At 37.5% G+C, this 144,179-nt stretch overlaps 12 protein-coding genes, 2 long non-coding RNA genes, 1 other non-coding gene and 1 pseudogene across 21 annotated transcripts; 8 read left to right on the top strand and 8 right to left on the bottom strand.

The window, feature by feature from the left end:
* The first annotated feature begins 5,449 nt into the window (after positions 1 to 5,449).
* On the top strand, positions 5,450 to 7,457 carry LOC126794301 (putative pentatricopeptide repeat-containing protein At5g43820). The gene is given in 3 exon segments (XM_050520976.1): positions 5,450 to 5,941; positions 5,944 to 6,009; positions 6,012 to 7,457. Coding segments are annotated over 3 exon segments (1,695 nt in total). The 5' UTR covers positions 5,450 to 5,511; the 3' UTR covers positions 7,211 to 7,457.
* Positions 7,458 to 11,673: 4,216 nt separating this feature from the next.
* LOC126795592 (cytochrome P450 CYP736A12-like) lies at positions 11,674 to 15,061 on the bottom strand. The gene is made up of 2 exons (XM_050522403.1): positions 14,363 to 15,061; positions 11,674 to 12,513 (listed from the first exon to the last, which is right to left on the bottom strand). Exons 1-2 carry the CDS (start codon positions 15,056 to 15,058, stop codon positions 11,674 to 11,676), a joined length of 1,536 nt encoding a protein of 511 aa, XP_050378360.1. The 5' UTR covers positions 15,059 to 15,061.
* Positions 15,062 to 17,265: 2,204 nt separating this feature from the next.
* On the top strand, positions 17,266 to 19,920 carry LOC126794649 (uncharacterized). 2 transcript variants are annotated; one of them, XR_007672172.1, is made up of 6 exons: positions 17,266 to 17,625; positions 18,255 to 18,420; positions 18,500 to 18,641; positions 18,777 to 18,876; positions 18,964 to 19,027; positions 19,368 to 19,920. It is a non-coding gene; the product is annotated as an uncharacterized LOC126794649 (long non-coding RNA). The 2 variants fall into 2 exon arrangements; XR_007672171.1 differs by lacking the exon at positions 19,368 to 19,920 and having other exon boundaries at positions 18,964 to 19,234.
* Positions 19,921 to 25,113: 5,193 nt separating this feature from the next.
* On the top strand, positions 25,114 to 25,719 carry LOC126795591 (uncharacterized). The gene has a single exon (XM_050522402.1). The coding sequence runs from the start codon at positions 25,114 to 25,116 to the stop codon at positions 25,717 to 25,719; it is 606 nt and encodes a 201-aa protein (XP_050378359.1).
* A 2,678-nt stretch (positions 25,720 to 28,397) lies between these two features.
* Positions 28,398 to 30,310, top strand: LOC126794388 (protein SLOW WALKER 1). Its single transcript, XM_050521098.1, has one exon. It carries the CDS (start codon positions 28,463 to 28,465, stop codon positions 30,101 to 30,103), a length of 1,641 nt encoding a protein of 546 aa, XP_050377055.1. The 5' UTR covers positions 28,398 to 28,462; the 3' UTR covers positions 30,104 to 30,310.
* A 13,979-nt stretch (positions 30,311 to 44,289) lies between these two features.
* LOC126795104 (WUSCHEL-related homeobox 8-like) lies at positions 44,290 to 45,676 on the bottom strand. Its single transcript, XM_050521925.1, has 2 exons — positions 45,407 to 45,676; positions 44,290 to 44,800 (listed from the first exon to the last, which is right to left on the bottom strand). Exons 1-2 carry the CDS (start codon positions 45,624 to 45,626, stop codon positions 44,421 to 44,423), a joined length of 600 nt encoding a protein of 199 aa, XP_050377882.1. The 5' UTR covers positions 45,627 to 45,676; the 3' UTR covers positions 44,290 to 44,420.
* A 4,578-nt stretch (positions 45,677 to 50,254) lies between these two features.
* On the bottom strand, positions 50,255 to 51,870 carry LOC126793624 (HMG1/2-like protein). Of its 2 annotated transcripts, XM_050520199.1 has the most exons (8): positions 51,758 to 51,870; positions 51,637 to 51,685; positions 51,379 to 51,483; positions 51,155 to 51,212; positions 50,976 to 51,020; positions 50,808 to 50,888; positions 50,636 to 50,716; positions 50,255 to 50,554 (listed from the first exon to the last, which is right to left on the bottom strand). In XM_050520199.1, exons 2-8 carry the CDS (start codon positions 51,675 to 51,677, stop codon positions 50,537 to 50,539), a joined length of 429 nt encoding a protein of 142 aa, XP_050376156.1. In that variant the 5' UTR covers positions 51,678 to 51,685; positions 51,758 to 51,870; the 3' UTR covers positions 50,255 to 50,536. The 2 variants fall into 2 exon arrangements, with proteins under 2 accessions (XP_050376156.1, XP_050376155.1); XM_050520198.1 differs by having other exon boundaries at positions 51,637 to 51,803.
* Positions 51,871 to 56,481: 4,611 nt separating this feature from the next.
* Positions 56,482 to 58,883, bottom strand: LOC126795590 (uncharacterized; annotated as a pseudogene).
* A 14,090-nt stretch (positions 58,884 to 72,973) lies between these two features.
* LOC126795589 (pentatricopeptide repeat-containing protein At2g01860) lies at positions 72,974 to 79,046 on the top strand. Its single transcript, XM_050522400.1, is given in 3 exon segments — positions 72,974 to 73,380; positions 78,409 to 78,955; positions 78,957 to 79,046. Coding segments are annotated over 3 exon segments (1,044 nt in total).
* A 13,125-nt stretch (positions 79,047 to 92,171) lies between these two features.
* Positions 92,172 to 93,354, bottom strand: LOC126794039 (uncharacterized). The gene is given in 6 exon segments (XM_050520687.1): positions 92,172 to 92,306; positions 92,387 to 92,578; positions 92,672 to 92,818; positions 92,820 to 92,879; positions 92,991 to 93,174; positions 93,272 to 93,354. Coding segments are annotated over 6 exon segments (801 nt in total).
* Positions 92,295 to 93,853, top strand: LOC126794041 (uncharacterized). Its single transcript, XR_007672113.1, has 2 exons — positions 92,295 to 92,454; positions 92,564 to 93,853. It is a non-coding gene; the product is annotated as an uncharacterized LOC126794041 (long non-coding RNA).
* A 1,236-nt stretch (positions 93,854 to 95,089) lies between these two features.
* On the top strand, positions 95,090 to 99,126 carry LOC126794030 (uncharacterized). Of its 2 annotated transcripts, XM_050520676.1 has the most exons (10): positions 95,090 to 95,476; positions 96,002 to 96,038; positions 96,181 to 96,259; positions 96,359 to 96,404; positions 96,489 to 96,587; positions 97,064 to 97,132; positions 97,217 to 97,577; positions 97,668 to 97,816; positions 98,081 to 98,501; positions 98,583 to 99,125. In XM_050520676.1, exons 1-10 carry the CDS (start codon positions 95,114 to 95,116, stop codon positions 98,918 to 98,920), a joined length of 1,962 nt encoding a protein of 653 aa, XP_050376633.1. In that variant the 5' UTR covers positions 95,090 to 95,113; the 3' UTR covers positions 98,921 to 99,125. The 2 variants fall into 2 exon arrangements, with proteins under 2 accessions (XP_050376633.1, XP_050376631.1); XM_050520674.1 differs by having other exon boundaries at positions 98,081 to 99,126.
* Positions 99,127 to 110,264: 11,138 nt separating this feature from the next.
* Positions 110,265 to 116,606, top strand: LOC126794027 (uncharacterized). 4 transcript variants are annotated; one of them, XR_007672108.1, is made up of 4 exons: positions 110,265 to 110,468; positions 110,735 to 114,219; positions 114,716 to 114,870; positions 116,588 to 116,606. XR_007672108.1 is itself a non-coding variant. In XM_050520670.1 (3 exons), the coding sequence occupies exon 2, from the start codon at positions 110,778 to 110,780 to the stop codon at positions 114,177 to 114,179; it is 3,402 nt and encodes a 1,133-aa protein (XP_050376627.1). In that variant the 5' UTR covers positions 110,265 to 110,468; positions 110,735 to 110,777; the 3' UTR covers positions 114,180 to 114,219; positions 114,716 to 114,969. The 4 variants fall into 4 exon arrangements, 1 of the variants encoding a protein (XP_050376627.1); XR_007672107.1 differs by lacking the exon at positions 116,588 to 116,606 and adding an exon at positions 115,364 to 115,460; XR_007672109.1 differs by lacking the exon at positions 116,588 to 116,606 and adding an exon at positions 114,479 to 114,558 and having other exon boundaries at positions 114,716 to 114,969.
* A 2,844-nt stretch (positions 116,607 to 119,450) lies between these two features.
* LOC126795588 (serine/threonine-protein kinase ste20-like) lies at positions 119,451 to 123,951 on the bottom strand. The gene is made up of 8 exons (XM_050522399.1): positions 123,898 to 123,951; positions 123,730 to 123,816; positions 121,586 to 121,878; positions 120,922 to 121,003; positions 120,787 to 120,843; positions 120,654 to 120,703; positions 120,035 to 120,140; positions 119,451 to 119,946 (listed from the first exon to the last, which is right to left on the bottom strand). The coding sequence occupies exons 1-8, from the start codon at positions 123,949 to 123,951 to the stop codon at positions 119,833 to 119,835; spliced, it is 843 nt and encodes a 280-aa protein (XP_050378356.1). The 3' UTR covers positions 119,451 to 119,832.
* An 8,306-nt stretch (positions 123,952 to 132,257) lies between these two features.
* Positions 132,258 to 132,330, bottom strand: TRNAA-AGC (transfer RNA alanine (anticodon AGC)). Its single transcript has one exon. It is a non-coding gene; the product is annotated as a tRNA-Ala (tRNA).
* A 597-nt stretch (positions 132,331 to 132,927) lies between these two features.
* LOC126794031 (glycosyltransferase family 92 protein At1g27200) lies at positions 132,928 to 134,974 on the bottom strand. The gene is made up of 2 exons (XM_050520677.1): positions 133,230 to 134,974; positions 132,928 to 133,010 (listed from the first exon to the last, which is right to left on the bottom strand). Exon 1 carries the CDS (start codon positions 134,928 to 134,930, stop codon positions 133,254 to 133,256), a length of 1,677 nt encoding a protein of 558 aa, XP_050376634.1. The 5' UTR covers positions 134,931 to 134,974; the 3' UTR covers positions 132,928 to 133,010; positions 133,230 to 133,253.
* Between the last annotated feature and the right edge of the window lie 9,205 nt (positions 134,975 to 144,179).

Here is a 144,179-nt window from a genome sequence, read left to right as displayed (position 1 = left end):
GTACGACAATGGTGTCAAATGGAGGAGAATTTGTTGGGTGCCACATGTGTATGGAGTTCTCAGTGCAGTCATTTCAATTATGCTCTTTTTTTTTTTGATACCAAGATCTCTCTGCACATTGCTTTCTTTGTCTGCATATTCAACGGCTGCTTGGTTGCTCAAGAGGTCATGAGGTGTTGTACTTCCAAGTTGTGAGCATATTCGGATATTTAATATACATATCCCTCCCCAACCTCTCACCCCAAATCCCACATGTTCTTACATGTATATTTAACCGCTACTTGGCTGCTTAAGAAAAGTAGTGTATATATAGCTTTTTGTTTGTATAATCAATATATGTGAGAGATTCATCAAAGGAAAATTCTCTTAAGAAACACTAAAGAATTGTACATGAGAAAACATACTAGTCTTTTGATGAATTGTAATAAAAAATTACAAATTTAGAAAAAATAATCTTTCAAAATATATCAACCAAAGAAGAAATAGGAACAAAATGAGAAGTAAAAAAAATTGTATGATAATGAAACTCGACCAAATAAGATATACAACCTTAAGGAGAAAAAAAGAAATGAAACACACTTTGAGGGCCGGGATTAGAACCTCGAATAAGTAAAATAATTAATTGGATAGTTTTCAATTAAACCAAAGTTTCTTTAGCTACAATCATGTACTTACAAGAAAGAATTCATATAAGATATTTTTTTTCTTTGTAGGGGGCGTCACACCAAGAACCCAAGGGCGGAGCTTGGAGGAGTATGATTTGGGGTGCCGTCGATGAAGGAGAAGAGGATGAGAGTGAAAAGGACGAAGGAAGACGATGAGTTCAAAGATTGTGATTTTAGTTTTATATGCTCTGAAATTCGTTCTTCAGTTGGAGACTTGGAGAAAGGTTTTTTATATGCTTCTAGGTTTCAGGATTTTTATATGCTTTTGGAGAAGACATCGATATAAAATCATCTTTTAATATTATATATCGTTTATCAACCTATCATCCCAAATATCATCCTAAATTCATCCATTTAATTAGGTCGCATTATGCTATTTAGTATTTGGTTAAGTATTGTGTAAGACTATGCTATTAATGTTTTTATTTTCGGTTACGGTTACGGTTTCATCAATTCATGTAATCACTTTTAAACCTTTTCTCCCTAAACATGGTTTAGTTTTATAATAATTTTCCTTGTTTATTATTTATTTATTTATGCAATGCAACACAATTGGATTGTTATGTGATTTGTACCATCCCAGAATTTTACGTATATTTATTTATATTTCTGTGTGTATATTTTTACTACAAATATATTTATTTTGTTATATATTGTTATATAATTTTATTTAAGTGAGAGTTTAGCCCAAGACAATGACCGATTACCCAAGCCCAAAACAGATTTTTAGAAAGAGAACAAAAACCTATTGTCATAGAAATCAAAAACGACATCTTATTTCTTCTCCGTCTTCTTCTTCTTCCTTTCTTCTTCACCGTCGTCTCCTTCTTCCCTACTTTCTTCACCGCCTCTTCTCCTCCGATATTTTCCGGTGTGAATCCATGTCCTACCACCCTAGAAACCAGCAGCAATCGTTGACCACCGCCATGGATTAAGCAGGAGGTGCCCAAAAACTTGGGAAGCAAGTTCTGTATTGAAGAATCTTGGAAACAATATAGAAGGAGCAAGAATCTTATAATTTCTGTATTTGAGAAAACAAGTTCCATTAAAAAACCGGGGCGTGATATGATTTGAGATTTGTATGAAATCAATCGTGATGGGTTGTATATGGGTAGTTAAATTACAAATTCTATTGAATCAGTTCACTCATGATATATAATAAGTAGGAAGAGAACAAATGAAACCTTCAGCTGTTAAGTTTAAGTTTTAATTTTGCCTGATTTTCTATTACTACAAGTTGTTTTTTTTTTCTTTAAAGTTTTAATATCAGTATATTTCTTAATTATAGCATCAATTTGATTGTAAATACTAAATAGTAAGTTATAATTTAGTTGAGTATATCTTGTTTTAAAGTTGATTTCTTAAAGACATGCAAATGAGTTCAATCACCTTACGTCCTTATCCGAAGCCCATTGGAGTTCAATTTGGATAATATAAATATTACACGGACACGTCGACCCGACACGATCCGGCATGATAAATCGTAAACATCCATCATCCGGCACAGAGTTGACATGACAAATATCTAACTTTAAATTAACCATCACAATATATTGCCTTCAACATAATAGCCTTAATGGTAGAGACAATCATCATATTGATCAATGACCTCCTTTGATCATCAGTCCACCCATCAATCGGAAAACAAGCTCACACCGCATGTCTTCGTCCATGTCTTCTTAATGGAGGCATTGATTATAATGTATTGTTGGATTGGTTGAATACTTTGATGACTTTATATTGAATCTTTTAAATCACTCCAACAATAATAACATGAAGAATGCCTTGTAAAGCTACCCTAAGCTATTTACTTATGATTTTGTCTTAAGTGTGTGCTGAAAAGGAGGCATTCAAAAAATTTCTCTTATGCGTGATGATGATGATGACATTTTCAGTACAAGCATTTCTGAATTGAAAGATGATGATGGTGGTCGAAGAGGAGGAAAATGGTGAAACTTACGGTGGAGACCTTATCCTAGAGACAATTTAAAGTTTGTAAAAAAAATCTGAACGAAAACCCCTGGTCCCACAAAATTCTAATCTCAATTTGTAGTATTCTTTCATTTAAAATGTGGACGCATTGATATATTCATGAAAGACATTACTAGGATTTGGCGGAAAAATAGAAATTCCAAACTACATTATTTTACTATTAATAAATTAATTAAGAGTTGTGTTTAAGACCCCAATCGCCCCACAACCCAAAATTAACCAAAGCTCATTACCAAACATTGTGAGCTGGAGAATTTAGGTGAAGAAGAGGGTGGTAGGCTGAGAGACGGCTGAGAGGACAAGAGACGGCGTGAGAAAGAGATAGTAACAGAGATCGAGAGTGGCATTCTCAAAGCTTGATGCGATCATTCTCCTTTTCCCTCTCTAAAATCTTGGACGAGTGAGAAAAACAAATGAACAAAAACATTTTTGTGAGCCAGTGTGCTACTGATACAACTATAGCCATTTTCACAGTACTCCAATTAAAACTTGGTGAATCCTCTCAAAGGCTCAAACCACAACACTTCTCTTCCTCACTTAGTGAATCCTTGCAAGTTCTTCAAGTTAGCTTCTGTTTTTGTTCTTTATTTTCTTTTGGGAAACTGACCAAATGAACAAAAACACCCCAAAATTTAACCATTTCAATTTTATATGCTCATTTCAATGTTTATTAAGAAAATAATTATTTTATCCCCGCTATAATTAATACCCCGCCCTCATCTCATTCTTCTTCGTCTCTTCCCAATCTAACGGCTTGGAAAAGTAGGAGTTAGTTCATATCTTTGATTTAATACTGAAACAATTCGTGGTTATTTATTTATGAACTTTTCTTCTAGTAGCTTGTACATCATATAAATGTTATCTGGAATAGAAAATCGATTTTTGGTTTGAGTAGCCAATAGGCACTAGTTTTGTGATACAAAACTTTTCTAATGATGTAGCCTTCAAAACTTACATAAGTCCCAAGATTAAGTGGTTTTAAGTCCCAAGATTAAGTAATTTCGTTTACACATGGAGTTTAGATTCTAAGAGGATATATACTCCTCATTCCATAAGAACTTCAAACATCTTGAACCCTTTGAAATTAAAATTATATATACACAGTGGCGAACGTAGAAAATTATACAAGTAGGGGCAAAAAAAGAAAGAGTTTTATATGTGTGCACAAAAAAAAAATTTGGAGCACGACACAACTTTGTTTTACTTAAGATAAGTATGTCATGAAAAGTGCTGCAAAGGGATACGAGGGCCAAGTTCTTGAGGTTCTTAGAGAGTCAAAAAGCGGGAGGTGGATATGAGGATTGACGACAACAAGAGTGATAGCAAGTTTATAGGATTGACTTAGAAGAAAAAGCAGCTGGTGTTTTTTAGAACGCGCCTCACACGCATGATTTCAAAACAAAAAAAAAACCATTTCCTCTCTTTCTCTCGTCTGGTTGCGCGGCAGCCCCGGTTACGGCCAATGACCTAGCTGGTGCTCGCGGTGTGTGGTCGGACGGGACCTTGTCATTGTAGCTCGATGGATGGATTCGCAGATCTCCCATAGTAGTTTTTTTGTTTCTTTCTTGTTTGGTTGATGCATCAGGTTAATCTCTGATCTAGTGGTACGACACCTTGTGTAATTGGTGAGCTCGAAGATCAGGTCAGTGGCGTTGGTTGGTGGTGCTGCAAGTAAGAGATTGTCATGTCGGTGTCGTCGGTGGTTCGATAGTTCGGTGTCTGGCGGATATGGATTTCTAGGTTATCTCTAGATCCAAATATGGTTCTTATTTGAGACTCTGTTGATGATTACTTGATGCGTGTGTGGATGGTAACTAATCCGACGGCGATCTGAGGATTTTGGTGGTGGTGCGGTGATCCCGACGCCAGACTATATGCTGGAATTACTTGATGGTTGGTGGGTGTGCTACTGGTTTGGAGGGATTGCGCAAGGTAGGGGTTTCACATCCTAATTTACGTCGATTATGGCGGTGGTGAGGCAATGAACGACAAGAACGCGACTACTGTGCGTGCTGCACAAGTTCTTTAGGCCTTGTTTATTCCTCTGAGCATTGGGCTTTCGCCTCATAGGTCTGGAGCTTGGGCTTTGGCCTGGGTATGGGTTTTTGACCTATATGAGGTAGTTATCTTTATTTATATTTATTTATTACTGTCTTTAATCATATTACCCATTATGTGGTACATTTTTCACCCACTATGTGATGCTTTATCCCTCAGTGGATTCTACTACTGGCTTGGTCTAGTTCGAGAGGACTCGGTTCCTCATATCGGTGTCGATGCCAATCGATTCCAACTATTTCCGAATTATTAGCTATTCTATATCAAAACAGCTCATCATCTATCATTGTATTCTTCCATGAGTGTTTTTGTGTCTGCACGCTTCAAATGCAATTTGGTACTTACCATTTGGATTATGGGTACTCTTTTACACACACATGGGTTCATCATCCCCCATTTACGGTTACTCTCATTCATGATTGTGTATTATGACTTTATTTAACTATTTGTTCTTCTTGGCTAGTTATATAAATTGCCTTGGATATTGTGAGATTTTACTAAAAACTACTTGCAAGGTTTTACCAAATGATGTTTTGATAAAAGGGTACGCATATTGCCGCACGTTTGCTCACACCACAATCATTTTTAATCTTAATTTTTCACTGTTACCCTTAAAACCCATAATTTTAACCCTAAGTTTTCACCGTTACCCTAATATATATATGGAAAATTTCCTCAGCATAGTTTATTAGGGTTCAATAATCAATTTGACCATTTTGTCTAAATAGAGTGAGCTCTCAGACTAACACACACCAGTCTCTCGCCCATTCTCTCTCCCGCCCCAATTTCCAATCCCATGGCGGCGTTTCACGGCGGCGCCTCATGCCGTCTCTTCTCATCGCTTCCATATCTCAGCTACCACCCTCTTCTTCATCTTAATTCTCCTTTCTCATCGTCTCTCTTTACAACTTTCACCGCTCAATCCCAACCCCAACATCTCCCTTCCAATCCCAACCAGTCTTCCTCTCTTGACGAACGCTCTGTTCTTCACGAGCTCTCCAATCTCTTACCAATCCCCCACCGAATCTTACCTATTCAACTCACTGATTCCAAGAATCCCGTACAGAATTCGAAGATTCTGGTAGAAAATTCTAGGGCGGTGGACGGGTTTTTGTCGCCGGAGGAGAAGCTACGCGGCATGTTTCTCCAGAAATTGAAAGGCGTGGCTCTAATTGAGCACGCTCTGGACAATGCTGGTGTGGATTTGAGCGCTGAAGTTGTTGCTAAGTAGTGAATAGAGGTAGCTTAGGAGGTGAGGCCATGCTTGTGTTCTTCAATTGGGCGATTCGGAACCCGGTAATGATGTTCATGTGTATAATGTGATTGTTAAAGCATTGGGTAGGAGGAAGTTCTTTAAGTGTATGATGCAGGTTTTGAGTGACATGAGGAGGAGAGGTGTGCGTGTCGATTTGGAGACTGTTTCAATTGTGATGGATAGTTTTGTGAGGGCTGGACATGTAGGGAAGGCGATAAGGGTGTTTAGGGAGTCGGAGGAGTTTGGGTTGGAGTGTAGTACTGAGTGTTTGAATGTGCTTCTGCAGTGTCTGTGCTGGCGGTCTCATGTGGTGGCTGCGAGTTCGTTTATGAATTCGGTGAAGGGGAAGGTGGAGCTTAGTGGCGCGACGTATAATGTTGTTATTGGTGGGTGGTCGAGATTTGGTAGAGTTGGTGAGATGAAGAGGACTTTGGAGGCAATGTTGGCTGATGGGTTTAGTCCTGATAATGCAACTTTCAGTTACATTCTTGAGGGTTTGGGAAGAGCTGGTTGGATCGATGAGGCCGTTGAGATTTTTAAGAGCATGAAGGGGAAAGATTGCACGCCAGACACCGGTGCGTACAATGCAATGATCTCTAATTTTATATCTGGTGGGAATATTGATGAATGTGTAAAGTACTTAAAAAGTATGTCAGGTAATGGTTGTTATCCAGATGTTGATACGTATGCCAAATTGATTGCTGGTTTGCTTAAAGCTCGGAAAGTGGCGGATGCACTGGAGATGTTTGATGAGATGTTAAGCCAAGGATTTGTTCCTACTATGGGGACGATAACCTCTTTTGTGGAACCCTTATGTAGCTTTGGTCCGCCATATGCTGCTATGATGATCTACCAGAAAGCAAGAAGGGTCGGATGTAGAATATCGCTGGCTGCTTATAAGTTATTGCTTATGCGTCTTTCTAGATTTGGTAAATGTGGAATGTTGCTAAACATTTGGGATGAGATGCAGGAATGTGGTTATGCTTCTGATATTGAAGTATATGAGTATGTAATCAGTGGACTTTGCAACATAGGGCAGCTTGACAATGCTGTACTTGTCATGGAAGAGTCTCTAAGAAAAGGTTTTTGCTCAAGCAGGCTTACGTATAGCAAACTAAGTAACAAACTTCTTGCTTCAAATAAGTTAGAGAGGGCTTATAAGCTATATCTGAAGATTAAAGCTGCTCGTCATTCTGACAAGGCACACAGAATTTGGCGAGCCAGGGGATGGCATTTTTGAACTGACATCTCACCAGGGCAAGATATATTCATTCTGTCCTTCCAACTGCAAGGTAAGCCCTTTCTGTTTTCTTGCTGAAGCAAATTAAGTATCGTTTGGTTTGGAGCTTGTTTGTCAGTTGTATAATTCTTACTAGTCAAGCAAATGCTTTTGCAAATTTTTTGGCTCCTGTTTTATTTGTGAATAGTTGTAAGTGCAACCCATATTCTGCATAATTACATTTTGTTTAAGGAACATTATTATATAATTATATATTGTTGCAAAAGGAAAAGAAAAAAAAACCTCACAGAATGCTGTACATAGGATTCAAACATTAACCAATTTCAATTAGATATTCATGCTTATTCTTTACATCTGTCTGCCTTAAGATGCTTTCATTCATAAACTCTTTCCTATGGTCTAAACATTAACCAATTTTAGATTGCAGCATCAACTTCTCATACAGAGGTTGCATCATTGTATCTGTAATTATGATAGAAAGCCCGAGTAAATCCTGAACCATCTCATTTTGGAGTTTGTTTAAGCTTATTTATGGCTAGGTTTTTGGGTGTAGGGTTGTGATAATCTTTTGGCTGAGCCATGTTTTTAAAGCTTCATATTCCATAGCAATTGAAGCAAAGCAAAAGAAAGTCATTGGAAGAAATTTTACAAGCTGTTTGTCTGAATAACCAAAGAAAGATATACTGCTCAACAGACTAGGTGATTGGAAAAGATGGCTAGCATATTCCTTAAGGATAATTACTTATAGAAGTAAGAAGTTGGATCCATTTAGTATTTAGTTTCAAATGAAGATGGTCTTTCCACTCACGTACTCCTAGTAAATTGCTCATCGTAGGTAGGATACATTCTACAACAATTTGAGGGATCCTTCTGCATTATATGATAGTCTATACTTGATTAGCTTAGAAATCAAGAGATGATACTCTTAAAAACTAGAGTGTGTTTTAGCTGGAAAATTGCGAAAGAAGAAAAAAGCAGTTGTAGGCAGCGTAATTCTAAAAATCACCCGGTCTCAAGCCAGCATATGCACAAGTCTCAGTTTCTTTTAACTTAACATTTTAAGTTGGTACTGGATTTTTGTACTCTCTCTGTGTGCACTTCTTGCTATTGCCTTTTCATGCCCCTTAATTTTGTGTCCTACTTACATAATTAGCTCTATGTGAGAATGAATGCATTTGTGATTTTGTTTTGACTGCTATAGGTTAATTTCTTTCAGATTCTATCATTTTGTTATCAAACCAATCTCCTTCCTTGAGGTTGGAGTATTGTCAACATTATATACTGCGCCTCTCTTGTGATGATGCCAATGCAAATGTTCAATTCGTTGGCAGTTGTATGTTCAACAATATAACATTCTACAGTTTTAGACTGTTGGGAAAGAGAACATTACCTACATTGTTTATGTTTCTGTGGAAAAGCCAAAGTAAAGGCAGTAGACCAAGCAACTTTTGAAGTGAATCAATGAAAACAGCGAGGCTAAGAATCAATAGTACTAACATTAAGACGTTCAGAATCTAGATTTATTACCCAAAAAAAAAAACCAGCACACTGACCCACGGTTTATTGCATTGAAAACCTGTAGTAACTGCACAAAATGATGATTAATTTCTTGTTTTTCTTTTCACAAACAATTCCGCTCCACTCATTTCTATAGTTCTATTTCTATAATGTGGCTATATAATTGATTGATCTGAGCATTTTTGTTGGGGCCAGCGTGACTGCAGACACAGTTGTGATTACAATTGCTTGATCCTGAGGATATACAGAACAAGGCAGCTTATCCAATACTCTTAGTGCAGTCTGAAGCTAAATGTACAGAAGTGTGAAGTGTGTTGGAATGCATATGGCCACAACAAATTGATACTTCCTACTCACATTCGTAGTAAGAGTCTTGGGCGGTATTGGATGCATTTTTGTGCTTACGTAAGTTAAAAACGCATAATTGGTCTAGAGTCTTAGTTTGACTAGGAATCTTTGTTAGGTTTCGAAACTAATTATCTCTTATTTATGATTTTATTTTCTTATTTTCAGATTAGATTGAAGAGATAATTAAACAAAAAAGAGATTGAGCCAAGTCATGCAACAATTAAATAGAAGATGATCATTAAAAGCATAAAACATGGGATGATTTAGGAATAAAACATGGCATGATTTAGGAATAAAACATGGCATGATTTAGGAATAAAACATGACATGATTTAAGAGATTAAAGCATGACTTTATAATATGAGGAAAGATGCAACTACCCTCATTTTTTCCTCTATATATACATGGATTCACCTCTCAAATAATATCACTTCTCTTTTGCATTCAAGAGCCAAACTTTTGTCAAAATACTACCTCAAACATTCTTTACCAAAACAGTAAGTCATTCTCCCCCATATACAAGTTCCATCTCAACCGAAATCACCATTGAAGACACACCTCTAAGGGTCCTACAACATGTGATTCTCGCAACTCTTCTTCATGAGTTTGTTCGTTTTTGATTTTCTACAATACTTTTTCTATGAAGATTGTAGTATGATGTTTGTGTAGGATTACAAAATTTTCAGATTGTTTTATTGGTTTTTTGGTATTTTGCCGAATTGATGGTTTCTTATAATTAATGAGTTTGTATTTCTGTTGTTGTGTTCTAATCATCTTTCTCATACTTTTAGATAATTTTGAGATATGTGCATATGAATTTAGTGCTTTGATACAGTCCTTAAGAATATGTTTAAGTGCTAGATTCATCAACCATATTGACACAAATCGAATCATGCCTTAAGTAGGTTCGGTTTGTGTTGATTAGTTTTTCTGGAAATTTGCATGTGAAACCATGGTGGGTAACGCCATACATGAAACATGTCTTCAACAAAGATTTGGTGCTTAAATGTAATCTTATTTGATTTCTACTCTAAGTGTTATTGAATTCGATTGCATTTAAATTTAGATTAGGCCCTAAGTCAATCTAAATGTTAATTGAAATCTTACATGATTAGATGATTTCCTAAGGCTCTAATTGTATTGGTGTCTAAAAAGTATGTAATTGGTCGAATTAGTATGCATGATAGGTTCGAACTTGTAATTATGTGGTGTAATGGTAAATTTAGTTTAAATTTGTTAAATAGAAGTCAATCATGTAAATAGTAATTTATGTTTTATTTTAGTAGTTAATAATCAATCTCAAACTCCTCATTATTTGTTAACACTAAAAGTTTTGAGTTCCGTTCAATTTCCCGGACTGAACGATTTCTGCTTACTTTATACTAACGATGATGTTTTACAGGATTTATTATAGACGTTTTAATTAACGCTCTATCATAGTGTGTTCTACCGTATCTAAGAAAACAAGGTAATACATATTTGAATATCAAATGAACAATGAAATGGCAATAAAATCAGCTATATGTGTTGAATGGTATTAACGTTCTAGCCAGTGTCATCAATTATCTCCTTCTAACCATCTTTCTCCATTCAAGATAAGGAGTTTCTTTTTTCTCTAAGGTAATTAGGAGTTGTTCTTTGTTTGGAAGCTCCGCAACTCACCAAAGAAAACGAGCTTAAAATGAATAATTGGAATTTACAGAAGTAGAGTTCTGGCCAAATAAATTTGAGCCCGACTATCTCGATCAAATGTATATGTAATAAAGATACGGGTAAATTCCTTCTATGGTACTTGATGTTTGGCTACTTGGACAATTTAGTACCTAAAGTTCTTAAATTTAGGCCATTTTGGTACCTCTATCAATTTTGACCATATTTTCAGGGTTATTTCCGTCATTCTAGTCCTAAATTTATTAAATTCACATTTTTCTTCATTTCTTCCTATAATTGCCTCTCTTTGGAGATAATTAAATTGATATATCTACTCCACTTAGCATCTACTTCACATATATCGAAAATAAATTTTTTTCTTAATATACTTATTGTATCCTAATTATTTTCTGCAAAGGAAATAAATTGCCTTTATGAAATTGTAATTTTTATCAAAAAAATTTTTAATTACTTATAATTAAAATTAATTTAGATTGATAGCTACATTATGAAAACTTATATACGTAAATCATCACAGATACTAAGTGGATGAGTTATCGAATTTTTAGTGATAACTTAGAGGCAATTTGGAGGTATTATAAAAAAATGAAGTAAAGTTGAGATAAGATGACGGAAATAACCCTGAAAATATGGTCAAAATTGACATAAGTACTAAAATGGCCTAAATTTGAAAACTTTAGGTACCAAATTGTCCGCTTTCATACATCAGGTACCAAATTGTCCAAGTAGCCAAACATCAGGTACCATAGGAGGAATTTACCCTAAAGATATTGGTACATAATACCAACAATATTACTGAAGAAATTTATTGCGCATATTTATTTAAGCTGCAGAATAATATCTATACGTAGATATATGTCTGTTGAAATACAACAACCCACATAAGATTACATTAAAAGAAATTTAAAAAAATTGTACCTACATGGCTACATGAGAGTGATAAGACGGTAAGTTGGCTTGGCAAGCAAGTGTTTGGCTTTTGACATTGCTAAACCAAAATCCTCGGACATGTCTAAGTCTTGTGGTAGTAAACCATTTGGGAGCTCCCAGTTAAAGCTGTGCACCAGTTGTGCCAGAACTAGCTTAACTATGGTTAGACCTAATTGCATACCCGGACACCCTCTGCGACCAGACCCAAATGGAATGAGCTGAAAGTCATGTCCCTTTAGGTCTATGTTGTTGTTTACGAACCTTTCAGGATAAAATTCATCCATATTTTCCGACCAAACATTAGGATCTCTTCCAATGCTCCAGACATTTACTATGATCCTCGACTTTTTGGGTATGTGGAATCCATCGATTGATACGTCGTCGATGGATTCATGTGGGACTAGTAACGGAGCAACAGGGTGTAGTCTCAAACTCTCCTTGACCACCATACTCAAGTAATCCAGCTTTGGCAAATCAAACTCTTCCACCATTCGGTTCATACCGACCACATTTTGGAGCTCCTCTTGGAGATTCTTCATAATCCTTGGATGCCTCAAGAGCTCCGCAAGGCTCCAAATGATAGTGGTAGCTGAAGTATCGATAGACGCAGCGATCATGTCAAGTAAGATGGCTTTCACATTTGTTCGATCAAGATAGACTTGTTCATCATTCGGGTTCAACGGTTGGTTCATTAGGGAAAGCAATACGTCTACAAAATCCTCATGCTGGCCTTGTTTCCCTTTCTTGGACTTGGTTACTTGTTCATGCTCGTCTATTATCTTCTCCAAGAGTTGATCGATCTGCTTTCTAACTTTCTTTAAGCGCTTGGTCAATCCCTGGCATAGAAATCATAAGTGCATCATTGAATCATGCATGTTATTCAATGTTTTTATCTAGTCCAATATCAGGTCACCAGAAAAAGGCAGCTATTTTCTGCTCATCTTTAGTTGGAAGAAAACAAATGTATGTAGCCATGTAGCATATACATGGCGAAATTTAATATCGTTAATCATACAACATTCAATGATTGGTATAATTCTCCATCCAAAAAACTTAACAATATAGATTCATTATTATAAATTAACATACTTCTAAATATAGAACTATGCATGGGTTCAAAATTTCAAAATGTAGTGCAGGCCCGGCCCTGCCCATGGGAGGCGAGGGCGATGGCACAGGGCACCAGTTTTAAAAGGGGCACCAAATCACCCGTTGTTCATAGGCTTGTTTATAACTTTGAGTTAATTCCTCCTATGGTACCTAAAGTATGGCTACTTGGACAATTTGATACCTGATGTATGAAAACGGACAATTTGGTACTTGAAGTTCTCATTTGTAAGCCATTTTGGTACCACTATCAATTATCATATTTTAGGGTTATTTTCGTCATTCTAGCCCTAAACTCATTAAATTCACATTTTTCTTCATTTATTCCTATAATTGTGGCATCTTTGGAGATAATTAAATTGATATATCTACTCCACTAAGCATCTACTTCGCAGATATCAAAAACTATTTTTTTTCTTAATATACTTATTGTCCTAATTATTTTTTGCAAAGGAAATAAATTTCCTTTATGCAATTGTAATTTTTTATTAAAATATATATTTTTAAATTACTTATAATTAAAATTAATTTAGATTTATAGCTATATTATGAAAAAATATATATGTAAATCATCACAGATACTAAGTGGATGAGTTATCAAAATTTTAGTGATAATTTAGAGGCAATTTGAAAAATATTATGAAAAATGAAGTAAAGTAGAGATAAGATGACGGAAATAACCCTGAAAATATGATCAAAATTGACATAAGTACCAAAATGGCCTAAATTTGAGAACTTTAGGTATGAAATTGTTCGTTTTCATACATCAGGTACTAAATTGTCTAAGTAGTCAAACATCAGATACCATAGGAGGAATTTACCCTATAACTTTATATATATATATATATATATATATATATGTAGGCTACTCTATTCATTGTCTCTCTCTTTCTCTCGTCCGCACTCAATCAATTAAGTTCTACCTCCTTAAGTCCTTATACAGCTACATGCAGGGTATAAATATATAAGGCCTCATGCACTCCTGATATATATATAAAGCTTTTCACATAAGGAGGTCCTTATCTTAGCTTAAGGTACGGATTTTCATTTTTGACCAACTTTTCGATCGAATTTTCACATCTCCACCGTCTAATATCTAGGTTATAATGTATAGATCATCTCCACAAAATTGCAGCCGATTTTATGATCTTTAAGGTATCGAACTAATCAAAACCAATGGACGTATTGAATTTGCTGAACCTGAACCGTTCATATTTTGAGTAGAAAATCGAAGTTATGAGTACCTTAACGGTTATGGAATCGGCTGAAATTTTTTGGAGATGATCTATATGTTAGTACCTAGATATTGGACGGTGGAGATGTGAAAAATCGATCGAAAAGTTGGTCAAAAATGAAAATCCGTACCTTAAGGTAAGATAAGGACCTCCTTATGTGAAAAGCTTTGTGTATATATATATATATATATATATATATATTACAATATCTAGAATAAAGAAGATTCGGTTCGAGATTGTCTATCAATGCACTTTTTTATGTATCAATTAATCATCGAAGAGAAATGCCTGGTAAATTGGTAAAAGATAGAGTTGGGAACTTGGGAATAGCTAGCATATATACCTGAATATCAAGTGCAGCAAGGGAAGGAACAAAATCAGATATATTGAAAGCCCCTACCAAGGATAACGATTCCTCAATAATGGCTTTCAAATCAAACCTAGCATCCCTTGTGCGACCCAACACCATCTTATACGTTATGTCCTCATTCATCGCTCCAATCTTCTCACTAATATCCACAACTCCACCTTCCTCTGCAGCTACTTTCAGCTTCCTCACCAGCCCTCCCAGCTCCTCCTTCCGCAGCGGCGCAAAAGACTCCATTTTTGCTGAACAGAAGAGCTGAAGCGTGCAGAGCTTCCTCATATGGCGCCAATAGGGACCGTACTGCGAAAAGGCCATGCTCTTTGAGCCGAAGGACAAGTAGTCGGCGGCTTGGATTATGGGCCGGCTGGCGAAATTAGTGTCATGAGTTTTGAGGAATAGCTCTGCGGCTTTGGGGGAGGAGAGTACGATGGCTGGAACATTGCCTAGACGAATGAACATGATGTGCCCATATTTCTTGGCCAAGTGTTGGAGGCTTCGATGGGGAAGTTTGCCTAGCTTGTGGAGGCTTCCGATTATAGGCAGTGGCCGAGGGCCAGGTGGTAGCTTTTTGTGCTTTGAATTTGAGGAGACGTCAGAGATGAGTGACCAGAGACATGTGATTGATGTGAAGAGAACCAGGAGGATGGCTACTATTATTGTTGAAGAACTCATTGTTTCTGGCATTACAAATTTTGAGTTGAGATAGATCATGGTGAGTGTGGGTGACTGGGTGGTCGTGAATTCATTTATATTTGTGACCAATCAGTATGAGGTGGGAAAAGCTTGGTGCAGCTGCACAAGGATAGGCCTCTGATTTTCGGAAGCCTCCAATGACTAGTTATAACGATCATTCATATATGTTACGATAATGCAACTGTTAATTAATTCAGCTGGCAACATCGATCACCCTGCATTTAAAACGAGTTTCATTTCTGCAATTGTGCTCGTCCTTTTCCTTTAAAACCTTTTGCTCATTGTTTTACTTTTTCAGGGAAGTGAATTCTATTAAGAGATTCTTCAAAAGAAACTACATACATATAAGAGAATTAAGAAATGTAATTTTGTATTAGGAATGAAATAGTTATGTGAACATATATAGGTGTGTATTCATATCACATAAAATAAGGATACATTTAAGGAAATGAAAATTGATTACTAGTTGTAGCTACTTTTATGGAGATGATTTTCTTTTTCAACTTAAAGGGTAAAAAAGTGAAATCAAGAAAAATAAAATAGTTAATTATAGAAATAAAACCTATAAGGAAGGTTGGAATATTCAATTTTTGGGTGTAGATTTAAAAAATAAATGGGTGTGGTTTAGTTTAAAAGGGTGCCTCCAGATTCATAATGAGAGAGAGAGAGAGAGAGAGTCATTCTCATCCTTTCATGTGTTTCTAATATGTAAGAATATGAATCCAAAATGAGATTCATGTATAATAATAGGGGGGAATTATCAATAAATGATGAAAATAATTTTGGGAGAGAGAGTGGGGAGTCACTCCCATCCTTGTATTTACTTGTAATCTGGAATCGAAATCAGAATTCTCTTTCATGTGTTTACTAATATGTAGGAATAAGAATCCAAAATGAGATTCTTGTGTAATTATAGGGGGAATTATCAATAAATTATGAAGATAATTTTGGGAAAAAAATTGATTTTCTCATAATCAAGAATCAATACTTACTATTTCAACCGCAATGAAAAAGGAGTTGTCAATTCTGAAAATGTTACGGTACCCACATGGAATTAATTTCCTCATAAGTTATTAAACATCCATTTTACGGGGAATGTGAGTCACACCATATGGAGTCATTCCATTTCCTTATTAGTAAACATGCCCATGTATGAGATTCCGGGATTCATTCTTCAGCCATTCACAACGTCCACCGACCTTGTGATTTTGTGAAAATTCATTTCATCTGTCCTTTCCCAAAATAAATATGTGACATATAGTTGCCTAATCCTTCTTAGTTTAGGCGCGTAACCTACAACTGTGACATACTAATTATATTAGACATGTTAAAATGAAGAAATGAAGGCAACAAATTATATAAGAACGACAACACATGAGATTCACTACAAAATTATTCTAACTCGAACTTAGTTGTTAGCAATGAGGGTATTGGTCGTCTACTTCTTTCATAGTAGATTGGTAGTAGTTTTGCATATTGATGCAAAATATCTTTTGGACATAAGAAGTACGTTGGTGGACATGTATATATAATATGTAGGTGACATCTCATTCTATGATTTCATATAATTTAGGCCTTTTCATTAAGGAATTTCCTTTTTTGGTCAATATGAGGGATTGCTAATTAGACCGAGTTTGTGAACACATTTTTATATCTCAATTGTTCAATTATCAGTAACACACTAACACACCATCGAAAAGAATCGGCTGAAATAAATTTTGGTATTACACCACCTTGGCTGATCTACAACAATTTGGATACTAACCTCATGTTTTGTGCAATGAACGTTGAGAAGTCCATATAAAATGTTCTCGTGATCGGTAATTGCTTTCGTATATCTCTGTAGGCTCTGTGACTTATGTCCGTTCATTCATTATCTCTATTTAGACTTGATAAAATTACACACGATGTGAACATGAACGAAATTATAAGGACTTGGTTCGAGGTTTCTAGCCGAGTCCAACCCAATTGCAATCGGGCCCAATTCTAGACCGGAAAACCAGTATGGCGCTAACCCAACCCAATTTGTAGCTGTGAGTTGCGTAGAATTCAAATTTACAGAGTTACAGTTACATTGAAGATCTAGAAATCTTACTCTACTTCTGGTTATTCCATTATTATTATTATTACGAGAGAGAGAGAGAGAGAGAGAGAGAGAGAGAGAGAGAGAGAGAGAGAGATGACCGTTTGACCTAACTAATGGCGCAGATATTCGCGCACTTCGTCGTCTGTGAGATCGGACCGGATATTCGAACCCTCGACGGCGCCAGAGGATTCCATGGCTTCGCCGAAATGTACCTACCTTCTTTGCTCCACCAGTACCCTCCCGCCAACCACACTCTCTATCCCCCGCCGACGCCGTTTCACTTTCCTCTCTCTCTCTCTCTCTCTCTCTCTCTCTCTCTCGCCGGAATCGAGTTTTAATTTCAGTTTGAGTTGATCGTTGTGTTTGTTTTCCAGTGTGTGCTGCCAGTTGGCGTCTCGTTCTACTCGTCGGGATATGATGCCAATGACGCTTCCACGAAGCTATCCCATTGTTCTTACTGGTATGAATAACTCGAGCTCTCTAACCTAATTGCATTACTTTGCTCATAAACGATGTCGTTTTTACATATTTCATAGTTTAAGTTGGATTTGCAAGCTTAGAAGCTTAGTGTTACGGACCTAGCCATTCGGCTGCCACACTTGGTCCATGTGACGCTCCATTCCCATGGAGCCAGCCTTATCCAACGGGGCAATACACTGGTTTCGCCCTGCCTTGGGCTCATTAGGAGATCGGCTCCAGACCCCAACCTGTGTGTAGGGTGGCTAACTCGCCTCTTCGACGTTAAGTCCTCGACTAGCGACAAGCTCTCCGAATTTAACCGGGTCGGCATGTCTGAACCCTTTATAAGGAGCAACCATATATCTTCCACACTTTTAATCTTGGAGTAAATCTCACATATGTCTGATGTTATTTTAACCAGCGACGCCCACGATTGACACTCCCAAAATTGGGACGTGACATTAGGATGAAGATTAATTAGGGATAGGATTAAGCTTCCAGGAAGTTTGATCCATTAGATGAGTTATTTTCGTTTAGTATCCTTAGATGTGAACCATACAAAAGAGCGGCTTCCGAGTGCTTGTAGAGAAGCATTACTGTTTCCTAAATGCGGTTCGTAATTTGGTGCAGAGGGTGATGGATCCAAAATCTATGTTAGTTGCATTGCTTTCCGGGATCTAGTCAGTGAGGATATTGCCGAAGCGTATTGTATTCCGGCAAATTTGTTTGCTGACAAATCTAGTTTCGCGGTCACCTAGTCTCCGTTTGCGCTCTGTTTTTCCTCCACCGGAAGCAGGTGAGAATCTCTTCGTGGTGAGTTTTTTGGTTGGAATTTTGATACTGGTGTCACATTCACATATGTGCAACATTTACAGCAAACCGTTATGGGATATTATTGCATTGATGGTGTCCAATGTACCTCTGCCGACTCCTGGGAAGGATAGAGTTTTGTTTGCTATCGGCTATGTTCTGCTTTCTGTGGAGACTCCACCGAAGGATGGGCTCCCCCATGTTGATGTATAGCCTCTAATTTTTTTTCTTTCTTTATCAGTTGTGTGCCTCTAAATGTTGCTGGTTGTAAATATACTTCTTGGCTTCTTGCCATTGTTGATTGTTAACTTGGTTGTAATGTTCTACTTTTCATTCATGCAGATATCATTTCAGCCATTGGTTCAGTGTTTAGATGTTGACAACTTGATTAAATTTTCACAGCCGTGCTGCTTGAAAGGATGGTTTTGATTCGATCACACAAGTACGAATCTGACGCAAATTCTCACCTCGCTTTCTCAGCTGTGTACTCCCACATCCTTTAGTTAACCTTTTGTCCTACTTTTGGCAGATATTCTCTTATGACCCTTGCATCAGAAGCCATTTGCTATTTAATATATCCATTTCGGTGGCAGGTAAGCTTCATACTTGGTAACTTCCTTTTGTTTCCCCTGGAAAATATTCTGCTCAACACATGCTTCATTTAGTTTGTTTCTTGTAAGCTTAGGCTGGCTAAGTGGAAAATTCTCTTTGCTAGTTTATTTGTGCATGACGGACTTCTTAAACTTGTCATTTCTTCTGCAAAGAATATATGTTTTCCCTCTATTGAACTTTAAAAAAGAAGAAGAATCTCGTAGATGTGTGTATCTATGTATGTATATATATTTGAATATTGAAATTGCTAATTCAGTAGTATTTTGTTATACATCTTGTATTTTGACTCGTCTAATTTGTGCATGTTTTTCTATGTGGAAGCAAGTCTACATTCCATTACTTTTTTTCAGTGGACTAGACTACATTGATGCCCCTACGCCATATATGATGGGTCTTCATTCATGTGTTGATACATCTCTTCTAGCAATGGATGGTGTAAGTACTTTCCAAGAAACTACCTTTTTGTTTATAGATATTTAGGGTGAAAAATAGATTAATAGCTTTTATGTATTCTATATTTTAGCTGTTCTAGTAAACATAACGCTACTGTTGCACCTTTTATTTTGTCTTTGAAATGATTAAGTCTGAGAATATTGTTCGAATTCTTTACAGAAGAACAGTTTTGGTATTTGTTCTTTCCAATGGCTTCCTCTACTTTGAAGACATTTTCACAGGGGGAATTTGCTAATCTAAGTACTCTGTAGATCGATGGTCTAGTTTTTCATGAATGTTGTTATGCAACAAAATGTAGCGGAAACAAACTTATCTCTTATGTATACGAAATGTTAAGGCTAGTTAAAATATCTTAGGTATCCCTCTTCATTTTATTCTGTTTCTATATTATACTTGTATTACAGATCATGGTATGGTACTTGTTGCTTACCTTTCCCCTGGATTGGAAGCTAGGAGTGGATATAATGTTGCTTATTAATTTGAAACAAAAGAGTAATAGCGGTCGAATACTTTTTTGGTTATTTTTGTGTTGGTATATTTGGAAATAGCGGTGCAGAGGATCTTTTAACGTACTTTCATATTCTTCGTAATAGTCCTGAAGTCATTATGAACTATGCAACTGAATGGGTGGAACATAATGTTAGGACCATTCTTATTAATCCTGATTAATGTGCTATTAGCTCTACCTCATCACATGCTAATCAGCTGTCTCTATCCAAGGAGACATTCTTTTCAAATAATAATTTAGCTGTACTCTTTTGTACTTTTCTATTCCGTGTTTCCAGGACCCTTTTGTACTATGTTCTGTTAAAAACTTCTCTTTTGCTCTTCATATATTGTACACGGCTGCAGAAGCCCGATATGAAGGAAAAATATATTCAACCTCTTTATCTTCTTTTACGTTCTGTTTGAAGCAATATGTTCTCTATACCCAGGTGACTCTATCATCTGGTACAAGAGCCAGAATGGTTTGAAACGTTCAAGTTTCACTACCCTCCACCACCCCTATCTCTACTGCTCACATTCAGCCGCTGCCTCACTTCACCATAACTGAGCCCATTGATACACCTTCCGCCCCTTTCCAACCCAACAAAATCACCCAAACCCAACTCAATGAGATTCGCCAAGCTATGGAGATCCTACGGGATGAGCTTCACCATGGCCTCGACAACACCATCGATTGCTGCCGAGATTTTGAGGAGTATATGGCAGCCAATATGGAGTTATTTCATGCCAATATTATGCAGACCCTTACTACAGTTCAACACCTTCCAATAAGCCCTGCCTCACCCAACCCAGATAACCCAACCCAAATATCACTTTTGGTACTTTTTCATCAACTGGCATGGCCGTACCAACTACTCCTGCTACGACACAACTGATGTCCTCTTTACGGTACTCTCCAACCACTCCCTCATATTCCATTGCAACTGCTTTGAATGCGACTACCACTTCCCTCACTCCCTTCTCTGCTCCCTCTTCCATGAGTCACCAACCCTTCCAACAACAAACACCACCCAACTCCCAACCCTTCCTGCCACAAATCCAACCCTAACAACCACTTCTACAACCTAATTTCCAACAACAACAGCAATTTTATAGACCACCAAAAGTTGATTTACCACGTTTTATGGGAGACGATGTCACATGATGGTTTGCCATGGCTGAGAGGTATATCAATTCTCAGCGTGTTCCTCCGGCAGAGAAAGTGAATGCCTTGGCTTCCCACTTTGGCCATGCACCATCACTTTGGATGAACTTCTTTGAACAGAGACAACCCCATGCGACTTGAGAACAATTTGTAGCAGCTTTTCTCACTCATTTTGGTGGAGGTACTCTTACAGATTACAAAATGGCCATTACACGTTTGCAGCAAACGTCATATGTTGACGCTTTCATTTCAGAGTTCACACTTTTAGCCTACCGGATTTCGGAGTGGTCCAACGACGATTTTCTCTCAGCCTTCCTTAGTGGCTTGAAGTCGGAAATCCAACATGACGTTCGTTTATTCGATCCGGAAACTTTGGCACATGCCCAACGGTTGGCTCAGCGATTTAAGTTGAAACTCCAAGACAAAAATCTCCACCGGCCGTACCGTCCTTTTCCTTGGCAAAACACAAACCGCCAAAATCACCTTTCCTCTGTCACATCCCTTTCCAATACTACAACAAGCTCAAACACATCCCTCAATACCCAATCCCGAACCCCAACCACTTACCCACAATCTCATCCATCCCCTTCAGCTCCCAGGCCACCAGTGGGATCTAATTTTCGTCACTGGTCCTCCAACCACCAATGAGATCGCATGGCCCTAGGCTTCTGCCTCCACTATGATGACAAATGGTCCCCCAATCATGTATGCAAGAAACCCGTGATGGCCATTCTAGAACCTCCAGTGGCACGTGAGGAATCAGAAATCGAAGCTCCAGAGGCCGAGAATTCAAACCCGGATTCTGACGAATCTCTACCACTCCATGCCATCACAACAACTCAATTGGGAAAAGTGTTGAAGTTCAAGGGCACGGTGAACAATTACCCAATCACCATCTTTGTTGATTGTGGTTCAGTAATGAACTTCCTCAATCCAGCAGTCACAGTGAAAATTGGATGCAAAATCTCCCCTCCGTCGGCAATTGAGTTCACCACGGCCACTGGCCAACCCGTGCGTGCCTCCGGCACGATTGAGCAGGTCACAGTCTCAATTCAAAGTTATGAATTTACTGATTCCTTCGCTTTGATGACAGTGACAGATTACGACCTCCTGCTAGGAATCCAATGGGTTGACACTCTCGGGTTTGTCAGATGTCATTTTGCCGAGAAAGTGATGGCTTTATAGTCGCAAGGTCGGTTTCATGTATTACAAGGACTCACTCGCAAGAGTCAGAGCTTGAATGTATCTGCTCTTTGTGTGATTATGTCATTAGAGGAAGTGGATTTTGGCTCAAATGGGCCTACACCTACAGTGGTGAACTTGCAGGCCATCCACTAGGCAGCACAACTCTTTTGGCCCAATTTAATGATTTATTCAGTACTCCCACCGACCTCCCACCCAAGAGAGCAGTTGATCATTGCATCCCTCTCATCCCTGGCACAAACCCAGTCAATGTCCGACCATATCGTCATGCACACTCTCAAAACTCCGAATTAGAAGCTCAAGTCCGCGAGATGCTAGCCCAAGGCATAATTCGCCCGAGTCGGAGTCCATACTCTTCTCCAGTGCTTCTTGTACGCAAGAAAGAGGCCACATGGCGCTTTTCTGTGGATTACCGTGCTCTTAATTCCGTAACAGTGAAAGATCGATTTTCAGATTCCAAATGTTGATGAGCTTCTTGATGAGCTTCATCAGGCTACTTTCTTCACCAAGCTTGATCTTCGGTCCAATTATCACCAATTGTGCATGAATGAGGATGATATTCACAAAATCACATTTCGTACTCACGAAGGTCACTACGAGTTTGTGGTAATGCCATTTAGGCTTTCTAATTCACCATCTTCATTCCAACCCTTGATGAATACTTTGCTTAAATCACTTTTATGCAAATGTGTGTTAGTGTTTTTGATGATATTTTGATCTATAGCAAGGATCTTGACTCTCACATACAACCTAGGCTGCATGGAATCGGAAGCGGGGACGTGGAAGCGAAGCGTTTGGAAGCGCGGAAGCGTTTTTTTTCAAAATTTCTTGGAAGCGGGGACGTTTCGGAAGAGCGGAATAAAATAATATATAATTAAAGATATTAACCTATATATATAATATTACAAAAACAAAAAAATAGCATATGTTATGCTTACCATCAAGTAGTGATCAAACCCATACCAACTCAATTTGGACTAATCCTATATAAAAAAAAAACTCAATTTGGACTTCATGAATGGTGTATCAATTGGAAGTTTCGACATCCCTGAAAGGCTTTCTGCATGAGGATTGAATCCAGTTCACTTGCATATAATTAGTATTACAGTACAGTTTGAGAACTCACAATCAGGTTTTCTGGTAGTGAAATAGGTGAAGCAATGAAAAGCACAAGTAGAAGTAGCTTAAGCACACTTTAATGCTTAAACCACCTATCAACTAAATCTCAACCTACACAAAATGCATGCTTAAGCAATTCGATTACAAGCCTCCTGTGGAGTCATCCACCTTCCCCATTTTCCAGGCTCTTTCATGTTTAATAACAGGTAAGAGACGGGGAGGCTGGAGGGAGGTAAGAGAGAAATTAGGTTTTAATCAATATTACAAAATTACCCACGCTTCCTTCCGGACTATTTGGCGCTTCCAATTTGGAAGCTCGCGCTTCCATATCGCTTCCAAACCACCTTTTTCTCGGAATCGCGCTTCCGACCGCTTCCGAAGGTCCAATATTTGGGTCATGTCATCACAAGTGAAGGGGTAGCAGCCGACCCAGAAAAAGTCAGTGCTCTAATGGATTGGGCCAAGCCCACCACCGTTATAGCTTTGAGAGGTTTTTTGGGCCTAGTTGGGTATTATAGAAGACTGGTCTGCAATTTCGGCCTCATAGCCCAACCCCTCACTGCCTTGCTGAAACGTGATCAGTTCTCTTGGTCACCAGAGGCTGACGCCGCCTTCACTGCCCTCAAGCAAGCTGTCACCACCGCACAAGTTCTCTTTTTAGCAGACTTCACGCAACCATTTGTAGTCGAAACCGATGCATCCGGTACGAGTTTGGGTGTGGTGTTGTCACAAGAGAGGCGCCCCGTCGCTTACCTGAGCAAAGCACTCTCCCCTTACCATCAGAAACTCTTAGCCTACGACAAAGAGATGATGGCTATCATCTTTGTAGTGGGTAAATGGCGTCATTATCTTCTAGGTCACAAATTCAAGATCATCACTGACCACCAGACTTTGCGCCACCTCCTCGATCAACCTATCTCCACTCCTTCTCAACACAAATGGTTGTCGAAGTTGGTTGGGTATGATTATGAGATTGAGTACCGCGCGAGGTCGCAAAATACAGTGTCGGATGCGCCATCACGCCAATTTGAGGCTGGCCACTCTGGTTATTTACGCAGTATTGTGCATCTTGCCCGCAATTTTACTTGGCCGGAGATGCGTAAACATGTCAAAGCTTATATAGCTTAGTGTGACCAGTGCCAGAGGCAATCTTATGAGACTATCCGGCCACCGGGATTGCTACAACCTCTTCCCATTCCGGTGGACATTTTACACTGACATTTCCATAGACTTTGTCGATGGCCTGCCTCTGTCCCAAGGCCATAATGCCATCATGGTTGTGGTAGATCACCTATCCAAATATGTGCACTTCATTCCAGTCTCGCATCCTTACTCTGCCTTTGGAATAGAATCAGTGTTCACCAAGGAAATTTTCCGTTTGCACATATGCCTCAGACTATTGTTAGTGATCGTGATCCTATATTCATTACCCAATTTTGGCGTGCTTTTCACAAGTTGTAAGGTACCAAGCTCTGTCACATCTCTGCATACCATCCGCAATCGGACGGTCAAACCGAGTTTGTCAATCGTTCCCTGGAGCATTATCTCCGCTGCTATGTTGCTGATAAACCTAGTTCTTGGGATGATTTACTTCATTGGGCTGAGTGGTGGTACAACACCACTTTCCACTCCTCAATCCAGATGACTCCGTTTGAAGCCTTGTATGGCAAGCCACCGCCTTCTGTTACAAGGTACCTCCCAGGCTCTACCTCCATCCAGGAAATTGACATGGCACTCCGCACCCATGACCAACTTCTGAGTTCCCTCAAGCAACACTTGAAGCTCGCGCGAAATCGGATGAAGCAGCAAGCAGACAAGAAACGCAGGGACAAAGAGTTTCAAAAGGGCGAGTGGGTCTTTTTAAATCTTCATCCATATCGCCAACAATCCCTAGTTAAAAGGCCTTCACACAAGCTCGCTCCTCGCTTCTATGGTGCTGCTAAGGTGGGAGCAGTGGCTTATAAGCTGCACCTCCCTTCTTGTTCCAAAATCCACCCAGTTTTTCATGTATCATTGCTTAAGAAGCGGTTAGGCGATGACACTTCGGCTTCACCCACTCTTCCTCCATTTCATGATAATGGAGAATTACTTTGGACACCCAAGAAGGTGTTGGATATGGCTGTGCAAAGAAAGAAGAAGCGGTTTGTGACTATATGGCTCATCAAATGGACAGGTCTGCCAGAGGAGGATGCTTCCTGGGAGATAGCTCACTCAATTTTGGCCAAATTTCCTACTTTCAGTGCTTGAGGGCAAGCACTATCTTAGGGGGTGGGACTTGTTAGGACCACTCTTATTAGTTCTGATTAATCTGTTATTAGCTCTACCTCATCACATGCTAATCAGTTGTCTCTATCCAAGGAGATATTCATTTCAAGGACTAATTTAGCTGTACTCTTTTGTACTCTTCTATTCCGTGCTTCCAGAACCCTTTTATATTGTGTTTCCAGGACCCTTTTGTGCTATGTTCTGTTAAAAACTTCTCTTTTGCTCTTTATATATTGTACTTGGCTGCAGAAGCCCGATATGAAGGACAAATATATTCAACCTCTTTATCTTCTTTTACATTCTGTTTGAAGCAGTAGCTTCTCTAAACCCATGTGACTCTATCACATAAATCATAAAATCTTCTCTAATTTAGTTGGTATGGTATATATTATGGTATTGTAGATGACCCCTAGTCTTGAAGTAAGTTTGGGGTGGGATGGGAAGGTTTAAGTTGAATGTTGATGAGTGTAAGTCGATCTGATACTATAATTTAGTTTTTTTAGAAGGATAATTAAAATTATAACTTAAAGTCTCTGGAACAACTAAAGTTTACAACATCAAATAATGGTGCTCTAGAAGCCTCCCTAGGGACTCCCTCAAACCAACAAGCCGGCGAGGAATGTCCTAGGTCAGCTAAAACATCAGCAACAAAGTTTGCCTCCTTAAGAACATGTTGGAAGCTAATACATCTAAATTTAGCAGCAAGGGCCTTAATGTCCCTAACAATCACAAGTAATCTCTAAGGAGGTTGAGTTTGACCATTTACAACATCAATGATCAACTTCGTGTCACCTTCAACCTCCACCGAGTGAAAACCATGCTCCATGGCTATTTTCAGACTGTTCCTAAGCGCCAAAGCTTCAGCAATAGGAACCGAAGTATGTCCAAACGAAGCGGTAGCAGCATAGATCGGCTGGCCATCTTCACCCCTCAAGATGAATCCTCTAGCGACTGAATCATTCCTAACGGAACCATCAAAGTTAATCTTGACTCTATCTCTAGGAGGATTTTGCCATCTAATAATGGCATCGGATGTTTACTGCATATAAGCTAACAACAATAGCATTTGGCCTGATTCCTCTGAAAACCAAATCATTCCTAGCTTTCGAGATGAGCCAAGCAAATATTACAACCTTTTGCAAAAAGGTCCTGATCATAATTTTGGGCAAGAAATAGGTTCTCCAGAACCCTAATCAATTCTTTGGACCAATTAATAGTATGGTTGAGGCCAGCCATATTCCAAACCTGTTGAGCAAAACTACACTCACCAAAGAGGTGGTCAGCAGATTCATTATTCTCATTACACACGGGGCAAGAATTATCATTAATTAGACCAAATATTGAGAGCCTATCTCTAGTTTTAAGGCGTCCTCTAATCAAAAGTCAGCTAAACAACTTAATTTTAGGTGACACCAAGCTTCCACATCTTGTTCAAAAGCTTAATATTCTGATGTTTGTTAAGATTATCATGTTGAATCCAAGTAGCAGATTTAATGGAGTACTTACCATTAGCAGGAGGTCCCCAAATGACTTCATCCTCTTGCTCACTTAAGGGCAAAGGGATGCTCATAACACTTTTCACCAGATCACTGTCAAGAACCAAATTTAATTTATCCTTGCACCACTTACCATTATCAATATAATCAGCCACTTTATCATCCAGATTTATGTTTGTTCTCAGATGATGTGGGATACTGTAATTTAGTTAATACAGGAAGCGTCATTAGAGATGGCACGTACATGAGAGTTGGTGCTATGGAATTACACAAGCTCATGAAGATTGGGGCCTTTACTATGGTTTGCAACGTACTATTGCAAACTCAGAATATCCAAAATCTTGAGGAGGTTTGACTCTGCAAGCCTGATTCACATTTTGCCGTTGAAATTTCAATATGCATTCTCTACTCCTTAACTGTATGCAGTTGATGAATCAATTTGCCATATTGCAGCTCAAGATGGAAATATAGTTTCCAGGCGAAGGAAAGTGTGCATAATATTGTGGATGTATCATGTATGTACGCTACTTTTAGTACCCCTACCTCCGACTCTAGTATTTTCTTTGCATTTTGGGTGATTTTGAGTCTGTTTTCTCTTCTTACTTTATTTTCTGACTTATGCCCCCTTCTTTATACGAAATTAAATAAATGAATAACTGATGTTGATGACAACAAAGTTTCTTCCACAAGTATAATTGAGATCAGCATCAGCGCACGAAGTTAGTCGATGTTGACCAATCTCAAAGTTTTTGTAAACTACTAGAGTTAAATTTCAAGACTTAAAATTATTGATGACATAATGACATTTAATTTCTAACAAATGTTTATCCATGTATGAGAGTGTTACAAGATTTGTTCAAAACATCTCCAACAATTCATGTAAAATTCTCTGTGATAAAATATGAAAACATAAAATCTTTATAAAAAAAGTCACAAAATTTAATAGTTCTTTTATATTATTCGACATAATTTAAATATTTAATCATTTTAATAAATACCTTTCTATTAATTAAGAGTCTTATGAAGTGCTCACCTTTTGAGACTTAGACTCTTAAGTTTTTTTTTCCCTTAAGAAAAAATATTTAAAAAAAAACATTTACAAAAACTGCCCGAATCGTCTGCCCATTTTCGTTAAACCCTAAAAAATCAGAACAGAAAGAACCCTTAAACCCTCATTGCTCAAAACCAACAGACGCACACAGACTTCTTCTTCTTCTTCTTCTTCTTCAATGGCGGAACCCCAAATCTCCAAGACGTTCCCAGTGAAACCCAAGCAGAAACCCAAGCCCCGCACCCCAAAACAAACCCCAGAATCCAAATACTGGTCCTCCTTCAAAACCAACCAAATCCCAAACCTCATCTCCTCCATCAACTCCCTCACCTTCTCCCCCGCCGCCCCTCACTCCTTCGCCGCTGCCCACTCCACCTCCCTCACCCTCTACAACCCCCTCTCTTCCTCCTCCCAGTCCTCCAACTTCTCCCTCAACGACGTCGTCTCCTCCGCTTCCTTCCGCTCTGACGGCCTCCTCCTCGCCGCCGCCGACCTCTCCGGCCTCGTCCAAGTCTTCGACGTCAAGACCCGCACCCCTCTCCGCCGCCTCCGCTCCCACACACGCCCCGTCCGCTTCGTCAAGTTCCCCCTCCACGACAAGCTCCATTTAATCTCCGGCGGCGACGACGCCGTCGTCAAGTACTGGGACGTCGCCGGCGAGGCTCCGATCTGCGACTTCTTAGGCCACAAGGACTACGTGCGCTGCGGCGATTGGTCCCCGAATGACTCCAACATGTTCATCACCGGCTCGTATGATCACACAGTGAAGCTCTGGGATGTGAGGGACAAGGATTCGAGCTCCGTCACCGAAGTCAACCACGGCAAGCCGGTGGAGGACGTCATGTTCTTGCCCTCCGGCGGCTTGATTGCGACGGCGGGTGGAGATTCGGTGAAGATTTGGGACTTGATTGGAGGAGGGAAGCTGGTGTATGCAATGGAGAGCCACAACAAGACGGTGACGTCGATTTGTGTTGGGAAAGTAGGGAAGCTCAGCGGTGAGGAAGCGCAGCAGAATAGGATTCTGAGTGTGGCATTGGATGGTTACTTGAAGGTGTTTGATTACGCGAAAATGAGGGTTACTCACTCAATGCGGTTCCCTGCGCCGCTCATGTCGGTGGCGTTTTCGCCGGATTGTATGACTAGGGTGATAGGAACGTCGAATGGGATAATATATGCTGGGAGGAGGAAAAGTAAGGAGGATGTGGGGAGAGGTGAGGAGGAGGAGGAGGAGCTTACGAAGTATGAGAGGAGGTTGAAGAGGTTGGGGAAAGGGAATGCGTTGGGGTTGGGGCCTGTGGCTGTGGAGCCACGGATGAGGGTTTTGAAGCCGACTAGTTTTAGGTATTTTCAGAGAGGGCAGTCAGAGAAGCCGTCAGAGAGGGATTATTTGGTGATGAGGCCGTGGAAAGTGAAGTTGGGGGAGCATGACAGGCTGTTGAAGAAGTTTAGGCATAAGGAAGCTTTGGTGTCTGTGTTGGGGAGGAGTAAGAATCCGGAGAATGCTGTGGCTGTGATGGAGGAACTGGTGTCTAGAAAGAAGTTGCTGAAATGTGTTTCGAATTTGGATTTGGAGGAGCTCGGAGTGTTGTTGGTGTTCTTGCAGAAGCACTGTACCATGCCAAGGTACTCGAGGTTGTTGATGGGGTTGACAGAGAAGGTTATTGAGATGAGGGCTGATGACATTAGAGCTTCTACAGAGTTGAAGGGTCTGATAAGAAACATTAAACGTGCTGTCGAGGAGGAAGTAAGAATACAGCTATCTTTGCAAGAGATACAGGGCGTGATATCCCCTTTGTTGAGGATAACTGGAAGAAGATGAAAGTTTCTTCTTGAAGAACCATTCATGGGGCGGCTCCTCTGTGTTTACCCTGTTTGAGGTGTCTTTATCTATTCTATCTCTCCAGAGCCTAGTGTATTGCAATTTTGTTTTTATTATAATCTAATGCATGTTTTATCCTCTTTCTAGTTTGAATCTCGGTTATGCAGATTAAGGAAATGTGTGCTCAATACTTTATTTTCTCCAATTCAGTTCTGCCTTTGATTCGCATAATGAGTAGTGTATCCCTGAGAATGTTTTGGTTTACCAAACTTTCATATGAATCGACACAGATTTTGTTTCATATTTTGCACGCTCAGTTGCACTGTCTCTTTGGTTCTCTGGTCTTTAATGATTGGTACATATTTTCATGTGAAGTAGAGACATGGTTCTAGTTCTGTTTTCATGATGCCTATTTTAGTTTTGGTTTATAAGATGATTAAAGGCCAAAAACAACAAAACTGCAATGTGGCTGCAACGCTATGATTTCTTGAAATCCCAGAATATGGGATACTGTATCATAAATCATCATCTTTCATCTGTATAGCACTGTGGTGATTAAGGTTGATCCTCATAAATAGGATAATTGAGATACTCTTACCATTGGGAGCGAATCACATGTTTAAATCAATATTTACACCCCCAGCACTAAGAGAATTTTCCCTGTATATCTGCAACATCAGAGTTGAGCGTAGAAATGTGATCAGTAGGAAGGCACCAGTGCAATGCAGTGGTCATTCTAGTGATTTAATTTCAAGTGAGCAATTTTCCTAGGATTATTGTCTGCTAATTCCATAGTATTGGATTGCAGTTAACCCTGAAGGACAAAAATCAAACACAATTTTACATTGCCATTTTCAAATAAACCGCAAGTTGATAGATAAAGTAAGAAACCACGGTGTATATGTAGAGCCATGGGAGTTAGCTTTCGGATGAGCAGCTAGCCAGTTTTTAAACTGTAAAGATAAAGAAACAGAATCATAACCAAGCCTGCCCCTGATAACTCTGACAGCCTCAAGGCTTGCATATAGGTGAAGTAGGATCACTGGGTAAATGTCTTGTGCATCTGTGAATATTAAAAATGATCTTTTCCATCCCAAGAGCAGTAGCTCTGCTAAAAATTTACATGATGAAGTCGAGCAATTCTTTGGATGATTTCTTGGGCAATGAACTGAATCAGATAAATAAGATTGAAGCCAGCAGAAGTTTTGTTGTCCTGAACATAAGATAGCAAATTGGTCTTCGGAAACATAGTTAAGACGTGAGAGTAAACTATTATTGGGCCAACGGCTAGGCATTTGTCCTGCCTTTTAAATAGACTTCCCTTGAACAATTTTCCAGTTTTTAGTTTAACTATTTGATAATATATTGTCGCAGTCAAGACACCTCTCTAGTTATGGTCCTCAAGGAACAACAGGAAAGTAAGTTATCCTTTACCTGCAATAGGCTTTTGCCGCTCAAAAACTTTCAATGAAGAATTTTATGCCCTTTCTCCCGGTCTCCAGCAAGGTAACAGCTGTTTTTCGACTTTCTTACTCGGACTTCTGCTCATCTTAACTGTACTTTTTTGTTTATTTGTTATAACGTTGAAGTAGGTTTTTGATTTATGTACCTCTTGATGACTGACAAACTGCAATACTGCATATATACTTTGCCATGCAATATTTATTACTGCTATGTTTTCTACCTCTGCCTTGAAAAGTTGAGATATTTCAAGTAGAGTGTGGAAGGACTAAATGGCATGAGCATTGATGTCGACATTTTCAAACTATGATTTGCCTACTAATCAGGGTGATTTGCATGTTGTGAATTTGCAGCCTTTCTTTTGATTTGTATGTGGACTAAGTTATCAAAAAGACAATAGAATTTACTTGAACATAATAATGAACAGTACAGTTGCTAATTTTTTCATAGTCCTTACCTGCTGCCCCTTTGCTTGTTTTTCTTGATTAAGCATTCTGCAAAAGAGGGAGTAGCATTCGGGGTAATAATGACTTTATTTTCTGAATAAGCACAGCTGTTACTCGCTTTCTGTATGAATTGTGTCTGAGTCTGCGAAATGAATTTATTGCAGTTCTATCAAGCGAACTCTGGAAGCTAGAAAATACTGAGTAAAGAATTATATTATAGCACACAAACACATGACTTCCTAAGTTGGAAGTTGAAGTAAATGCCGCTGGTTATGTTGTCTACGTCTTGGGAATCCAATACAGCGTTTTGAAACTAATGGTGCTGTCTTTAGTACTGCATTTCAGTCAGGAAAAGAGAAAAAGCCTCAAAAGGCATAGAGGAGGTCAATTGGCAGAGCAACTGCCATTAGGTAGGTTACTTAAATCTAGTATTTTTGAATTTTGTTTTGTTTATTGGAAACATAATCTACAATTGCTATTCTGATGATTTGTACATGTGGCAATCACTATTCTGTGTTAAATCTGTTTGATGAATGTCTAACCAGGGTTCCTGATTCAGTTTATATTTACTGTTTTTTTATCTTCTTTTTTTCTGTTGACGACACAGAAATTTTAAACCCGGTAAATCGTATGACAAGCCAGAAAAGCCTTCGGGACATTTTGCCAATTTCTATCAAAGCTTCTCTGAACATTGTCTTTAAAGACATTCATGTGGTGTCTATCTATCCTGGCTTCTTTCTTTCTTTTTTTTCTTTTTTTTTTGAATTATATATTGCAATTTTCCTTTTTAGAATTTAATATAACCTGTTTCCATTTCGAAACTTGATTATCCAGATTAATATTGTGACTTTGACTTCATCTCCATTTTGGTTTTGGCTTTACCAACCTCTATGAATTAATACAGTTTTTTTCTAAATAATGCAATTGCAATTGTTTGGAGTACCATCTATTTGAAATTTTGTTCCCTGCGAACCTATTTGATGCTTTGGTCATCAAGACTTAACTAGTCAATAGGCGAGGGAGAGATGGTTCTAGTTTTGTTTCATGTCGCCTCTCAATTTTTGTTACATAGATGTCCATAGGCTAAACTAGTCAAACTAGAAACACAGCCACTTACTGATTCTGAAAGACCCAGAGACATCATCTTTGCAGCTGCAAAGCAAATAGAATCACACTCCGCAGCAGGAACACCAGTAATCTAGGCTAAGTTGTGTTCCATATACTAACCCCACTTCCAGCACAGAAACAATCTCAACATTAGCAGAAACGCCTAGATCCCGATTAGCACCTGAATCCATAATAACATCCCCAGCAGCAAGAGATCCCCTGAACGTTTGCTTTCATCAGGATTATGCACGAAAGTATGAATAATAGGCTGCCACCAGAGCAAAACAATGGGTCGAAAATAAACTGTTTCCCCAGGATTAATTAGTTGCAATTCTGCATACTCCATAGAATATCTCATTGCGGCCATTTGGGGAAGTGAAAGAAGCATCAAACATAACATCACTTCAAATAAACCACAAGCTGATGCAAAAATTAAAAAATAATAATAATCAAGGAATAGATGTAGAGTAAAAAAATTTAGACTAGAAGCTATCCAGCCTGCTAGGCAGGCTTCAGTCTACAGATGAACAATTAGACAGAGAAACGTTCTAACAACCTGCTCCAGATTTGTCGAGAAGTATCTCATTCTTGAGTGATCCAAACACTATATGCAGCTTCCATCTTTGGCAACTAGGATCGCTGGATAACTGTCGCTGGATCCAATTTCCATTTTGCAGAACCTTGGACAAAGAGACGTAAGCAGTTTTCCACAGAAAATTTACCAGATTCAATCTCCAATATTCATCTGTAGAGTTGCTACCATAAAACCTGCATGAGCAGAAACCATTTTGTAAATGATTTCTTGTGGATGAAACTATTTTAAAATTCACTTAGTCAAGTGTCGCCAAAAAGTCAAGAAAAAAGAATACAGATTTTCCTCCACTGGTATCAAGCATCAAACTCTAAACATTCACGAACACCCCTATACTGCAATAGAGTTAGAATATTCGCCCGCAACGGGTTTTTTTTTCCTTCAAATACTAATTTCATGCCAGAACACTTCCTCAGCAAACAGTTACACTTTCATGCCAGGAGACTCTTGATCTCTTACATTTCATATTTAACGAGTCTTCCCTTCCATATGGGGTGCATTTAGTGATAGACATTGTTCCATACTATAGCATAGTTCCTAGAATCTATTAAAAAAAAATGGCAGCAGGGATTTTTTTGCAAGGATACATTCCGTACAATTTTAGAAGTTGTAGTTGTAAACTTGTGATACAAGCTGACATTCATTTTCCAGATTCTAGTTTATCATGATTATGGTTGTGACAGATTTCCAGATAACTTGTACATGTAAATTCATTACAAAACTTGGTGTTTGAGATTCTCAGTTTCCTTAGAAATGAATAAAGAGAATCTCAAACACTAATTTCTTTCACTCAGCGTTTTGCTAGTTGTAAGTTTAACTCTGCTGGATCCCTTTACTCTGCCTTTTCATCAAGTGTGAAGAAATGGATAATTCTAAAAAGATGACAGTCAATGAGGATACTTCCTTCTCTCGTTCATATCACTTGAATATATAATGTGTGTGTGTGTGGAGAGAAGTTTTGAACGAGGGCTGGAATATACAATGTGTGTGTGTGGGGGGGGGGGGGGGGGGGGGGGGATATAGGCGAGAACAGAAATATCGAGGGTCCAAAAATTGGAAGTTTCGACGGAAATTTCGGGAAAATATCGATTTAAAAAAATACTAATAAAATTGGTGGAAACATGAAGAAAAACATGGAAATTATAATTGAAACTTTCAGAGGTGATTCAAATACTCATTATATATTATATTTGATACGGTAATCTTATACAAACACTACTCTATAGAAAGTAGTAGCAATTTTTTATGAAATAGTTGATTTTTTTTTAAATATTACTTTAAACATCTCTTGTTTTATGCATATAATATATTGAAAACAAAATTACATGATTGTTTAAAAAGATCTATGAGATACAAAATATTTATTGTCTTTGTCGTCTCCTTGAGTAGAGCCCTTAGTATATTGTGCAACGATTGAACAATGCATCCAAAATGGATGTATTCATAATAATTTTATTTTTATAAAGTAGTTAAAAATAGATTTATAGGTGAATAATTAAATGTAGGGAAAAAATATAGTAAACTTAGTTGAGATTGGTAATATCTACATTTTTAGTTTTCTTGATTTATATGGAAGTATATATTTTAGGCAAAAAGCTGATTTGTACTCCAAATTTGGTCATAATTGTCAATTTGTACCATGAACTTGCATTTGAGTCAATTTACCTCCTAAACTTGGTAAAAATTGCCGATTTGCACCATATCCGTTAAATTTAATGTTTTCCATTCAATTTTAAGTCACATGTCATGCATTTGAGGGGCAATATTGTCATTATATATTTATTCATATTTAATAATGAAATAAATTAATAAAATTACTTAAGATGAACACTTGTTACAATGTTTTTTTTTTCGAAACATGTTATTGATTTTTATATTAATTATTTTACGTGATATTGTATGTTAAAATATATTAAAAAATATAAATAAATACATTTAAAATTAAAAATAAATATGTGTTCTGAGAGAATTACTATTCTACCATTGTGTGTGTTTTAGCCTTATTATGTTTCCTGTTAGAGATAGATTCGCATATCTGTAATGGATTAGAACTCCGAATCCTACGGGATTGTGGTTATGTAATGCCTATATATAGGCCCCATTATCAATAATTAAACGGTTACGTTTTGTTCCATTACGTCGTTATTATTCTCGTTTCATTCCTCCAACAATGTGTACATATAAATAAATAAATATATATATATATATATATACAACACACTATATTTGAATGAGTGGGTATGTTGAATATATAATTCGAAATAGGATTAAGTATGTAGAAAAAAGATGTAAATAAATAATTTGATTAAAAAATAATCCTCCTTTTAAATAATATTTTTATTTTTTTTAAAGAAAAATATAAATAGAAATGTGACGCAAAATTGGATAGAAACAGTTAAATTTAACGAATGTGGTGCAAATCGGCAATTTTTATCAAGTTTAGGAGGTAAATTGACTCAAATATAAGTGCGGGGTGCAAATTGAAAATTTTAGCCAAATTTAGGGTGTATTTTGGCAATTTTGCCTATATTTTATAAAGATCCATAGTGAACATAAAGTAAGCTTAGTTGAGTTGTCTAAGTCTTTGAGAAATAAAACTGGGTTTGAGTCCCCTCAGTGCAAGTTTTTGCTTCAAATTCCGCACGAAGTTGAGACATGTGCGCACCACGTGGCAATATATCATGCTGGTCAAAGTTAAATTTCGGCAGATATCGTGATATTTCGGGAAATTTCCAATATCTCGGACGAAACTTACTCTGTATAGTAAGAATACATCCTGATAAAAAAAACGAAATTATCGACGATATTTCGGCGATTTTACTTGAATATATAATGTGTGTGTGCGGGGGGTGGGGGTGGGGGTTTGAGCCTCTGAACCCCATGAAGTTTACACGATTCATAAGCAGCAGCATTCCATTCTCCAACTTCCATGGTGTTCTGCTTCTCTTCATTCTCTTGACCTTCCATAAAAGCCATAAGCCAGTCTTCACCAACCATAGCGTCACTGGAGTCGTTCCCTCCACGAACATCAACTTCACATGAGGCTTCGGCTTCTAGCGGTGGTGCTGGTTGCATTTCACCGGAAAGGAAGTTGTTGTTGGATGCCTGTGAATGCTCTTCGAGTCTGTCTAATCTTTTCGATTAGATACTGATTCTCTGCCTCAGCTTCCCTCAATCGATCGTTGTCTCAGGTACGTGTTAGCATATTCGTCTTCCAACACAACATCAATCCTCTGGAGCCTTAGCATCTCCTGTTTCGCCTCAGTGGGCAGTGGCCTTGAGTTGGAACATATCAGCCTCTGCAAGTTTGAGCCACACAATCTTGTCCAGTTGCTGGATGTGCAACTTCTTTTTCTGCTTCTCCAGCATTAGTTCTTCGTATTTCCTGGTCTTTTCAAGAAGTTCCCTGTCGCAAGCCTCAACAGCTATTCGTGCTCTCTCATACATTCTCATCTTCTCTTTATCATCATCAGCTCCCATTTCAACGCTCTTTGGAGACTCTACATGAGGCTCAAGCTCTTGATAAAACATTGATTACTTGATCATGGATGCATAATCAATCTCCTTAAAAATGGGATCCTATCATTCCTATGTATGGGAGAAATTTCCTACCAAAATGATACAGGTACGTATAAGCCTAAACTAGGAAGGCTCTCAAATATCATAATGCATTGCAAAATCAAGGATTGCAAGCGTATTCCTAGCTTAAACGACTCCTGATTACATAATCAAAGGCCAGTTATTCATCATTAATAATCAATGCCTCATCAGTCATTCCCTAAACAACTCATAATTGAAAAATCTACTCCTAATCTCCCTTTAACCAAAACGTCTTTACTAGATAATAATTCGTGAAAACATTTACAACCAATCAATGCAGCCTAATCAAATGTTTTGTTAAGAGCCATGTTATCGAAATGGAAAAATAGTAGTTAATTTACAAGTCATATGCGGTTTCCCAGTCAATTTTTTTTCACAAAAATGTTTTTAAAAAAAGAATTAGTTGATGTTTGTATACATACTAGTTTACGATAAATTTGAAGTGCAGTATTTTAGGTTGCACACTCACACCCCATTAAAGATTAACTTTGCTGCAAATATTATGCATTATCAAAGATTCTGAGAACCTATGTTGCACGGACACGGTGACACGGTAAATCTCAAAAACTCCTCTTCGACACAGTTCCGACACGGTAAATAAAAAATATTTATATATATTTTTACTACATAAATAAACTAACAATACTATTATAAAGTTATAAAATCTATCAATTGCATAACATTGTTTAAAAATAACATCAAATAGTCAAAAAATACAAGTGACAAAGTGCATAGTTTAACATCATACTACAAAGTTTTCATAATCTAGTTAAATTAAACTTCTCAAAAAGTCATAAAAATGCATCGATAGCTTAATTTTTTTTTTTCGTTTCAGGGTCTACTAAAGCCTTCAGCAAAAGGAAATTAAATCATGTGAATGAAAATCTAACTCCCTTGTAATAAGCTTGGCCCCATAAATCTAATTCACCAAAGTGATAATATTCTAAACAAGATTCTTCCAAGATTAGTAAGTCATGGTCTCATGACATATGAATCAAAGTATTTTCTTTTCAACATATTACCAACAACAACAAAATACTCTTCTCCAAAAGAAACATTTTCCTCCTCAAGACCCTACTTGTTTAAAATTCAATTGAGTATACTAATTCATCTAATTAAATCCAAGATCCACAGAGTTGACACTATCTAATCAAGAATCTCAACTAGTAGATGATCAGACAGAAAAGCAATATCGAATCGGAAACCAATAAATTTCATAAAACAAGAACATTGATCATAATTCCTTATAAACTTTAAACAACGGTCAAATCAAGATCAAAAGCACAAGCTAGAAATCAACCTTTGGAATCGGAAGACGATCCACATTTGGAAGCCACAGTCGTCTTCCTCTTCTTCTTCAAGCAAACACCAACTCTCCTCCCGCTCTTCTTCTTCTTCAGCTCCTCCTCCACCGCCGACGCCTCTTTCTTCTTCTTCTTCTTCTTCTTCTTCTTCTTCTTCTTCTTCTTCTTCTTCTTCTTCTTCTTCTTCTTCTTCTTCTTCTTCTTCTTCTTCTTCTTCCTCAGTTCAGATCAAACACTACCCAACTACCCATTAAAATCATATCAACAGTTCAACACCCATTCAATGATCAACCAGATCAAACATAAACCAATTTTAATCTAAACTTTTAAAAAAAATTGAATTACCTATTTACCTTACGGAGAGGCCAAGAGGGAGATCTAGAGGCTAGAGCTGTCGGGCGTCGGGAGAGGCAGAGGGAGAGGGAGAAGCTGCCGCCGTGACCAAAAGAGGAGTCGCCAACAAGAGACAGAAGCTCTGACTGCTCCGTTGTCGACCAAAGACAGAAGCTTTGTTGCCGAGTGCAGACCAGAAGAGAAGTCGCAAGGAGAGGGAGAAGCTGATGCAGTGTTGCCGTGACTACCCCGCCGCCGTGACCAGAAGAAGAGTCACTGACCACGACCACGACCACGACCAGAGACACGCCTCTGTTGCCGACCAGAAGAGGAGTCGGCGAGTCGCAAGGAGGGAGGAGGAGAGGAAAGGCGAGACGCGACTTGGGTTAGATTTTAGGTTTTTATGTGTTTTTTAATTGTTAGATAATGATGTGGCGTGTCTAGTGCTGACGTGGCGTGTCGTCAATGTATCGAAAAGTCAACATTCTACGATACGCCACGTGGCATGTCTGATACGGCGAAAAGGCGTATCGTGTCGTATCGGCACGTCGGGCGTGTCGGATACAGCGACACGCCTCCAACTGACGTATCGGTGCAACATAGCTGTGAACCCATTTTCCTCAAAACTAGATTATAAGGATAATACATATTACCCCAAAAATAATTGAAATACTTCCATCATATAACCATAGAATCAAACGTGTAATCTTATTTCTATAAATATGATGATTGCCCGTCATCAGTGATTCATATGTTTAATTTCATAGAAGCCTGCTGTAATATAGCTACTGCACATTAGCCCCAATTTTCTTAAGGTTGTACTAAAACACAAAGAAGAAAGAATTTCAAGCTATCCAATGACGTCAACTCTTCAACAAGGAAAATAATTACTACTTGGACGAACTTCAACAGTACCATTTGACGTTCTTGTAAAGAACACCATTTAGAAAATAAGAACAATGTGGTTTCTGTCAGCATGAGTCATAACATATAATTTAGGGATGTACAACATGTAGTTAATTCTTACCTACTCTATATATGGTAGTACGTGGTACGTAGGTTTGTAGTACAATGTATTCTTTATATCTAGCCTCTAGTGAGATGAATAGATATATAAAAAATTCATTCTCCAAATCTCGTCTTATTTGACTTGGTATCAAAGTAAAGATCTGAAATGACTTTATCTCTTTGTTTTTCCACTGCAATTGATTTGTGGAATTAAACCTCATCATTAGAGTTGTTGCTCTATTGTCGTCACTCGTCAAATTCTAACTGATCGATATCTTCAGCTTCATCAAGAAATTCACTTTGGGCACCCAATCAGTTCGATTCTCACCAGCGCCACAACTGCTCCAGCGTCGTCATTCCAGGTTTGTTCCAGTTGGTGGATCATCTGACGTAGGCTTCTAGTCAGACGTGTTCCCTCGATCGGTGTCATTCCTCTTTCCAACATTTTTCATCAACACTGTCCCACGTCGGTCCTTCCAAATCAGCACCGTCGTCTTCTCCAGATCGGTGTCGTCACATCTCGTTACCATCTCACCCAGTTGCTCGTGCCTTCGACTTCTTATCAGTGTCTTTTATCTGAAAGGCAGCTTGCTTGACCCAAATTCTCCCCTTGCAGATCTGCCCAACCCATTTCAAAATCAGTTTGGCCGTCTCGTTCCTGGCCCAACCTGGTTTTTGTTTTTTATTTGTCAGTGAAAGTACACTGACAATAAGGGGGTTCACCCGAGGCAGATTATAATCATTTTATCAGTTTTCATTTTTGAAATAATGGGTCATGTATACGTTGGTAATCTTGATTCTCAAATTTCAGAAAGAGAAGTTAAAATTGAGTTCCATAATTTCAAAATTCTTAGGAGGATATGGGTTGCAAGAAGGCCACCGGGTTATGTTTTTATTGATTTTGTCCTCATTAGAGATGTAGAGAATGCTATTTGTGAGTTAGATGGCAAGAATGGCTGGAGAGTTGAGTTCTCACATGACTCTAGATATGATGTGAGCCAATTCTGCACTGATGGTAATATCTATGCGACTACAAAAGCTCGAGCAGGTGGTAAGATTGGTATGGCTTTAAAAGTTTCAAACTTTTTTGGTTCTGATACTTGGATTATTAATTCTGGTGCCTCCGATCATATGACTTATGATAAATCTTACTTTATTACTGAGTTGTCTGCTCCACCAGTATCATATGTTACTAATGTTAATGGTGAGGCTTTTCTTGTGCTAGGGATAGAGTCAATTCATATAACTCCTATTTTAGAACTCCATAATGTTCTATATGTACCTGACTTATCACGTCACTTATTATCTGTTCCTCAGTTGAATATTGAGTCTTGATGTTCTGTAATTTTTTTTTCCCAAGAGCACAGCCATGCACTGCCTTAACTGCAAGTTCTAATCAGATAAGTGAAATTTGGTTGTGGCAATGTCGATTGGGGAAACGCCGATTGGGACATTCATCTTTCCATGTTATGAAAAAAAACATGCATTCTCTGTTTATTAGGGTAGATGAGTCCTCTTTGCGTTGTGAAATATATGTCATTGTTAAGAGTCATCGTTCTACCTATTCTCTGAGTTTTTTCTAAGTGTCATATCCCTTTTGAATTAATTAAATTTGATGTTTGGGGACCTTCCAAAGAGCCTACAGTCATGGGGGAAAGGTATTATGTGTCTTTTATTGATGATTACACTAGATTGTCATGGGTTGTTCTTCTTCGAACTAGGGATGAGGTTTTTCCTACTTTTCATACTCATGTCCAAACACAATATAATAGTACTATTAGGATTATTCGTTCAAATAATGGGAGGAGTATGTCAATCATCTTTTCAACAGTTTTTGGATCCCCGAGAGATTAAGTGTGTGTTTGTTGGATATAGAAGCAATCAGAGGGATACAAGTGTTATTATCCACCTACCAGAAAGTATTATGTCACTATGGATGTTACTTTCTTTGAAGACATGAGTTATTTTACCTCTTATGATACAACTCTTCAAGGGGAGCATTCACATTTCGAAGAGTTGTATCATGGTGAGGGGGAGGAATTAGAAAAAAAAATTGACGGAGAGACTTTGACTCCATTAGTATAAGCTCATTCTGAGGTAGAAACTCCAGATAACCAGATACCTCGGCAGTAGCAGATACTCATTCAGAGGTACAAGTTTCAGATAACCATATATTAGAAGTTTCATCAGAGGTAGAAGTATCTGACACCCAAGTTCTAGAAGGAGAATCAATAGTTGAGAGCACATTTGCCCCTCCCGCCATCACTCATACCCATGAACAACAACTTCTGGGTGCAGAAGATCACTCAATTGAGACATGTTTATCCACTGGTACTAGTAGTGAGTCTAATAATGGGTAATATGTGTTACCAAACAGGTCTACTAGAGGTCAACCCCCCAAAAGATATGAACCTAGTTTACAGGTCAAATCAAAATATTAAGTAGCTAACTATATGTCCACTAGGAGATTATCAAAGTCATATAAATCTTTTATGAATCAAATATATGTTGTATCAGTACCTAACAAAGTGCATGATGCATTGGGGGAACCAAAGTGGAGGAAAACAATGGAGGAAGAGATGAAGGCATTGCAGAAAAATGATACTTGGGAACTTGTGCCTTCACCACTTGGCAAGAAGGCAGTAGGGTGTCGTTGGGAATGCGGATGGATCAATAAGCCGGTATAAACCACGCCTTGTTGTGAAAGGGTTTACTCATACATATGGTATTGATTATGATGAGACTTTTGCTCTTGTTGCAAAGATGAACACTATCCGAGTTCTTCTCTCATTTGCTGTTAGTTTGAATTGGCCACTCCGACAGATTGATGTCAAGAATGCATTTCTTCATGGAGAGTTAGCTGAAGAAGTGTACATGAGTCTTCCTCCATGGTACGTAACTACCTCTTATGGTGATTTTGTGTGCAAATTGAGAAAGTCTCTATATTGTCTCAAACAGTCACCTCGTGTCTGGTTTGGGAGGTTTTCACAGTTCATCCGGAGGATTGGTTACCGACAGAATAATTCATATCATACTTTGTTTCTCAAGCACAATTAAGGGAAGGTAGTAGCTTTGATTATATATGTTGATGATATGGTGATTATTGACAATGATACTCTAGAGATGGATCGGTTGCAAAGACAATTGTCTTCTGAGTTTGAGATGAAGGACTTGGGTGATCTCAAGTATTTCTTAGAGATTGAGGTAGCAAGGGGAGAGACGGGATCTACTTGTGTCAAAGGAAATACATACTTGATTTGTTGACAGAGACATGTATGTTAGATTGCACACCTATTGACACCCATATTGAGCAAAATCATCGTCTAGCAGAGTATCCTGACCAGACACCAACTGATCAAGCTCGCTATCAGAAGTTAGTTGGGTGCTTGATTTATTTGACCAATACTAGATTAGATATTGTTTATACAGTGAGTGTAGTGAGCCAGTTCATGCATAATCTGAGTGAGAATCACATAGATGTTATTGTGAGAATTTTGAGGTACTTGAAGTCAGCTTCAGGGAGAGGAGTAATGTTCTATAAACACAATAAAAATTTTGAGGTTAGTGGCTTTACAGATGCAGACTGGGCTAAAAACAGACAAGAGGTCGACATTAGGTTACTTTAACTTTGTATGAGGCAATTTGGTCACATGGAAGAGTAAGAAGCATAAAGTTGTGGCTCGGTCGAGTGTTGAGGCTGAGTATAGAGGTATGGCTCATGGAGTGTGTGAATTATTATGGCTGAGAAATCTGCTACGTGATTTAGGTGTTAAGCTAAAAAGTGTTATGCAATTGTATTGTGACAATAAAACAGCAGTTGATTCACAAAATCTAATACAATATGATCGTACTAAACACATGGAGGTTGATCGTCACTTCATAAAAAAGAAGTTAGATGCAAAGATGATTAGCTTCCATTTTGTCTCTACTGAAGACCAGCTGACAGATATGCTCACTAAAGGAGTTTATAAGAAGGCGTTTTATGACTCAATTAGCAAGTTGGGCATGGTTTATGTGTATGTGCCAATTTGAGGGTGAGTGTCAACATGAGTCATAATATATAATTTAGGGATGTACATCATGTAGTTAGTACTTACCTATTCTCTATATGGTAGTACATAGGGTTGTAGTACAATGTATTCTCTATATATAGCATCCAGTGAGATGAATAGATATCAGAAAATTCATTCTCTAAATCTCATCTTATTTGGCTGTTTCATCTTAAAAGTGTTGTTGTAGACATGCATCAATTATTAATATTCACACCAAACAAATGGATAGGCAATAATGCTTTTAATGTCTTCAAAACAACAATTAAAATTTTAAAATGAAGGGAAAAAAAGAGCAGTAGATTTAGATCAGTACTTGTCCAAATGATACTCTTTAACTCCTAAGGCTCAAACTGCTAAAATATTATGCTACAATGTGAAGGAAACATGAATTCTTTTCTATGTCTGTGCATCTATTCAGACAACTTTGTCAATACCTGATTCGGGACTTTGAAAGTACATGTCTTCTGGTTTTGTCTTCTTATCCTTAGGAGATATAACCTCGGGCTCTATATCTGAATCTTTAATGTTCTGTGTTGACACCGATTGCTTTCTCTTTGAACGAGCTCTTCGGTTCTGGAACCAATTGTAAACATTAGTTTCAGTAACTTGGCCATGCTGTGAGAGTTCCATGGTTATCTCTTTGACCCTGTGCTTTCCATGAGTTCCATTGGCTTCATCATAGATACGCTCAAGAATTTCAAGCTGCATATTTGATGGCGTCCACCGCTGCCTTGCAGTTACCTTGTTGCCACCAAATGCCATCAAATCGCCATACACGCTTCCCACCTTCATTCCTGGACCAGACAGATTGATGAGTATAATGCTCGAGAAAACTCTTCAGATAAGCACTAGTTATGAAATGAAGTTGAAGCATATCACAACCAATATATCCAACAAGTTCATTAGAGCCTAACTTCACAAAATGTAACTGTAAACAAAACAACAGGATAAACATGGTCCTACAATGGTACTTACGGAATGGGAAGAAGGAAGATTGAAACAAGAAACATATATGAACAGCACAAAAACTTCAAGTGAAATGAATACAAGGCAAGTACAGAAACAAATACATTGGTTTTCACGCTCTAGATACAAATTGGGACATAAATAACAACAGAAAAAGAATACACTTGAAGCACAGAGCCAACTTAACTATTGCTTATTTAACGTTGAAGTCTATAATCTCTGCCAGTTTCACACAATTCCCAGAAAACCAAGCACCACATTAACCCAAAGTCCCCAAAACATAACCAGAAGAACGCGTCCAGATTATGCAGTTCGAATGAAACCATAAAAGGATGTCCACAACATGACTAAACATAAAGAGCAAAACCCACAAAAAGTAATAGACTTGATTGACGAAAGGTAAAGTATTTGCAAATGTGAGATAAAAGAAGAACCAGAAGGATCATGATGTTGTGCAGTGTACTCCTTGTGCATATTAACAAGCTGCTCACAGATGACGCCGTAGACAGCGATCTGCTTCCGGAGTTGCTCAACTTGGTCGTCAGTCATGACCCTGCAGGCAAGCCAATCTGGGTTCTGAGTCCTCGGCCTCTCCATTTGCACTGCCAACGATCTTCTCTGCCCCTCCATTTTCACCTTACTTAAGAAACCCATTTTGTATGCGTCCGAATTGGGTCTCTATATATATATATAAAATATGTAGAATGCAAGTAATATGGGATTGAGAGGGAATGTTTATATTGGTTGAGGAAAGTACCTATTTATATAAGAGAGGGGAGTAATTGCTAGAATCCTTTTGCATAATTACAGCTTGAGAACAACATTATCAAAGGAAAGAAAAGAGAACAAAACTATTTTGATTAGGCGCAAACTTAAATGTTGAATCTCATTATTGTACGTAAAATCTGGTGATTTTTTGGTATCTGGAGAAATTAGCGTCTATTACAATCAGAGATTACAACTATCCTCCACACACATAATCTGTTTGATCAATTTTGGGGATTGAAACTTCCTTTTTTTTTCTTGCTATAAGAGAAGCTTTTTTATTTATCTCATATCTTAAAATGGTGGAAATGACATCAAGTTACTCGAACCAGAGCATAATGTATCTTACTCATGGATTAGGATAGTATCTTGTAGTTGGCCTCGTACGGACGTCCGTGTACAATCCGAGTAATTTAAATTGATTTATACGTATTTAAATTTATACTTATGGCCACATGTATCTATAATTTTATATGTTATCATCATATTTTGGTCATTCACAGTATGTGGAAATATACGTTGTGTACCAAAGATACGCGGTCAAATTTATTGAGTTTTAAGGGATACAAAAATGTAGGTTGCAAACTGATGTCGTTAAGCTTCCATCCAAATATGACAATAACTACAACTTGAGACTGGAAAGACCTTGTACCAGAATATTTGATGTTTTGGAAAGCCGATCACCAACAGCAAATCTCCTCCCTATTCCCCAGATACAACGAAGGGTTGAAATCCAGAGGTTTCTATATAAGATTTTATTTGGTACGATTCAAGTTACTCTGACGTTTCAGGGATTCAGGTTCATATTTATATTAAGAGTTTTTTTCACCAACAGTCCCTCAACTCTGGTGTACCTACCAATGTGATACCTCAACTCTTAATCGTACCAATGTGATACCCAGACTCTAGTATTGCTATCATTAAAGTACTTCCGTCAGTTTTTTTTCAACTTCTCCATCATCTTGGTGACGTGGCAAGTACGTGAGGCCCACAAAGAGGGTTAAAAGATAAAATTAACCCCATCTGAGAAGAGCAATGTTTTTCCCGCCCTTTATCTTGAGAAAAACACCCAACAATTCCAATTTTGGCGCCAATTTTCCCTCCCTACTTCTTAATTTGTGTCTCTTATCTAAACTAAAGAACTACCGCCAACCAGTCGACTACAATCTGATAAAACCTAGATCAATCTCATTTTCTATTTTTACCCTATCACTTGTTAAACTAACAGAATAAATATAGAAATTTATATGGAACATCTCATTTCCACAATCTCATAAGAATATAGAAACACATAACTTAAATACATGTTTAAGTACCATTAGTTCTTACAAGCAAAAATCATGGCAGATCAACATAAAAGGTGGCAACTAATGGTACTTAAACATGTATTTGAATTTCGTTAAGTTATGTGTTTCTATATTCTTATCAGATTGTGGAAATGAGATGTTCCATATAAATTTCTATATTTATTCTGTTAGTTTAACAAGTGCTACGGTAAAAATAGAAAATGAGATTGATCTAGGTTTTATCAGATTGTGGTCGACTGGTTGGTGGTAGTTCTTTAGTTTAGATAAGAGACACAAATTAAGGAGTATGAAGGGAAAATTGGCGCCAAAATTGGAATTGTTGGGTGTCTTTCTCAAGATAAAGGGCGGGAAAAACATTGCTCCTCTCAGATGGGGTTAATTTTATCTTTTAACCCTCTTTGTGGACCTCACGTACTTGCCACGTCACCAAGATGACGGAGAAGTTGAAAAAAACTGATGGAAGTACTTCAATGATAGCAATACTAGAGTCTGGGTATCACATTGGTACGATTAAGAGTTGAGGTATCACATTGGTAGGTACACCAGAATTGAGGGACTGTTGGTAAAAAAAAACTCTTATATTAAGTTGTATAATATCCTTAGCATAGACATGAAGCAGAAATGTCTATTTAAATTGCTCTCGCTGTTCAGTGTTTACTACTTTTCTGGGGCATTGCACGGTTGAGTGCTTGAGTTGCCTTGTTTCACTATATGTATGGACTAGTGAGATTCTCAATAAAACCATACTCGACATTTTGGATTTTGGATCAAACACAGTGATTCTACCCATCAAACACAAAAATGCTTAAATATCAACAGAGTGTATTATGTGCTCCAGCAGAGTGCAGACACCAACAGCACGTGCTGAGCACGTGTCTGTTCAGAAAACCATCCGTTTAGTCTCCGTCTGCACCATTCAGTTCAAAAACGAGGAGATAAAATAAGTGAATAAAACTTCACCATTTTTTCGGTCCAAAAACTTCTCCGACCTCCCGTCAGCGCCGGTCCACGAAATCGGGTGCTTGCTCAGCTACCAGAGCCTCAAAACTACGTCGTTGGTTTTGTAAGGCGCTCCGGCCGGCGGGGGAGACCATGAAGTACTTGAATTGGGGAAAGCAGTTCAAGCACGACCGCGGCAGTTTTACGGCGGATGCCGGCAATGCTCTCAAGATGTTCTTGAAGGTTGCGGAGCTTGGCTCGACGAAGGGGATGGTCGACGCTGGGCCGATTTTTGGGAGAAGGGCGATTGGGACAAGGCGTTTGAGCTGAACCGGAAAGCTGACGAGGCCGGTGACCGGAATGTGCAGTGAAATTTGGGGATTTGGTACTCGCAAGGTAGTCAAGTTTATAGGAAGAGATGATATGGGATTTAGAATTGGTGGCACTCCACTCTCTCTCTCTCTCTCTCTCTCTCTCTCTCTCTCTCTCTCTCTCTCTCTCTCTCTCTCTCTCTCTCTCTCTCTCTCTCTCTCTCTCTCTCTCTCTCTCTCTCTCTCTCTCTCTCTCGTCACATATTAGTTTGAGAGCCACCACCCACTAGCGCCGACCACCGTCCGCGACATCTCTCAAATGTTGTCCGCGACATCGCCCTCTTCCTCATTAAACCCAAAAAGACTTCCCTCTTACCTCTCCTTTCTCTCAGAGATTAGAACCCATATTTGAGAGTTGAGTTTGTTGCTTTGTGTTTAGGGCTACAATGTAGATTAATTTCTTTAGGTTTGATGTGCTTCTCACAAACGAAATGAATGAATGCATTAAGAACCATTCTTTCTTAGCTTCTGATGAATATTTGAATTGAACAACTACGTTCAACTTCAGTTTATTGTTTATTGCAAAAAAAATAAAAATAAACTAGAACTCCACCGATTTCCCCCAATATTTTAAAACCCTAATTTTTCTGGATGCAGCTCGCAAAACCAAAGATTAAAAAAAACCCAGAACCCCCGATCTCGACATTTTCAATTCCGTTTACCCTTAAGTCAACAAACGTTGACCGTTAGAGAAACTTATGACTTTTAAAAACGATAAAGAAATCTGATGGCTGCAAATTCATAAAATTTGTGTTAATGAGTAAAACAGTTAAGATTATCTCGATATTTGTAAAATATTGAATGGTGTCTGCACTCTATGGTGCATACAATCCGTTTCCAAATATCAATACAATGGGTGGTTTCAAACAAAAATTCAAAACCCTACTTGACAGAGTCCTGATTAAACAGTCCTGGACAGGGATTTGCTAATTTGGAGGAAAGGTGAAGTCAATAAAGCCAAACCATGAGGCTGTTCTGCAGATGGCTGTAGCCAACAGAATAATGGATCGTTTCAACTCATAATCGTGTTGCGCCTAATCGAATGCCTAGTGGTGGGGGCAATCATCATCCTTTCAGATAACAATAAACGCGTACAAGGTTTTACGTGTTGCTGCACAATAGTGCTGAAACATTTCATATAATTAATACTGGAACAAATGCTTAGATCACAATGGATCACAGCAAATCATCAAACAAAATGACCATATGTTTATTGACTGATTTGACTCCTACACACTAGGCCTGATACAAAGTCTTAATCGAACGATGCCAATAAGACTGAAATAGGAAGCAACGCCAGCTTCCTACATGGATTCACAGTCGTTATACTGTGTATAACAACTCAAACCAATACAAGAGCCAAAAGAAACCAAGAGACTAATATTCCAGGAAAGTATGTGATCTAGTTCAACCCTTATATCCAACCCATAATGCAGGGAGTTTGTTTGATTTGTTGTAACAAATCCCACAACCATAATTTCACTGAGAAGGGGAAGGTTCCATGAATCCTTCAATGCCAAAGTTCATTAATACATCACTTGGGAGAAAAACTTCCAAGAAATGGTTGGTCAGTATAGCAGTGGGACGGCTAAAATGAATGCTCTTTTTTCTATTACATTTCAAACTTTTTCCAACAGGACTACAATTTTTAGATACTAACAAGCATATAGCTTTTCTACAATGACACAACATGACCCACCATGGCCATGATAATAAAGTTCGAATCACATTCATGGTACATGGCCATCAATCAATTAGCCCGTGTAACTAGCAAATCAAGATTCCCATGTAATCATGCATAGTAATGGAAGATCAAGTCTTCTATCGGTGAATTCAAGCAAAACCCCAGCAGCGAATTAACAAACACAAGGTGGGAAAAGCAAAAGAACAGGCACTAGAATTCTTAAATCGAATCACTGCATTATCATAAGAATGTAAATCAAACAGTCTAGCTGCTCTACAGAAGAGGGAAATTCACTTAGCTAAGTCACTGGGCTTGAGAAAATACAGATAGAAGTAAATCTCCCTTCTACAACTATTAATTTAGAAAACAACAGACAATTAGATAGAGGCGAAATACATTTTCCTTGAAGGAAAAAAGCAACTATTGAATAATCAAACCATGGCATGGAATGATCAAATAGTCACGAGCTAGATCCCTATGTTATCCTTGTGCCATTCTCTACTCGTCATCGTCCTCCTGAAAATAACATGCAAACATTAACCACAGACTCTACACTCTGATTGAATAATAACCACAACACAAGGAGCATAGACTAACCTCGTCACTCCCTTCCTCATCTCCATCCTCATCATCATTCACCTCAGATCCCTCCTCCTCCACTGCAGTATTGCCTTCAGCCTGATAATCAATAGCGAACATATAAGACTTACAACCATATTCTTAACAACAAATAAATGCATCAACAAAAATTGAACCACAAACAACTCGCCTGTTTCATGTTATAAGCCTTCATTAACTTCTCATACTCAACCTTCCTCTTGTCCGACTTGGCCACATAAGGTGCCTTTTCCTAAACAAAAACAAACAAAAAAATGTAAATATAACCACCACAAAACACCACGCTTCCAATGTTTTTCAATTGATAGTTAAAACTTACAGCATCAGACATCGACTTCCATTTTGCACCAGCAGCTTTGCCCACCTGAAATTTAGAATTTAAACTTTTACACTTTACCCAATGGTCCAGAAAAAATTCTTCAAAGTTCAAAGTAAAAACAGCTCAATCTACAGGTTGACTGGCAAAGTAAATTTGGATTGATTCAGTAAAATACTTACAGCGGAAACTGCTTTGTTGTTGGGGTTTTCCTTGTTGAACTGCTTCCTGAACTCTTCCCTGTAGATTCATCATATCAATAAATTATTAAAAGAGACAAAATTGACCCCAAAAAAAAAATCTATCAAATCTAACTGCTCGAAAAGTAGGCACAAAAGCTCGAAAGCATATTCAACTGAGCAGATCAGAATTTGAGAAGAAAATAATAAAGTCAGAGATGGTTTACATGAAAACAAAGAAGGCACTGGCCGGCCTCTTAGGCTTGTTGGGATCCTTGGCCGCCTTCTTGCTCGCTCTAGTCACCTTAGCAGGCTTCTTATTCACAGCCAACCTACCACAACCACCGCATCAGAAAACAAGAAATTCAAAGCTCAAAAAAATCCGAATCGAAACTCTCAGATCTAAACCACGAGCTCCAAGAGGACACGGTATTCGACAGGGAGCATGAAATAGAAGACGGAGAAGAGCAGAATTGAGGACTTACTTGGTGTCGGCTTTCTTGGGGTTGGATTTGGCTCCTTTCATGGCGAATCCTGCGAGTTTGAAGATCGGATCAGGTGAAATCGAAGGGAGAGGAGAGGAAATAATGGAGGAGGAGGACCTACCTGGTTGGTGCGTGTAGGGTTAGGGTTTGAGGGGGAAGGAGATACAGAGAAAGAGAGAAGGGGGGACTTTGTTGTGTGAGTGAGAGAGACCCAAAGGGGGAGATATTATTGTTAACAAGAGAGAGAGAGAGAGAGAGAGAGAGAGAGAGAGATTTGAGGGAAATTGAAATTCAATTGCGCACGAAATGAAAACGTAGGGGTTTAGGCGGGATTTTAAAATATATTCATGCCACCCCGCGCATCCACGACCTCTCTTTCTATTGGATTTCCGCTGCGTTAGACCTAAGAGCATCCGCACCCATAAATTGCATTTGCTCAAGTAAATGGTAGGGCCAGAAGCAAATTTTGCTTCAAGCAAATCGATTTCATATTTTGCTCAAGCAAATCGATTTTTTCACACACCCATTTACAATTTGCTTGAGCAATTCAATTTTGTCTTGTTGTGAAATAATTAATTTTTTTTTATCAGATATATTTACAACCAATAATAATGTGCCACGTGTCATTATCGACTCGATATTATTCAAAATTTCCGATAAGATTTTCGACTAATAGATAATTGACACGTGTCACTGCCACGTGTCATTGTCGGTAAAATAATTGGAGCAGATTTCCGATAAGATTTTCGACTAGTAGAGAATTGACACGTGTCACTGTCGGCAAAATAATTGGACCAAATTTCTGATAAGATTTTCGACCAATTTGCTATAAAACGTCTAATATCACCCATTATATACTCACACCATTGTGAAGAATCCGAGCATATACCTCATCCTTCAATCTAAACACTTAGCAACATTTCCTTGTTCATCACTCTGATGAATCCTTTCAGGCGGAGACAACGTCAACAAGAAGAGGATGACGATATGGAGCAATCATTTGTGAATCAGGTGGTCATGGCGAAAGCACAACACGATGATGAATCAACACGACCAAGCGGTTCACGTCGCGGTAAAAAACCGAATAAGTCATGTCAGAGGCTATCTAGGGGACGCAATCTCATGGAAGATTACTTCATCGAACGTCCAATTTTCGACGCTCAAGACTTTCGCCGGAGGTACAGGATGAGCAGAGACTGATTCAACATTATCATGACGGACCTCTGCAACCACGACATGTCTTGGCATCAAAGAGAAGACGCCACTGGTTTGCTAGGGCTATTTCCCCAACAAAAGATGACCGGGGCTCTACGAATGCTAGCGTACGGGTCAGCCGCAGATCAGTGTACTGAAATTACAAGGATGTGGGAATCGACTACCCTGGAATGTATAAAGGAGTTTTGCAGCCAAGTGGTTCATCTCTATGGTCCAAGATACCTCCACAGTCCAACACCGGCAGACCTCACGCGACTACTAGCTAAAGGCGAATGCCGAGGTTTTCTAGGTATGATTGGAAGCATTGACTGCATGCATTGAGAGTGGAAGAACTGCCCAACCGCCTATCAAGGGGCATACTCGGGGCGAAATGGTCGCCCAACGGTTATCCTAAAGGCATTGGCCTCGTATGATACGTGGATATGTCACAGTTTTTTTGGGTGTCCTGGAGCTAAAAATGACATTAATGTGCTCCACCTATCGAATGTGTTCTCATAGATCCTTGCCGGAAGAGGCCCAACTGTCGTCTACGAAGTCCACAGACAGAGGTACACCATAGCTTATTATCTGGCTAACGGAATATATCCAAGGTACTCTATATTTGTCAAAACAATTTCCAATCCTCAGACGCCGCAAGATAAGCTCTTCGCAAAGAAATAAGAGGCATACTGGAAAGATGTGGAGAGGGCATTTGGCATCTTGCAATCTCGATGGGCAATAATATGTCATAGTTGTACATTGCACCACAAATCGGTAATGACTACCATCATGTTAGCTTGCATTATATTGCATAACATGATTGTTGAGGAAGAGTATGTGGATGATGAGGATGATGATGAGGAAGAAGAAGAAGACTTGCAAAACCCATCGAGGGCTTTCCGGATTTATGATGGGCCGGTGAATGCACAAGGGAATCGAGTTCTTTTTGAGCCAATCAGTAGAGATGGAGCTAATATACAACGGTTTCACAACTGTGTTACCGATCTCGAATCCGCTTACATCCATCGAGAGCTCCATAGAGACTTGGTGAAACACATTTGGAGAGTGGAAACCGGTGAAATACTTTAAATATGTTTTATTGTGTGTTTTCATGATGTTTGTGTTTAAATATTAAGCTTGTGTTTAATTTCAGTATGTGTTTTAATTTAATGTGTATTTCGATTTCAACTTAATAAATAAATTACGTTTTATTTCTTGAAAATATTAAATTACATAAAATGACGAGCCAATCCCAGATTTATTCTTAGTACAATACTATAACTACTATGGAAAAAGCACGCGACTTGGGTGATAACAATCCGAATATGTTTCATCGGTAGGTTGATCTTGACTAGCTTCTCCTTCATTAAGGATTGCTAGTTTCCTCTTAGTAAAATAACTTTTCGAGATTGGGGTCATAGCCTCCAAATCCATTATCATGATCCTTGTGTCATTCTCTTGTTTCTTCAATCGTAACTCTTCTTCCGCCCTTGCTTCTTTCCGCTTTTGAATGTCTATGTACTCCGCATAATAATTAAGCTCACTTTCATTATGGGCTAGCCTCTTGGTATGCCATGATGCTTGGTCACTTGCAATGGTATGCAAAACCTCCACCTGTTGCTTAATATGAGTCTTATTCTGTTTCTTTTGGCGCCTAGCTTCCTTTGCCGCCTTAGTTCCCATTGGTCTAGGTGGAGTCGATGGAGCTGCCGTGTTGCTTTGAGGTGTCTCATTCAATTGGTCGTCATCCAAATTGATGGTTGAAGATGATTCAGTTGCGGAAGGAGTACCGTGGTAACTACTTGCATATGGAGATAGAGTAGTAGGTAGCACCGCAACGAAAGATGGATGATCTTTAACCACTTCCCAACATTCAAAGTGTGTAAACTTTTTCTTCTTGGCATTATAGTAACATGATTGAGCTTGTCGTTCCTGATGTAAAAAACTTATATTAGGTACTTATTTAATTATATAATTTAAATAAATTGGATAAAACAAATAATGTAACAAATTAGATATATTAAAACAAATAATATAAACAATGCTACATATTTAAACAAATTAAATAAAATAAATAATGTAAAAAATTAGATATATTAAAATAATTAATGTAAACAATGCTACATATTTAAACAAATTAGATATAAATTACATAATTTAATTCATATAATCAAATAAAAATTATAATATATGATAAAACAATGTACTTACTTCGTCCATTAGCGAAGTGCCGCTAGCTATACGTTGTCGTGATGCTGCCAAACATTCGCCCCATTTTTGCAAGAGTAGCTTGAACTTGTTGTAGTGAGAAGCGAGCGTGATTCGGGTCCTCGGCTCATTCGGAGGTTTCTCACCCGGTGCTAGTACCCTATTTTGCATATAATCGCCATGAATTGACTTCCACAATTTGTCCTTCTTTTGTTTGTTACTGTCATATTCATCAATGCTATGACGGACAAAAGAAATGCCCATTTATAAATCTTCGAAAGGAAGCCAATGGGTGCCCATTGTTTTGGAAAAAAATGCTAAACGAAATGAGAGAGGAGATGGAGGAAGATGCGAAATTTGTTGTACACAAATTGGTGTGAGTTCATAACAAATTGAAGTAGTATTTATAGGCAATTTTTTGGGAGAGTTTTGAAATTTTTAGGATTTTTTTACAATTTTTTAGGTTTATTTCCGTTCTGATCAAATAGTAGCCGTTGCTAATTAATTTTGGCCGTTTGATCGAAATTTCTGATTCAAAATGGAAGGCCCAGATCTATTAAACCGTTGGCCCATTCGGTTAGACACGTGTCAGCCATTCATTGGCTCGCAATTTTTTTTTACTAGCGCGTGCAATATTGCACGCGCCTAACAAAAAAATATCGGCCCGTGCCTGACGTCACCCACGGGCGGTGGGCTCCGCTAGGCGGACGAGCAAACGCCGGAGCAAAACTTTCTCAAGCGATCGGGTGAGCAAATCAGCTCGGTTGACTGGGCGAGCAGCTCGCCTCCTCCTGCTCGCCGGTGCGAGCTTCATCTTCTCCTGCTCGAGCAGCTCGCCTGCAGATGCTCGCCGGTGCAGATGCTCTAAGCTTAGCTTATCGACTCCTTCTTGTTCTTCTTCCTCCCTTTGTTGTGTTTGGAAAGAAACTAGGGGCGTCACCACACAAAGTCAGTAGTGACAAGTCACAACAACTAGTAAGATATCATATCTTTGAAAGAACACACCAGCGCAAAGGGATTAACCGGACATAAAACCGACGATGCGGCTTAGTGAGTTTGCTGGAGCTTGGAGCGGAAAATTGCTATTCTGAAAAGATATTGGTCTTACTATACGTACAACTTGTCATGAATATAAGAATGATATGTCTCTCCTCATATACAATGTTATACAACAAAAATTTATTGTATGTGGCTATTTCAAGTAAATATCATTTTGCTCCGAAAACATCTTCAAAGTCATCAACAAATACATTGTTAGCATTTATCGGATAGTACGACTCGATGAAGAGCTTGAGAAATCAGAGGTCAAGTGCAAAACTTAAAGATTATATGGTCGTTATACAGTGGCGGATCCAGGAAATTTTCTCAGCCGAGGCAAGAACTGCATGTCACTTGAAAATGTAATTTACTTCAGTTAAAAAGAAAATCAGTACAACCATTCAATCAATGACGAGGATGTAATTGTCCACGACCTGATTTCATGTTTTGAAAACAATGCATTATAGCATCATTACTGACGCTATTGAATACATCTTTCTCAATATAAACAAGCAAACTATCATTCAACCATTGATCTCTCATTCTATTACGAAGTGGATTCTTGACAATGTTCATAGCTGATAATACTCTTTCCATTGAAGCAATCGCAACTGGTAAAACTAAAGCCAAAGTTAGAAGCTTGTACACTGATGCATGTGTTATGTGTTTTCTTGTCTCCACCAATTTTTTTCCAAGACTACTGATCCATTTCAGTTCAGAAAATTCATTGCTGGGTTGCATATCATTAACATAAATATCAAGCTTGTCTTCAAGTGACAACACATCTCTTTCAGAAAAATCTCTTGAATAAAATTTAGCAAGACGAGTTAACTTTTGCTTGTCAAAAGCAACAAATGAATCATCTGGACTTAAACTTGAAACATAAATCAAAAGCTCAGAATTTACCTCATTAAATCGATCATTCAAGTCTGAAAGTTGTTTATCAATGATAGACTAAAAGACATCCACTCGATAATGATGAAGGGTCATGAACTTTTCAGCCCTACGATGTGATTTCCCATGAGCAACAAAAAGATCATTTATATCCGGAATCTTGATACCATGCTTGTCACAAAAAGAATAGACCTTGTGAAGGAAATTATCTCATTCACATTCTTCCTCCCTCATTCTTTGTAGTTGTTGCTTGCTTGCCTTCATTAAATCCATAGCATTGACAATATCTTGATCATTTCTCTGTAATGTTTGTGATAAATCATTTGTCACACCCAACACTTGTCTCATTAAAAACAAAGAAAATATGAAGTCAAATGATTGCATTTGTGTTACCAACAGATTACATTCCCCTCTTTGATCAACATTTGTCCCATCTTCACTAATCATTTCAATCACCTTAATAGTAGAAGAAAACATAGAGATAATGCTCAATAAGGTACCATAATGTGATCCCCAACGTGTATCACCTGGACGTTTAAGAGTAGTTTCTTGATTCAATCCTCTTCCACTTGGAAGCTCATTATTTTGAAGAGCATCTATGAGTTCATTTTGTTGCTGCTTCCGAAGAAGATCACGGCGTTTACATCATCTCCAATAAGGTTAACCACTCTTGTCACTAAGAAAAAAATGAGGCAACTACGACATGATTTTTAGTTAGAGTAACAAGAGTAAGTTGAAGTTGATGTGTAAAACAATGAACATAAAAGACACAATCATTTTCTTTCAAGATAAGTGTCTTAAGACCATTAAACTCACCTTGCATATTACCAACCCCATCATAGCCATGTCCTCGCAGATTGGATATGCTCAACCCATTTCTAGAAAATAGCTCATCTATTGCAAGTTTCAAGGACCATGCATCAGTACTTTTAACATGTTCGATGCCAACAAATATCTCAATTACTTCACCTTTGTTATATACATATCGAAGAACAACTCCCATCTACTCTTTTACTGAACTATCCTGAGCTTCATCCACCAAAATAGAAAATGGTGCATTACCCATGTCAAACATGATTGCATTAAGAATTTCCACAGCAGCTGCATTTATAATATCTTTTTGTATAGCAGGTGATTTCAATTGTAGATTTCCGAGAGCATTATCAAAGGCAACAACCTTCACACTATCATTATGTTCAGCAAGAAATTCTTGAAGCTCAAGAAAGTTTCCTTTGTTGCTTGAAGATTCAGATTCATCATGACCACGAAAAGCAAGACCTTGCCGTAACAAGAAACGAACACAATCAATTGAAGCATTCAAAAGAGTGTAATAGTTCTGCTTAGAGGCTTCAACTTGACGACTAATAATTGACTCCAAATGATGTTTCTGATTCATAAGAGCCTGGCAATTCAGTATAGCTTGGTTATGAACACTACCAACAATTCCAACATGCTCTTTAAGTCCCTATTTTTTCTTCCCATTGTTGTAACCTTTGGCAGTAAATGTATCACCGCCTCCTTGATCACTATATTCTGGTCTAAAAAGATAACAACTGAGGCAAAACAAAACATCTTTCTCTATGCTATACTCTAACCAGTCAAGATGATCATCAAACCAAGAAGCGTTAAACTTCCGTTTAGTTCCATATATCTCTCTTTGGGGAAATTTAGGGTTTCGAGGTTGACAAGGACCCTTGAGCAAATAATGTCGCCTAACTTGATCACGAATATTTTGGATCATAATCCAAGATGCGCTTTCGACGTGCAGGGTCTGAAGGAAGATTTTCTAAAATTTCTTCTAGTTCAGTTCTCTTTGAACTTTCACCATCAACATTGGTGTTCCTCTTCTTCATAGATGATGAAGGATCTGAAAGTTCCTCTGTTCTTTGAACTTTATGAAAGTATCTCTCCATCACTGATTTCACTGTAATCAATAATTGAATTCCAAAATCACAATAGCCCAATATCAATTTGATTCTATAAAGGGTAAAGTTCTTATATAATAAATCAAATCAAAATATCAGTAATCAAATAGTTTCTATTGATCATATCAATTTAGGGTTTCATCTAATATTGTACATCTAAACTATAAGTCTAAATTCAACCAATTCAATCAAACTCATAAATCATTCGATCAATGAGGCACTGAGCCAACAAGTAACCTGATTATCAAACATTCAAATAACTCTTGGTTCATTAAACAATGAATGAACAAATCAGAAAAAAAAATGAAAGAATGAAAAAATAACGATATTAATAGATTTGATTCAAATAAAGTGTATTGATTTGATACTTACTTGAATAATTAAGGGGCTTAAGGGTTTTTTCCTTTGCAGGAGAGAAGAAAAATTGAGGGAGATGTATTGTGTTTTGGAATTGGGGTCTTAGGTCTGGGAAAGAGAGAAGAAGCTGAGGATGATTTGGAAGAGGAAAGAGAATGAAGCTTTTGTGCTAGCTAAACTAGCTATTTTTCATTATATGTGTTGTTTATAGAATTTTGACATATTTAGCTTTCCAATTTTATCTATTAAGTGCATTTCATGCTACTGAATGTGTCTCTCATTTCAATTCAACTCTATGTATTCATGCCACAAAAGCTGATCATGTTATCTTAAGAATATGTTCTATGTTTTGTGATATTTTATTCCTATACAGAAACAACTCTAATTCCCTTGACATTTTCTGTACATGTAGTTTAATGTGTCTACGACCTTCTATAAAATTATCAAAAAAAAATCATCAAGTATATGTTACCTAAATAATTCTTCATTGATCACTATCCAGTAGAGTAATTGCAGCTAGTTTGTGACTTTTTCATTAATATTTCTTGTGTTTCCCGTTGTATGTTTCTTTGGAATGAAATATAAAGGACATGAGTAAATGAAATGCGGCCAATCATGACAAATTGCACCTGCTTCATATAGTCGGCTTAGTTCCTATGGCCAAATACATAAATGATGAGGTAAACATAATGTTTGAGAAAGAAGGTGGTGGCTGGTACAAACTATTGTTTTTGTTTTTTGTTTTTTGTTTATTTGAGTAACCTTACTCATTTAATCTTCTAGATTAATAGGATTGGAGTTGAACCAAATCCAATTAAAATGTTTAGAATGTTTCATGTTTCCAAGACCAAAGATGATAAGCCGGAAGAATGGTCGACTGGGAAGGCAAAGGAACTCTATGTACGACTAGTATTTCGTTTTCTAATTTCTATGTACATGATAGTGTGTGTTTATGTTGGTTAATATATATGTTTCAATTGAAGCAAGAAATGGAAGATCAAAGACTTTTGGAGGAGATGATTGGAGATGACGGAGAAGAACAACTAGATGATTGGGGAATATACAAGGAGATAGTTGCAAAGCCTAAATATGGCAAGATTCGTGGCTTAGGTGATGCAATGGAACCACCGAATGACTTATGTGCTTCGAGCATCAGAAAGTCTTGCTCTAATGGTTCATGCTTGGAATGTGAAAAGGAGAATGGAGAACTGAAACAAGAAGTCGGAACTCTTAAGTGGGTTGGCTGATATGAAACAACTCGTTCAAGCTCTTATTGCTAATGTGGCACCATCTCTGGTAAGTAAATGCATACTGTGTCCATTTTCGTTCATGCTTTCATATTGTTCGGTTTATTTAGTTTAGTATTAAAGAGAGAGAGTTGAGTTCTTTGCTTTGCCTTTTTTCATTTGAACATGTTCGATCTTGTGAAATTACTTATGATCGAGTAAAACTTAATCTTGGACTGTTAATTGTTTGTTGAGACTTTCAATGGGCAAACAGAAATATCATATATATTGAGCACCTGTTCCCCTTTAGGCATATATGATCTTTATGTTTTATCCCTCTTTAGGCCCTTGCTTAGCACCTGGCTTTTATAATAATTTTCTTAGTAGTCAATAAGAGATTACTCTTTAAACACATCAATCTTCATATTACCTATTATAATGATAAAGGAAATAAAAAAGCATGTCTGTTATTCAAGTAATTCGACATGTATGTCTTGTTTAGCTAATACACCTCAAATACAAGGAGAAGTCTTTGTCCATGTTTTATAGTTAATTCTTTGTTCATCCCTCATTGTCTTGTTTGTCTTTGGTACGAATACTTATCATGGACTTTTGTGTTACAGTTTGTTTCTCCAATCTCACCTGCAACTGCAGCTGCACTGATCACAAAAGATACTAATGAAGATACTGAATCACGTGCACCTTGATCTACTGTTGGTGACTGCTACTTATGAAGTTTTGAAGAAATTTTAATCTATCTATTCTATCTATCTATTTATCTTTTCAATTTGAGGCCACATAGTCTCTAAATAATTAGATTCTTTGTTCTTGTTTAGTATGTTGTCTTGTATTAAGTCTACTATTACGTACATATGATGTTATTGTTTTCTCACTTGCCTTAAGACTATGTAGTTGAATTCTGTTTGAACTTTCACTATATATTTGTTAAGTTCTTATTTTAGAAAAGTAGTGAATTTATAAGAAAATTAAAATTCAACATTGTATTAAATAGTGGTACCCAATAGTAGTTTTTCATTAAAAATAATATAAATTATTTAAAAATTTATTTCAACGACCAATTTGGACGGAAATGTGTCGTAAGAATTATTTCCAACAACAACGGTCGTCATGAATGCATTGTCGTAAAAAGTATACCGACAAAGCAATTAGTCGATAATAAGTTGTCGGAAATATTACTTCTGACAGGACTATGGTCGGAAATACCTTGTCGGAATTGAAACTATTCCCACGAAGTTCCAACGAGTTTATTTGAGGGAACATATAATTAATTTCAACAAAAAATCGTCGAACTTTGTTGTTGGAAATGAAAAACTATTTTCAACGGGTGGTTGGAAATGCACTATTTCTGACGGCTTCCAACGAACAATTTCTCGTTGGAAATTTTTTTCCAACGAAGATGACATCATTTCCAATCAATTCCGCTGTCGAAAATTAAACTTTGTGTTATAGTGAAAGTTAAACACAACTCCTGTTATGGTGTTTGATTCGTTTTGTAGTGTTGTCAAAACCGTGTGGAGACTCTAAACTCAACTGGAGTTCCAAGCTCGAGACGATCAATACCTTTTAACTTCACTACTGAACAATATATTTTACAATTGGGAAGGGACGACCATGGAGTTATTGGACATTAATGAACATTCTCAATGACTGTGATAAATTATCGGATATCATGGCAGTGCTACTGGAAGCTGTATGCATATTGGTGGAGATTTGAGGTTGCCGGTAGCGCTCATGACAGCTACAATGGTGATACTTGTAAGACAAATTGTACTTTGGGCATGTTCTTCAAATAGATCAAGTTCGCACCAAGTTAGATTTGGGAAGTTACAATTTCTTGTGCTTGAAAATGTGGAGGAATGGGAAAGAAAATCTTATTAATTTTTTCATAATGCCCGCATATTTGTGACGAAACTTAAAATTAGTTTTGTCCAATAGTTATAGAAGTTTAGATGGAACAGTGATTTCATTGTGTGTATGGAGAGAAACTATTTCCCACCAATTTTCCCATGCTTTGGGAAACATTTCATTTCCCTCTTTTTTCCTTTTATTTTTATTTTTTGAAATGAGAATTCATTTATTCAAAGGCAAACAAAAGCCAAAAAAATCATTACACATCCACCGCTATTATCTTTTCAAGATAGATATTGATTCATGATACAAGACCAAAGGGATACATAGGATATGCCAACCATCTAAATAGATTGAGGTAATTAATTATTGATTCTTTGATTCTTAGTTTCTTACAAGTTACAATCTTACTACTGTTGTTAAGTTCTTCACTTCTTCATATCGTTTTATTTGATTGATTCATTGATTCTTATTATTTTTTATTCCTAGTTGATTCTTAGTTTCTTACTGATATAAGATAATTAGAATTTAAAGACTGCAAATCAGCCGGTCAAAACTTCTCAGCTTCAGTTTGAACTACCAATCTTGTTGGGAATTCTATTAAGGTTAGATATGTTAATTATGTTTCCTAAATTCATTAGTCATTCTTGACCGATCCAAATATATTATGCATGTCTTCTTCAAACTTTGAGAAATAATCTTTGAAATTATTTATGGATACTTGACACTAGGCCAAAAAGTCAATTAGACAATAGTTGATAGACAAAGTACAGCAAAAAAAAACCATTGTCTAAAAAATTAGACAATGGTTTCCAAATAAACATTGTCTGAAATTTTGGTGGGGACAATGGTTTTTTAATAACATTTTTGGTACTCTTTTAAGATTGTTTTTTTTATTTTGGGTCAAAACACATTGTTAACATCTCACCTTAGACAATAGTTTCACATTGGGGTATTGTCTGAAAGCTGATTGAGGACAATGGTTCTTCATATTTTCAAAGCATTGTCTTAGTTGCTTACATACAACAATGACCGATTGATATCTTTATATGTATTGTATCACGACACTAACTAACAATATAATTTTTAAAAACAAAATAATTGCCTTATACACCTTAATTATCCCATTCATTTAGAATTCACTTAAACACTTAAAAGGTTTTTTTGTCGCTCAATATGTAACACTCCGTACCCCAGAAAATATTTTTCTTAGTTTAAGGACTTTGGGAATTAGTATTCTAATTTGTCGCATCGTCAAATTGGCAGTTCACTTGGATACCTTAGTGTCCACAAAGATTTGACTTTTTATTTGTCGACGTTCCGAGAAATTTTCCATTATTGAAGATAGAGAGGATTTGAACTGAGTTCGTATACACATGACACACTTAGTTTATATATCGTATGCAAAAGTTGTAGTACTCTACGAAAGTTTAAGCATTAAAATTGAAATTCGGCTTTCACAAGGGCAAGCATGTAATTCACAAGAGGCACCCTAATATTTCTAATTTTCTTTTCTTCTCCCTCGATCTCGGCTGCACGCCCCTTTTCCCTTTCTTTTCTTTTCTTCTTCTTACTTCTTACTTTTGCCCCGAGCTTACCTCTTCTTTTTCTTCTTCTGTTGTCACTGCCGAGGGCCCTAGCTCCGACCACCAACTCAACTCGCCGCCGCCACCAAACGACTTTGCCTCCTTTCTCATGAAAACCAACCAAAAAATTTGAGTTACAACCCCCACCTCTCATCTCCGTCTCCATCAGCATCACCTCCGAAGGTCTTCCACCATAGCACCACTGTCACAGTCATGGATTGAAGTGGGATACGACTAGGAAGCACTGGTGTTCCCCGATGCTAGAAGACAGAGTCATCAACGTCGACGCATTCCACTAAGTGGTTTCGTGATCTCCGGATTCTAACGAAAATCCGGCCTAGCCACTACCAGAATTGGAGTCAGAACTCAAAGACTAGCAAAACCCTTATGCTCGCCTTGGAATTCAACCAGCTCCGCCGCTCCTCCGCCTACTGCTCTGCCGTACCTAACTGCTAGGGTTTCCAAAGGGAAATCGTTAGATAACTTTTGCTTCCCTCTTCAATTTAGACCTCCTGATTCTTAGGGAAGTGAATCCTAATTCGAGTATCCAATTTTTGTTTGGTTATGAGGAATTAAAAGTTAATTTAAGTGGAATTGAGGAAACTCTGCGATCATAGAAGTTTAAGGATGGCATTCTAGAGAGGTCGAGATACTGGATTAATTGCGAGCTAAATTTTATTTGCCTTCACATGTATGATAAAGATTCAGAAAATATGCATCTCATTGTAGTGCTTTTCTTCAAACCCAACTATCTTGGTTTAACGACCCTGCCTTTTTGAGCTGTGAATTACAATACCTTTAGATTAATTGAAGATGAATTTTCTAATTGGAACTTTGTGGTTTACATAGGTGAAATTTCTTGCTTAGAGTTTATTTATACTTTAGTTATCATTAGTATACTCAGAACTCTGAAGCACACATTTATCTCTTTATAGTAGGTGGTTTCTGCATTAGTTTTTAGGTTGTCCTGGGACTTTAATTGTTGTATAGGTCTGTTATAAATTGTTGTTCTATTTGGTACTTAGATTATTTAAGATGAGACTAACTGAGATATGCTATGTATTACACTGAACATCAATCGTTGTTTTATCGTAGTTCTATTATAACTTGTTGTTCTATTATAAAGTAGACTAATTTTTGTTTGCATACTTTGTTTTGTGCTACCATCTGTTTCTTCCACAGGGAATTGTTGCTGCATTGAAATGTGGAGCCACAAATGCACAATTTGACAATACAGTAAGTTATACGTACCTTCTCTTTGGTGAGGGTTGTGCACTACCAAATAATGTCCACACTCTAGTGACTTTATAAGAATATAATGTTTCTTATATTGCTTAAAACTATTGATCACCCCTTAATATGAAGTAATTTATGTATTAAACTGAACATGCTTCTAGATGAACCCTACTAATTTAATATTTTCTTGCTTTACTCATTGAATTATACATTACTAATTTTCCTTTACAGATCTGATCCCTTCACCATCAAGGACGACAAGGTTTGTACATTCCCTTATACATTCTGAAACTAGTATATATGCTACCATGTTTTGTACATTCTGGGCTCTTTGCTCTAATTGTTGAACAGTGTGTGTGGCCATATCTGTCACATCCCGGAATTGGAACATGAGAGTATATTTGGATTTAAAAGGAGATTAGCAAGCAAACAGAGTGATTAGATTTCGTTCAGACACTCACTAATGTGAACAAGTGAATAAAAGGTTTAGACAAGACAAACATGTTCACGAATAAATAAATGATACAACTTTACATTTCCGCGAAAATAAATAAATTTATACAACAAGAATGCGGAAGGTAGCGTTAATGCCACCGGCCCAAATTGAACAAGTAGACAACCCAATTTTTAATACAAAATGAAGGTGGATACAAAACAAGGAATCAACTTCGAGAAACTTTACTCGAAAACATTGTAAATAGACATAAGAATGAGATGCAAAAGGATGAACATGAATACTAGCTCTCAAATGAGGCTCCTAGCTCCGGAATTAACAATTGGACCTGCAAGACAACTAAAGTAGGGGTGATCGTCGTCCTCGCTTTCCCAATAGGGGCCAGCCCGCCCATGAGGTTTGAAAACTAAAATCAGGTAAGGATAAGTTTTATAAAACGTTGAGGGTATTTTAGCGCAGAGAAAACCATTTAATTAAAAACAAATGCAATTTTGGGAATATCATGCTAAAATAGTTTGTGGAGCTCCAAAGGTAGGGTAAGGCAAATTCAACTTTAAGCAATGCTCGACCGATCCTAGCGGCTAAATAGTCGAGGCCAACTACAAGTTAGTTATAATAACAGAGTAGCGAGAGTGTCCATTTAAACGGAATGTCTTAAATAGTAAAGTATAGAATGTGGATTCAATAATAAACAGGGCATTCCCCCTCAGGAGGTTCACAGTCATCGACACCGTAGGATTGCCTAAGATGCTAGGCTCCCGTCACTCTCTGGTCAACACACACGAGGATTCACTACTTACCCTATCTCGAAAACATGCCTAGTCTCGGATTTTCGCAACATTTAATGCATCATAAATTATTTAACCGAGAACTAGACTATGCAATTTATTTGGCCCAAAAAACAACATAGGAGGGTTAGCTCCCCTACCTGGAATGACGTGCAGAATCCCAGCCGATATCCAAATCCAATGTATAGCTGCTGCTGCTCCAAGTCTCCCAAAGATCCTCATAACATCAATTTTTGAGTTCATGAGGTATAAAAGAGTCAACATCAAAGTTGAATATCGAAGATAAGTTGACTCAATCATTTTCCTAGTTTGACCAGGAAAATCAACCTCTGACTTTCTGTTGACCAAGTCTTTCCTGGTTTGACCAGCAATTGACCATGTTGACTAATTATCGGAAAATCTGAAAATAATCCAACTTCAATTATTGATCGATACCAAGCATACTTTATGGATATAAAAGTTACTCAGAATCATATCGACGACTTATTTATTATACTGACACATTGCTAAGTTAAATAGTTCTCGATTCTCAAACCGGGCGAGAATTTGAACTAACATTACTCGTAACTAAAAGTTACGCGACTCAAAGGAAGCGAAAAGTCCCAACCGCAGGAAGTTGACTAACTTGCAGCGAGAGGGCGTCAACATTGCAGACTGTCCACTATCTCGCATCGCGGAATTAGACCTGCTATTAACATCGCCTAAGATGACTCTCCCGGACCAACTACTACTCCCTCTCGCCCGCTTCTTCCGATCTTTCTTTCATAGCCTTCTTTCTTTCACTCCTCCCTCATATTTGCAGGTCTGATCTTTTACATGAACTCATAAGCATTTGCATACCATTGAAATTATAATTTCACTAAGTTACCTTGGTTAAAATCATTTACTAAATAGTAAAAAGATAACTTAAGATAAAACCGTAAAAATCAAAGTCAAATAGTAAATAGTAATAGTAAAACTAGCAGGGGTATTTTAGTATTTTCATAAGGTAAACTGTAAAATGGTATAAAGGTCAACTGTAAAATGGTAAAAACAGGGGAATTCACCCCATTGTCTCTGATCGTGTTTCCGGCTACAAAAATCTTATTCTAACACTCCTAATTCGGCATACAACATCAATACAGCCTTCACAACAAAATCAACAACAATCAAAGGCATGGAAAAACATCAATTAGAGGGTTAGGAGCAGAATTTTTTACCTCAAGAACTGAAATAGCAGAGCAGAGGTTGATGCTATATTCTTGACTCCAATCCGAGCTGCTGCCTCACTCACAAATCTCCAAACGTCTTTACCAAGGTCATCTCATCAATGAAAGATGAGGAATAAGAAGTCGTCGAGTTTACAAGGATCACAGCATATGCAAAACAGAGAGGAAGAGAGATTTGGGTTCTAATCTCAATACATCAAGAATGAAATAGGCCGGATGTGAAAGGGAAAGGCTGGGCTTACCAAATGCAATCCGAGAAGCATTTCGGAGCTTGCCGGAAAGATATAGCTCGATGGTGGTGCGACAGTGATGAAACCCAGTAAATTGAAATTGGGTTAAGCTTCAATTCGACGAAACAAAAGGTGGAATTGATTGGGAATTAAGATAGAATCTTAGTCTTACCGAAAAGGAGGCCAGAAGCTCGTTGAAAGTCATGAAATCACCGGAATCAATGGAGATTGGAGCTCGGCTTCATTCTCCGATTTCGGAGAGAACAAGGACAAGGCCATGACTTGTTGGTATGGTTTTGTGGAGAAGGAGGAGGAGAATTTGGTGGTGGTGATGCATGTGTTTTTCCTTGATGGACAACGGCGCTGGACGGAGGAGAAGATTGGTCGGTCTTCGGTGCGGTCTCGGTGAAGGAGGAACATAAGAAGAAAAAGAAAATTAGGGAGAGAGAGAGGACGCGAGGAAGAAAAGAAGAAATGATATGTTGGGCTCGGGCTTGGGCCCGGATCAAAAAGAAAATGGGCTCAAAATAAAAGCTCCAAAATTTTAAAACCCAACACAAATTTTGAAAATTCGTAAAAATAAAACCGAGCATCGGAAAAATATTCTGAAGACATTTCTAAGCTCGTGGCCACGTGTAGCTTAATAACGATGTATTAAACTACGTACTTGACATTTAACATAAATGTTAATTAATTATTCCTAAAGTGTCGGTAATCGAGATTAGAAATCTCGGGTCTTACAATATCTGATTGTCCATTAGGATGTAAGATATCACTTTGTGTACTATCATGTGTTGTATTCATCATTGGATTCCACAAGGCTTCAACAAAACTCAAATGGAAGGTACAATGGCTTCTGATGAATAAACATGAACAATATTATAGTAACGTTTAGTGAAAGTTCCTTGAGTTTCAACTAAATTTGTTATTTTTTTTACAGAGTTTTTGGGGCAGTTTGGTGTAGTCAACAAATTGAGTCATACACAAGGTAATATATACTAAGACCTTGGATACATATATGTTAGTGGTTGATTGATGTCTTAATGATTGAGTTTGTGGTAGTAATTGTCAATTCATTGTCTATGAATCACTTATCTGATTTTATGTGAGTGTTTTACTAGATGGCATATGACATGTTTTAGGATTTATCTGACAACTCCTAAATTAAGATTTATCTTCCCTGTTTAGAATACTATACCAACTTACCAAATGTAAATGACTAGTTATGTGCAGCCTTTTTGAGCATAGTCACAACTTTTGCTTTTTTTTTTCTGCCAACATATTGGACTGATATTTGCAGATGATGTATTAGAGTTGTTGAAGAAATACATAACATAGTAATTGAAGGTCATTATAGCTACTTGAGCAGATTAATGCATTTTGGGCAGTCTTCTAGTGTTAATCAGTTTTCTCTCTTCAGTGTACATAGACAATTTGATAAAGGCTAGGTTGAGATATTGCTATTTGGCTTATTATAGTGCATTTGATGCTTTAAGTCAATGTGTTGATGATGTATTGAATTGGTTGATTATGATAATACAATTGGTTTGAATGTGGTTTTGGTTATAAAAGCAAATTGATATTTGTGTCCTCCCATTTTGTTTATGAATGCAAGATGAACAATAGTATTCACCAAACTATAAAACTAAAAAGCATTGTCTCACCCTACAATAACAATGTCAAACTAGAAAAACATCATTGTCTTTGTGAATAAGATTCAATGTACATTTAAGAAAAATCATTGTCTTCACCAACATTCAAACAATGGTAGTTTAAACCCAGTCAATTGTCTGAACTTATTATAGACAATGCTTTTCGTGCATTGTCTGAACCCAATATCAGACAATTGTTTAATAGACAATGGTACAACCCTATATAAAGACAATGGGCAAAAACCATTATGAACCTCGATTTTTGGCCTAGTGTGGATAGACACATTTGTATTGAACATATAAGCTAATATGCTTATTATAGATTCATAGAATGATTAACATAGGAGTTTGTGCCTCTGTGGCCTTGATTAATGAATTGGATAATGGATATGATTGAATAAATCATTGATCATATAAGAAATTGTTATTGTTGCTATTCTTATAGAATGTTTGATCATCAGTCTAAAACCAAACGACTAAAGACTATGTTGTCTTTCTCTAAGAAAGATGTCAATAAGCAAGCACCAACAACAGTTACATCCGAGATGCCTACTCCATTTATTGATTCTCCTAGAACATTGCCAATGAATGAAGTGGAAGTATTAGAAGAAGAAGCTTAGATGGATACCTCTCCAATTTTACCTGATGTTGCAAATGAGTCCCCTGTTAAAGCTAATCCAAGATTGCGTTAGTTGAGTTATACATTTCTGGTGAATGACCAAGATCATATTTGAAGGCAATACCTCATAATAGGACATTATCAACCAAAGTTACATAATTATCCACAAACTTTCGATAGACGTGATAACCGTCGTTTTCAATATAGATGGTTTAAACTATATCCTTGGTTAGAGTATTCATAAGCTAAAGATAATGTTCTGCTTTCCTTGTTTCCTGTTTGAGAAAAATCCAAAAGCATCATTTTTCACTGTTGAAGGGTACAACAATTAGGGTAGAATGTTGGGAGGGAAGAAAGGAATTTGTGTACAACATTTGGGGCTGATAAATTCTACTCATACCAAGAATATTCAAAATTAGAGTAACTTATTGAGAACTTCTCAATATATCGATAGAGTGATTGACAAACTACCACAAGAAGTTGTAAGACAAAATAGGTTGCGTTTGAAGACAACAATTATAGCTGTGAAGTATCTTGGAAAATAAGGCTTGCCTTTTAGAGGCCATGATGAATTTGCTCATTCTGCTAGTAGAGGGCATTTCATTGAATTGATAAAGAGTTATGCATATACGAATGATGAGATTGCAAAAGTTGTTTTTGAAAATGCTCCAAAGCATGCCATGTACATTGCACCATCAATTCTGAAAGAAATCCTAGATATCATTGTTACAAAAAATCAGAATAAGATTCGGCAAGAAGTTGGAGATGTCATGTTTTGTATCCTGGTTGATGAATCACTCGATGTATCTCATAAGGAGCAAATGGCTATTATTCTCAGGTTTGTTGATGAAGATGGGTTTATTCAGGAACGGTACTTGGAAATTGTAACTATTGAAGACACTACTGTTACTAATCTTAAGAAACATATATGCATTGTGTTTACTAGAAACAATCTCCAAGTGAAAAATATTCGTGGTCAAGGATATGATGGAGCTAGCAATATGTGTGGTCAATTTCATGGGGTTAAAGACATTATTCCTTCAGGATTTCCTATATGCCTAATATGTTCACTGCTTTGCTCATCGATTACAGTTAGCTTTGAATGCATGTGCTAGAGATGTTCCTGATATGCAATTGTTCTTTCAAATGCTAACTTCGATTGTTGGTTTTGTTGGTTCTTCATCGAAGCGTACAATTTTGTTAAAAGATATTCAAGAAGCATAACTTGCTGAAAATCTAGTATATGGAAATCTTGAAATTGGAAGAGGGCTTAACCAGATCCGTAGTTTGAAGAGCAGGAACAACTCGATGGGGTTCACACTTTGCTTCGGTTAGTACTTTAGTCCATGTGTTTAAAGAAAAAACTCAGTTTTTTCAAACCATGATGACTGATAAAGAGCTCACTGGAAGTGTAAGAGGTGATGCAAAAAGTTTCCTTAAAGCATTGAGGGCATTTAATTTTGTGTTTTGTTTGTTGCTCACTAACAAAGTTATGAGGATTATTGATTTACTTTCTCAAGCCTTGCAGAAGCAATCACAAGACATTGTTAATGCCATGAATTTGGTTTCAAGTACAAATGCACTCCTTCAAACTATGAGGGATGATGGATGGGAAAGTTTTATCCAAAGTGACCTAAAATTTGGTGAAGAACATGGTCTTGAAATGCTTGATATGAATGCAGCCTATTCAATGGGTACTAGCCTTGGTTGTCAACAACATAATGTTGTTGCAAATTAACATTATTATCATTTTGACATGTTTAATGTGATCATAGATGTTTAGATGATGGAGTTAAATGACAGGTTCACATAGCAATCTATAGAGCTACTTATCTTGAGCTCTACATTGGATCATAAAAATCAGTTTAAGAAGTTTGATATGGACAAGATTTACAAGCTTGCTACAAAGTTTTATCCGGAAAGGTGATACATCTGAGGTAACAGTTTTGAGGTTACAATTAGAGCATTATAAGTATCAAGTAATTTTTTTGATAAAAATTTTGAGAAATTGTCTTCTCTTGCGCAATATGTAGATGATTAGTTGAAACAGACTTAGCAAAGCTCTCTCCCTTGGTTGATAGATTGATTCATTTAGTGTTGACACTTCCTATTTCCACTACTACTACGGAACGTGCACTTTTAGCTATGAAAGTTATAAAGACTAGGCTTAGAAACAAGATGGAAGACGGATACCTTTCAGGTTGTATGATGCTTCACATTGAAAAAGAATATGTAGACGGTATTGACTCAGAGGTAGTGATTGATCATTTCAAGTCTATTGGAGATCGTAAACGCAATTCAGATTGAGTATTTTATGTATTAACTCTTATATATTTGCGATTCTTATATCTCTTTCGAATTATTGATGAATAATATGTAAATTGTTTTTACCTTCTCAAGAGTTTTCATTACGGTTGATGAATGTTTTTCCCGCTCACCTAACTTAAGGCCCGCCACTGGTGAGACTCACATTGATTTTAATTCTCCTATGTATTAGTAAACGATGAGATTCTCTTATTATGTAATCAATTTTTCTATTTTCAATTCTATTCCACATTAGTAAATGTGCCATAAGCTTTTCTTCATTCCGATTTTAATATAAAATTACTAAAATTCTCAATATTTATAATCCTTACATACATGTCATTGATAGGAAGGGAGAGTATAAAAGCATCTCGTTCGAGAACTGTTCAGGTCGCGCATAAAACCATTTTTCATTGTGAGGAAGAGCGCATTATTACATATATTGCCCTCTGGTTCTCAAAACCACAAGCTGTGCACAACAAGTGTTTGACAAAATTCCTCTGTAAGTTTCTCTCTATCTTGGTCCTAGTGGAAGTAAGCTTACCAATAATGGACTGCGTATTCGTTGATGGGTCCATTTTTCCCCCACCGGCTTTTGCAAGAAACGGTAGGGTGACTTTCATGGTGCCTCCTAGTGGTAGTAGGAGAAGCCTCCCCAAGAATCTCCGCTATCCGTGGCAAGCTAAGCTTCCTCCTGATATTGGGGTCAATACATTCTTGAAGAGGTCGAGCAATGATGTTGGCGAGCTGTCTCAAGAGGAGTTTCATGAGGAGGAGGAGGAGGAGGAGGAAGAAGAAAAGTTTACAGAAGACGGTGACATTGTGTGGGAGTCGGAGGAGATTGAAGCTATTGAGTCACTTTTCCAAGCTAGGATACCCCAAAAGCTGGGGAGTTTGAGTAGACAGAGGCCTCTACCGCTGCCGCTTCCTTACAAGATTAGACCATCTAGGCTTTCTGTAAAAGTAAAGAAAAGAAATAGCTGAAGTGTATTGTTATTGATGTTGCACTATGAGCTTTATAACTGCAGTGAGAATATTAAGACAACTCATATACAACCTATCACTACACATAAGAAAGCTTTACAACTCATACACAACATATTACTACACATAAAGAAACTTTACAACTCATACACAACCAATACAATCAATATGACATATTTTCTCAACACTCCCCCTCAAGTTGGAGAGTGGATGTCTTGCACTCCTACTTGCGAATCATAGGAATAAAGATGTCTTTCCCCAATGGTTTAGTGAGAACATCAGCTAGTTGATAGGCAGAACTTACATGTCTTGTGACCACATAACCATCTAGGATTTTGTATCGGATATAATGGCAGTCCATCTCAATGTGCCTTGTTCGCTCATGAAAAAAGGATTGGCTGCAATGTGGAGTGCAGCCTTGTTGTCACAGAATAACAAAGCTGGCTCATGAAGAAACATGCCCAAATCCTTGAGTAAGCAACGTAACCAAGTCAACTCACAACATGTGCCTGTCATAGCACGATATTCAACCTTTGCTGAAGATAAAGACACTGTCTTTTGGCGCTTAGACTTCGAAGAGACCAAGGAAGATCCAAGAAAGACAAAGTATCCAGTTGTAGATCTTCTTGTGACCGACATCCTGCCCAATCGGAATCACAACATGCTCTCAACCTTAAATCACTGATGGAAGAAAAGAATAAACCTTGTCTTGAAGCACCTTTCAAGTAACGTACCACCCTTAATGCTGCTTCCCAATGCGTCTTCCTAGGTTGATTCATGAACCTACTAAGGACATGGACGACATAGGTAATATCAGGATGGGATACAGTGAGATATATGAGTCGGCCATTCAACCTCCTGTATTTTCTCAGGGTCTTTGAGCAAATCACTATGCTCCGACAATTTCATGCCTTTTTCCATGGGAGTATCTGTCGGAGCGGCCCCTAATAATCTTGCATCTTCAATAATCTCCAAGGCATATTTACGTTGACTGATAAAGATACCACATTTTGAAGTTGAAACCTCGATGCCAAAAAAAATACTCTACAAGATCCTTGAGATGAAATTGACTATGGAAGAATGTCTTAAGTGCAGCAATTGTCTCTAAGTCATTCCCAGTAATCAATATATCATCAACGTATATAAAAAGTGCAGTAAATAAATTCCCTTTCTTCTTAGTGAACAATGAATAATCAGCTTTAGATTGAACATACCCGGCTGACTTTACTGCATTAGAAAACTTCTCAAACCACTATCTTGAAGCCTGTTTCAAACCATACAGAGACTTGTGCAATCGACATACCAGATTCTCCTCCCCTTATCGCCGAAGACCTGGCGGAGGAGACATATATATGTCCTCTGATAATTCACCATGAAGGAAAGCATTATTCACATCCAGTTGGTGTAATTTCCAACGACGAGCAGCTGTTAAAGCTAAGAGACAACAAACAGTAGTAATTTTAGCAGTAGGGGAAAAAGTCTCTTGATAATCCACACCTTCTAACTGAGTGAAACCTTTGGCAACCAACCGGGCTTTATGCTTGATCTTATATACCCAATGACAACCAATGAGAACTTTGCCAGCCGGAAGTGTGGTAAGAGTCCATGTGCCATTAGCCTCAAGGGCTTGCAATTCAGAAAACATGGCTTGCTGCCATTCCGGATGAACAACTGCCTCAGAATAGATGTGGGGCTAATGACATGACTGATATGAGCCAAGAAAGCCTGATGATGACATATCTGAGTGAATATAGCGAACATTGTAAGTGAGGCGGTCCGGTGGGTGCAACTGGCGGCTGGAGTGACGGAGGGGGATGGGTTCAGTGGTGGGTGAGGCGACTGATGTGGGCGGATCAGGCCCAGGCTGGGTAGAGGCTGGTGGACGGCGGGAGTATGTGCAGAACATAGGTGGTGGAGGTGGAGGTGGTGGCGGGGAAGGTGAGGGAGGGCGGAGCTGTCGTAGATGGACATGGAGGAGAGGGAGGTGGTGAAGGTTATGGCTAAAGCATGGCCATATTAAAAGTGAAGCCATCGATATCAGATGAAGGAAGGACCGGATCGGGTTCTTGTATTGGAGCAAAAATTGGACCGGGTTGATGGCCTAAAGGGTCTAAGGCTGCATAAGGAAAGATATCTTCATGGAATTTAACATCCCGGCTGGTAAAAACTTTTTTTGTAGACAAATCATATAGCTTAAAAGCCTTTTGACCGACCAGATACCCGCTAAAAAGGGATCGAGTAGCACGTTGATCAAACTTATGGGAAGGATGAACATTTGTGGCATAAGCTAGACACCCAAAAACACGAAGATGAGAAAAGGAAGGAGGTTTGGAGTATAGTAGTTCGAAATGAGTTTTGAAGGAAAGAAGAGGTGTGAGTAACCTATTGATGATGTGAACGGCTGTAAGTGCACAATCACCCTAAAATTGTAAGGGAATGTGAACTTGGAATTTTAATGCCCGAGCAACTTGGAGTATATGACAATGCTTACGTTCCATAACCCCATTTTGTTGAGGTGTATAAACGCAAGAATGGTGGAAAACAACTCCATTATCAGAAAAGAAATGACGGAGTGAGATATATTCAGCACCATTGTCACTGCAAAAAAATTGAATGCGAGGATCGAACTGCATAAGAGCATAATAAAAAAACGCTTTATAAGAGATTGTGCTTCACTCTTATGTCGCATTAGAAAAATCCAAGTAAAACGTGAATAGTCATCAACTATTGTGAGAAAATAATGAGCACCAGAAAGTGAAATATATTGATAACGACCCCAAATGTCACAATGAATAATTTCAAAAGGTTTATTTGAAGAAATTTTGCTATTATAAAAAGGTAAACGACTCTGCTTTGCCATAGGACATATGTGGCAAGCTTTATTTGATTGAATGGGAAAATTCAGAAAATGTATAACGATGAAACCTTAGCATGGTCAAGACACATGTTCGAGCCTATTGTGCCAGAGATCGGTGGAGGATATAGAGAGGTTGCAGGTAGATTGTTTGGTGGTGGAGGTCGGTTGGTTCATGGACTTCTCCGTCGCTAATGCCACCAAATAGTATAATCCATCATGTTGTTCACCCAAACCAACCATCCTCCTCGTAGCCATATTCTGCAATATGCACCAATAAGGATAAAAAGTCACTGAACAATTCATGCCTCTTGTTAAACGATTAATTGACATCAAATCAATTTTAAATTTTGGCACAGATAACACATCATGGAGGTAAAAATTGGAACTTAAGGGCAGTGATCCTTTTGTGACAATAACAACTTTATCCCCACTTGGTAATAAGACAGGAGGCAAAGAACATCGATTATCAGCATGAATTAATTCAGTTGATGATGAAATATGATCGGTTGCTCCGCTATCGATGATCCAATTGCGGGAAGCAACTTTGGACAAACCTGGTTTAGTTTTCGGAGTTGCAACATTAGCTTTCGGAGTTGCATTGGGATGAGAGTTGGAGCTTAGAGACATACTGCTAACGGCTGTCAGAAATCGATTAAATTGGGCTTCAGATAGAGTGACTGAAGGCCCAACATGAGAACTTACAACGAGAAACGTGTTGGCAAATGGAACTCTAAAACTAGTGTTGGAATTCGGCTTATGAGTAGAAGTCTTATGAGTTTGCTTCGCCTTTGGGTGACCAGGAGGATAGCCGATCAGTTCAAAACAAGTCTGAACCCAATGTCCAGGGTCTCCATAGTAGACGCATTGAGGGCAGCCTCTCCCTAATCCTTGTTGCCGATCTTGAGAACTGAATCTGCCAGAATGTGGTCGAAATTTGGCTCGGATCTTCCTCTCCCCTGATTAAAACTGGGTCTGCTACCTTGTTCTTGATTTGTGAATCTGCCAAAGTTTCGGACCGCCATGGCCACACTACCGCTGGACTCGGCTGGATGTGTAGCACTGAGTAGATGCTGCTTCTCTTCTTGGCTAACAACAATGTAAGCTTGGCGGACTGTAGGCAAAGGGTTCATCAAAAGAATCTAACTGCGAATAGCACTGTAAATATCGTTCAAAGCCATCAGAAATTGCATTAGTCTTTGTTGATCTCCTTGGGAGCTGTGTGGAACCTCAGAATAGGAAGTCAATTCATCCCAAAAACCTTTCAGTTTTGTATAATAAGCTGAGATTGATTGTTGCTCTTGCTTATGACAAGATATATCTCGTTGAATCTCAAAAATTCGAGAGGCATTACCTTGTGAAAATCGTTCATGTAAGTCCTCCCATACATCTTGAGCGGAAGAGTAATAGGTGAGACTCTTAGCAATGTCTTGACTGACAACGTTGGTGATCCCTGCTGCACCAAGTCGTTGACCCGAATCCATGTTTTGTAGTCATCTGGATCAGTCTTTTCTAAAGGAGACTCAATTGTGACATTGATAAAACCAAGCTTGTTCTTGGAATTCAAAGCTTGGAGCATATCCCTTTTCCAACCATTGTAGTTGTGCAATCCAAGACTTTAGTAATTAGGAGCATGCCTGAGTGATCAGAGGAATGAATATAAAAGGGATCTGAGAGGGGAGATTTGGATTTTGATGATTCTGTGGAATTGAGGGGAAATGATTTTCCTGGTGAAAAAACATCATCATCACCAATCATGACGAATGATAGGAAAGGCTGCACGAGAAATTAAGATGCAGTGAGGAAGAACAAGAAATTATGATGTTGCCTGCTGCTGTTGTTGCTGCCTGGAGCTGCCTGCTGCTGCTGCCTTATATGAATGTAAAAAAAAACAAGAGGAAACATAGAGGAATCTCTGATACCATGTAAAAGAGAAGAAAATAAATGGCTGAAGTGTATTGTTATTGCTGTTGCACTATGAGCTTTATAGCTGTAGTGAGAATATTAAAACAACTCATATACAACATTATCATTACACATAAGAAAGCTTTACAACTCATACACAACCTATTACTACAAATAAAGAAACTTTACAACTCAAACACAACCAATACAATTAATATGACATATTTTTCTCAACACTTCATTCGCCGAAGAAAAATGCTGTTAAGATTGGACGTATAACCAAGCAAGTGTACAAGAACCCCAATGCGCTTGTTGGTTTGGCCAGGGAGATTAGAGGCCTTGGAGCAAATAAAGTTGTGGGGGTGGTTCTGGACAAGAGGGTTCAGTTTCTGCGAAAAGGGTCGCTTTCCATGACAATTCGGGAGTTGGGGCACATGGGGCTTCCTGAGAGGGCTATGCAGACCTTCTGTTGGGCTCAGAAACAGCCTCAGCTCTACCCTGTTGACCTGACTTTAAATTCGACGGTGGAGGTCCTGGCGAGGAACCATGCTTCGAGTCGTGGTGTGATTGAGGAAATGGTGAGAGGTTTCATTAAAGGAGGCAGCTTGCATTTAGCTTGGAAGTTAGTTTCGGTAGCTAAAGGTAATTAAAGGAAGCTGGATCCTAGATTGTACGCAAAGCTGATAGTAGAGTTTGGAAAAAATCCTGATAAGCATGTGGTTGTAATGACCTTACTAGAGGAGCTTGGAGAAAGAGACGATTTGAAATTGAACCAACATGACTGTACGTACTGCTATTATGAAAGTGTGCATTAGGCTAGTGAAATTTGAAGTTGTCAAGAGTGTTTATGATTGGTATAGAAGAATTTGTAGAAGATAGAACAACAACGAGTAATATTAGCGGAATATGTAGAAGAATTTTACTTTTCTATTGAATAAACGATATTACAATGATTACACCTTAATCAATAATAATGTTATTCTCAAAAGTAAAAAATACTGCTTACTTGATAGTCACAACCAAGTATGAAACAACCTCACTTAGATCATTGCTTCAAGTGTCGATACAACCTCACTAAGATCGTTGTAGTCACACGAATGATCAACCTCACTAAGAACGTTGATGTTGCCACCAACGTCTTCAATGGAGTCACAAAGATCTCCTAGCACTAAGCTTCTCTTTGTTGTCAATTTTCTTCTCTTTGGATTTACCTCTTTTCTCCTTTTTCTCTTTCTCTCTTTTTCACCTTTTCTTTGGCCGTGTCTATCCTAGAGGCTGTCTTACCTACTGCCTATATACATCATATATATAGCAGCCAGCCAACAAACCCTAACCCTAGTGCAAATAGGTAATCAACCTAATTTCCCTTCCTAATACATCTCTCATAGAAAAGGAAAAACCATACATATGGAATACATTTTAATATAAATATATTTGAAACTATTTTTCCAAATATACTTTATTCTACCCATATATAATCCCATATATATATATATATATATATATATATATCCATATATGTTCGATTCGACCAACTTACAAAATCTTGCCGCAAGATGTGTTTCCTAGTCTGACTAGGAAATGTCCTCAATGCTCCCCCTTTGTTGTGCTTCACTCCTTTGGACATTCATCATCATCATGGAGGCCAATTCATGTACCTTCAATCTCCCCCTTTGGCCTTCCATGCACCTTTCACCATCAAGTACTTATACACTCACAAAGAACACTATAAGTACAAGATTAATCAAATAATCTAATCTAAATCACAAGTTGAACCTCCCCAATTCTCAATAAGAGAATACATCACTTGATATCAAGAATCAATGATCATCCTTTTCAAGATATCAAGTGACTTGATCATAGGTTCTAATAGACAAAAACCAATAAAAACTTTAGAATTCAAATAAACATGAATAACCAAACATAGTTTGTGCATAGCACTTAGGGTACAAAGCAAAACCAAACTAATTGAAAATAGTTCTTAGCCAAATAAAACATGTTAAAGCTTGAATATGGACTTGATGTCTCCCCCTATGGTGATGAAGCCAAAGGAGGAGAAGACTGGAGCAAGGAGCATCCTAGGCACGGCCACCACCACGGTGCCCACTTCCTCGCCGAGCACTCCGCCTACTACCACCTACGGAGTGGTAATTTGTCCATTCATGGGGAGCTATATCTCCATTCTGAAAAGCATGACCATTGGATGTCGGAGGGGAAAGAGAAGCAGCAGCCACAACTGCCATTGGAAGTGATTCGTGGGGCTGCGTTTGAGGTCCTTGGAGACGTTCATGATCAGCCAACCAAGCCGTACGAGTTGCAAGCATGTTTCGCTCGGCACGGCACTCTCGTTCCTGAAAGATGGCATCCCACAATGGACTCCCTTTCGTTGGAAGAGGAGGAGGAGGAGGAGGAGGAGGAGGGAAGGATCCATCCGAACTTGATGAAGGCATGGAGCTGTGAGAAGCATTTGGTCAGGCAGGAGAAGCTTGAGGAGGAGAAGTCCGCATCATAGACTATGTTTCCGACTCGAGATTAATGAGTAGTTGTATTGCTGCCTTAATCCGATGGAGATGCCTTGTGACATTATCATGTCCAGTTTCGTGCAACAGCTGCACATGGTTGATCTGCGTCTGGAACTGCACGCCTATCCGGCCAAAAGCATTGTTGATCTCAGCAAGGGTCACTGGACGAGCAGCTGCCGCATGGTAGGTAGTGTTCTCTTGTTGTTGACGAAGCTCAGCATCACGTCTGGCCGCTGCAGACACTCGCTGGTTACGTCTTGCTCCACTCATGATGATATCCTGCGCACTTAGAACAACACAGTGATGGAAAAAGAAAGAGAGGAGGTAGAGAGCTTATGTGAGGAAAACCCTAGCCTCGTAAAGATTATATATATAGAGGAATAGCATCCAAACGGAATTGACCTTAAGGAACACGAAATAGGCATTAGATTTTATTTCCTTTTGAACAAAAGATATACATGCAAGAAGAGCCCGGAAAGAAGTTGGAAATATAATTCAAAAGGAAAGAAACCATGCAGAGGGTGAATGATCGATCAGATAAAGGAAACACGGTGCAAGAAGGATACAACTTTTATTACAAAACCATGCAGAGAAAACCTGCCGTAACAATACTTCTCTTGCAATCTGTGGCAGCCAACAAAGGTAAGAAAATAAGAGATGAATTTTCATTCCATAAATGATGATATGAACTGGACGAAACCATGAAAAGAAGGTCCAAGAAAAAGCCAAACAAATAACTCAAGCACACGACAAGAATCTCACAAGGAGAATACTCGATATGCTTCATATAATCAACTAACAGGAAGACCAAATTTTAGAAGCATGTTAGCAAAGAATCACTGCACGCAATACTAGTATAGAGCCACTGTGTAGTGATCTAGAGAATATAATCCATGCATGTGGCCATTCAACAAGCACTCAAAAAGAACTTCTATGACAAGAGAAATGCATACTGTACATGATTTCAAACAATGCCCAGACAGAATCGGAAACCACTAACATCATGAAGTAGACCACTCTAAGGATAGAGATTATTTAAGACCGTACGCACACTGAGCTTGGAACAAGATTTGTTAAAGAAATGATACAACCTTTTGCACGTAAGCAACTACCACCGTTACCAAAACTGTGAACAAAATAAAAGATGACTTGTACACGGAACTTGAATCTTTCTAAAAGGAACATGCAGACCAAACTTTGGAACTAGAACATCTTAGACCATACTCTCACTGAGCTCGCAAGGAAAGAGATCACAATGTTAAGGAAACACTAGACAAGTCCAAGCATATCATATAACTATAGTAAGAGTTGGTACAATGACCTGAGAATTCTTGTTTAAGCAAGATAATACACTTTATCAATCACACACACAAGCATGCTCGAGTAATATGCATGATCATTAGCCAAGAGTAAGATGTGATGTGCATTTGAATATACTTCATAATGGGAATGAAATAGAGGAGTGATTAAATACGCAAGCCAACTTAAACGACACTCCCCCTATCTCTCCAGAAAATCACCTTGTAACACCATAATTTGTAATATATATATTTTTTCTGTTTCTGATAATGATAATATATGCTCAGTACATTGCTGAGACAATTTCTCAACCACCGTGGAGACCAAACCAGCCCATTCCACCAGGTATCGAGTAGTTAGTCAATCCTTGGAGAGGAGAGCTAGCCTGGCCTAAAAACATCATATCCTCCGGGGAGACCAAACCAGTCCATTCCTCTAGGAATCAAGTAGTTAGTCAACTCCTAGAGATGTAGAACTAGCCTGGCCTAAGACTGCATGCACAAATTCCTTACAATTTTTTTTTTGCATGCAGTCACAATCTATAACATGTATTCAACTACACCGGCTCCTGATTAGGTGACTCAACTCAGATTTGTTCACCACTATGAAGTATGTGTACATGAGAATCAAACATAAAGGCTAATGATCATGAATAATATCCGAGAACACTGGATGGGTGATCCAAAGTAACAATGTCAAGAGCCCTAAAGAACGAACAGGTAAAATACAGTAACTCATCTATAGTAAGATAAGATCAAGGACAAGGAAATGTTACCTTGACATATGTACTCACCAAAGCTGTTTATTTGTCAATATTGAGAGCAAATGCCAATTGCATTTCGTAAGGTCAGAAAGCGTTCTGTATCCAGTGGTTTGGTGAACAAATCTGCCCATTGATAATTGGTAGAAACAAATTCTAATGATAGAATATTCTTATCAACAAGTTCACGAATGAAATGATAACGTATATCTATGTGTTTAGTCCTAGTATGTTGAACATGATTTTTGGAAATATTAATAGCACTTGTATTATCACAGAAAATCACAAGTTTTCCTTGTGGAATACCATAATCCTTAAGCATATTCTTCATCCAAAGCATTTGAGTACAACAACTACCTGCGGCAACATATTCAGCTTCTGCAGTAGATAATGAAGTACAATTTTGTTTCTTACTATGCCATGCAACTAAATTCTTACCAATGAAGAAACAACCACCACTAGTGCTCTTTCGATCATGTAGATTACCTCCCCAATCTGTATCAGAATAACCTGCAATTTCAGCATTAGTGTCATACGTATAAAATACACCACAGGTTATACTTCCGGAAACATAACGAATAATTCGTTTAAAAGCTTCCAAATGTGATTCTTTTTTGTTAGCCTGAAACCTTGTACAAACACCTATACTGTAAGATATGTCAAGACGACTAGCAGTAAGGTAAAGCAAACTACCAATCATACTACGATATTTAGTTTGGTCAACAAACTTACCATCAAGATCGTGACATAACTTTGTGGTGGTACTCATAGGTGTACTAACAGATTTCTTCTCAGTCATATCAAATTTCTTAATGAGATTTTCAGCATATTTTGATTGGGATAGAAAAATGTCATTCTGATTTTGTTTAATTTGCAGACCCAAAAAGTAAGTAAGTTCATCACACATACTCATTTTAAACTCATTAGTCATAATTCTAGTGAATTATTTTACTAGAGCATCAGAAGTAGACCCAAAAACAATATCATCAACATATATTTGTGCAACCATGAGATGACTTTCAACATGTTTTACAAATAGAGTTTTGTCTATAGTGCCTCGAAAATATCCTTGAGAAATAAGATAAGTAGATAGTTTATCATACCAGGCACGAAGAGCTTGTTTAAGACCATAAACAACTTTTTTAAATTTCCAAACGTAATCAGGATGATGAATATCTTTGAATCCTGGAGGTTGTTCAACAAACACTTCCTCATGTACTTCGCCATTTAAAAAAGCAGTTTTTATATTCATTTGAAATAACCTAAACTTACGTTGACATGCAATGGCTAACAAAAGTCTAATGGATTCAAGTCGAGCCACCGGGGCAAATGTTTCATCAAAGTCCAAGCCTTCGACTTGTGAATATCCTTAAGCAACTAATCTAGCTTTATTTCTTATAATTGTGCCATGTTCATCCATTTTATTCCTAAAAATCCACTTAGTACCAACAATATTAGTATTCTCAGGACGAGGAACAAGAATACATACCTCATTCTTTTCAAATTGATTGAGTTCCTCTTGCATTGCATTGATCCAATCATCATCTAGCAAAGCCTCCTTGATATTTTTAGGTTCTATCAAAGAAATAAATCCAAAACACTTTAATTTGTTAGTTTCTTTAACTTTTTCTTTAACAAAACTTACTAGAGCTTTGTTGATTTCCACAATCTCTGTGTTGGAGCATCCAGAGTCATCTTCTGTGACTGAAGTAATCTCAACAGTCTTCCTTCTTGTACGCATGCCTTCACCAGTGTCTCCAATGATATCATTGAATGAATGCTCTTTTCTAACTTGCTTGAATCCAGTTCGATATTTTACTGCAGGTTGTAGATTTTTATCCACTTCAGTGACTGCTTCTTGTGATTGCACATTCTCATCTTTTGAACTAGTTAAACTTTCTTCAGATAAAGTGGACTCATTAAAATTATCATCAACAGAAACATTTATGGAATCCATGATAGTTCAAGTTTCTTTATTATACACTATATAGGCACGACTGTCTAGAGAATAGCCAAGAATAATACCTGAGTCTGATCTTGAAGCAAATTTAGCTAGATGTTCACGGTCTTTTAAAATATAACAAGGATTTCCAAAAATATGAAAGTAACTTACATCAGGTTTCTTACCTTTCCATAGTTCATATGGAGTGTTCTTTGTACCTAAACGAAGAAGAACTCGATTCCCAACATAGCATGCAGTATTTACCGCTTCAGCACAAAAATTCTCACTTAAACCAGTTGAATGTAACATTACCCTTGCCATGTCTAATAAGGATATGTTTTTACGTTCAACTATTCCATTCTGCTGAGGGGTTATGGGAGCTGAAAACTCATGAAACACACCGTAATCTCGGCAATATTTAAAAAAATTGGAATTTTTAAACTCAGTTCCATTGTCAGATCTAATTCTAGCAATTTGAAGATTATCTTGTTGTTTTAAAAGAATCAAATGTCTCACTTTTATCCTTTAGAAAATCAACCCATGTAAATTGAGAATAGTCATCAACCAAAACAAAGATATATTCCTTACATGCCATACTTACAGTAGCAGAAGGTCCCATTAAATCTATATGTAACAACTCCAAAGGTTGAGATGAGGAGGAAGCATTCACAACTTTATGATTTGCACGAGTTTGTTTACCTGTTTTACATCCTCCACAAACAACATCAGTACGACCACTTAATGTAGGTAAGCCTCTTACTAATTTTTGACTAGATAGTCTAAGTAAATCTTGAAAGTTTAAATGACCAAGACGCTTATGCCAAAGTTCCATGGTTTCCTCAACTGAACTAATCCTGAAACACAATTCCGAGTTATCAGATTTCAAATTAGATGCAACATGATAACAATTATCTCCTGATCTAACCCCTCCCATCACAACTGTACCATCTTTGTCAAAAACCACACAACGACGTTTATTAAACCATACATCTTCATACTCATCAGCTAATTAACTAACACTAATAAGGTTATTAGATAAACCTTCAACATAAAGAACATTATTTAAGCAAGTAAGATCCTGAGATCTGATTGAGCCTTTCCCTCTTATTTTTGCTTTCCTCCCGTCTACAAAAGTAGCAGCACATGTCACACTTGATTCTTCTAAGTCAGAAAACCAATGTTTGTTACCACACATGTGTCTAGAACAACCACTATCAATATACCAAGTGTCCTTCTGTCTAGCAGATAACGCATTAATAGCAACATTACACATAGCCTCAATGTCATTCGATTCATAATCTATATCAATATGGCACAAATTACAAAAAGCTTCTATGGAATCATGATTATCCTTTTTCCTCCAAACATTCTTACTTGAATATCTCCTAACCATGTTTGCATCTTGTTTAGTTTCTTTATAAGATTTAGACAAACCAACAAAATGAGAGATATCAAGTAAAAGCTGACTATGTTCTTTCAACTTACTTCGAATATCTTTAATATCTTCATCATACCTATCATTTGAGTTGACAACATTTGATTTGAATGAGGTCTGAATATTTTCCAATTCTACATGTTCTCCAATGTATTTCTCACATTCCTTTGAACCTGATTGTTCACGGACAAAATTAGTGTAAAAATTAGGATTTCTAGTTGAGCTACTCTTACCAGTATATCCAAGTCCAGTTCGATCGTTGTAGCTTTTTCCTGAACTCAGAATATCAGATAGTGATTTCGAACTATGTTGAAACTTTTCAACCTTGTTATTCGTTCCATCCAGCAAAACCTGCAACTTGCCAAGTTTAGAGTTTAATAAGTCAATTAAATTATTCTTTTATATTACCTCATCCTGTAGCATTTGAATTTTGGCTAAAAGATGTTTTCGTTCAAGCACTTGATCACCATAGTCATTTTTCTTTCTCATGTGTAGTTTCTCCTCTTCCCATTTCACTTTTTCCCTTTCCAGCATCTCCACTTGTTGTTTTAACAGGAGATTCTTTTCAGAAATTTTCTCTGCAGCTTTTATAACTCTTGCTTGGTATTCAAATATCTCATTATCTTCATAGTTGTTGTCTTCATCTTCTTCTTGATCCTCAGTTTCTGAACCTGCATAATCTAAAGAGAAAGAAGATACAAGAGTAAATGTTTTGTCCATTTTTGTGGAGCTATCATCATCGTCACTCCAAGATGTCTTGTAAGCTTTGTTACCTGAATCAGTCTTCTTTGTTTCCACAGTCAGTAGCAATGTGGCCAATGCCACCACAAGTATAACATTTCTTATTGTTGTTACTACTACTTCCATACTCATACTTCATTTGAGAGAAATTATCACTATGTTTTTCAAAATTTTATTATTAAAATTTCTCTTAGAATTCTGATGATTTTGTTTATTCCTATTATTTTTCTGATTCAAAAATTTCTTAAACTCTTTAGTTAATAGTAGTATTTTATTATGTTCAAAATCCTCAGACTTTGTTTTTGAGAGTTCAGTAACCTTTAAGGCAATATTTTTTGAATTCTTACCGTTTGGTCTTTCATCCTCATCCAGCTCCATCTCCCAATCTTTTAGATTTCCAATCGGCATAAATGCCGATTTGCACCCCAAATTTAGCTGAAATTGTCAATTTGCACCCTGAACTTGCATTTGAGTCAATTTACCTCTTAAACTTGTTAAAAATTGCCGATTTACACCCCGAACTTGTATTTGAGTCAATTTACCTCCTAAACTTGGTAAAAATTGCCGATTTGCACCACATCTATTAAATTTAACTGTTTTTATCTAATTTTGCGTCACATGTCATGCACATGAGGGGTAATGTTGTCATTTTCTATTTATATTTTTCTTAAAAACAAATAAAAATATTCTTTAAAATGAGGATTATTTTGTTAATCAAATTATTTATTTACATCTTTTTTCTACCTACTTAACCCTATTTTGAATTATATATTCAATATACTCACCCATTCAAATATAGTGTTGTTTATAAATATATTTTTATATGTACACATTGTTGGAGGATGAACAAAATGAGAATAATAACGACGTAATAGAACATAACGTAACCGTTTATTGATTGATAATAAGGCCAATATATAGGCATTACATAACCACAATCCCGTAGGATTCAGAGTCCTAATCTATTACAGAGATGCGAATCTATCTCTAACAAGAAACCTAATAAGGCTAAGACACACACAATGGTAGAATAATAATTCTCTCGGAACACACATTTATTTTTAATTTTCAATGTATTTATTTATTTATATTTATTCTAATATCTTTTAACATACCATATCACATAAAATAATAAATATATAAATTAATAACATGTTTCGAAAAAAACAAACATTGTAGCAAGTGTTCCTCTTAAGTAATTTTATTAATTTATTTCATTATTCAATATGAATAAATATATATTGACAATATTACCCCTTAAATGCATGACATGTGACGCAAAATTGGATAGAAACAGTTAAATTTAACGGATGGGGTGCAAATCGGTAATTTTTACCAAGTTTATGAGGTAAATTGACTCAAATACAAGTTCGGGGTGTAAATCGGCAATTTTTACCAAGTTTAGGAGGTAAATTGACTCAAATGCAAGTTCGGAGTGCAAATTGACAATTTCAGCCAAGTTTGGGGTGCAAATCGGCATTTATGCCTTTCCAATCAACAAGTCCACATAATATTCGTTTAGATTATATTGCTCGTGGATTGTTGTCTTCTTCATCTTGTATGACTTTGGAAGAGATCGTAATATTTTCCTTACAATATCAGATTCTTGTAAAGGTCTTCCAAGGCTTTCACACAAACTAGAGAGATCAGTAAAACGACTATAAAATTCATCAATAGTTTCATCATCTCTCATTTTTAACGCATCAATCTCAGAGTAATATTGTTGAATCTTTGTTCTTTTACAGTATCATTACCTTCATTTAAAACACATAGTTTATCCCAAACCTGTTTGGCTGTGATGCAGTTATGAACTCTTTTCTTTTCATCTCTGCTCATTGATGCGTAAAGAGCATTCAAAGATTTATGATTTCCTTCACTAGCTTTGATTTCCTTGTCAGTTCACTCATCTTCATCTTTTAATTCTTGCTTAGACGATCCTTCATGAGCTTTTGAATCAACCTCTTTCATTGGAGGATTCCATCCACGTTCGACACTTCTCCATGCATGAAAGTCAATACCATATAGAAATGATCTCATTTGAAGTTTCCATTGAGCGAAATCCATGCTAGCGAGCAAATGTGGTTGATTCAACCTTGACGTTCCATCTTGAGCTAGATCTACCGGACACCTTCAGTACCTGCTCTGATGCCAATTGAAAATACAAGATAGAACAACAACGAGTAATAGCAGCGGAATATGTAGAAAATTTTTACTTTTCTATTGAATAAATGATATTACAATGATTACACCTTAATCAATAATAATGTTATTCTCAAAAGTAAAAAATACTTCTTACTTGATAGTGACAACCAAGTATGAAACAACCTCACTTATATCGTTGCTTCAAATGTTGATACAACCTCACTAAGATCGTTGTAGTCACACGAATGATCAACCTCACTAAGAACGTTGATGTTGTCACTAAGGTCTTCAATGGAGTCACAAAGATCTCCTAGCACTAAGCTTCTCTTTGTTGTCAATTTTCTTCTCTTTGGATTCACCTCTTTTCTTCTTTTTCTTTCCTTTTTCTCCTTCTCTCTTTTTCACCTTTTCATTGGCCGTGTCTATCCTAGAGGCTGTCTTACCTATTGCCTATATACATCATATATATAGCAGCCAGCCAACAAACCCTAACCCTAGTGCAAATAGGTAATCAACCTAATTTCCCTTCCTAATACATCTCTCATAGAAAAGGAAAAACCATACATATGGAATACATTTTAATATAAATATATTTGAAACTATTTTTCCAAATATACTTTATTCTACCCATATATAATCCCATATATATTTCCATATATGTTCGATTCGACCAACTTACAAAATCTTGCCGCAAGATGTGTTTCCTAGTCCGACTAGGAAATGTCCTCAATGCTCCCTCTTTGTTGTGCTTCACTCCTTTGGACATTCATCATCATCATGGAGGCCAATTCATGTACCTTCAATGTTGAATAGTTAATACACTTTACCAGTAGACTCTCAACTATAACAAATATGGAGCTCTGTTTATCTTCCCAGTCAACTGCAAATATACAGTAATTTGGTTTTATCAGCTTCAACTTTGTCTTTTGTTAGTTTCTCAATCAGTCCATTCTTGATAAGCTCTTAAAAAAAGAAAAAAAAGACTGCAATCGCTGAGCCTGCAGGAATTAGTCCATAAATTTGTTCTTTGATGTTTTATCAAGGATGGAGAGATCAAGATCATATGTTCAAACCTAGTGCAAGGGAGAGTCGAGTTTTGCATTGGAAAGCACATGAATGCGTGGAGGAACCTCTTGAATGAGAACAGGCTTTCCTTTTGGCTTGTCGGAGCGTAAATCATGGCTTTGGTTTGAGGAACTTGGAAGATCAGATTAACCCATTATACTGGTGAGCCTCTTCAATCGACTCCTAAGCATATTTATTTAAACTATCCAAGCTCTGCAATTGTTTCAATAATTAAATCATATAAACAAAAATCATAATTGGGAGATTGCAGACCACATATAGAAAACTACACGGACATTAGTATAGTAGGGACACTCTTACCTTTAAGAAAAGCACAGCTGGTATCTCCGGCTATTTAGTAACTCAGACTAACTCTCTTTCCTCTTGAAGAAGTCAATTATGTCCCTTCTACAACCTCATTCCTCCAGCTTATTATCTCACAACCCCAGTCTACCAGCTTCTTTGCCCTTAGATATGTCAAAAAGAAAAGAAAAGAAAAATATCAGCAATGACCCATGAAGTCTTTTGTTATTAACACACCCCATGTGCTACTATACTGTATTTGCATACAACCCAAATTAATAAATCATTAATCTTAGTCTGGTCAATCATTTGCTTGTTTTGGTGTCAGTTTCTGTTTGCTAGAAAGGAGAGGGTACTCTTTTGCCAAATTCCGAGCCTGTTATGACTGATGATTACAAATTCAGTGGTGAGAGTCCTATATTCTGGACTGATATCTGGTCCGGCTGTGGCATCTAAAGCACTTTGCTACTGATCCTTGATGCATAAATGGTAGTGGTGCAGTGCATGATTCATTGCAGGCCAAGGTTTGGAATGCTGATCTTCTCATGGCTTGTCTTCCTATTGATATCGTTGATCACATCATCTGTATTCTCATTTCTCTTTGAGCAAGCAAAAAAGTCTAGAGTGGGATATCCAAGGGAATGTTCTTCGTTAGGTGTGGAAATTTATTGGAATGTCACCTCGATCACTATAGGCCAAAAGGTATCTGTCATCTTCCTATCCCTCCCACATCATAAGTTTTCTTGATTATTGGTTCAAGGTTGACTGCTAAAAAACTGAGCAGAGGGTATCTGATCCTTCTTTTCATTCCTACCATGGGATACAGAATTCAGTGCTTCACTTATTGTTTGAGTGCCTGGAAGCTCGGCAGGGTTGGTTGACTGTTGGATTCCTGCTAGAATGCCTCCTTCATTTACTCTAGAATGGACTGAATAGCCTGCTGCAAATCTCAATCAGAATGATTATTTGTTGACGGATATCAATGTTGCTTTTATTTTATGCTTATGGTTCATATAGAAGTGGAGCTGCAAAGGTGTGTGACCAAAACATTGTCTTCCTCGCAACATTTCTGCCCTCATCTTCAATTGTGCTAGTGAATGAGTTGCTGCTACTCGTAAAAATGCTACTAAAAAATGTTCAAATTGAGATGCTGATCAGCTGTAACATTCCGCAGGGTATTTCTGAACTCAATGTTAATAGGTCAAGATCCTGTGATGGTAGAGTGATAAGCGCGATGGTACTTGAATTAGTGATTCTGTGCTCAAACTTTGTCCTTGTGATATGCTGCAAAATGAAGCTTGGGTTTGTTTCATAGGTTGCAGTTGGCTTATAAATTGATGGTCATTAAATAATATATAGACTGATTATGCAGAATGTTGTTGGGAAAATTCTGCTCCTTTCAGCTGAAGGATGTATCATAGCGAGAGAAATCGAGTGGCTGATATTCATAAGGGGTTTGCAATAACAAGAGGCCTGCTGCTGAAGATTTTCCTCCATTGTCGCACGCACGCAGGCACAAAAATCAAATTTTAACTACCAAATTGGCAAATACTGATGTTCACTTGGTTAAGTTAAAGAAACCATCACAGACACACTCTTTTGTTCGGATCTCATTCTCAGTTTGATATTCTGAAAAACTCACAGAAGTACATAATATTTATGGCAAAGTTGCTCTAGTTCATTCTATTATTCCGTGCCAGGCTTTCTGCAGCATCAAGAGAATTCTATGCATATATACAAGTGAAAGAAATGAGCATTTTTGTAGTTTAGCAGCTTTATCTATCCTTTCCACATACTAATTCAGCTTCTGTATTTGGTAGTTCACAGTCCGTTCCTTCCACTTGTCATTATCAAGATAGCTTTCATGAAAATTCACGTTCCCATTTTGTCTTACCGACACTGCGACACTGCTCCTGGTGCCATAGCGTCCCTGCATTGACGCTTAAAAAGTGTAAGGTTCAATTTGTATGCATAATCGGAAATTTGGAATGTTGAATCAATAGTGTTTACCAGTGGAGTGTCAACTTCAACAAATATAGAGCTCAGTTTGTACTCCCAGTCGAGTTCACATATACAAGGTAATTTGCTTTTATCAGCTTTAACTTTGTCCTTCATTAGCTTTTCGATCAGCTCTCTCATTGGTATTTCACCTTCTCCATACTTGATGAGCTCTTTCTGTAAATTTAGCCGCAAGCGCTGAGCCTGCAGGAAATGTAGTCCATAATTTGGTTCTTGGGCATTTGATCAAGGATGGAATGATCAAGAAATCATAATATCAAGATATTATGTTCAAACCTTGTGCCAGGGAGAGTCAAGCTTTGCATTGGAAAGCACATGAATGCCTGGAGAAACCTCTTGAACTAGAATAGGCTCTCCTTTTGGTCTGTTGGAGAGGTAGACCATGGTTTTGGATTGAAGATCTGCCAATATCAGGTTAAAACCCATTATACTGGTGAGCCTCTTTTACCAACTCTTGTGCAAATTCCTTTGTACTCTTCAAGCTCTGCCACAGTTTCATAATCATACACATAATTAACCTTTATCATAATGTTGAAATTGCATCCCATATAGAGAACTACATGATACACATTAGTACGAGTCATGAAACTTTTACCTTCAAGAAAAGCACAGGCAAGTCTCCCCGGGTTTTCGCCTCCGGTAGGGTTTGATTCTCGAGAACGTTTGTAAGCAAAGCAACTCTTCCTCTTCTTGAACAGGCCAGCCATGTTCCTCCTGCAACTTCATCTCTCCCGCCTCATATCTCACCACCTTCCCACCATTCCACAGGCTTCGTAGGCCTTTACATGTTTCAAAGACATAATTAACAGAACATAAGCAATAACCCTCAGACAAATTAAACAACAAACCAATGATCTCAGTCTGGTCATTTCATACCTGTTGTGGTATTCATCTCTGTTATCCAAGAGAAGGAGAGGGTACAATGGGTGGTCTTGCCATATGAACACTGCTATACACATATCTCTATAACTCAAGCCTCAAAGGAGGTACTGGTGCTGCTATATAAGCTTCAAGATGAATAGATTAGTTACTGCAGGCACCTATATATAAGCTATCTCCAAGACTAGGAACTGGGTCTGCTCTATATTTTCTGGCTGGTTTTTGTATAACTAGTGGCCAAAGCCTAAATCCGTGAGTTTTCATTCATGCTAATCTGAATCAGTGAGATCATTCAGTCTAATCAGACAGGTCCCCAGTCGGTTATTTAACTTTGAGTCACTGAAGTTGGTCATAGTCTTATTGGTCCAAGGATTTCTTAACTACTTGTTTTGGCCATGTTGACAGATATAGTAGGCAAGCGGGAACAGCAGTTTAATGAAATCAGAGGCGCCGCTTCATTTACTATTTTCCTTTGGATACAGAGCATGTAGTGTTATCCAATTCCAAACAAAAGGATCATTATTCATTAGTATTGAAAACGTGACACATTACAAATCTGTAATGTCATATTTCATATTCCTTTGCTGTGAAAAGTCTCTAATAATTAAGGACTTTGTAATACGACCAAGTGAGGTTTTTTAAAGAAGAAAAACAAAGGTGAAGCAATCTAAAAACTTAAAAGGACGAAACATCGAGGCAAAATCGAAGATTGATACTAAGAATTAGGGTTTTGCTGCTCACTCTCTGGTAAAAGCGTGAAGGACTTGATGTGCATGTGTATCCTCGAGACGGTAAAAAAGTGTGTGATAGAGGAAAGTGGTAGCCTCTTGACCAAAAAAAGAAAGAAAAGGAAAGTGGTAGCCTAAGAATTCAAATAAAGATTACTAATACAGAACTTAATGTTTCGTGATTAATTATCAAACTGATCTTTAAACTCTCCAATGAAGACTAATCTTCTAGTTTTATTTTTTTACCCGGTATAAGTTTGATTAGTTTTTCAAAAATGAAGTAACAAAACTGATCGGGACAAAAGATGTCTTTCTTAGACAAAGGGTCCATGAAGGGGATGAACAAGGGTTTTATGTGGATATGAAGGCGATTTAACGATTCAATTGGAAGGAGGTTTGACAAGGAGCGGCACCAATGTTGTAGTTTATACAATTGTACAATTACTTTATGCAATAGTGACTTCTTCTTAAATCAAGTGATATGATATCAACTATGCGTGTAGAAGAGATTGAGACACCCATGTTGCAACCACATCTTTGTATAACCCTGTCTGAATAAGCAAGAATTTATTATTAAATGGATCATCTACATGTCGTCGTAGGAGTCCCGCACGGCTTCTTGAAACCACAGTGTTTACATTCGAAAAGAAAATTTACTTCATAGTTTATGTAAACATAAGTGAAGTTCAAAAATTAACCACAATTAACTTGAGGAGAAAACCCGTAGTGAACAAACCAAAAGAGAAAAGCAATTCACTAGTGAAACAAAAACAGTCGAAATTACAGAGTCGCGTTTGTGACGTCTTCTGTGAAAAACAAAAAGCAAAGCATCTCTCTCTCTCCCAATCTGAACTCAACCTCGAGGAGGAGGAGGAGGAGGAGAGGACAAAATATCCCAACACGTGTCAGACACTCAGACCTCATGCGTCCTCCCCCGCGCGTTCCCCCCACGCACCACTCCCCTCGCGAGTCTTTCCCCCCACAGAAAACAAACAAAAGGATAAAAAGAAAAAGAAAAAGAATCAGGTTTGGATTTTTAGAAAACAAATAGAGAGAGCGCTGTAGAGAGAGAAAAAGAGAGGAGAGAGAGAGAGAGAGAGAGAGAGAGAGAATGGGGGAGGCATCAGAGACGACGACGACGATGATAATGAACGACGACCACCCTCCTCCTCCGCCACCGAAAAAGAAGAAGGGCCGTCCTTCGCTTCTCGATCTCCAGAAGCGCTTCCTCCAGCAGCAGCAAAACCCCCATTTCCTCAACCCCTCCACCGCCGCCGCCGCCCGCAGCCGTAACCCTAACCCTAACTCCGGCGGCGGCGAAGACGATGACGAGGACGAGCGCGCCAAGAAGAAGCACAAACTCTTGTTAGGAATTAACCAGAACCGCAAACCGACATTGCATTCCGATTCCAATCCCGACGCCGGCGACGATCCGGATAAGATCAGCTCCGTCCCCCGCGGATCCAATCCCACGGTGATCCTCCGCTTCCCAGATTCAATTTTTCTCTTTTTGTTCATCAAAAAAGTTGAAAGCTGGTCTTTTTTTTGGGGAGAAGAAATCGAGGTTTTGGATTCAAAATAGGGAAGAGAGAATTAGAGAGGGGTTTGTGGATTTTCGCGCGAAAACTTTGAGCTGGGGAATTATTGGATCGTAAAGGGTTTGACTTGTCAAGGTTTTTGGACAATTCTTTTAGTTCTTTTATTTATTTATTTTATTCAAAATTCAAGTCTGGGTTTTCAGTTTTTTCTCTTGTTTCCTAATTTAAATTTTTATCTGTCTTTCAAAGTTTGATTCTTTTGGTGTAAATAATCTGAGGGGGGAGAGCAGCTTTATGTACTATAACAGGACTGGAGAAAAAGCTCGAGTTTGTCTTATCTTGGATTTATATATATCTTTTTTCTGCTGTAGTATTTCAATGATTGAAGAATTTAATTTATATCCTCTGGGTTGATTTAGAGCACACTGACAACGGTATGTCTTATAATCTGTGTGTTGCAGAGCATATTGAAAGCGACTGACAGCAGCAGTATTCATGGTATCCCCAAATTTAACTTCTTGTAATCAAAATCCCAATTCTTTGCACAAAGATGCTCCCTTTTCTGTGTTATATGTATATTTATATTCTGGGTAGTTAAAACCCTTAATGAATTTTTTCCCTCCAACTTTTTGGTGGACAGGGACGCAGGTGGTGTTTGGTCCCACTACTCCTTTGCCAGACAAAAAGTTGTTGGTGTTCATCCTTGATAGGCTTCAAAAGTAAGTCCTCAGTTGCAAAGTTTGCATCTTTATATTCCCCCATTGATTAGTTTCTGAAATGGGTCTTCACTGGTTTGCTTCCCTTCTTTTTCTGTGCAGGAAGGACACTCGTGGAGTGTTTTCAGAGCCTGTGGATCCAGAAGAGGTGTGTGGTGTGTTGTTGAAAGAGCTTGATATGAGTTTGATGATACTTTTTCCTCATTTTTTGTAAATGTGTTTGTTGGTTCAGCTGCCTGATTATCATGAAATCATTGAAATCCCGATGGATTTTGGAACTGTGAGGGAAAAACTGGATCAGGGAGCCTATGCCAACTTGGAACAGCTTGAGGTTCGTAATACAATCTCTTGTTTTGCTTACTGTTGAACGGGGTTGTGTTGATGTAATGAGTGCTGCTGAGCTGTGGGTTATGAGATAATTACAGCAGAGAATGGATAACTTTGGAGAGTGCTTGTTATAGTAACACAATGGAACTTGATATGTTCAGAACAGATTACGCAAGTATTGAAGAACTAGGTTTAGGAACTTGATGACAACTTATTTGTTGGCTTTATATCTCACTCACTTACTTAGGAAACTATTTTCAGTGTAAGGCATGTGAATTGTGGAATTATATATATATATATATATATATATATATATATATTGTGACTAGATTTAAGAGATTCTTTTCTGAGTGTATGTGCAGAAGCGTCTATGAGATCTGTGTGCCACAAAAGCTATTATCACGACTTCTGATTTATTTTGTTTAAGATTGATAGATATTCATGTCAAAGAAATTTAAAACTACTATGTAATTTTTGCAGAAAGATGTGTTCTTGATATCTTCAAATGCAATGCAGTATAATGCACCAGACACGATTTATTTCCGACAGGTTTGGCCTTGTTCAACTTACATTTCGTACCATTTAGGGAGTTTTGTACATTTCAGAGGTTCACATAAATTACTATTGCATCAGGCACGGTCTATCCAAGAACTAGCAAAAAAGGACTTTGAAAATTTGAGGCAAGACAACACTGGTGATGCTGGTGGTGAGGTCAAACCAAAAGTTGCCAGGAGAGGCAGGCCACCTGGCAGCAAGACCATGAAAAAGTCAATAGACATGGCTCCAGTTGAACGTCTTGGTTCTCAATATTTCTCAGAAATGACTCTTGCCCCTGGAGGAGAGAATTCAGGCTTGTCCAATGGTTACAATTTGAGAAAAGGACCTGCTTCATACAAGTTTAGGACTGCTGACATATTAAACAAAGCACCGCATGGATCTCTTGGTGGTGATACTTCTGCCAACTGGTTGTCTGAATTGGAGAATGAATTTCCGGGTATGAGATTTAAAGTTGTCTTGTTTCATTTTGATTATTCATGTTATTTAATAAACATGGAGCCTAAGCATTTATTTTCTTGTATTACAGCTTCGGTGTTGAGGAGTGTCTTAAAGTATGGAAAGAAACAGTTTCCAGTTGATGAAAACAGACGTCAAACCTATCGGCAGTCTCTGGCTTCTGAACATGAATCATCTGGACTCGCTGGTATGGAAGGAGAGTGGAACCAACTTATGGCGGTACGTAATGAGAAATTTCTTGTGCTGTGTTCTAAAGTGTGGATTCCCTAATGTAGGTTGGTATGAGAAATAAAATTAGACAATGGACTTTATCATGAAACTTGTAGCGTAGTCGTAGCTAAATAATCTTTGCTTAGCTCTAATTTTGTATCTCAATGAATGGATTTTTCAAATTGCAAACATTTTATGGCCTGAGAGTGACTCAGATGAAACCACCTTTGTCGGATATTAACATGATTATACTTTTCCCTTTATATTTACCAGGTAAGTGTTGCCGCTGAGGAGCATGGTTATGCAAGAAGTTTAGCTCGATTTGCTGCAAATCTTGGACCTGTTGCCTGGAAGATTGCTTCTAAGCGGATAGGAAGTGTTTTGCCTGTAGGAGTGGAGTATGGTCCTGGATGGGTTGGAGAAAATGACTCATCAAGGTCGCAGCAATTTTCATTCCGTGAGGGAGAGGATAAGGTTCAGTTCGCCCCCCCTGCATCTGATGATCATAAAGACAGACTTCGATGTCAAAGTACATCAGGCTTAAATTCTGTTGCAGATAGATATTCACTGCAAAACAGTGTTAACACAGAAAACTTTAGAGAAGCCAATTCCCAAAATGGGCCGGCATTACTTAACAGTGGCATTAGTGGAATACGATCTGTGCCTCCTTTCCGGAATTCCATGGTTCACTCTGGTAATCTTGGTTTGAATAGTAGGCTTTTGTCTAGTGTTTTACCTCAACCTGAGATTGTTAATATGCCTTCTACATTATCAGGGGCGTCAAGTTCGGCCAACACTCCAGTACCTTCTCATCATCAAATGGCTGGCATGTTTACAGAGAGCATTATGAACTCGCAGTCGATGCCTATAGGCAATGTTGATTCAAATGAAGCCAAACCAGAAATGTCCAGTAGACCATGGAATCCCTTCCAGGCACAACCTCAATTGGCATATGGTGGGGAGACTTCTTGGCAGGGTTTATCAATGAACAATAAACAGGTTACGTATTCATTACCCCCAGACCTGAATGTTGAATTCGGTGCATCAGGTTCTCCTAGTTCTCTTATTCAAATTGGCATGCCGCCACAGCCAGATTTAGCTTTGCAACTTTGATTGCATGGGACATTGGTCTCCTTTTTTTCTTTTTTTTTTCTCCTTTTATAAATGGAAATTATAGCCGAGGTGGACTCTGAATGCCGCAAATATCATTATACAGTAGTTGAGAAAATTTTTGTACAGGTAGTAATTTTTTTGTTTAAATGTTGAAATGTATTGTTTCAACAATAATCCATAGTGGGTGTACTGTCAACATAGCATTCAATCAATTAAATTAATGCAATGAGTATAGTTTGGGTTGGTGAATTTCGAGTTTGGCCATTTCGTTCGGTATTGATTGGGAAGGACATGCACTTGCGTGCAAGCCTCAGTTTCTTCAATCAGCATTGCCAGTGCAGATGTAGATTGTATTTTTCGACAAGCAGATGTAGATTGTTGAGTGAGCACTTCATCTTACATACGTTTGTTTAGAATGAAGAGGCATCCTTCACATCAACCTACACTCGAGTAAGCCTTCAAATTCGTAGAAGCTAAATTTTGCCGACCATTATTCGAGGCAATAATTGAAAGTGAGAATTGGGAAAGTCAGGTTTTTGGTTGTTTATCTACTAATAATTATCGTTCTTTTATGGACCTAGTCAATTATTGAGCCAACAGAAACTTGAGTATCTCTTTACTTGTTTGCAACACTACGTTGATAGTTGATACATTCGAATCTAAAATACACAGAAAATCTCAACTCAACTTTATGAATTGAGCCATTCATATATGATATTGTAACCAAGTGCCTGTAGAAACAATCACCTGATTCTAAACTTGCGCTTGGACATCCAACTGACCCAAGAAAGATTTGTCCCTACTGAAGTCTTTTAACATTCTTGCCTGGCCTTTGATCACACTAACTCAAGCAGAAAGGAAATTTAATTAAAACAGCTTGACTCTAGAATCGGTGCATAGATTCTCAATACGGCTAGCTAAAAACAAATATCTCGTGATGGCTGGTCCAATAGACCCACTACACGACATTACCTTAAATCCATATAAAACAGGTAAGTGTAGCGATAATGTCCACTATCTACACACTTAGCTACACACACATTACGAGCCTGTTCTTAAGATCGGCACTCGCACGAACCGGTGTAACTACACCCTCCGGAGGTTAAGGGGATCGAACCCAAGGAAATTAGTGTCACCATTCGCTCTCAAGCCATCACAATCACTCACGGTTTGGTCAATACATGAAGTATTAAAACAACCAAACCAAAACATGCTCCATTTTATAAATAAATTGCGGAAAGCTCTAATCGAGATAAATAATGAATCCCTACCTGCATTCCAATGTTTTCCCTCGCTCTCAGATAGTCGTTAATATACTATCGACATTTCTTTACGTTGACCACATACTTGACAATTATGACTTTGTCACAACCAATCCAAATACTAATCAATTACAAGATTAGTTCCAACTATATCAAATACTTACCATCAAAACGATATCGATCAATTTCGATTAAAACCTGGCATAATATAATGCCATATTAAGCTTAGTTTCTATGAGGTGCACCCATAAGTTTACTATGGGCATCCAATGTCATATATCGTTTTCACCAACACATTACTAACTAGGGGTGGGCACGGGACGGGGCTCATCCCACGTCCCGTCCCACTCTTTTGAATCGGGACGGGATCGGGACGGGACGAGGGTTTTTAAGAATGCATCCCACTCGGGATTAATCCCGGTTGGGACGAGACGGGATCGGGATGGGACGGGACAAATCCCACCTTCCTATGAAGTTAAATAAAAACCTATATTTTTACTTTTTCATAACAAAGTAACATTCAATAATGAAATTTTAACAAAAAAAAATGCATATTATGTTCAAAATATTATAATTTACCATTATTATTTGAGTTGATATAATTTTGGAGTTATTAAGAATATAAATTAGTTTCATTTTAATACAAATATATAAGAATTTTAAAGTTTTCATTAAAGATGGGACGGGACGGGACGAAGCGGGATAGAAATTATTCGTCCCACGTCCCATCCCACCATTATGAAACGGGACGGGATCGGGACGGGACGAACATTTTTAGACCTCCGTCCCGTCCCGTCCCTATAAATTTCGGGACGGAATCGGGACGGGATCGGGATTTCCGTTTTTTATGCCCACCCCTATTACTAGCAGAACATATATGCAAAACAGTATTCCATAATCATGCTTATGAACATGGCCTCATACAGCAGCATATAACAATAATAACCTCAACTTCTTCCTTTTCTAATCAATATACGTAATAGCTTTACATCATAAAGCCAGCAACCACTCCAATTGTAATTAACCAAAATTTGAAATATTTAATGGTAAACAAGCTTGACCAGTGTCACCTATGAAGCACAGACACGTGCTATGGGCACCGTATTGCGTGTCCGACATGAACACGGACACGTTCGGACACGCAAACATTTTTTACCATCCACTTTCGATACACTGGGTTTAATTATCATAAACTTAGATTAATTATTAGAATATATAAACTTGAACATGAAAATTCGGATGCTACCGTAAAAGAGAAACATATATAATTACCTTTTGTCCATAAGATTAGCAATGCTCTTCATAAAGATTTGCAATATACGAAGTGTCCTCATCTATATCATATACCTCGGACCATATATTAATGAGAACATCAACCGATATTTATTTGTCTTTAGAAAATGAACCAAGGTCCAAAAAAATTCTTTGATATTAGTCATTTCCTTATCCAATGCATCTAAGGTGCTCTGATGATTTCTAAACTATATACATCCCTAGTGGTAAATACCAACAATACCAACAATATTTGATGGTTGAGATTAAAAATCATTTAATAGTGGGATGCGACATGACTAAGTGGGATAAGATCTATTCGTCTCACATCTCATCTCACAACAATAAAACGGGACGGGATCGGGATGGGATTAACGTTTTTAGACTTCGGTCCTGTCCTATTCTGACAAAGTTTGGGACGGGATCAGAATGAGATCAGAATTTGAGCTTTTTATGCCCGGCCGTATTTATGAATTTGAGTTTTTATCAGTAGTAGCAGCTTCTCAATTGATAGTATTAGCTCGCAATTAGAAGTAGCAGGTTGAAGGTTAGTAATAACAACAATGCTTAAATTCAATAAAGCACAATAACATGTTTGGAAAAGTACAAATGTAGTGGCAACTAAATATCCAGCAAATATAGTAGCAGTTATATTCGAGTGAGTACAATAATAGCTGAATTCCAATAATGTAGTACAATAGCATCTAAATTCCAATGAGTATAGTAGCATCAGCTAAATTCCAGCGAGTACAGTAGCAACTAAATTCCGACAATGTAGTACATGCAATAACATCTAAATTCTAGTGGCTAAATTCCAATAATGTAGTAGCATCTAAATTCCAACAATGTAGTGCAATAGCATCTATAGTTCAGAGAGTATAGTAGCATCTAAATTCCAGCTATGCAGTAGCAGCTAAATTCCATCTAATGTAGTAGAAGCGTTGAAGAATAATTTGATTAAAAAATGGTAATAAATATTAGCCATTTTTTTAAGGTTAAAATTATTAATTTCTTATTAACATATGACTACAAAAGAACCATTTGTTCTTATTAGCTTAATTATAAAAGTTATGTCCTTATTTGTGTTTATGATACTTTTGTTTGTTAAGAAACGTTAATTTGGTAATTAAACGTAAGACATATGGCAACAAAGGAACAAATTGTCTTTATCTGCTTTATCTGTTAAAATATGTCTTTGGTAGTATAAAGACAATTTAGGATAATATATTTGTAATTAGCATCTTAATATAGGACTTATGTGTCATTTCCTATTATATATTTCAATTGCAATTAATTTGGAAACAAAGTGTAACACTCGAAAAGAATTTAATGAAAAGTGAGGATTATAATGTAACACCCCTAAATTTAGAACACTAAAAATTTGAATTTATGGATGCTAACACTCTTATATAACTTCAATAAATGAAATTATGTTACAGCAGCTGAATATCTTATCTAAGTTTAACAAGACACTTAGACTTCAAACTATAACAGAACGTAAAAACACGTGTAAGTTGTACAGTAGTCAACACTCACAAGTCCTCACCAAAATAGGAAAATGAACAGAAGTAAAAACAGCACCCTACTGTTACACTGCTCACTCCTTCCTCCTATACTACTGCGAAGTACCTGCAGTACTACCCCTTGCACCAATAATGGTACACCAGGATTGTAAACACAAAGCTGGTCACCTATAAAGCTGGGATGAGTAAACTAAAAGAAATACTCAAGGATAATGTAACATATTTCTAAACTCCGAAATATATATAAAACAACATTATCATCACAACACTAACAACGTCAACTCGCAACCAATGCCACAACAAATGCCACATATTGCCACACAAGCATAATCACAACTCACAATCACATCGCAACACATGCAGAACATTCTGGGTTAATGTGACCCTCAAGTCGCACCCAGAAGATTGGCAGTAATACTAGAGCTCTAGATGATCATCCCCACAACCGGCCAAGGAGTGGTTTTGACATATGCCTACGCCACTAAGGCCGCCACACAGGCAAAACATTGAAATACATTTTTGCCACTTGGGCCGCCACTAAGGCTAAATCATATGTATTCATTTTCTTTCGCCAAACTGGCCGCCACAAAGGCAGAACAACTCACACAAAGTCTTTTGCCTCAAAAAGCTGCCACAAAGACAACACCACAACCCATAAGGCTACACGCGCAATAATAATGCCGGAAGGTACATTTTCTTCCCTCCTAGCCACACAACATATAAGCACTTCGACTATACAAATATTTCATCCAAAATCCTCCAATTTACCGAGAGGTACATTTTATTCCCCCTCGGTCCCATCCTCCACAATTCAATGAAAACCAACTAAAAATACACAATATATTTCACAAATATAGTAGCTTTATATATTTAGTGATAAATATATGCATATCATATTACCATTTAGATATACATATATAAATCACCAAATATATATACATTTATATTCAATCACACAATAAGTAAGAATGTATAAATTATAAATTCACACGTCTAATTACCGCCAAGGTAACTAGACCAAACGTGAGGTTTACTCACCTTAATGCTTGCTTCCACTTCTAACTCAACAAGTCGAACACTTGTTTCCAAGTCAAGCACCTAAGTTGAACAAAGCTCCACTTAGTAAAAATAGAACTAAAACAAACCAAATAATAAGCACTTCATAAATTTCGGCAAGAATGCTGAAATTACTAAGGTTTACACACTAGTGGCATCTACTCCAACTTCTTCACCCTTTCTTCTCTTACTTCCCAAAACCAAACTTCCAAAAATGTCACAACTTAACTAAATAACTTCCCCAACAATACCATGGCACTCCCAAACATCCCCTACTCTCTCAAGTCTCCCTTGCTTTCTAAATTCACTACCCAAAACACCAAAACAGTGGCCTAACTACTTCCACTGTATCAAAATATCTCACAAGAATTCCATCAAACACCTTTTGTGCATTCTCTTAAACCCTTCCACTTCTCACAACCAAGACCCCAAAACTTACAATACATCTTGACCTTCAAATAACTCACCATTACCACTAAGAACACCACCAAACAACAATATAACATAACCAACAAGGAAAAAACGAAATTACCAAGCTGAGCTCCTTAAGTCACTGCCCAAAATCAGCAGTAACCAACCAAGCCATTGGTTCACACAATCAGCAGTTTTACTAACACCTCAAGGTCTCCTTCTGCCGGCTACAGTTGCAGCAACACTCCCCAGGTAGCAGCAGCAGTAGGGGCAGCAGCAGCAGAGGCAGTAGCAGCAGACAACAAGAAACAACAAACAGTACGGTGGTTGGGTGAGAAGATCAAAGGAGAAGAAGAATTTATGGAGAGAAAGAAGAGAATGGTAGTGGGAAGAAAAAGAAACTGAAGAAGAAGAGATACGTTCGGTGGAGAAGAAGAGAAAGAAATATCTAAATGTGTGGATTTCCCATTATATCCCTTCTCTTTCTAGTTCTCCAAAATCGGAAACCCATCTTCCAATAATGATAACTCCGTCTCCCGACTTTCGAAAATTACGTGCCGAATATCTACGAACTCGTTTTGACGAGATCTACAATTTTCATGAAGAAAGTTTTCGGAAACGAGTGACGGATCAAAAGTCAACTCTTGAGTCAACCGAATTAAATCGAAAAACGACTTAATGGTTCTCGAACCGATTCCTACTTCGAATGAAGGCTATTTAAAAGTCGTAGAGTATGGATTATATTTTATTAATCTCCATGAAATTACAAGAAATGAATAACGAAATTCGGGTTATTACATATAATACACAAATGAATGGATGAGATTAGGAGAGAGGGGCTGTATAATCCCTAAAAAAGTATAAGGGTTTTGCTCATTGTAGTGTAGCCTCATACTTTTCACCTCTCATACCTTTCCATCTCCAAGGATTTCTTTAGAATAATTCTACTAGATATATGGTAGATCTAAAAAATTCAGAATTTAAAAGGCGTACGCTCAAGAACTTTCACTAGATTGGGTCGAAACTTGAAAGCACACCACAAAGGTACTTATCCAAAACTCCTATATTATATATTGATATTTTAGATCTACGCATACGATGTGGTTTTTGCTTCCTTTGCTCTATTTTTTAGGGAGTTTCTATTCATACCTCCCAAAACAGTACTTATAACTCCTTTTCTCAAGTTCATCTTGACTTTTTCAACATATGTGAAATTACCAAAATGACATATAAGAGTGAAAAAAAAGGAAAAAAACAAGAGAATTCTCAACCTATTTTTAAATAAAGAATATAAATGATATTTTCTTTCTTGTCAATTATTTTTATTTATGTATTTATTTCAGGAAATCCCAAATTCTGAATAATAAATTAAATAAGATGATTTAATTACTTTCATTGTTTATTGTTAAAAAATAAAATAAATAACATTATTAATATTCATGTATCAATTGAAAAAGCTACATAGAATTTTTGATAAACTTTGGTTAGGATATGAGAGAAACACATTGTTCAATAGATGTTAGAATTTTTCATATTGATTTTACTACTGTAGAACCTCGTTAAATTAATACCCAATTAATTAATAATCTCGCTAAAATAATAAGTTTTACCGGTCTCGACTTCAGGGCAACGTGCTAAATTAATAATTTACTAAAATTGTAAGATAATATAATTTTGAGAATTCATATAAACCCCATCAAACATATAAATTAATAATGACATAATTTATATGATAAATTTTACATTTATGAGGATTCATATTGAATTTTTTTGTTGATTTAATTATCATCCAATAAATTAATTTAATACATCGAACAACATAATATTTTAAACAACGGTGTCCATGATAAATCAAACAGTATAGTGCATGAACAAAGTAAACTTGTGTTTTCTTCGATAAAGTGAAATAAAATATTTATTATACCTTGATAAATTGATAAGTTATTAAGTAATTGATAATTTAATAGATTATTAATTAATTGATATATTAATATCTCGCTAAAATAATAAATTTCGCTAATCCCGAACCTATTAATTTATAGAGGTTTTACTGTATTTGATGAGTTTCAAATGAATGAATGAAAAAAAAATATTAGTCATGAATTTAGGAGTGATAGAGAAAATAAATTTGAGAAGATAGATTATAATTATTAAGAATTTTTCGAATTGTTTATAAGAATTGAATGAAAGTATAATTAGAAAGATATTAATGGATAGTAGATTTGATATCTAATAATGATGATTATGGACATTTTCATAAAAGTAGGGAGGTCTATATATCATTTTAAGTTTTTGTAAAAGCAAATGAGAGATCTATTAATTAAGGAGATCCAAATACCATTTTTGAGGTATGAATAGAAGCTCCTCTTTTTTATTCTTGATATCCAAAATTTCATGGTTCACTTAAATCCGACATCACATATTAAATGCGTTCAATTTTGAAAAGGTCTCAACATCGGTATAGACATATTAAAGAAATATGGATAATATTAACTTTTTGAAAAGGGTGATCATTGATTCTTGAAGTATTGTGACAAAAGTCATAAGCCAAAACAAAATAACTTAGATTTAACAAGGTCAAAGTCATGAATTCATAATAAACAAAAACAACATAACAGAAGTTTGCTCACCTAAGCAAGGGCGGATCCATTCATGGGCAAGCCTAGGCCTAGGCTGAGCTTTTGTTTATCACCTTGAATTTTGTAGTTTTGCTGTAGGTAAGCTTTATTTCAATGGCAGAATTGAGCAAAATTTGAGGAGGAAGACAACCTACAGTGTTGCAGGTGTCTTTTTTTTCTTCTCTTTCTCGTGGTTATACACTTATACCTCAAGACGACGTTGTTTATAATTAATGTGAGTCTAACAACGTCGTATTGGATAAGGGAAAGGAAAAATAAGGACGCAATGTCAGTCCCAGCAAGACTGAAAGTTCGAAACGACCCCAAATGTATTTAGGGCTAGGAGAAGCTCTATCACAAAATCTTTAGATTACATGGTTTGCAAAGATTGAAAAGGATCTCCCTAAAATTCTAAAACGATCTCCCTGAGAGTTTGAGATGCCAACCTCATTGATCTATTTCGTTTTCTAGTTCTATCAACTAAGTGTTATTCTATCATGCACTATGATTCAATCTACACATCTCAACTCTATTTGATCATATTAAGCTTTTCCATTATTGTTTTAGCGTTATTTGCTTATGATGCAAACATTTTGGTCTGAGATTCAATGTTTAATGACGATGCTTTGTTCGATCGATCGAATTGATTCAACTATATATGCTTTCGAGTTTACCGGTTTCGTATGTCTTATTATAACATTTAGTGCTTACTAAATAATTTTTAGATTAGAAAAATTGATTGACATTATGTTCGTTATAATTTCTTATTATATGTAGAGAGGATCACGACTAGACGACTGTAGTGCACCAAAAGTGCGGATGTTGCCCGTTCTGGTGACGCGCAATGATGGCGGGGATAGTGCCCGTCGCACTCCCCCCTCCCAGGGTTTGGCCGGAGCTCCATCGCCGGTCTACGGAGGCCGAAATCTGCATATTTCCCATAAACTTGAAATTGTCTGGAAATGAATAGATTCTAGCTGCCGTGAGCCGGCGATGGAACTCCGACTGACAGATACATGAGTGCTGGGAGGGGGAATGCGGCGGGCACCATCTGCGCCGTCGTTGCACGTCGCCGGTTACCAGAACGGGCGAGTCCGCAACATGTGGACGTCCGTTCTCTAACCGGCCTCTATATATATATACTCCACTTAATTTTGCCTAGGCTGATAAAAAGTTCTGGATCCGGCACTGCACCTAAGGGAGGGACAATTGCATCTCACGCACTTGTATTTAATAAAAAGGATGAAGTCAAAACAACTTAAACTTGTACTTTTGTTTCCAACCGTTAGATTCACTTGTCCCTCGCAGTCCCTTAAAAAACTGCCCCTTAGGTGAGCTGTCTAGCTTTAACACACACATAGGTACTTGTGTCTCTCCCCACGCATAAGTTGATGGAGGGCAAAGCGCAAGAGACAAGCATACGCTCCTTCACACTTAGTCACCACGATGTTAAGCAAGACATCCACTCCTACGACAGAAATAATTTGTCGCTCACCCTTATCATACCCACCATATGTCCACCACCCTAAGTAAATGTCAAGTGTCTTTTATAATACTATCTATAGTTATAAATTTGTTAAGAAAGATAACACTTGGTATTTACTTAGGGTGGTGAGCATGAATTAGACATGATAGGGGTGAACGACAAATTTGCTTCCCTCTTACGACAACCACCAATGAAGTTATAGTCGGACCAATTATGAGGGGCTATGTCATCGTTTTGGACTGTTCCATTAGCATGAGCGTCCACAACACCATTTAGGAAGAACAGTAGCAGGGGCTTGAGCGTGATTGACCCAGTTGAACTTGACAGCAACCATGAAATAGAAAAAAAAAAAGTGGTGAACGAAGTGGAGGCCGGCGTGGAAAGATCTCCCAAGTCTCCGTGCCAATATCAGTGATAACACCAATGGAATGTTCAATGTGATTCAATTGAAGGAAGAAAGCTTGATGATAAGAATTGTGAATCTGGTGTAGCCAGTCGATATGGGTTTGCATGTGCAACTCCAATCAATGAAGAGAATCATTGATAGTGCGCGCTGGCAGTAACAAGTTTAGCAACAGCAGTGACCTCGATCGGCTTCCTCTCGTGCACGATCTTCCTCAAGAGAAAGTCGAGCTTCTGTCTCTGCCCTAGCAGCTTAAAATGCCCTCAAGCCTTTATGTGGATGTTGACTTGCCATGATATCACAAGAAATCTGCAGAGACAAGTGAAGCGTGAGAGTACCAAGATAGAGGAAAAGAAACAGTGAGAGAAGCATCAAATATATAGGCAAGTACAAGTCCAAAACCATAGATGACTAACTCAACTTGAAAACACAAACATGGAAAGACAAGTATGAGCACACAAGGCAGATTAAGATCATGTACCTCAACAGTGTGCCCATGGTCTCAGAGTCGAGTTAGTACCTGGTTGGGCCACTGTATTTCTGTCTAATCCGACCCTGTGTAATTGACTTCGTTTTCTTGATGAAGTGCAAATTGATGATAAACAAAAGTGGCACTTTCAATCAAAAATTTTACGTTTCAAAAATAAAATCAGATAATCCTTAATATCCCATTGGCCAATTTATTTTCTTTTCTTTTTCAGGAACTGTGGACCCGCTGACGGTAGCGCTGCAAGTATTCTCGAGCCGCTCGTATTCGGCTTGCTTTTAGCCCATTTGGCTCGAACTTGTAAAGTTAAATGAGCCGAGTTTGAGCTCAATATTTAGGCCGACTTTGAAAATGAGTCAAGTTTGAACAACAAGTATTCTGACTCGTTCGATTCGTTTAGCTCGTGAGCTAGCTCAGACTTGTTAAAAGATCGGCTTGTTTATTAATTAAGCTCGACTTATTAAGTTTTATAGTGTATTTAAAGTATAATTTTTATATAAAAATAATATTAAAAATATAATATTAGTTCGAAAGAGCTGAAATGTTTTTTTATAGAATAATTCGTTAAAGACCTTAAGTTCTATAATGAGTTTGATTTGTTAATTTTAGTTTATTATAAATAAAAGAGATTTTGTGTGATGCTATAACATTATATTTTGAATTTTCTTTTTAATTTCTAAATCAAAATTTTAATTTTGTATGATTTCAAACCGGCTCTATATGTGTTCAATCTCATCTTGTAAAATGAGTTAACCCGAACCTAACTTGAGCTTTTTCAAGCCCAACGAAACTTGAACATGAAGCACAAAAATAAAATTTTGGTCCTTTTAAACTCTTGCTTCGCCATCTGTCTATTGTAAACCTCGGAACCTTGTGTCGAGTTTAGTTTCGCAAATCTCCATATCCGCTTCCATGTCCCAATTTGACCAATCTGATTCCTTCATCTTTCTCTCAATAACAAGCAAGAATCTTCCACACACCCAGATCGAATTGGCAGTCTCTGAAATCATTCACTGTCCCAAGTTTTCAGGTATGTTTCTTTTATTCTTCGCATTGCTTCATCTTTGTGGATATATGTGATCTTGTTCAATCTGAATTGGACCCTTCTGGTGTAAATTTTCGATATTTATTCCTGTTTCGGTTTTGGGTTGTGAACATTTGAGTTGAAACTTTCTTTTCTTGTTATGGGATTTACAGCTTTTGCTTAGTTCCTCTGTTGTTTGAGCACTTTTATGCTTTTGGATTCTGAAAGAATTAATCTAGTGTGGCATTTAATGATTACTGTATGCTTTTTAGATTGTTGAGGAACTGATTACATATTGGAGTACTGGGAGTTGGAATGGGGGTTGTAGAGGCGAATTCGAATTTAGACTCGTCATTTAGGACTGTGGCATCACTTAATGGCAGTCATTCGGAAGTAAGGTTGGGCAAGAAGCCCATGGAAGTTGGTGAGTGTTCTTATAGCCCCAGTTCGAGTAAGATTAATAGGCGACTTGTCGCTGCTGTTCGTGATTTTCCACCCGGTTGTGGAAGGAATGCTCACTTAAACAATGGCATTGCTGGCACTTCTCGGAGCGAACCAATGGAGAGCAGCAGTGAATTGGAAGCCTCTGTTGGTGGTGCTTCTGGGAGTGAGCCGGTAGAAAATCCAGTTTCTGGGGATAGAATTGATGATGGGAATGAGTTAGATGATAGTGATTTGATGAGTGAGGGGCCAGTTGGAACAAGACCAGCATTAGGGGACCAAGTGTCTGATTTGCCGGAAAATCAGTATCAGTGTAGTGACGATTCGTCGATTGTTGAAGGGGCGAGTCCTGTTGGTACTGCTGATCAGGATGAGCATTTATTTTGCGGCGATGGAATTGATGATATACAGAAAGTTGTAAACTTGATCGTCTCATCTGCTCAGGTGGGTGGTGATTCTGAATTGATGGATAGGGGGGTTGCTGTTTGTACTGTGGAGACAGATACATCAACAGCCTTAGAGCCTCAAGGATCTGATTTGTCAAAGAACCATTCTCTGGTGCGTGTGGCTACAACGGATGAGAAGATGGTTTCTGTGCTGTCAGATGGAAACTTTGCTTCCATTTCAGTTTTGAATGCCAATGGTCAGGAAAAGACTGTGGCTAGAAGATATCCTCCTCGAAGACATGTGTCAGCTGTTCGAGACGTTCCTCCTTTTTGTGGAAGGAATGATGTCCTGGAAGCCAGGAATCTTGGTGAAGAGCAGTCGGATATGGGTGACAAACCATCCTCCTCTAATATGTATACCTTCATGCAACAAGCAGGAGATGATGAAGTTCAGGAGGAAGAGTTTCACAGGAATGAATCAGGAAGGAATGTTTCTGAAGTAACTGGAGACGGAGTTCAGGGGGAAGAGTTTCACAAGAATGATTTGGGAGGGAATGTTTCTGAAGTAACTGGAGACGGAGTTCAGGAGGAAGAATTTCACAAGAATGAATTGGGAGGAAATATTTCTGAAGTAACAGGAGACGGAGTTCAGGAGGAAGAGCCTCACAAGAATGAATTGAGAGGGAATGTTCCTGAAGTAACTGAATGCAAGGGACATGCCATAGAAGAAATGAAGAGAAAAGATCAATGGAAAGTATATTCTGGGATGAAGGTGGTTTTGGAAGATACAAGAAAACGTGACTTTGAACCTCCTCAAACAAGCAATGGATGTCAAGCAACAAGGGAGGATGGTGTACATTCAGAGAAGAAAGTGGGGAAGCAAATTGTGGTATACCATGAGAACAGTCCAGGAGGAAATAATCAAGGAGATAGGGTAATTGTAATGGGTTTGATGGCTGCATCAAATTGTCCATGGCCGAAGGCAAAAGAGGTTGAGAAACCTAAACCAAATGGTGGTATGAGTGGAAGCAAACGGAAGAAAACAGATGGTATGAGTGAAAGAAACAAGAAGAAACTAGGTGGTGGTAGTGAAAGCAAACAGAAAACAGCTGATTTTGAATGTCAGCCAGAAGGACCTAAAACTACTCCTAGGACCAAAAGTAACTCAAAAATTAGACGAAAGCCTCAAAATGGTGCTGGAGCTATAGAGTCTGCTAATCAAGGCACAAGCCAGCAGCTTGTTATTAGGGATGAGGATGCTATTCCAATATCATGTTATCCACATGCGTCACATGTGTACCCTCCTCCTTTTGGTCATAGTAGTTCAAGCAATGAAGTTTGTGATAATGGTGCAATTGTCACCCGAAACAAGGTGAGGGAGACGTTGCGGCTTTTTCAAGCTGTTTATAGGAAGCTCTTGCAGGAGGATGAATCTAAGTCCAAGGAAGGAGGAACCTCTCATAGAAGGTTTGATCTTCAAGCAGCAAAGATCCTAAAGAAAAAAGGTAAATATGTAAATGTAGGCAAACAACTCATGGGAGCGGTTCCGGGAGTGGAAATTGGTGATGAGTTTCATTACAGAGTGGAACTTCTTATGATTGGCCTACATCGTCAACTTCAAGGGGGTATAGATTATGTTAAGCATGGGGGGAAGATCCTTGCAACCAGTATTGTTGCATCAGGGGGGTATGCTGATTCTTTGGATAATTCAAATACCTTGATCTATACCGGGCAAGGAGGAAATGTGATATATACAGATAAGGAACCTGAAGATCAGAAGCTTGAACGGGGAAACCTTGCCTTGAAGAATAGTCTGAATGAAAAGAATCCTGTTAGAGTGATCCGTGGGTCTGAATCATCAGATGGAAAGTCTCGGACATATGTCTATGATGGACTGTATATGGTAGAGAAATGTTGGCAAGATTTGGGGCCCCATAATAAGCTTGTTTATAAGTTTCAACTGAACAGAATTGGGGGTCAACCAGAGCTTGCTTGGAAAGAGCTGAAGAAGTCCAAAAAATTTCAAGTACGTGAAGCTGTCTGTCTTGATGATATTTCAGGAGGCAAAGAGCCAATTCCTATCTGTGCTATAAATACCATAGACGATGAGAAACCTCCATCATTTGAATACATAACTAAAGTGATATATCCTGATTGGTGTCGTCCGCTTCCTCTCCTGGGTTGCAGTTGTACTGCTGGATGCTCAGACTCTGAGAATTGTTCTTGTGCAGTTTTGAATAAAGGTGAGATCCCTTATAACTTTAACGGGGCTATTGTTGAAGCTAAGCCCCTTGTGTATGAATGTGGTCCTTCTTGCAGTTGTCCTCCTTCCTGCCATAATAGAGTTAGCCAGTATGGTATCAAGTTTCAGCTTGAGGTTTTCAAAACTAAATCAAGGGGATGGGGGGTAAGATCCCTTAACTCAATTTCTTCTGGAAGTTTTATTTGTGAGTATATAGGAGAGCTCCTTGAAGAGAAGGAAGCTGAAGCAAGAGCTGGTAATGATGAGTATCTGTTTGATATTGGGAATAACTACAATGACCATTCTCTTTGGGATGGGCTTTCGACCTTGATGCCCAACACACATTCGAGTTCTTATGAAATTGTGGAGGAAGATTGCTTCACCATTGATGCTGCACGCAAAGGAAATTTAGGGAGATTTATCAACCACAGTTGTTCCCCTAATCTTTATGCACAAAATGTTCTCTATGATCATGAGGACAACAGAATTCCTCACATTATGTTCTTTGCTGCTGAGAACATACCTCCTTTGCAAGAGTTGACGTATGATTACAATTACATGATAGATCAGGTTCGTGATTCCAATGGCAATATAAAGAAGAAGAATTGCTATTGTGGTTCTCCAGAGTGCACCGGCAGGCTGTATTGAGATAGACTCAACAAGAGAATTCTGCTTTATTAGGAAAGAGGTGATTTCATGCTTCCATGCCTTAATTATAAGTTATCACACATGGTTGTAAATGCAATTGTCTGATTTGCGTCTGTGCAGCGGGAAAGCTAATTTGTTCAATTTCTTTATCTCATTCTGACAGGTCATTTGTATAATGTCATAACTATATTTATTATTCATTTATTCAATCATGCATTAGTATTATTATTGATGTTCTCCCATCTCTCAATCACAACACAATCATTTACCTCTCATGTGCTGGTTTTATTCTGCCTCAGTTTTTGTGTGGGTGCTTGGAAGATTATTGACAAGTGGTGAAAATACTAGATGATGTTTCTTAACTTCTTTTTTGCTGAAGGTGAACTAAGTTAAAGAATCTGGTATTGTTGATAATATGAATGTGATTATTTCGTTATAAAGAAACACTGAAACTTGCTGCGCTGTCCTTACTTCTTTTATTACTTTAGTTATTGTTTTCTCAGGCAACTAATGTATTACTGTATGAAAAATTACAGGACGTTTGCGGCAGCCAAGTGTCTCTTGATTTTCAATTGCATTTGAGGACAGTGTTTAAAGGGAAATTGGAGGCTGATTCTGTCTTTATTCATCAAACTGTAAAACTTAATTGGGAACAACAATGCTTCGGGGTCTTATTCCTGTTTCAAAGCTGGTGAGTTTAATGTCGGTTTGAACTATAGATTTTTGTATTTACTTTCCTTCTGCATTAATTAAGCACTCATTTGTTTCACATGTTATACTTATAGAATAATGCAAAAACTATTTAGATCATTTTTGCAGTAAACATTTCTATTTAGACAGAGGATTTTAATCATAGTTAGGATTAAAGGGGGGTTGGAAAGAGGGAGGCAGAGAGGGAGATCTTTGTTTTTCTCTTTGAAGTAATTGAACATGGTTTTGACTGTTAATTGTTCCTTTTCTGTTTTAATTTTGAATTGGAGCGTTCAAGGTTCAATTTTCAAACCTGAGCTGTTTTATCAAGTTGACTTACAGATTAACGTCTCGGAGTTAGTAATATTCAAGAGATAATAGTTTGTTGAATGAAAGTTAGTTTGTGTAATTACAGTTCTGATGTGGTTCACTCATCAGGATGTTCATATGCTTCTCTTATTGGTCCAAGTAATGTTAATTATGTTATTGTCCAGATTAAATTATAGGTATATTCCACGCTCAACTGAGGATAACTATTTGCTGAAAAATATGTTCATTGCATTGTGGATTTATGGTTCATGAAGTGTGAGTTGTAGACTTGTGGTGAATTCTTTCTTTGGTGACTTTGTGCAACAAATAAGACTTGCAATGTTCAAATAAAAGTTGTAGTTGTAATCCTTGAATAAATGACATTCATTTTGCAGATCTCTAGTCCTATTATACATGTAAATTCATTAAAAACCTAGTGTTTGAGAATCTCAGTTTCCTTAGAAATTACTGTTTGAGATTCTCAGTTATATCCGTATGTGTGGTGGTACAAATGAAGCAGTTTTGTTCATTGAGTCTGAATTTTGCAACTTGAAAGTTCAAATGTGCTTGTTCTCCATACTCTGCCTTTTCATGTAGACACCTATTGCCTTATCATGCCCTATCATTTGCGTCATACTTGCAAAATAGCTCTGTGAAAATCTTAATGATCAGATTATGTTTGACAGTTGAATATGTAATGCATTGTTGGCATTATATATTTATATATCATCCCTGATGGTGGTGTCAATGGAAATGTTCAATGTCATTATACATTTTGACACTAAAACAATGTGTAACTTTTTATGGTTGGGGTAAGAATATTACCAAGATGAAATACAACAAGGCGACAGCAGACAATTGTGATTAGAGAGACACACGGTTGCTTCATCCAAATATACAAAACAAGGCAGCTTATTCACTACTCTTACTACAATTGAAGTTGCATGTACTGAAGGATGACAGTCAATTGAGTCAACAACAAATTGATACTTCCTTCTACGAACGAGATAACTTGAATATATAATCACATTTGTGTTCATCATGTAAACCAGTACAACACTATATATGTACAGACGAGGAACAATGAAAATAAATCTAACCTTCATGCTAAGTTATAACAATTCAAATTGTGTTATATTCTTGGCCTATATTCTTGGCACTCACACCCATATATCATCATTAGTTGAATATACAACTGGTGGGGGGGTGGACTTAGCCTCTAAACCCCATGAAGTTTACGTGATTCGATTCTCTTAAACAGAGAAGACTAATAACTAAATGTAGACTAGAGTTTTCCATCAAAAAAAAATGTAGACTAAAGAATGAGGAGTAAAAATCATACAGTGCATCATCCAAGGCATTCAGAATGTAGTTTTTGCACATAAACTCATTTTGGTTCCATGTCTCAGCAACCTTGATGTTGCAGCAGGGATATCACCCTCTTTTGGCACTTCAGGAGCCTCTAGTAATGAAAAGTATGTTTACTACATATGAGCAAGGATCTGGTGGAGAAAACATCTATATGGGAAATGCAAGTACTGCTGCTGTTGGAGGAAAAGGCAAAGTGATACTGCAACTCACTTCTGGAAAAGAGCTGGTGCTCACTGATGTGCTGCATGTTCCTCAAATTTGAAAGAATCTGATTTCTGGACATCTTCTTAGTAATAGGGGATTCAAATTAGTATTTGAAGCTGATAAGTTTGTACTCACTAAAGGTGGGGTGTATGTTGGAAAGGGCTACCTATCTGAGGGGCTCTTCAAACTAAGTGGTATTTCTGTGAATTCTGTCTTAGATTGTTAGAACAAATGTATCAATTAGATACTGATCAATCCTCTTGCACTATTATAAGTAGTAGAGTAATAGAATTTGCAGCAATATAGAACAAATTGAAATCTATATAATAATAATGATTCTTATTCTAAAGTTTTATAATCAAACAAATACTGATATAGAAAACGGAATTGGATATGAAGGATGCATTGAAAAACTGACTTGCTTGATTTTTGATAGAGGCTTGCAGTAGCAATCTCCTAAGACAGAAATTCGCCCATACTAGTGCTGGTACAACCTTGGACGTCTATCTTGCAGGATACAACTATCAAGTTCTTGTTTATGCACCCAACAAGAACTTCTTGCAAACTCTAATTTGTGTTTTCTCAGAAATAGAAGAGGGAGAGGAGTAGCGATTGATCTCGTCCTCTATATATAGACGCTCAATGAAGGAATATAACGTTTCTGTCATCCCTTTTTATCAGAACCAACGCAACTGTTTGATTAAAATCAAACTCTTCCAACAGTTGCAACCGTTTGCAGATCTGTTGGGTGTCCTGATCAAATTTTGACAGAGGCAATTATCCAACAGTAAACCTGTATGCTATGATCAAAGCATTTAGTCACAATAGTAAACCTTCAACGTACCTATCAAATAAGCTATATATTCTACATTGGTCTAAACCATACCCTACATGAAGGTTTGTATATATAGTTGTATGTTTCTGCATGTATATATAAAGACTGACACACACACATATATAGAAACTCTCATATGCGGACATCCGGGCAGTCCGTACCATATGGATTCGGCGATTCCGGCCGCCGACGATGCGCAACGACAGCGCTGACAAGTACAGTTGCACTCCCCTCCTCCCAGGGCTCCTGTTTGTGTTGGCAGCAGCTGTAGCGCCAGCCCACAGCAGTCAAAATCTCGAAATCTTCGTACGGTGCCCAGAAACTTGAAATTTCGAGATTCCGGCCGCTGCGAGCCAGCGCAACAACTGCTGCCAACACAAACAGGAGCCCTGAGAGGAGGGGAGTGCGGCTGTGCTTGTCAGCCCCGTTGTTGCGCGTCATCGGTGGCTAGAATCACCAAATTCACACGGTGTGGACCATTTGGACATTCGTAGCAGAGACAGTATATATATATAGAACTATAGAACAAAAGATATATATATATATATATATATATCTTTTTTGCAGGCTCTATATGATTTCTTATGCTATTCTACATTGTCTAAAGTCTTAAACCATAAACATGAGGGCCTAGACAATAAGCAATTTAATATATTAGAAAAATACTGAAACTACGAACTTATTAACTTGAAAGAACCTGTTTATTTGCAAAGCCATTGGTGGCTGGCAACTAACTTTTGGTAAGTAAAATGTCTCATTGAGGCTAGAAACTCAAGATCCTTATCTCTATATAGAGATGGAAACATCTCCGGAGTACTAATATTCAAAGGTTCTGTTCATTTTCCCCCTACTCCAAATCGACATATGTATGACCAATATACCATACCAAGCATCAAAGTGAAAAACTAAACTACGAAAGCCACATTCAAGAATGTATTATACCTTTTTCCCTCCTTTTTGCTACTCAATCATAATCTTATCAGAATCTAGAGTAATCCCCATGAGAATTTATAGCATGGAACTCAATAGTCATTACCATATTTGGTAAAAGCAGTATCAGCTGTAAGCCGGCCACTCTAGAAGAACAGTTGTAGATATATATGTGATAAAAGAAATATACGATTCACTATGCCACGAAGTGCATCAGACAACAGGGATATCTGTTGTCTGATAGTATCCATATCTGTCATCTATTTTGATGCTGTCTCTTTGCACATTAGACTACATATATTCACCGTTGTCTCATAATGTTATCAAACAACATTAAAAAAAAGTCATATGTTGTCTAATGTTATAATATCATTTCCATATTTTCAGTGACACAACATTTAAATCTAGACTAATCTAAACCATAATTACACATATATGTTGTTTCATCTTAAATTTAGTAAGATATGGATAATATATATTGTTTCATAGTTAGCATAATAATAGTTATATGTAATTTTAATTGTTGTTACATTACAGTTATGTGTTGTATGACGTGTGAATTATTTAAAAAATATTGATCATTTGGCCACAGTTATATGTTGTATGATGTGCATCTATATGTTGTTTGATTCGCAAAACAATAATGGAACCTTATTGATTACCATTGTTTGAATTCACTTCTCATAACATAATTTAGCTCTACGGCTGTTGTTTTTTGTTATATCAAATTACTCATTCACTGCTCATATGTTATTTCATTTAATTGGTAAGCTAAAAATTGGAGATTTCATAAATATAATTAGTTTTGTAGCTATTCAATACCAAATCAAAATACATGTCAGAAACTAGGCATCAGTTCAACACAAACCTTCATAAGCCAAGCAACTAAACCCACATATACACAAAATTAATTAACCATCAGTGTTCAACACTACCAACATAGACAAGGCTAACTATTAAGGGTTTAAGATGTATATATATGTCCAAAACCCAAATTAAAGACATGTGTACAATTTAGGTAGGTTTAAACTTGAAGACGTGCCTAGCCCACACAGTCAGAACCTCATCAATATCCCAAGCAGTACTATTCATGTACAGTTGTTCATGATTACAAGTCATCAACCTACAAGGTTGTACCAATACATTATGGCATAAATGATTGTGCAACTGTTGCAGTGCAGCTTACATATTAGCAAAATCAGTGCTGAAAAATCAAAAAGCATGACAGAAATAGACTCTTTTTTTCTTGATAAAATTAATGCTGAATCCCCGTTTGATCTTTTATCCTATACCCAAACCGTTGTTAAATTTGGCTCAAAGTGCAGCAAAGAAATACCTATGGTACGGCATTCCAACAAGTGAATGTGTATTTACATCTGCTTCAGTCAATTTAGTAGCAACACCAAAATCAGTAAGTTTCACAAGGCCCTGAACAAGATAAATTATGCATTTTAGAAGATATATACCTAGATAGTACAAAACAACACACCGTGCACATCTAATTATGTCAGATTACCTCTTTAGTTGTCAAAATATTTGCACCCTTGATATCCCGATGGATAACACCTTGTTCATGTAAATGCACCAACCCTTCCAAAACTTGTGTCATTACAGCTATCCAACTATTAACTTAAAAAGCACAGATCAAGGAATACCAACACACTGCAAGGACTCTAGCGAACCTGAGCAATGTACACAACTACTAATGATTCTAGAAAAGGTCCAAACTTATATGGCTTAATGATGTTTGCAAGTGAGCCATTCTCCAAGTATCTACCATGATAAAAATAAAGAGCTAAATCTTCTCCAAAACTGAGAATATTGTAAGATTATCAAATTGTAGCTTTCAATTCAGCCAACTAATTATTTTAGTATCAATTCTCATTGTATCAGAATTGTAAAGCTTTTGTCCATTGTCTAACTATTTTAGATATATTGTACGGGAGAGGGACAACATGAATAGCTATATCATTCTTAAAATGAGGTGACTCTTTCTCATCCATTATATATAAACAGAAACATTCGAGTTTGAACACCAAAAATATATATCTATAACCACCAAAAACAACACCAATTTGATAAAAGAAGAAGAAATTAACACGTGGAAGGGGAGAATATGGGGAAGATAGACTGACCCTAAGGCTTCAATGCTCTTAAAAAGCAAATGGGCTTTTTCCTTTTCCTCCTGCAGAAATAGAAAGCAAACCAATCAATGTGAAGGTAAGAGCCTTAAACCAGATAATACAGAAAATGAATGCATACACATACCTCCAACTTTACAACTTCTTTTATTGTGATTTGGTCATCTTGGGTGTCGTTGTTTTCCTTGTGCCAAGTATGTTAGCCTGCTACAACAATCCACAAAAGAAAAGAAAGCGTTGAAATAACTAGTTATTCGAATACCTGAGCGGTGCCCTTCTTTTTCCCGCTTGTCTTATTTGGAAAGATGAAGGCGTTGTTATCACCACCTCCACAATCTCCAGAGCTAATGGAAACAGGAAAACAAGATCAAAATCCAGCAGAAACAAAACAGACTTGTGCCATTAAATCGAGCCAGTTTCGTGATTTAAAAAAAAAACAAGAACATGAAGTACATAGAGTCCATTGGAATAGAAATCACTCATAATGGAAAATTATATCTGAGTTGAATTTACAGAGACGATGAAACAAGAGAGGAGCAAAATGTTGGAGGTGAGTCTTATTGTTCAACTTATATGCAGTTTCATCAATTCTTTTTTTACCATAATTAGATTAACAAATAAGAACAAGCCCCACACCATTCATGATCTAAATTCAGAAAACACTTGGACAGTGACACCCCAAATTCAGACCCAGATTAAGTGAAGATCATATATCACATTCACATTCACAGAGAAATAACATAATTGTTTTTGAAACCCAGCTTGAGCATTCATGGAAATCTAATTCCAAAATAATTTAACAAACTCGAAAATAACAGAAAAAATTGAGTTAGTATTGTGAGAGTGAAAACAGTGACAGCCAAAGGAAAACTTACAATCTCGAAATAGATTTTAGCGATTTGGGAGATACAAACTTGTTTAGCTACCTGGATCTCTTACTCCACAGATGGAGCCGGAGAAGATGGACTTGGACGTGACTTAGTCTAGATCGGACTTGCTGAGGTGGAAAGTAGCAGCGAGTACTCCGTGGCCGGTGTTGGCGTTGAGGGTTTGGGTCCGCGGTAAGAGGCAGGGGACGACGGCGGTCTAGAGGGGGAGGTTGTGGAGCTCGATCTTGCAGAAGCATGGGGAGGAGGAAGCTAGGGTGGACGATGGTGTGGGCGGGTTTCGAAGCGGCGGGGATTTTGAGGAATGAAAAAGTGAAGAAAGAGATGGGAGGCTAAAAAACGCAAGGGGTATTAGTGAATGCAAAATCAATTTTTTTAATTAAAAATAAAAATTATTTTTAATGCATCACACACCATAAATGTGTAGTATCATGTTTAGATAAGATTAATAAAACCCTCCACTCTTTCAAAATTTAAGAGGGAATTATTGGAGCCAAATTGAAATTCGAATCTCCAAGTTAAAATGGAAAAATATTTAGTATCATGTATAAACAACATTGATATGTTGTCTAATATGTAAAGTTTTCAGTCAAATTTTCCCTTTCTTAGCTAGACAACATATGTATGTAGTTTAACGTTCACAACACGTTTTAGAGGGAAACCAAAATATTGATGCAAGGGTCAAACATAATTTATGACAACTTTATTTGAACCACATATAAGTATTGTCTGAAGACAAAGCCCATTTTTGGTCTTCAACTGGGTGAATTATCTCATTTTTATTTACAGTATGAATGTAAAGCATGAAATATAAATTTTGATGACCCCTATAAAACGACATCTAATTTTCTATGTGCTGCTTAGAAAACTGGGTTAATAGTAAATTTCTCAAATGTTGTCTAAGTACTATGGTATGATGCACTTTTTGGCATAGTGATTTTATATACCTCAAACTTTGGTTTATCAATTTATCATCATATGTCCAAAGAACACTGAAGTATTCAGTGTGGAGTTGCCATTCTCACTATTTCCTCTATCATCTTAAGTCCCGAACTGGCATTAAATACTAGAAGAAAGGTCCTCATATTCATTCCTTTGTGCTAGACTGGTGGATCAATTCATGTATTCAACATTTCAATCTTGTGTGTGATAATTTACAGGCAGTTTGCAGCACCAAGTGTTTCTTGACTTTCAATGTAGAAGGATTTGATTGTTGCATTTGAGATTTTGAGGACAATGATTAAAGGGAAATTGGAGGCCGATTCTGGCCCTATTAATCAAATTGCAAAACTTATTTGTGGACAACAATTTTCGGTGTCTTGTTCCTGTGTCAAAGCTGGTAAGTTTAATGTGAGTTTGTACTACAGATTTTTATAATTTCTTTCATTCTGCAGTAGTTAAGCACTCATTTGTTTCACATGTTATACTTATTCATAGAAAATGTAAAAAAAAAACTATATAGTGTTACAGAAGAATGTAATACGCATTAAAATAAGGAGAATTATCATCTTTATTCATTAATAAGGGGAGCTTTTATATAGGTATTACATTGAGTATCCCGTATAATAAGATATTATATATCATTCTTTATCTAGACTAACTTATACTAATTAGGACAAGTTACACCAGAAGATTACGGAGAGTAATTCTTCTACAACACTCCCCCTTGTATCGCGATCCTAATGTGTCATGGTGCATAACCATTGCCTCGGTAAAAACCTTGACAAGCAAAAACCTCTTTGGTAAAATAAAAACTTGGTTGAAGGAAAAAAGAGCACAACGCACCAACTAAAATTGATGATAACATATGGTAGAGACTCCCCCTAAAGTCTACAAAACAACTCCCCTGATCGATAGCTCAATCTTGGAGTTTAGATAGATAGCGTATACGAACGCCCTTCACATTCTTCAAATGTAGCAATGGGTCAATGGAGCATTCGGTGGAACCGGCGAACTATTTGAATATCAAATCTCTCCAAACATTCTTAAATCAGACATATACACTTATTTGTACATGGATCAAAAGAAAAGGAGTTGCATAACAACTCATAATAAGAGTTTGTAATGAAAAACAGATTCACACGTGGTATGACATTCACACACTTAAATAATCATAACTTCTTCGATACAATAGGTATAGATGAACTAAAAACAGTTCTGGAAATTAGACACCCATGGCTTGCCAGTGATATATGGTTCACAACCCAATTCTTTCTGAGCTGATCACAAATCTCTGTCGAAGTTGACTCATCTGCAGGTTCTGGACAGATCTGTCATATTTTACTAAAACATCTATAACTCACTCAATATAATAAATATAGTCAAATGGTTTGTGTCCCTGGAAATTATACACAGAGCTTTCCAATGGTACCCACTTCACCATTTTCCAATAAGTGAGCTGCCATATAGGTCCCATGGAAGTTGACTTACGAATCTGGGCAGATTTGAAATCACTTTATTAAATTATCTTTTGTGTCTTTTGTGTTGACGTAACGTGTTGTGATCAAGCATTGACATATGTGTGGGCACACTCAGCCATCATCTTGGCTTTACGAGTTTAAACCGAATGAGATGTCGAGTTAAGTATATTTCAACAAGTACATGCATACACATATCGTACTTAAATATTAGGAGTTTCATCTTTTAAGACTTATAATCGCTCAAATGGCGGAAACACGTATTCTCCTGAGTTCGACTGATTCATGGAATACTTGTAGGCATTGGTTTAACGTCCTTACTGCCTTTAACTAACCGATGAATAACATCATCAATAATGGTCATCATTTTCGAGACCTAATATTCTCAAGATCTTTCATTCTAAGTACAACTGCATGCAATATTGCATCTCCCTAGACAATTATGGGTAAATTACTGAAGCGTAATAAGGGCCCTAGTTATAAGTTGTAACCGCTTAATTGTCGCTCTTGCTCATCCATTTTGTAGAATGAACATGGGGTTACAAGATGTTTAACATCTATCCCGGCTATGCAATAAGAAGTTTTCGAGTGGTGAGCCTTGAGTTTTAAGCAAGGAACTTCGAGATTGCAGCATTTGGCTCTTGGTTCATCAAGCGTCCATCACACTTTATTTTAATATCCTTATCTTTATCAAGTTATCTCACTCTGTAGTCTAGAGATACTTGAATTAGGTTAAAACCAATCCATTCAAGATCTTTCTCTATATCTCTTAACTTAGTCCCAACAGAGATGATATGTGACCACAAGCTGCAAATTCAGTTGTTTTGGAAACACCTAACTGAGAAGGTATTATGAGAACATACCGTCTCATATTTGATTCCAGGGCATTTTGTCAAAGAGTTTGCGCCATAAGGTGTGTCTAACTCTTCTATTTCTTACTACGCCTAACATAGGTATATCCGATAGGATTTCCATGTGTGGTGTCGGCATTACCTGACCAATGACCTATCTCTTTATTAAACTGGATCATATGGCTTTCCAAGAGGCTGTGGGGGCGACGTAGGTCGATCATCACCATCAATTCCTGCCGGATAACACTTTCCATGTAGGCCAATCTACAGTGTTGGAATTTTGCTTCAACAAAGTATATGTATGTATGGTTCGACATCAAACTCTTTCAACATCGTCATTTTTTAAGATCTCTCTTTAGATTGGTATTGACATTGAGGCGTCCCCCAATGATAACCATCATTTTATAAAACAGACGAGTGAGTATAATTGATCATAGATCAAGTTGTGCCATAACTCGCATTCAGCAAGTATTATCAAACCAAGTGGTCTCTTCACACTTACGTGAGAGCCATGGCCTAGTGACACCATCTACCACATTTGTGGAGTCACCACGTCACCAACAAAGAATGAATACATGTCCATTTGTCGGACATCAATCCTTACAGGTATAGTTGCAACATGTATCTCTAATCTCGTAACTTCCATTTGTATGACTATTAGAAACATGATGAGGCACAGTGGGACAAACCTCGACAAAACCAAGTTGTTTAACTTGAATAAACTTGTTCTTGTCTCCCCCTAACGCGGAGAAACTGGCTCATCAAAACTGACTAAACGAGATCGCATGTAAAAGTATTTATAAGCGGACATAGGTGGAAGTTCATGTCTTATTCAAAGATAAAATTCAACATCAAATAACCCATCATTACGCGCTTATAGAGGCACAATTTGACATAAAATATATGGACGATAAACCGTTAACATAATCCATTAACAAACATGCATACTGTTAGACTTGAAACACTAACATGCGAATCATTATAACCATAACGTCAATGATGGTGGTATAGATGGATACCGTAAAACAAGACACACTACAAGCCGTAGCTTATGGTTCAAATTGTTGGTTCGTTGGAAGCCCACAAATTTTCAAACCTCTTTTTTACACTTCCTTGAATGGTTCACTGACTTTCCGAACACTGAATGTACAAATTTTTAGGAGCAAGTAAACATCGGTGTTAGAAATCTAATGACACCGGCCTCACTGCCAAAACCGGTCGGAAAGGCACCAAACCGGCCGGAATACTTGTCAGGGGTCAGTGACCACTTGTGTTGAGAGGTTCACCATGTTCCAGGTCTCCAAATGTGCTCAATTTTTGTGAGTAGCTAGCCTTGGATGTTAGGAATCAATTGCCATAAGTAGAACCTCAATAGCCTACCTAAAAATAGGTGAACCAGTCCTCACAATGACAAGTCCGCAATTTGTAAATCCTGAAATGTTAGGCTTTTTCAACTCTTTGTCATTGTTTTTAGGTGCTCCATGTAGTATCCCACATTGGCCAACGAAGAGATGTGATGTGTCTTATATGTAAATGCCCACCTCTATCTAACACGAGGCCTTTTAGGGACTATGGTTTCTGAGGGGATGAGAACTCTGAAGTTAAGCTTGCTCAGGCTAGAGTAATTCCAAGATGGGTGACCTACTGGGAAGTTGCTTGTGAGCTCCCAGAAATAAAAACGTGAGAGCTATACCCAAAGCGGACAATATCGTGTTACGGCGGAGCTGGTCCCGGGATCTGACAATTTGGTATCAGAGCCACTCTGTCGTGTGGTGCGAGTGTGCCGACGAGGACATCAAACTCTTAAGGGGGGTGGATTGTAATATCCCATATCGGCCAACAGAGAGGGGGTGATGTGCCTTATATGTTCATGCCCACCTCCATCTAACACGAGACCTTTTGGGAACTCCAAAGTTAAGCTTGCTCAGGCTAGAGTAATCCTAGGATGGTTCCCTACTGGGAAGTTGCTCATGAGCTCCTAGAAACAAAACTGTGAGGGATATGCCCAAAACGGACTATATCGTGTTACAGCGAAGCTGGATCGTGATGTGACACTCCATAACATGTAAGTGTTATGGTTTGAGTTTAACCATAATATATGTATCACCACAACATATTTTATCCTCAAAGTGAATCATGATAAGCCAATTTCGGTTTCCATCTTATGTCTCATTCTCTTTAGCATATGAGGGTGTATGCCACTCCTAAACTTTGCTAAAGAATAGGCTTGGAAATTGAGCATAGTCAATGAAATATCATAGAGGAGGCTTATGCACATGATAATGCATAGATTACATCTTCATTACTTTGGAGGAATTTTATTGATCCGTTTAACTTCTTTGCTCAAAAGAATAGCATAAACCAGTCATTAATTCATTATTTCGAATCATAGTATTGTGAAAGAATGCAATTCACACCATTTCGACTCTTAAGATGCGCTTCGTTATTATAAGCGATACATAAGAACTCTTTCACAATGAGTTTTTAGGTGATAAATAATGTTGGCACAAATATTGCCTTCAAGTAGCTTATCGTCTCACTAATTTTATGATTCCCAACGTAAACAACTACTATAGCAAAACTAATTTGTAGATTTAATTGCTCTATTGATGCATAAAAGTATGTGACTTGAATCATAACGCCATAAGACCTTTAAACTAGAGCATTTAAACCGCTCTTGATTCTAAGTGATGATCTAGTCATCGTACTCACAATAGATTAAAAACTAAATTTATTAATAGCTTTCATTTAGCTATGCACTCAACGTCTCTTTAACATATATAAACAAGAATATAGAGACAAGTAGTCTTAGGTTAAGACATATAAATATCACAATATAAAGCTCAGCAAGTGCACTCATATAGTCCTGAATGGCCGTTTAACGTTACTTAAGGGTTTTAAACCCTCAAGCGTCATTCACGAGTGATTTTGACATGCAAATATCAGGCATATACACCATAGATCCAAATACAAGGATCAGTGTTGCCTAGTCATACCCAAAAAGGGTTGCCGGCGTTAATAAAAATAGAGCCAAAAAGGCTAGGAGTTCGTGAGGAACCGTGCAGGGGCTGTGGGAGGCCTGCAAAGGGAGCTGCAGGGGGTATCACAGGGCGCTGCTGGATGCCTAGGGGACCGAGATAAGAGCTCAGCCAATTTTTGATGCTATTAAGGGTAAAACCGGGCGGCGGATGAAACATCTTGGCGATACTTTTAAGACTGTAACTCACAAACCTGTTATAGTTTGTCACTCCCCTAATTTTGTACGAGCATTAGTTCAATTCGAGCTTTATGAAAACATCACCATATTTTAAAACGGTGGAATATAGAGTGCATTACATGGCATGTAACACTACAAATCATCACTAAAACAAGGTGGAAACATGTCATAACAAGACAGCAATCAAGGCTTCATCATGCCAAAGAGGCATAAATATGCTACAACAAGCACTGTCGATTCAAAATAAAGCTGAGAACAAACGCTCATGGTTGGAGCCCTTCGGTGTTTTGCAATGCTAGTTTGTAAAGTGTTGATCAAAATCAAATAGATGATGACCTAATCCGCCAAAGGTTATGGAAACCAAAACAAATGTATAATAACAACATCAAAGATCATATAAGTGTGCATTGCGCCACACAAAGATCGTGTAAGCCTGAATTATGCCACAATTAAAACTGTGGCTTTATGTAGGTAGTGACATGTAGTATGTAATGCATTACATTGCATTAACATATTGTTTTTGGTAATGAAACCATAATTGCATCGAGACATTCTCGTATGTTCGTTTACTTGAACTACATGAGAATTTTATAGCCAACAATTAGATTGAGATCTTGACCATAAACCAATTTAACATCGACTAAGTAACATTAGTCACAGAAACTTGGGAATAAACAGATATGTAGTCTTTCAGACTATTAACCGAGGCATTTATGCTTCATTATTTTCTTTTAATAACCGCAATGTATAATTGTTTTGAAATCCGTAATAGTGAGAAGATATTCTCATGTTCTTTCATATAATAAGTGTCTTTGTTTCAAGAACTTCTCATATCTCGCTCTGGTATATTTTGACCATAATGTTTATGTCTTTCAATGAAATGATTTTGCACCAAAGGAAATTAATCCGGACTAAGTGCATAAACACATCCAACATGAAAATGCCAAATTTCAAGCTCATGTTGCGGTTAACAAGAGGGAATGTTCATTATGTATCGATATACGATACAACCTCCAAGTACTGAATTGTAGGTCAAGTCCCAAAGTATGATAACTCAATTCAATAAACCATGACAAATTTCGTCACAATGGTATAAGTGACAATTTCAGTCACAAACCGGTGGTATAAGCGACAGGTTCCGCCGCAAACCAATGTTTGTCCCTTTTTTTTTCAAACATGTAGCTACACACAACGGCTACGGATGGTAACAAAGATACTCCCAGTCGCTCCAAAAACTAAGTACCAGGGGAATCATATCCCTGTATACCACCTGAGAAGCGAAAGAATCGGGTTGAAAATAAATGGAGGTTGAAAGTCCCTGATGAAAGACAAAATTCAGAAGAATTTAAATTCCATGAAAGCAACAACATTAATTAAAAAATACTTGTTTGTTTGCCAAATAAACATCGTATAAGTTGCTCTTGCTTGATTCCACGAATATACGTCGCGAAGTAACTCTCGCCATTCGATTTCGTATCGTCATGTGATAAATTTCACGAAAACGAAACATATGGTTAGTTAAATTCACCATATATAAAATCAATAAAATAAAATAGAATTACTGAAGTAAATAAACTTTTACCCTTAAGGCAAAGTTATCATGCCTCTTTTACCATTCTACTGATTTAACCAGAGGTGAAACCTCTCTTCAACCGAGCTGGGTAGGATCGGCACTGCAACCGGGTTGGGTCCAAAAAATTTGGGTCGAGGTTGATGTCGTTGCTTGTAAGGCCAGAGTCTCAAAGATCGACGATGGTCGTCGTAGCTTTGAGTTGGGCTGCGGATGGCGCCAGAGAAGTCGTTGGCGTCGCAGGAGATTGGACCTTGGACGTAGAGCGGATTGCATTAAGCACCTGCAAAGACTCCAAGTGTGCACCTTCATTGCCACCCTCAGCTTCACTCCCTCCTTGATGACTTCATAAGAGTGAGCTTAGAGCTCTCCTTCGTGTGCAATTTCTAGCCCAATGCAGACCATCGCATAGCCTAATCATGCAACCATAGCTAGGCGCCCTTTCTTTCTTTCTTTCTTTCTTTCACCTTCAACTCCTCAAAAGCAACAAAGCCTTTGGAGTACGTGACCCGAATCATGATTTTGAATAGAAACCAAATACAACCAACTGACCAAGAGAAAAATTAAGATCTCCCTGTTTGCCTCCCTCTCTCCATTGCTCCTTTGATCCAAACTAAAGTTTATAAGCCGTGCGGCCTATCTAAATAGAAATATTTACTGCAAAAAAAAAACTTATATGTTGTAGGAGAATTACTCTCCGTAATCTTCCCGTGTATCTTGTCCTAATTAGTATATGTTAGTCTAGATAAGGAAGTTATTCTACATATTCCGTTGCTATTACTCGTTCTTGTTCTATCTTGTATTTTCATAAGCAAGTGATATACCAACAGTATTGTTCTAAAACTTCTAATAGCTTATGTAATAATATCACATTAAGTAGATCCAAAAACCATCGTATTATCATTGTATCTTACCATCAGTGAATCCTGAAGATATCCTTATCAATGCGAAGAAGTTAATTCAAAAAGAGAATATGGCCAATTTCTCTTCCCTTCCTCACCCTCATACAACCAGCAAGAGACTCTTTTCATGAATTGGAAAGAAACCTGTGCATGTTTTGTCAAATTGACTTAAAGATTAATGTCTCGGAGTTAAAATGTTCATGTTTATCTATAAACCAGTCCCTGATCTGGTTCACTCATAATGCTATTGACTCCAAATATAGTCCACATCCTATTTTCTGAAAATTGTACTCGACTGTTAAATATGTAATGCCAATATTTAGTATTATACATCCACCTCATGGTGATGTCAATGTTCAATGTCATTATATATTTGATTTTTTGACACAAACAATGTGCAATTTCTTATGGTAGGGGTAAGAATATTAATTACCATGATGACATATATACTACAAGGCGACTGCAGACAGTTGTGATTAGAGATACACGGAAAACAAATAGTCTTTGCGTGATGTAACTAAGTGAGCATAGAACCACAACAAGATTGGTAGCGCACATTACTTGAAAGCTAGAATAGGGAAAGAACATGAATGCAGATGATCACTAGATCGAGTAGTATGAAGTCTGTAAATTCAATTTAGTGATAACTTGCTTGCAACAATTGTTTATGTCTTATTACGCACGCTGCTCCACCGAGTTCATTATATTACAGTTTTACAGTGCATACGCATCCATAACCTCCTCCACGTCTAGATCCTCCTTAAGTGTTAATAATTCCTTCATGTCTTGCCAATGAAAAAAAATAAAGTTAGACATGATTCGTGTATGTTAAAAATTTATATTCCAAATTCTTGTGCAGCTGACTTAAGAAAACAATATAATTCAGTAGGTTTAGAATAGCAGGAGACAAATCAGAAGAATACATTGGCTTAGATTGGCAACAAAAGGTACTTCAGGAAATCAAAACCGACTAATTTGCTCAGTTTTTCCTACACATTTATTTGCTCTTAAAAAACAGCCATCCAGACACCCCATATATTCTGGGATTTCTGGCTGGAGAAAGATAAATCAGATGAATGAATTCCCAACATTAGATACTTCATTGTGTTCATGTATCAGTATCACTGATCTTAAATCCTCTTTTTCAGTTACTATGTTCAAATTCCACACCCTTTTCAGCAGCAATATCTTAAAAGCAATTGCTAGCTAGCTAGCTGCAGATGCAATCTATGAGCCCATCTTCAAACATATAGCTATATAAGTAGTTTCTATATGGGCAATATATCATTCACAAATCAAACCTAACTCATCTATTGATGACACAAAAGAAAATATTATAAAGCATCCATGCATGCTCTAGTAGTGAAATCTTTAAGCTACATACAGTTACACACATTACTTTTCACAAAAACAAACTTATATGGAGAAGACTGAGAAGAGCATAAACACAGCAACAATATGTAATTAAGCAGAGAACAAGTACTAGCATTTTATAAGTTGAAAATGCAATGGATCCGGCCGAATAAGCAAAGACCATACAGTCGGATTTCATCTGCATGTTATCATGAATACTTTTTTTTTTTCCTTCTGAAATAGAAATTATCATATCCTTACAAAAAAAAGCAATTATCATATTGTGTTTCCCAACTTTCCCACTAAGATAGAAAGATAGTTTGAACTTTGAAGTTTGCTTTATCACGGGGATGTGAGAAAGACAGAATGAAAAAGAAAAAAAAATAAAGAAAACAGAAATTTGGAGATGCGGGGTATCGATCCCCGTACCTCTCGCATGCTAAGCGAGCGCTCTACCATCTGAGCTACATCCCCAACGTTGTTCAATTTTATCACTTTTTCAAATCTAATTGATTTAATCCATTCTCGAAATAAGACAGAATAAACGAAGCACAAAATTGTGAATCAGGAGATTAATTCTAGCTAGACAGTTGCATGACTTGCATCATATTTCATGCTTTTGACCATAGCATGACCGTTTTTCGTAGTTACAAACTTAATTAGTTCATCTTCATTCATGCACAAAATTGTGTAACCAACCTTTGTTTTCTTTCTTTCTTTCAAAAAAAACCTCTGTTTTCTTTGTACCGTTCATCAATCATCAAACTTCTCTCAAGATTTGCTTTAAGATATATAAATTGGCACGGCTTCTTATCCTTGCTATCCTGGGAGATTTTGATTTTTGTTTTGTTCTTTGAAAAGTGATGGAACCCAGATTAGGTACAATGATATGAGTTCTTAATTTACTTCAAGTTCCACTCTCTGAGATTCAACATTAAAATCAAAGTCTGATATCAAATCAGTCTTAATTTGTTCGTTTCAGTTAAATCACTGGGATGATTGCTTCAGAGTTGAGACACGGGCCAAAATTTGACCAAAGTTGCCGGACAACTGAAACACAATATTGTCATAATCCCCGGAATTCGATTTCTCTCTCATTCAAAGTCAGTTCATTGTCTTTCCGAGGTGAAAGAATTCCCTTCTCATCACCTCACCTAATTAGAAATTACAAGCAAGTAAATTTTTTTTAAAAATAAACCCTTAATTTGATTCTAATCCCAGAAAAGGAAAGAAAAATTATATATCTATCTGTAAAGAGATTATCTACAACAAATTGCATTGATATGAATAAGATGCTTCACTATTCTCTACATCTTCTATGCCACTATGCCTATACTCTCCTAAAAAAACATTACATCAATCAAAGCCATTACCTGTATTATGGCAACAGATCGTATTCAACTTTGCCACACCATCTTACTGCTAGTAGAAGAACCAAACCATTTCTTCGTCAACATCTTCAACCTATCATCCCTAACCTCACAAAACATGTCCGCCCACCCTTTCGGCTCAACGGGCTGAAACCCTAGTCCGGGAGCCCTATCATTAGACATTGGATTAAGCGCATCAGTCCAATCCACCACATAAGCCGACACCCTTCTCCGGAACTTGGTCCGAAACTCCGGCCAAGCTTGGTACTTATAATGGTTCACTATAGCATCTTCCGTGCTCAGTTGCATTGACCTAAACTCCTTCTTTATCTCAAAATGGTGTATCACATTGAGCAGCGAGTGCTCAACGGCCTCGAGCAGCACAATCGACTTGTGCCGCAACCGCAACAACCGCCTCCGGCATGTGTACCCCAGCGTGACACCTTCCAATGGGTGCGTTCTCTGGTTCGACGGGCCAAACTCATTGCACTGAATCGAAACTTGCCCGATATCGGGCCCCTTCGGTATCAGAGACTTGAGCATGTGCCTATCCGGCGCCAGCGCCTCGCTCCATGCATTAGGGGCGAAAACGAACTCGTCGACGTCAATGTACATCATCCATTTGCACAACGCCTTGCCGTACACGGCAGCGTGGGAGAACCCAGCCTCTTGCGTCTTGGGCCAAATCCAAAACGTCGTCGTAATATTGAACCCTTCCCGGTTGAGCTGCCGCACCACCTCTTCCAAATCGTCGTCGCTGTCGTTGTCGTAGAGAAAAAACCGGTCGACTCCGATTTGGGAATGGTACGTCACCCACTCCCTCAGTACCTTCGCCACGTTGTAGACCATCGTGCACGCGCACAGCTCGTGACTCGGGGATTGGGTGGGGCCCGCATTATCGCTGCTGCTAATCCATCGTCGTTTTGGGGTGGCGGTGTAGTAAGCGACGGAGGGGACAACCAGATTAGTCTTGTTGACGATTTCCAGTGAAACGTTGACGGGACCGTTTAACGCCGTGGAGTCCGGGTGTGGGCAGCGGAAGACCTCCTGAAAGGAGCTCGTGACGGCGGTTCTGACGGCGTTATCGCCACCGCCGAAGACGCACCGGAACTCGCTCGGAGGGCGATTGACGCCGGGACGGTTGTTGAGGCCTTTCGCGAAGAGAACGACGTCGGTTTCTGTGGAGAACGACTCGTAGACGAGGAGAGTCCACCGGATGAGCTCCGGCCCCGCCGTCGTCTCCGGAAGGTCCTTGCTGATGATCCGTGACCTCGTGGACAGCGCCGGCTGGAGAAACGGCCGGCGCCGCTTGGCTCTCCTCGGCATCGTGCAATAGAACGCCGTCCGGTTCATCGACGGCAGAATCCCGGCGAATCTAGCGTCGGAGGTGGAGTTGTCCTTGAAAACGCAGGCATAACCGTCGAGGCCGCCGGAGAGCGGAGTCTCCGGCGAGACAATAACGAGGACCTCCCAGGCGGGTAGAAGCACGGCGACGGAGGAGATGGATGAGGTGGTGACGTGGCGGAGGGGAAGAGGTTGGAGCTCGCTGATGAGGTGGTGATCGGCGGCGGGGGAGGGGATGGGGTAGTGGGAGACGAGGTCGGAGTGGGAGATGGACGAGCGGGAGAGGTGGAGGGAGAAGCAGGCGAAAAGGAAGAGGGCGGCGAGGGAGAATAAGACGGCGGCGGAGAGCCTGCGGTGCATGGCGGTGAGGATTGGGAGGGAAAAGAAGGAGGAGGAGGAGAGGGTTTGGGTTGGCTTAATTTGGGTCATCTTCATTTCTGGTGGGAATGAAAGTCGGGAAACGTCGAGAAATATAAGGGGGATATGGGGTTAGTTGCTTTATTAATTCTAATTAACCTGGATTATATCCTTTTGAGGATTAGGAAAAGACGTGAGAAGCATTGCACTCCCGTTTGGACAAGGAGATTGGTGGCTCTTTTTCTTTCATCAGTACCATAGAAATGAACACACCTGTAGTGCTAGAATGGTTGGGAGGACCGACCTCTATGTATGCATATATTTTGAAGCAAAATGACTAGCTCATTTATTAATTGTAGAAATTCAAGGGTAAATTCAACAAATAGTACCACAATTATCGGTCATTCTAACTTTTAGTATCTCATATTTGAAAACTATCACATTGATACCTCAAGTTTTTATTTCAGGTTAATTTTAGTTCATTCCGTCAATTAACACCATTAGTAGCTTTATTTCCTACCAATTTTTAAGGGCATTTCGTCACTTTATTTTTTACTGATTTCACTTAGTTTATAGCCAACATTTTATACCATTCAAATTAACCAATTGTTATATAAGCATTTTATTTTACTTTTGAAACATTTAAATGTCTATGATAGAGTTTTTGAGCATATTATTATAACAATTTGATTGTTGGTTGATGGACATATACAATATGAAATATATGCTGGTTTATTTTATAATTGCAAACTTTAGCTTGTTTGTAATAGTTTTGGTAAATGAATAATGCTTATTAATTTTATAATGAAATGGTATGAATTAATTAACTTGGTTTTAAAAAAAAATAGAAGTTGAAATTGGAGGAAAATGAAAGATGAAATCAAAAAATAATGAATTGACGAAAATGCTCTTAAAAATTGGTGAGAGATGAAGCCACAAACGGTGTTAATTGATGGAATGAACTAAAATTGAGTTGAAATATAAACTTGAGGTACCAATGTGATAATTTTCAAATGTGAGGTACTAAAAGTTAGAATTACCAATAGTTTGGTACTGTTTGTTGAATTCTCCCTACATTCAAGGGTTATTTGTTGTTGAAATTTCATCTAATCATGCATGTTCATATGCTTTGATTAGGTTTTATTGGAAATGTCCAATATGTTAATATATTAATAGGGTTCGATATGTTAATGCTATAAGTAGGAATCATAGACGTGTTGAATATTGCAACGTCGCCTGAAATTTGGAATTAGTTAGTGATATTATTTTCTGAAATTATTGTAGTTTCACCGTCGTTGAAATCATTAGTTTGTTGACTTTGTTCCTAAGAAGCTGGGAATTGTAAATAGTTATCAAAGATGATTTTCACATTTTGGGGTAGAGACCATAGAGACTGAGGAGCTTTTTCAGACTTTCTAATTAATTGTTAATTAGACGTATTTTTCAATCATGATTTTTCATCTCAACCATTTAGATTTTAGATATATATATATATATATAAGTATATTACTTCTACAACTTTTCAGTAAATTTAATCATCATTAAAGTAACAGAGTATATCAAATTAGTAAACGGACTAAAATTGTCAGACATGAACCGTTCAAGTTCTTAAGTAAATAATATTTATGAATGTCTTAACGATTTCAATTTGGACAAAAAATTATAAGGATGATCTATTCATATATATCTACAAACTAAATGGTCGAGATATGAATAAAAGATCAGAAAGTGAGTGAATCAAATAAGTCCTTAATTAGTCATTAACAAGATGATCCTTATTGGAAATACTCCGAGAGACAGAGAGACTATAGATTGAAGTGATACGTAGCCTAAGGTGCAAGGCAGGCAGTAGAGTAGAGAAAGAGAAGGGCGAAGTGAATGGCTTTACAGCTAGGAATTTTGCACATTCCCAAATCAGCATAAAGGTTTCTACTTCGAGTGCACACAAAGTTCATTCCTTAAGTTTCATTTTGTTAATTGAAGTGTAAGAGAGATTATCCTTTAATTGCTCCAAAAGTTAGCTCATGTTTTGCTAATTATATCCTTTTTTTGTTTTGAGTGTATCAGTTTACTTGGTTTTTTTCTTGTTGGATAAATTATTGCTAAGACAAAAAGTCGAGCGAAAGAATCTTCATTGTCATTTATATTCTAATTTATTCGACAAACTATTTTATCCAAAATTATATATACATTGGTTTGATGACTTTGATCTAATTAGAGCCACATTTTCTCAACTCAAATCTATGAGTTTCTAGCGATATGGCAATATATTATGTTGGAAAAATGGTTTATAAACCATTTAAAACCAAAATTTAATTGATTAATTAAATTAAGTTAAACTTATAATTAATCAAAGATGAACATAGATTTGAGTTCTCCATAATGAGGGCTACAAGATCATATGTTTGTTTGTGTAATTTGGTTTGTGTGTGAATAAGAAATTGTCAATTAAAGATGGCTACTTAGAATGAGGTAAAGGTATTTGTCCCACATTGGAAAAGAGAAGTGTTGAAAAGACTTTATATAGAATCCATTGTGTATGGATTGTAAAGTGTGTAAGCACCCTTATACTCTCTCGCGCACGCGCATGGGGTGCAAATCCCAGGTCACAAGGGAAACTCGTGTGTGCCCGTGCGACATGCGGACACGAATGCAACACCGAATTGAGGGTCGGAACACAGATTCTCTTGACTGTTCAAATTCTTTTTTGTAACAACTGTGTTATTGTGTGTTATGGAGAATTATAACAGAATTGAAATCAGTGCTTGTATAAATAGCCACCATCATTTCATTGTAAATCATCCATTCAAAACACAGATTCTCTTGACTGTTCAAATTCTTTTTTTGTAACAACTGTGTTATTGTGTGTTATTGTGTGTTATGGAGAATTATAACAGAATTGAAATCAGTGCTTGTATAAATAGCCACCATCATTTCATTGTAAATCATCCATTCAAAACACAATCATCTCCCACTCTCAAAATTCTTAGTTTTTCTCTGGTGATAGAAAAATGTATTTTTCGAGTTCGTTGAGGGTTCTAGTTAGTAGTGCAACTTTCTAGAATTGTTTAGTCATTATATCCTGGGAGACAAGCGCTAAGCATCCATGCACCGGTAGAGGAGGCGTAAACGTTTAAAGGACAGTGTGGTATCACACACGTCTCGACTAGTTCTTCCATCACCAATCGTTCAATATTTTGGTCGAATTTCTTTCCATGTTCTTCGTTATTAAATTTACATAATTTAGTACTGCTTTATAATTATTTATAATTTAATTTATTAAATTATATATACAATATATCACTATTTCTCTAACATATTCCACAAATGCATCAGCCATCAAGTGGCAAGTGCAGTAAAGAAAGTTGTGTTTTCCAGAAGAAAATATCTGTAAGTTGACGACACTGGAGGCTAATATATATAGTTTAGAGCTTATTTGGATGGCAGACCCACTAGCCAAAGCACTAATGAGATATTGTTAGGGACATTCAAACCGCCCTTTTATATCAATCTGATTATAATCATGATAGACGTATTGGACATGCTCTTATAAATCAAGAATAAAGGAGATCCATGCTCTTTTACCAACTGTTAATCCCTTTGTTTTCCGAAATGAAGACGTCAAAAAATGTCATACAATATGGTGATCACCATCACACCAACTAAGTGGCATGAACTGTGACACTACGTAGTACGTACTAGTCCGATCCACTATAGAACTGATCCATGGCTCTCTCTCTCTCTCTAGAGCAAAGCTAAATATCATGGTATAATGTCCGCTAAGAAATCAAAAGATGATTTAAATATGCGTGTTTATCATAGTAGTCATACCATTATATATATAGTTTAATTCTGAAGAGCCTCGTCGTTTGGTCCTCCATTTCTGCACCACTTAAATTAGGGGTTTAGGAACCTTTTAATTTAATTCATGCACTTGACTATACTCACAATACCTTGTCACACAACAACCATATAAATACATAAAAATGTATATAATTGAGGCTTGAAGATAGTATTTGGTTTACTGGTGTTCAATAATACGACATATAATTGGCTCATCGATTCTAATATTTTAACAAAGAAAACGACCGTTGAGTGCTGCTGTTCTATTGGCTTTATGTGTTTCAATCAAAGGCTTACGTGCTAAACACTGCAAATCGATCACATTCTTTAACTAAGCATGTATCATGATCGAACGCAATCTCAAGTAAAGTCTGCACACACACACACACACACTAACACACTAATATTCGAAATTCAAATTCTCTGATACAAAAGATATGTGGTCAATCATACTGTCCTCTTTTGATGTTGAGTACCTGTTACTTTATAGTATTTGCTACAATATTAATATTGCTATATTTTAATTCAGAGAGACACATAGCGGAAGTTTTATATAAACGTACAAGAATTACTAATGTACTTATTATGTACATGATGTTCGTCCAAAAAGTCTGGGGACTTCGATCGGCTAGCTGAAATGTAGAAGCAATATTCGAACCCTTTGAAGCTTTTTAAATGTTGATGGCGGGCGCTGGAACAAAGTTGCTCATGGTGTGACTAGTAAGCTAGCAAGCTAGCTAGCTTTGAAGCTAACCCACATGTAATATATGCTCTCTATAATTTTCTGTAAAATGCTGTATTTCCAGTTTGAGAGTTGGGCTAACTTGTGCCTTGTACGTGGTACTCTTTCTTTGCATGTTTGCAAGGTCCCGAGTTTTGCATTGTGGCTAGCTAACCCGCATGTTTGCAAGGTTTGCATAATGAATTCTCAATACAAACCAGTTAGCTAGCTGAAGCCTGACGGGTTAGAATGATCGAAAAATTATCAGCTAGTAGGAAGGATCCACTCCGTTCCGGCCTATTCCTGAAAAGGGTTGTGACAAAAAATAACGAATGATTAATTTCAGTTCTGGATCGATGAACTACGGACAATGTATACAATGGAGCACCACTTCATGCACCTTCCTTTAATTCTTGACCTCTTTACTGAAGACCTAATTATTGAACTTATTATTAGCCGGAGAATATATCTCGTGTACTGATCGATGTGCTTTCCGGTGACCTACGGGCTAAAGCATGCATGCATGCAACACTTGTAATCACTTGAGCAGTTGAGCTGATATATATATATATATATATATATATATATATATATATATATATATATATATATATACAAAATTTCATCTAATTTGACAATGATTTGAGCTTTTAAAATTGAGATTTACACGAACGGTTCATGTTGAACAGTTTTAATTCATTCATTGATTTAATCTAATTTCAATACCTTAACGATGTCCGAATTAGATGAAATTTTATAGAGATGATCTTGAATAACATACCTAAATATTGAATCGCTTATGGTGAAAAATTTGACCGAAAAGTGTGCAAAAATTGGAACTTCACTATGTAATTTCAGAGTGAAGTTTCACTCTGGATAGAGACTGTCTATCTATATATATGTGTCTGTGTGTGTGTGTCGTTTCGCTGGATAGTTTGATCACTTAGATTATCAGCCTTGCACTACTAGCAAAAAAAAATCTCACACTGATTTTACTCACACTGATTATAATAAATCTGTGTGAGATACCAACTCACACAATTAACCGTGTGAAATGAGTATATGTGGACTCATACAAAATCTCTAGACTAACAATACACACAAAAATCAGTGTGATAAGAATATATACAAAAATCCGTGTGTATTGTGAAAAGAATACACACAAAATTTAGTGTGTAATAAGATTACACACAAAAATCAGTGTATGTTGTGATAAGAATACACACAAAATTCAGTGTGTATTGTGATAAGAATACACACAAAATTCAGTGTGTATTGTGATAAGAATACACACAAAATTCAGTGTGTATTGTGATAAGAATACACACAAAATTCAGTGTGATAAAATTACACACAAAAATCAGTGTGTGATAAGAATACACACAAAAATCAGTGTGTGTTGTGATAACACACACAAAAATCAGTGTGTTGTGAGAACACTACGACAAAACATGCTTTATGCCTCTCTTTATCTTTCTCACAACCCAACACAAATACATAATCTCTCACTCTCTCTTCAGTTCTATCTATTGGCCTCGTTTTTAGCAATTTCCCCAAATTCCTCCTCCCCCAATTTCAATCCCTCCCTCTTCCTCTGTTGACTTCTCATATCATTCTTTCTCTTCTCAACCACACAAGATGATGAGACGGCAGCAGTAGTAGAGCCACCATTAGGATCACCACTCCGGAATCTTCTAGAGCTTTCCTCTCTTTATCTTTCTCCCTCACAAACTCCCTGATTTTGTTGGTTCCCATATCTCACACCACAACCATCATTAAGAGCAGAGGAGGGTGATATTTCCTCAATAAATTCATATCGACTCCAGGTGTATTTTCTTTAACCCATATTGTTATTAGATCTCTGATCGATTTGTTATTAGATCATAATTTTTTTTGGTGTTGATGGATGGGTATTATCAGCTCTGATATTGTTTTTGTGTTCCTTGTTACCAGAAATTTTGCTCTATTCAAGATTTACCATAAACCAAAGAAGAGGGACAACGACATGAACAAGATCGAGATCCAAATCTACTGAGATGTATTGAGGCAAGAGGCAGGACATCAATTGCGTATATTGCTGTTTTTTTCTTCTTCCAAGATTCACAATTTGTAGAGGGGATAACTTGTTTGAGAGATTAGAAATGAAGTAAATTCATCACTGTATTTTTGAGATCGATTAGGCACGTATGAGAATGAGTTCTGGTGATTTCATTATGTGGATTTTGGAATATGATTTAAGGAATTATAAATTTATAAAAATTGTGCAAATTTTTTTTTGAATTCCGTCACTTTTTTTTGCACAGAAATTTGGGTGAAATGTGATGTTATTGCACACTCTATGAAATAGTAAAATGTATTTTCAACCCACACCGATTGAATTGTAGTTTTTCATTAACAGCAAGACCCGCAAATACAACTCACACGATGTGTATGATCCGTGTGTTATAAGCATTAGCCCCCCTCCAAACCGCACAGAAAATCAATCTGTATGCGCACGGTGGCTATTAGCTTTTTCACACAGTTATCCGTGTGAGATATTCTCATTACACACGGATTAAAATCAGTGTCAAAACTTAATTTGCTAGTAGTGTTGTGTCATAGGGTTGCATCTGCGATATTTGGTAATCAGTTTCCATGTTGGATTGGTATTACACTAGCCCTATTATTGTATTATATATATATAGTTCGGTAGAGGGTGAAGTTAAGGATCGGAAAACACAAGTGTATTAAACTAAAATATATGTTCAGCTCACAACTTCATTCTTATACTTGAAACTAAAATCAGAGTAAAACATAAAAAGATAGAACTTATCTTGCAATTTGCTCCATTGCGTCCTGCTTCTATAACTCCTTCATCAAATAGACAACGTCTTCTGCTAGCCACCAACCATAGCTTCTTTATGGATAGAACTTATGCTTAGATTACGGTGGTGGTAGCAGGGGGACAATGCCATCTATATATACAGGATTCAGTACCTCAAGTATCCTTCCATAAAGGATAGCTTTAGGCTTAAGTATCCTAATTAGATTCCGAATGTAATACAGCTTTGTATCTTCTAAGAGATTACGAATTGGTTCACTTACCATATTGAATCAATACACTGATTCAATATCAAACTAGTTTAGATTACATAAAGTTGTCCATGTTGAACTACGAGACATGTTTTGCATAGTTCATGTATTCTAGATTACAATTGCAGCATGTCCAATTATTTTCTAACAATTTCCCACTTGGACTGTTGCAATGATACATGAAACACAATGCACTGACAAACATGATGTCTACTCAACTTACTTGAGTGCGCGCCAGACAACAAAATGAAATCAGTAACCATTCACAATCGGATTAACCGATTAGGTATGACTGTATGAGTATTTTAAATTTCATTGATTCTTGTTGAGATTTATAAGTTGGATTTGCAATTACCATTCTTATTAAAATGAACAATAACATGTATATATAATATTTAAGGATATATAACATTATCTGATCGATCTGCATCTGCATTCATTGGATATATAACATTAACTGGATTTTAAGGATATATAACATTAACTGGATTTTAAGGATATATAAAAAAAATGAAGAATTAACTTTGAATCGAAGATTGATTGCATCTGCATCTCCTTTGACAGTTGAGGATCTCAGATACCTATTTATGGCCATAGAACCAGGGATCAGAATTCACCTTCATTTTTGTAGCTTCATTAGTATACTGCAGCTCGCTCAAAGTCTTGTCTTGAAGCAAAGTTTGGAGCTTAAATATATGAATACTAAGGCTAGGGTCATCATATGGAGCGAACTATTTTTGCATCAAGAAATTAGAGGAAAAAGCACAAAACCCTATTTTTGCAGATTTTTTTTCCATATGAAATATAATGGGCGCAAGCTATTAGAGATTTGGATTGGCATTGGGAGCATTGAACCATTATCAATGTGCAGTGCTATTGATCTGCATTTTTTTTAACATTACATAATTGGAGAACTAAATTTAACATTATTTTGTTATTTGCTTTTTGTACAAGATAATATTTTGTATCTTCTTATTTTGTTGTTAGCCGTAACTTGTTCAATGGAATACATAGTCTAAATGAAGAAGCAAATTTTCTATGTTAGTAGTTATGCGTTTAAGTTTTCAATTGTTATAAGAAGGGGATCAATGAGACATAAAATTATGCTTAATTATGCTATTTGCAGAAAATACAAATGAAAACTAAAAATTGTGCTTCATTAGGAGAGGAATGTGTGTTGTTTCTTGATGTTATGGTTGTTTTGTATTTTCTTATATTTTGTAATTCACCATAAAAAACTAATTAAGGGTGAATAACGTAGACGATGACAATTTAGCCAAGTTTTTTCCTAAATATTTTATGTTTTGCTAGCTAGCGTGGAAGCAACGCAACTTAAATTTTCAGTGAAAGATTGCGGGTACATTAAACATGTGTGGATGAATAGCTCGGCTTGCATAGTTTTTTTTTTTTAACTTCTATCAATTGGGGAATTAGTGTTGTGGTTCCTAGCTCATGCTGGGATTTCAAGGTAGTAGGTTGTTCTTGACCCAAGCCACGTACTTTGTTCGATTTCCTCCTCCATAGTACGTGTTGGTATAGAGTTTTGTGAATTATAAAACTCCCGACTTTAATGCATATCGAGTTATTTACTGAATCGATTAATGTTTTGTGACTCA

The sequence above is a fragment of the Argentina anserina genome, chromosome 5 (assembly GCF_933775445.1).
Source record: "Argentina anserina chromosome 5, drPotAnse1.1, whole genome shotgun sequence".
Lineage (NCBI taxonomy): Eukaryota > Viridiplantae > Streptophyta > Magnoliopsida > Rosales > Rosaceae > Argentina > Argentina anserina.
This window is presented reverse-complemented; position numbering and strand designations above follow the sequence as displayed.

Coding starts and splice junctions, on each gene's coding strand:
- LOC126795592 (XM_050522403.1), bottom strand. CDS start 15,058: ATGAGTTCTTCAACAATAATAGTAGCCATCCTCCTGGTTCTCTTCACA. Junction 12,514..14,362: donor TTGCTGCACTTGATATTCAG/GTATATATGCTA, acceptor TTTCTATGCCAG/GGATTGACCAAGCGCTTAAA.
- LOC126794031 (XM_050520677.1), bottom strand. CDS start 134,930: ATGCACCGCAGGCTCTCCGCCGCCGTCTTATTCTCCCTCGCCGCCCTC.
- LOC126793624 (XM_050520199.1), bottom strand. CDS start 51,677: ATGAAAGGAGCCAAATCCAACCCCAAGAAAGCCGACACCAA. Junction 51,484..51,636: donor CCCAAGAAAGCCGACACCAA/GTAAGTCCTCAA, acceptor TGGTTGTGGTAG/GTTGGCTGTGAATAAGAAGC. Junction 50,717..50,807: donor AGGCTTATAACATGAAACAG/GCGAGTTGTTTG, acceptor ATTGATTATCAG/GCTGAAGGCAATACTGCAGT.
- LOC126794388 (XM_050521098.1), top strand. CDS start 28,463: ATGGCGGAACCCCAAATCTCCAAGACGTTCCCAGTGAAACCCAAGCAG.
- LOC126794027 (XM_050520670.1), top strand. CDS start 110,778: ATGGGGGTTGTAGAGGCGAATTCGAATTTAGACTCGTCATTTAGGACT.
- LOC126795588 (XM_050522399.1), bottom strand. CDS start 123,951: ATGGCAGCTCACTTATTGGAAAATGGTGAAGTGGGTACCATTGGAAAG. Junction 121,004..121,585: donor CTGTGGAGTAAGAGATCCAG/GTAGCTAAACAA, acceptor TGTTTCCATTAG/CTCTGGAGATTGTGGAGGTG. Junction 120,141..120,653: donor AAGAGCATTGAAGCCTTAGG/GTCAGTCTATCT, acceptor TTAAGTTAATAG/TTGGATAGCTGTAATGACAC.
- LOC126794030 (XM_050520674.1), top strand. CDS start 95,114: ATGGGGGAGGCATCAGAGACGACGACGACGATGATAATGAACGACGAC. Junction 97,578..97,667: donor ATTGGAGAATGAATTTCCGG/GTATGAGATTTA, acceptor CTTGTATTACAG/CTTCGGTGTTGAGGAGTGTC. Junction 97,817..98,080: donor AGTGGAACCAACTTATGGCG/GTACGTAATGAG, acceptor TATATTTACCAG/GTAAGTGTTGCCGCTGAGGA.
- LOC126795104 (XM_050521925.1), bottom strand. CDS start 45,626: ATGGGTTTCTTAAGTAAGGTGAAAATGGAGGGGCAGAGAAGATCGTTG. Junction 44,801..45,406: donor ACAACATCATGATCCTTCTG/GTTCTTCTTTTA, acceptor TGTCTGGTCCAG/GAATGAAGGTGGGAAGCGTG.
- LOC126795591 (XM_050522402.1), top strand. CDS start 25,114: ATGACTCCGTTTGAAGCCTTGTATGGCAAGCCACCGCCTTCTGTTACA.